This window comes from Sorex araneus, chromosome 2 (assembly GCF_027595985.1).
Source record: "Sorex araneus isolate mSorAra2 chromosome 2, mSorAra2.pri, whole genome shotgun sequence".
Taxonomy (NCBI): domain Eukaryota; kingdom Metazoa; phylum Chordata; class Mammalia; order Eulipotyphla; family Soricidae; genus Sorex; species Sorex araneus.
The window spans coordinates 320,890,232-321,017,280 of NC_073303.1; the positions used below are offsets into that span (position 1 = coordinate 320,890,232).

The following is a 127,049-nucleotide window of genomic DNA, read 5'->3' on the forward strand; positions in this document are numbered from 1 at the left end:
AAACAGTATGGACGATTCTCAGAAAACTAGAGGTTGAGCTCCCATTTGACCCAGCAATACCACTGCTGGGAATATATCCCAGAGAGTCAAAAAAGTACAATCGAAACAACATCTGCACATGTATGTTCATCGCAGCACTGTTTACAATAGCCAGAATCTGGAAAAAACCCGAATGCCCCAAAACGGATGACTGGTTGAGGAAACTTTGGTACATCTATACAATGGAATACTATGCAGCTGTTAGAAAAAAGGAAGTCAAGAATTTTGTAGTTAAGTGGATGGGCATGAAAAGTTTCATGCTGAGTGAAATGAGTCAGAAAGAGAGAGACAGACATAGAAAGACTGCACTCATCTATGGTATATAGAATATCAGAGTGGGAGACTAATACCCAAGAACCGTAGAAATAAGTACCAGGAGGTTGACCCCATGGCTTCGTGGCTGGCCTCACGTTCCGGGGAAAGGGCAACTCAGAGAAGCGATCACCAACTACATTGTAGTTGAAGGCCATGTGGGGGAAGGGAGTTGCGGGCTGAATGAGGGCTAGAGACTGAGCACAGCGGCCACTCAACACCTTTATTGCAAACCACAACAGCTAATTAGAGAGAGAGAACAGAAGGGAATGCCCTGCCACAGTGGCAGGGTGGGGTGGGGGGGAGATGGGAGTGGGGAGGGTGGGAGGGACGCCGGGTTTACGGGTGGTGGAGAATGGGCACTGGTGAAGGGATGGGTTCCCGAACTTTGTATGAGGGAAGTATAAGCACAAAAGTGTATAAATCTGTAACTGTACCCTCACGGTGATTCTCTAATTAAAAATAAATAAATTATAAAAAAAAAAAAGAATCACCCCTGGCAGTGCTCAGGGGACCATATGGGATGCTGGGAATAGAACCTCGGTCGGCCATGTGAGAGGCAAATGCCCTACCCGCTGTGCTATTGCTCCAGCCCCATCTTCCTATTTTTAATGAAGATATTTCAGTTGTAATTGGCTATCATGACTTCTTTTGTTTGTTTTTGTTTTTTAAATTTTTCTTATCATGGCACAGTGATTTACAAAGTTACTCATAATAGAGTTTCAAGCATATAATGTTCCTATACCAATCCCACCACCACCAGTATAAACTTCTCTCCACCAATTTCTCTTTGCACCCCTAAGCTTATATTCTTAACAGGCATATTTTTGTTTCGTTACTGCAGTTGGGAACTGATGCTTACGGTATTGTCAATTCTGTGGCATATATAAAATTTTTATTGAATCACAGTGAGATGTACAGTTACAAAGTTGCTCATGATTGTGTTTTAGTCATATGATATTCCAACCCACCCCTTCACCATTGCACATTTTCCACCACCAATGTCCCCAGTTTCCCTCCCGCCACGCCCCCAATCCGAGTCTGATTCTATGGCAGGTAATTTTTCTTCTTCTCCTCCTCCTCACCCTCCTCCTCTGCCTTCTCCTTCTCCGCCTACCAGCCTCTTCTGCCTTCTCCTTCTTCTTCTCCACCTCCTCTTCTCCTTCTCTCCCACATATATTCTATGAGATTAATATCACTGTAATATCAAAATTAGGGAAGTACACTATACAAAGAGAAAGTTACAAACCAATATCTCCGTGGAAACAGATGATGCAAAAAAATACCCTCAACAAAATTTTTGTCAAATCAAAAAACATGCACATTGCTGAGAAGGTACCCCAAGCAAATGCCAGTAGTGGCATCTCCTGTGCCATCAGTATGACTCAGCAAACAAAAAAGTCGTCTACCATCCCTCTGTAGTATCATGCCAGAGTTGCCAGGAATGGTCAACATACACAAATCAACGATGTGGTTCAGCATCAACAAAAAGAAAGGTAAAAAAGACATTATTATATTAATAGATGCTAGAAAACCATTTGACAAGATTCAACATCTATTTATAATCAAAATGCTCAATAAATTAAAAGTGCTAGCATAGGAGATTAGTCAGATTAGTAGGAGGATAGAGCTCATATAATCAGAGAATTGTCCTGGGCCTACTGGGAAAGCTGACATAATTAAGAAAATTATCTAAAACCAAAGCATCTTGAGGCGTGAGATCTCAAAGTCCAAGAACAGAAAGACAGAAACACACACACACACACACACACACACACACACACACACACACACACACCCCAGGATTCTAAATTATTTCTGCTTGATAAACAGTGTGGTAGTGATACTACCTGGAGCTGGGAATTTTCTTGAGTTCTAAGTACTGAGCAGCAGGAAAAATAAAACGCCCAAATATGGGAACCAAGAAAAAGATGTTCAAATAAAAACCCATACAGCACTACTCAGTTGCTGCTGCTTCTACTTCTGTAATAATCCATTCAATTATTTCTTCCTTTTTCCTATCACTGTGAGTCTCTTGAGGGTATTATTCCATTCCTTTATTTTCTTAATAAATTTCTGTCACTATTCTGCCTTGGACTTCCTGATAAATTCATCATCAGAGAGACAGACTAAAACACAATGCCACTGTTTCCTGTGACACCTTGGATCCAAGTAAATAAGATATACTGAGGTATATTCAATTTTGACAAATTTGCTTCATGAGACCAAACCAACTTTTGATATCACAACTGTGACATTATAAAAATTAAGGAGGGGAAAGAAAAAATTGAAGACTATGTGTTGAGTAGAGATACTATACTATTCTTCAAATATCAACAACAACAACAACAAAAACCCTGGGTTTTTTCTAGATATTTTTGCCTCACCAAATGACATTAAAAAAACATAATGCTGTCATGTTCATGACTTATTTTTTTCTGATTTTCATAGGAATTCCTTTAGAACTACATATCAAGTTGGAAATAACTGCATATTGAAAATAATATTGAGTCTCCCTATCCATGAAAATAGGATATATTCCCATTTCTTTTTTACCTTTTGTTATCCTCATATTAATCATAAGATCTGTATTTCATCTGGGCTGCTATAATATAAGTGGACTTGCAATATTTAGGATATTAATTTTAAATTCTTCCTGTTCACTTTCATTTTTTTGGTACATAGGAAAATAATAGAGTTTTGTATATTAATCTTGTATTCTGAAAATTTCTGTAATCACCTCTTAGGTACAGTAGGGTTTGTTTGGTTGGGATTCGTTGTTCTTTGAGGTTTTCTGTATGATATTGATGTCATCTATGAAAAATGACAGTTTTATTTCCTCTCTTTTCTTTTGTTTTATTATTGAATTATGTAGTGCGTTTAGTATAATGTACAATATACTAAAAGAGATGAGATTGTATTTCATACTATTTCAGATCTTGGTAAGAAAATGTCTAGTTTCTCTTCAAATACAATGTTAGCTATGGTTTTTGCTGTTCTAGGAATAAAACCTAGAACCATGCACACACTACAGATTTTTATAGATGTTATTTACTGAATGAGGTCTTCTGTAATCCTAGTTTGCAAAAGTTCTAATCATTAACTGGTGTTGTATCTCGATCAAATGCTTTTCCTACAACTATTAATATAATCATATGGTATCTTTATTTTTAGTCTCTAGACATAAATTATGTTAACTTATTTTTGAAATTTGACATTGTATCACAAACTTAGGATAAATCTCACTTGATCATGATATATAAATGCTTTTTGTACTTTTTTATGGATTCAGCCTATTAAAGTTTTACTGATAATTTTGTATCTATGCTCATTATAGAAATTGCCTTATTTTTTATAAAATCTTTATCTGGTTTTGATAGTTAGGCATGATAGTTTCATGAGTAATAATTTTTGGGTACAAAAAATTCATAAGAATAAAAAATATTTGCTATAAAGCTATGATTCCAACATGTAAGATATGGTAAAGCTGACCATTTGAGAGAATCTGTGATCTCAAATAATGCAGGCCAAGCTCTGTGAGAAGTAAAACAGAGTAAGTTAGTAAAATGAGGGAAAGAAGATACAATAGTGTTATACAGGATAAATGCAAGTGAAAATAACAATGACATGTTATCTTGTGCTACTGAGAATGCCAGTTTTTCAAGAACAGGGGAAATAAACTGTTGTGTGTATAAACAAATCTTATTCACATCCACTAGGAATATTGTTTGATTCAGACCCTATGAAAAAAATAGAGTTTTCTCAAAGAAGTAAGAAACGAGGCCCTGTATGACTTAGAAGTTTCATTTCTTAGCCTATACCCTCCAAACACAAAAACATTAATTAAGAAAGATATACACATGCCTGTTTATTGTAGCACTTGGTACTGCAATAGCGAGGGTATGGAAACAACCCAGAGGTCCAGCAACAGATAAATGAATACGAGTATGATATATATAAAAACAATACTATGCAGCAATAAGAAAAGATTAAATCATAATATTCACTGTAACCTGGATGAACTTGCAGGTTATCATGTTAAGCAACGTAAGGACAAATACTAGATGATCTCACTTATCTGTGGTGCATAGAATAACAGTTTTAAAATGATGTAAAACCCTGAATTATAGAAATGGAAACACCAAGGATGAGAGGAGTTTTTGTGTTGGGGGGATGTTGAGAGATGAATGAAGAGGTGGATGGCAATAACATAAGGACGTTGGTCACAGATCTTGGACTTGCTATGTAGAGGTGAGGTAGCTATATACATCAAAACTGTAAGAATCAACACTAGTGTCAGTATGTGACTCAAACTATAATTTTATTTAAAAACTTTTCTAAGAAGATAGGATGGGGAGATAAAGAGAACCTTGAATCATTGGCAGAGTGATGCTAACATGGGCAGTAGATTTGGGGTTAGAATACTGATTGCCTTAACTATTATCAACAGCTTTGTAAACCTGTCTCTAAATTTTTAAAAAAGTGATAGTAAAAGGATAAAACACAGTAACACTAACTACAAAAGTAAGTTGTGTTTTTTTAAGTGAAGATCCAGAGAGATAGTGCAAAAAAATAAAGTGTATTCCTGCATGCTGCCAGTTCAATCCTCAGCACTATATAATGCTCCCGCATCACTGCCAGTAGTAATCCCTGAGTATAGAACCAAGCAAGAGTTGGCCGTGAGCACCACCAGGTGTACTCCTCCCTCCATCTCCCACCCCCACATATACTCACACAAGTAGAAATAAAACTTAGGAATTAGAGCAGCTATCCCAGCTATCATCTATCTATCTATCTATCTATCTATCTATCTATCTATCTATCTATCTATCTATCTATCTATCTAGATATGTGATGAGTAGGAAGAGGGCCACCTCCCTACATGCCACCTGCACAGCAGAGCCTGGCAGAGCCTGGTAAGCTACCCGTGACATATTCCATATGCCAAAAACAGTAACAAAAATGGGCCTCATACCCCTGACCTGGAAGAGCCCCCAATACAGCAGCATTGAGAAGGAGAGCAATGAGAGGCTGCTAAAATCTCAGGGTTGAACTAGGCTGCCAAAATGAAGAAAGACTGAAATGACTGTCTGCACTTTTAGTTTTTTTTTTCTTTTTTTTTCTTTCTTAAAGAAATATTTTATTGAACCACCGTGAAACAAAAAAATACAAAGCTTTCAGGTTTAAGTCACAGTCAAATACTGATTAAACCACCATCCCTTCACCAGTGCACCCGTTCCACCACCAAGAACCCCAATACATCCCCCTCCCACCCCACCCCCCATCTAAGTAGCTAATGATATTCCCATTATTCCCTATATATTGAGTACATTTCATATTTCCATACAGAACTCACTATTATTGATTGGAAATCTTCCCCAACAATCAGGCCTGCTGAATAGGCATCATCTAATAATTTCTCTTCATTGGTAAGAGTGAAGACTTATTTTAGCTCAGATCACAGTCAAAATGGATGGCTGCAAGAATCCGCTCTGGTGCCAAAATGGGTTAGGAGACCTCAGGATCACAGTCAATAGGCGCGGAGGCTCTGCTTCTCGTGCCGCAGCTCTCGGTTCATCTCTGGGCGGATGTCTGCACTTTTAATATACGTACGCTGTCATCAGAAGCATCCATTGAGGACCTAATGGTGCAAGCACAGAAGATCAAGTATGACATCAATGGATTGGCTGAGACGAGAAGGCATCGATCGCATCACACCATTTTCGACACTGGAGAAGAACTGTTCCTCGAAACATGCGACTGCAGAGGTGTCGGTGGTCTCAGTGTCCTCGTCAACATGAATTTGGCCATGAGCATTGATTCATTCAAATGCCTAACAACCCAAATCGGATGAGTACTTTTTTTTTTTTGCTTTTTGGGTCATATCTGGCGAAGCACAGGGGTTATTTCTGGCTCTGCACTCAGGAATTACTCCTAGAAGTGCTCAGGGGACCATATGGGATGCTGGGAATTGAGCCCGGGTCAGCTGTGTGCAAGGCAAATGTCCTACCTGCTATGCTATCACCCCAGCATGGACGCTTACGTTTGAATAGATGTGGCTCATAGTTCGCAGTTTCTATCTTCTTCATCTACGCACCAATATCCAACTACAATGAAGAAGAAATTGAGAAGCTCTACATGGAGCTGAAGAAGTTCTATAAAGACCACACCTTCTACAAGGTCATTGTCGGTGCTTTTAATGCCAAGGTTTTAATGACCTGAAGAACTCCACATTGGGATCCGTGACCTAGAATGAAACATACAGGGTGAGAGACTGTCTGAGTTCATTGTATTGACCAAGACCATCCGTGGTAACTCACAGTTCCAGAAGATCGAATCTAAATGTTGGACATGGGAATCTCCCAGTGGACAGTTCCACCTGAAATTGACCATATCATATTCAATCTATGGTTTTACCTGACTAATGTTGCTGTTGTCCCAAAATTACAAACAGGACCAGAGCACCACCTCCTTCATGCGAAATTCTACTTTATGCAGCAGGGAGAAAGGGCTGCAAAGTTTAAGAGAACTCCCAGAACAACCACCAACTCGGAGCTCTTTGGCACTACTGTAGCAATATGGGAAGATGCCATTGTTGACAACACCAACAAGGAATATGATTGACTAGTTCAGCACCTCCACAATTTTGCAAGGAACACCAAGAAAGAGAAAGCCACAAAAAGATGCCTGTCTTCGGAAACTCTCGAGCTCATTCGCCAACGTGGTTTGGCACAAGCCTCAGGCATTGGCAATCACAAGCTAACGTCGGAGCTTGCAAAGCTATGCAGAGAAGTGATAAAGGAAGACCTCAAAGAGAAAAGAGCAGAAATGTTGGCCGATTTGGCAGAAGCTGGGAAAAGTATTCACAATGCCTGCCTGTCCTTTGCCAACCTTAAGACCAAGATGACTGCCCTGCAACATTCTGATGGATCTATACATCTTTCAGAAGGACAACGAAAAGGGTTATCCACGACTTCTACTCGGATCTCTTTGATAGCTGCATCCACCTGCCCACATACTAAATTCCGCAGGATGGATATGTCATTTCCAGTGTTCTCCCTTCTGAAATCCAACAAGCCATTTCATCTGTAAAGAAGCATACAACACCCAGTCCAGACAAGGTCAGACCCAAACACCTGAAGAATCTGCAGCCAGCACTCGTCAATACACTGGCACAGCTCTTCACACACTACCTGTCTGAATGCAAGGTTCCATCCCAATGGAAAACTAGCAGGACAGTCCTGTTGTACAAGAAGGGAGACATTCACGACATTGGCAACTATGGCCCAATCTGTCTGTTGTCCTTCGTCTATAAGTTATTCATTCAAGTCATCCTGAATAGGATTGGTAGAACACTACATGGAGGACAACCATGCGAGCAAGCAGGGTTCCAAAAAGGATTCAGCATAATCAACTATATCCACGCAGTGACCGAGCTCATTGAGGTTTCACAAGAGTTCAAGGTGCCGCTCTGTCTAACGTTCATTGATTTAAAGAAGGCCTTTGATTCTGTTGAGACTGAAGCGGTTATCAAAGCCCTAGCCAAACAGAGCGTTCAAACTCAATACATCAGGATCCTCCATGAGCTTTATTACGGATTCACCACCAGGATCTCACCATTCTACAAAGAAGTGATCATCGATGTAAAGAGAGAGGTTTGGTAAGGTGATATCATTTCACTGAAACTCTTCAGTGCCACCCTCGAGAACATCATGCAATGACTGGAACAGGAAGGAACAGAATGAAGATAGATGGTCGGCAACTACATCAGGTCCGCTTCACTGATGACATCGTTCTCTTTTATGAGCCAAACATTAGCCAAGCAGTATGAATGCTGGCCGACATCTACCATGCATGTGGAAAGGTCAGACTGCAGCTGAATCTCACGAAGACAATGTTCATAAGAACCAGACTAGTACCTGACATTCCATTTGCTCTCAATGGAACCAACATTTCCGAATGCAGCAGTTATGTGTACCTAGGTCGAAAACTTATCATTAGAAATGTCCTGGTACCTGAACTGCGCAGAAGGAAGAGAACAGCATGGAACGCCTTCAAGCGCATCGAAGAAGTGGTTAAGAGGATGAAGAACCTCCGGGTCCAGGCATATCTTTTCAACTCCATCGTTCTTCCTGCACTGGCATACGCCTCAGAACCTGGGCCCTATGCAAACAGGATGAGAACGAGACTCAGGTATCCCAAAGAGGAATCAAAAAAGCTATTCTTGGGATATTATGTTTCACTCAAGTGAGAGAAGGAATCTGGAGTTCCAACCTCCATCAATGATTGAGAATCAGGGACGTTGTCTCGTTTACCAAGGCGTCGAAAATCAGATGGGCCAGACATGTAATGCGATTTGGAGATGACCGCTGGACTAGAGCTATTACCAACTGGATTCCACAGAATGTCAAAAGAACACATGGCCGTCCACCTATGAGATGGTCAGACTTCAAGACCCAGACTTCAAGAACAGTTTGAGGTTCTTCGTGTTCCTAGAGTGACTAGACACTATTGGGCTACACTAGCATGTGACAGGGATGAATGGAGATGTTACTGATACCCACTCGAGCAAATCGATAAACAAAGGGATGACAAGTGACAAGTGATACAAGTGATCCCAGCTATGATTGTGGAAGAAAATGAGACACCCTCCCCCACTAAGTTATGGCAAAACATTTAAGCCAATGGTATTAGTTTTTCTACATGTGCCTCCTTCATGAGAAATTTAGCCATTATAATTGAGTCTTAGTATTCTGAAGACTATTTGAGACAATGACTGAGTACCACATATTTGTCAGGCATTATGTTAAGAACTTTGTTAAACCTTATCCTGACTAGTGTCCACAACCATTCTTGGAAAAGAAATATTTCATTTTGTAGAGGAGAAAATAAACTCACATTAAACTGAAGTTGAGCCAAAGTTGCCACATCCCTTCTACAGAAATGTCAGAACATTAGAAGATTGTTCATGTATTCATACACGGTATAAAACTCATATATCATTATTTTAAAAGATTTTCTTTAAATTAATCAAGTTTGGAAGGAAGTTGGTATTTGGGGCCTCACCCAGATAGGCTCAGGGATTGCTCCTGATGATGCTTGGGGGACTACAGGTGATTCTCACGGTCAAATCAGAGAGCTGGATGGAAGGAAGCACTTTAATCTCAGTATTTTCTCCAACCCTTTAAATATTTTTAAAATCTTAAACTTACAATTTATATATTATCTCCCAATATGTGTACTATATAAAATATGATATATGTGTATTAAGTTTCACTTTGAAAGCCACATTCAGTGATGCTCAGGCATGTCCCAGGGATCAGAGTTAGGCCTACTACATGCAAAGCATGTAAGCACATGTGCCCCAGCCCTGTGTGCTATCTCCCAGGCCCCATGGTCTTGCAACTTTTTAATCCTGTAATAAATCTATTTAAGAAAGATAATTTTGATGACGATTTTCCAGTTCTTTTCAGATATTTGATTGTTGCATTTTACCAATAGGAAAGTCAGCTGCACGATTGGCTTTTCCAGTAATGAACTCTGGCTGTCCTAGGTGGAACCAAACTTTGACCACGGGCATTTATTTGCTGTCCTTTCCCTAAATCATGAATTTCCGGTACTTCATAGTTTCAAAAAAAATAGTTATTTAGATAACTAGTCTAGTGGGTAGGCCTTGCACACAGCTTGCAGTTTGATTACTTGTACTATATATGTTCCCCTGAGCAATCCATGATTGGTCCCCGAGCACAGAGCCAGGAGTAAGACTCAGCACAGCTGGCTGTGCACCCAAAACCAAGACCAGAATCCATTAAAAATAATAAAATTGTAATCTACTGATACCCGTCCTTGAAGGTTTTTTCAAAAGGATGAGATTATTGAAAATACCCTCAACTAAGAGGGAGGTAGGAATTGAGGTGAAGAAAGGAAGAGGAGGGAAACAGAGAAAAGAAGGGGAAAAAGCACTTCTTTCTATAATGAAATATCTTTTTATTCAACATATGCCCTTTTTCACACTGCATACATTCTCCCATATGCTATCAGTTCGATCACAAATAATATAGATTTATCTGCTCAAAATATCTGACTTATAAAAACTAATTTGTTTTTGAAATAGCATTTAAAAAACTAATTTAAACTTTTATCTTTTATATAAGCAAGTGCATAATAAGTTAATTGAGAAAGATATTAAAATTGAATTCTGAAACCATCCAAAGAAAAATTTTATTAGAGAATTGAGTGTACAATATGCAAATTATGTTTTAATGCTAAATACTATATATTTTGATATGGTGAATAACAAAATTTATTAAATGAGATAATTTAGTCTCATTATATAAAGAACTACTGAGTTAAATATTAAACATGTCTTATCATATGCAAAATAAATGCTTACTGTCATTTAGTTTATATAAAATAATTAGCAAAAATAAATTAGCCAATGCTATCTTTTATTAGTAAATGATCAAACTTCAAGACATAATAAATTCATCTTTGTCATAATATAAACTGTGCCGCAATAATTCTGGAATTAAGTTTTTGTAACAAAAATTGCACCTACAAAGATTATAAACCCAAATAATGGAAAAAGGTTTAAAGTGTGTTCTGTTTCTCTTAGAAATAGTCTAAAAAACTGATTTTGATACAAATGCCACCAATGGAGGCACACACATAGAAGTCAATGTCAAATGAAGGGAAAAAGTGATTGATTCGGATACGTGAAGCCATTGGCAGGCCAGCAAGGTACTGCAGTCCCCAAAGGCTGCATTTCTTTAGGATACTTAATATCCTAAAGAAATGCAAAAGATTGGGCTGGAGCAATAGCACAGCCGGAATCACTTGCCTTCCTTGTGGCCTACCAGGCTCAGTCCCTGGCATCCCAAATGCTCCCCCATTCCCTGCCAGGAGGGATCCCTGAGTGCATCACCGGCAGTCAGCCAGAAACACTGCCAGGGTTGCAGCTCAAAAAGCAAAACAAAGCAAAAAGACATGCAAGAAATCAAAACCCAACACTTGTATCATAAAATCTTCTATAAGATAAATTCATAAGTATCCGTGTTAATAAAATATGTTTTATAAATAGAACTGCAAAAAGTTGGATCAAATCTAGCCATTAGAAAATGACCCTGCATGCAGATTTAGTTGGGGTTTATTTGAGCTCTGCTGGTGTTGATGCAGACGAGGGAGCTGATCGACCTGCAATGCAAAGTAAACTCAGGATTACACAGTGAAAGACATAAAGATATACTTATAAATTAAAAATATAACTAAAAACAAAAATTAAAAATATAATTCATTAATTATATTTATTTTCTCAGGGCATAATTGACATTGCTTTCAGGAGTACACCATAATACTTTGATATTTGTATCTACAGTGAGATAATAACATCTAGTTAATATCCATTACCATAGAATTTTTCTCCCTGTGATAAGAACTTCTTTTGTTTTGTTTTTTTAGACCATACCTGGAGGTTCCCAGGTTTACTCCTGGCTCTGTGCCCAGGGATAACTCCTGGCAGTGCTCAGAGGAACATATGTTGCTCTGGGGATCAAATCCAGGTCAAGGCAAGGCACATACCTTATCCTCTGTACTGTCTCTGGGCCACAGTGATTAGAACTTTTAAGATACACTTTTTTAGCAACTTTCAAATATGTGACATAGTACTATAGTCCCCCTCCCTATTGTACATTACATGCCCAGGATTTATTTTATTACTGGAAGCATGTAGACTTTTGGCTTCCTCAGACTATTGGTATGAACACAAAATGAAGAAAAACATATATTGATCTGGAGCAATAGCTCAAAAGTAGACAGAAGCAAACGCTTTGCATGCCAGAAGCCTGAGTTTACGGCAGCACGGCAGTGCCTGGAGCACCCTCGGGAGTGACCCCCCAAGCACTGAGCCGCTGAACATCCAGTGGTACCAAACACAAATAGTAAAGCAAGCCCCTACTTCTGAATATTATTCCTGAAGTCTATGTAAAATTCACATGCACACTCTTGCCCACAGGCACAAATTACACAAACCTTCAAAGACAAGAACAGAGTGCCCACTGGAGACATGCAAAGGTCTGAGACAGCTTGCACAGGGTGGGGGTGGTTGACTTTAGTGTGTTGGGCTGAACTAATAATATTAGCACTGCCTAGGCATGGACAACTGAAAGGAGGATATTTAGTCTAATATGATCGCACATTTCTCAAAAGCCAAGAGGACTTTCATTAATATTGACTCAAAGTGCAATACTGTAAAGTTATCCGAAGGCAGCTTTCTGACATGCAAAAGACTTTGGCAATGGCAGTAACGTTTTCAGTAAGGAAAAGCAACAACAAAAACGTCTGTGTCTCCAGGAGGGAAAGGAACATTGACGAAGGTTGAGAAGATGCAGACGTTAAGGTGGCAGGTTCTCAGAGTTTCCTGAGTGCTCTCCAAAGTAGGAAACTGGAAAAGGCTGAAGGCAAAGGCCCACCCTAATCATTTTTCTTATTTCTAATTCAAATTGTACAAGAGAAGAAATATATATAGAAAGAGAGCATAGAGTGCCTCAAACTTGGGCCCAGAGAGGGCAAGGCACCAGATTTTCTCAGGAATACCTTAGCTACAGCAGCAGACCTGCAGGGCCACTGCATCAAATGCTGGGCCTTCCTGCAACCCCAAAACTTACTACTTCATTTTCCATTAGTTGGGAATGGCTAAAATGCTCTTTCAATATTAAGCAGGTCTTGCTACTAATTTAAAACATGTAATTATTTATTTCCATTTAAAACATTTGCAAATGTTTTACTAATGTCAAATGATAGCACCTTGATGAGATCATAACTTTTCTTAGCGGTTCAGTCAGTTCTATCTAATTAAAACCATGTTCTAGCACAACGCTGAGAGACTGCAGTGCCTTCATAGGTAAGCCCTTATGCCTGTTGTATTTTTATGTTCAATTTAGGTGCTCCCTCAGTCCTGCATTTCTCTCTTCCATTCCTTAAATCTATACCTCTAAACTGGGATATAATAAATGTGTATCTCTGAACCACAAACTAAAATGCCTTACTATCTGTTAACATGGCTTCCAAGTATCTTATCATGTATAATACATGCAAAGAATAAAAGTATCCTTGGGGCTGGAGTGATAGCATATCGGGTAGGGCATTTGCCTTGCACGTGGCCAACCTGGGTTCAAATCCCAGCATCCCATATGGTCCCCTGAGCACCGCCAGGAGTAATTCCTGAGTGCATGAGCCAGAAGTAACTCCTGTGCATCGCCGGGTGTGACCCAAAAAGAAAAAAAAAAGTATCCTTAAATTTGTCACAATGTAAGTGGTCCCTTTCTAAGCCTGAAACTAATTCTAGATCTTTTGACTTTCTTTAAAAAGTGTAGCTAGAACCAGATTTTAAAATAGAATATATTCCATTTGGAAAGAGATGTGATAGCAGCAGGAAGCTCTCTTTCAGTTTTTTTAAATCTGTTCATTTTTTTTTTATGCAGGAGCATTTTTCTGTTTGGATGCAGGTCAGTTTCCTTATGAGTACTCACTTGGAGAAGAAGACTCTGTAATAAAGAACAAATACAGAAGATTTATTTAATGAAATAAACTACTAAAAGATTCAGTACTTTTAATGATTAATTATATTAAAAGGCTATATTACTAAATATAAAAATCACAGAACACAACTCACATAATAAAGTTTTTTAAAAGTGCACGGTTAGAACTAGAGAAATGGTGAAGTATGAAGATGCTTGTCTTACACGCAGCAGACTCTGATTCCTTCCTACAGGACACAGTCCCCTTGAAAGCTGCTGGGAGCAATTCCTGAGCACAGAATAGGGAGTAGCTCCTGAATCTTGCCAGTGTGGGCCAACATCCCCTCTCATATAAACTATACTGTTTAACAACATAAATTACAAACTTGTTGCCTATCCAAAGGACTGTGGGAAAGTGGGCAAGGTGCTAGTCCATAGTAATACTTTCTCACTCTATTTACACATTGTCACTTATAAGCAGTCAGAAAAATATAAACAGATGTACTACTTCTAAAACACCAGAGATGCATGGAGAGTCATAACATTCTTTATTCCTCTTCAGTCAGAAAAATGGAGTCTCAGAAATAAAAATAAGCTATCCAAGGGTCCACAGAGTTGTACTGTCATTCCATTGTTCATCGATTTGCTCAAGCAGCACCAATAACATCTCCAATGTGAGACTTGTTGTTACTGTTTTTGGCATATCGAATATGCCACAGGTAGCTTGCCAGACTCTGCCGTGCGGGCAGGATACTTTCGGGAGCTTGCCAGGCTCTCCGAGAGGGACAGAGGAATCAAACCTGGGTCAGCCCCATGTAAGGCAAACGCCCTACCCACTACGCTATCGCTCCAGTCCACTAAAATAAAGAGAAAAAAAAGAAACACCTGATTGCCATATAGAGAGGTGGAGGAGGGAGTGGGAGGGAAATGGGAGCACTATTGAAAGGAACTTGGCCCTGGTGATAGGACTAGTGCTGGCACATTGCAAGCCTGAAACTCAATTATAAGTAACTATGAATTACGGTGACTTAAATAATTAATTGGAATAAAAGGACAAGAGTCACAGAAATTAAGTATAATGCTCAATTATATTTCAAGAATAAAAATAAGACTAATTCTACCTGTTATTGTGACACACACTTTTAGATGTAAACATCAAAACTAATATACTGGAAAGCAGGGGAACTTATAACTGTGCAAAATTCTGTAGCGAATTTTAAGATGTGGCCAATAATGAAACAATTTCCTTTTGAACTATAAAATCTTTTAAAAATAAACAAAGTAATTGAGCTACTTTGTGAAGCTGCCTCACAGGAGGACCAGAGTTAATACAGAAGGCCAAGCATTGAAGAACAGAATCTTTTGGATTCTGGAGGCTAAAATTCCCATTATTAACTATATCATTTGTTTGATATACCAAGTGAAACATTAAAATTTATGACAAGTTTTGGGGCTGGAGCAATAGCACAGCGGGTAGGGCGTTTGCCTTGCACGCGGCCGACCCGGGTTCAATTCCCAGCATCCCATATGGTCCCCTGAGCACCGCCAGGAGTAATTCCTGAGTGCAGAGCCAGGAGTAACCCCTGTGCATCGCCAGGTGTGACCCAAAAAGCAAAAAAAAAAAAAAAAAAAAATATGACAAGTTTAAAATAAAAGTGGAGCCATTAGAAATCATGAGTTTTTTTCTTCATCTAATTAAAGAGGGAGGAATTGTACATTGGTGGAGGGATGGATGTTGGAATACCATACGAATAAAGCTTAATTATGAACAGCTTGTGAGGGTTTATCTCACAGTGATTCAATAAAGAAACATCTTTAATAAAATAAAACCCATATTTCACCCCAATAAGTATCTGAGCACTGTTAGAAATGACCCCTCAGAACTCAGTCGGGTGTAGCTGTTGTAGTTGGGTGTAGTTCCCAAGCACTACTGGGTATATTCACAAAACCAAATAGAAAAGAAAAGGAAAAAATATATGTATTACTGTCTCTTAAAAATACAACACATTGAGCCATTTCCCTCCATTTTCAAAAAACTATTACATATGTTTAGAACATACTTGGTTCCGTTCTTGAAATTTTATTTTTATGACATTCAACTGAAGGAAGTATAATATGATCATTTCTCATAGTGATTCAATAAAAAATATTTAATAAAAAATCTTATTTCAACCTCATAAGTACCTGCAGACCCAGTGCTTTATTTTTATATGTTTTTTTGCCTACTCACTTAGATTACGCATTATAGGAAAAAGTCAACAGTGCTTTCACAAAGAACAAAAGCTTTTAGGAAAATATCTTCCAAGGAGAATAACTTTTGAGTGGCTTTACCTTGGTCCTTCCCAGAGCCTTCAGGAACCTTTGAGTCTGTGGTTGGTTCTTCATCTAGATTCTCCTCAGCATCTTGTGTGGGCTGAGATGATGCTGCCGCAGCCCTAGATGTCTGTGGGGTTCGCTTTTCTGAATCAGATCGCTGCTGTAACCACTCATCCTTATAACCATTGCTAATAAGTTTGGAAAAGTTTGTAGGTGAACTGTGTTTTTGACCATGCCTCAAAAAGAGAAAAATGTTATCTTAAGTACAGAGGTTTTAGTATTAGCCCACAAGAGTTCTAGAAAATGCATCACATATTGATCATGAATTAAATAATAAGTTTAATCTAGAAAAATAGCTCTAAGGGAATAGTGTATGATCATTTCTCAAGGTCAAATTCAGAAAATGTCACCCTCCTGCTCCCCAGGGTTGTCCTTTCTCATTCATGTTAAAGACTAGTTATGCTTATTCTCACGCAGCTCTGTCACCCATTGTCATTCACCTCTGGGACCACATATTCCATTCACAACCCACACTGAAGAGACAGGTAAATGGGTAGAAGCAGCACGATATAAATCAAACAGGTAACATGCAGCTCCTATTCTTAGCCCCACTTACAAATCAGTAATACTCTTGGCTAGTTTTGTGTTCAGGATTCACTCCTAGTGGTGCCAAGTCAAATCCAGGCTCCCTATATACAAAGCATGTTTTAAAGATGCAAAGGTATTCTTACTGGTACATGTGCTACCTTCCTTGATTTCTCTCAGCTTATATGAAAATTTGTGTAGATGTATGATTTTTTTCCTTCCAGTTAGAACTGTGTTCTCATGGAATATGTCATACTATATAAATAATGGACTATATTTCTCTCCATCAGGAAAAGAAAAGTTATTAGAAGAATTAGACCATCAATGCATCAAGTCAGCACTAAGCTAAAACTTAAGAAAAGATAAAGAAATCAAAACCTGTGATTTCAGGGGCTTTATGCTCGGGATAGGAGTGCAGCGGGGGCAGGCACTCGCTCACACCAGAGGGGACGATTCAGTGACATGAAACCTACAGACTGAGCAGCATGCCTGCACACAAACAAGTGACTTAAAACATGAAAGGATGCTGTTGATCAAGGAGTTTTTGTGAGGGTGAAATATTGTAGGTTGGCCTCAAGTATGATACAGCTGCTGAAGTGAACAGCTGGGTGGAGAAATTGGAGTCCCATGGAAAATGGGGGTTGCAGCAGGGGCATGAACCTGATGGAAAGAGAACACAGAAACCAGAAGGAAGGGAGGGAAATAAGTCTAGGCCAGCACGCTCTGTAGAATAGGCGGTAGCGAGCTATAATAACAGTCACATTTCCAAAATGTGTTGTTGGAAAGTAGAATCTTGAGTCTGAAATTAGCACAGCATGTTGTTGCTGTCACTGTCACTACTGTCACCTTATTATTGTGTCACGGCCATTACCATTTGGGTATGTAGAGCCTCAAGCCCAATCGCGGCTGACTTGGCTCTACACAGTCACTTACATGGGAGGAAAGGAGAGTCTTCCTGCAGCATCTCTGGGGCCTGCAGGGGTCCCCACTTTGTTGGAATACTTTGAGTTAATGGCCGGCAGCTTCACCTGTGCAAAGAAACACAGAAAACCCAGATCCAGTGATATTCAGTAGCTTAGAAACCAAAAGAGAAGAAAACTTGCAAACAGTAGCAAAGCATGAAACATCAAGGCAGGTCTTGCAGTGTGGTCATTAGTTTACTATTGAACAGTCATAACAAAATATGATTCAAATATGGTCCTATCTGACACAATAGTTGTATAAAGGAGACTACTGCTAATTTAAAAACAGTTGTGATCAAGATAACATCTACTCAGGAAGAAACAGCAGGAATTAACACTGATAAATATTAACAGTGGGAAATACTAAGACTTTGATGGCCTCCCTAGGGAACCAGAGAGGTAATACAACAGGGAAGTGCTTGTTTTGCAGAACCATGTTCAACCCCTAGCACCTCACATGGTCCCCTGTGCCCTATCTAAGCTTAGAATAAGCCCTGAGTACCAGGAATATGCCCCAGGCATCACCAGATAGAGCACAAAAACAAAAATAGGGGCTGGGGGCTCCCTACTCCCTAAAAATAGGCATGTCAGGCCTGAAGGACAAGCAGCCTTTCTGGAGTGCCCAGCAGCAAGAAGACCATGAGGCACAGAGAGATGCCATCCATGTAGATATCTTGGATTATTTCACTTAGTGGGATGCCAAGGTAGAGCAAAAAAAAGGAAATGACACTGAGATTCAAGACTTGTTCTTGTATGATTCTTAAGTGTGGTTTCATGCTGCCCACTCAGATAAGAAAATCCTGTACCCTTTCTCCCTCATAACATCACCAGAGTTATCAGTGAAGGACAAGTGTGTACAACCTCGATCTTGAAAGATCTTTCAAATGTGGGATATAAGGAAACATTGTAAGGGAATAACAAATGCCCAAAGGCAACAGAAACTGAGAACTGATGCTTAGGAGGAAGATTACCATGGGGCGGGCGGGGGGGGGCGGGGGGGTGATGGAAGAATAAGATAGGAGGATCACAGTGGGACACTGGGGCAGTGGTAGAAGAAAATGGGCACTCTGGTGGGGGTTTGGTGTTTGAAACCCTACTGTTAATAGTATTACAAATCATAGTGATAACAAAAAAAAAAGAAATTCAGAGGATGAGGTCATTAGAGGGGAGAGGGTGGCATCTGAGATGGGTGATACAATCAGGACAGGAGTGGTAGGGGAAGGATGTCTTCGGAAAGTACAGACGAACTCAGAGAAGAGAGAACAGCAGAGCAGAGATAACTTAGCCAAAAGGTATGGGATGGTGATCAGATGGCCACAGGAAGTGAACAAAAGTGAACATTCAGACCATATGAATATTCAATATTGAATGTTGATTCAATATGAATGTTGAATATTCAATATTCAATATTCAACAATAAAGGACCCAGCAAATGAGAGACATGTGGATGATGAAGCAGGTAAGGTCCTAAAATAAGAGCTGAGTAAGTTGCTGGGAACTAGATGGGAAAGAGAAGGCTCCTTAGGAAAGGGGCCTGCCGGTATGTGTGCTGAATCTGAAAGAGAACTTTAAGCCTCAGTGGGCTGGAGGAGAAGGTGACAACAAAGAAGCTTGTAAATCTGACTGTGGGGAGGGAGGGTTGTGGTGGTTATGCATGTAAGGACTTGTCAGAATGCGTAGACTAGTGTTCAATAAAAGGTCTAAAAAATTACATCTTATTTTAAAAAATTGCCTCAAAATGCTATAGGAAAACTGCAAGCACTTGAGGTAAGAAAATATGGCAATTCTGAAAGAATAAATAAGATTCACTAGAGCTATCCTCTCTAGTGTCAATTGAAGAGGTCAGAAGAACTGGGTGTGGGGAGGAAAGAGAATAAATGCCTTTCAGAATGAGGAAGGCATGCAGGTAGCTCTTGGCAATGAACTCCTGAAAGTCTCAAAATCAAAGTGTGGGTGCTGGACAGCAGGTCAGAGAGATAGAGTGGCTGCCTTGCTCCTGAGTTCCAGGGGATGTAGTTCAATACGGGGCACGCCATATTGGGGCCTGCCTCAGAGCATGAGTGGGTATGACCCTGGTGGTCCCCAGTACCACTGGGCTGGGCACTGCGCTGCTAATGTAAGATGACCGCTGCCTTGTTGAGGCCAGCAGGACTCTGTTTTCTGGACATCTTGTGTAGAAGCTCATAGCAACTTCATCCTCCTGACCTCCCAGGCATGCACTTCACTGCCAACATCACGGGGAGTGGGGGGCAGGATGCTACCACTTCTTCCCACTAACTCCCTTTACATTCACCAGCAACAGAATTCTAGTACAATTTTGTTATGGCATGTTTTCACATTAAATTTGCTACTCGAGAAGTGTGGCAAAAATCTTCAGAGTTACAGAGACAAATATTTTTTAAAAGAATGCCACACCCTCCCACATCCAAAACAAACTACCATTCTACACAATAGATGTTTCTACATTAGCAAAATACCAAAATGGTGATTAAGATGTCTTAGGGCTATCCTGGGCCCTTCCTAGGGGTGAACAACTAAATAGGATATAGCCATTTCATGTATATTTTGGCTTAAATATTCATCTATTACATTTTAAAATAAAAACCTCTTTCCTTCCTGCTTTCTTAGCATGTTTAAACACAAGCATAGCTTTGGGAAGCCAGAAAAATTATACAGGGGGTAAGGAGTTTGCCTAGTCTGTATCCCACTCCAGTTGGATATCTGGCACCTGATATAGTACCCTGAGCACTAGCGGAAGTCACTCTTGAACTCAGAGCACCTACGCATCAGGGGGTTATGACTGACTGAAACACTCAACGCCCCCCTCCCGGCACGAAGACAAGCATAGCTTTTGTCAGTGGTTATTAAATAACCCCTCTTAATTGTGATGGTACAGAATCTCCTGTTGCAAAGCTTCTCCAGATCTGTACTTTAGATTGGTTAATGTTTCATAACTTATTGAAAGTTCCCTTTTTAGTTGCTTAAATATAACCAACTGATCTTTAAAATTAGTTTCATGAATCAGACAAATACATATCAAAAGGAAAATCACTGCTAGACAGTGAAACTGCCTTAAAAAGTCCATACTACCTATCATCAACAATTGCCATCCTCTGTGGTATTCAACTACTTATGTTCTCCAATAAACCATACATTTGGGAGGTGTAACACAAACAAGCTTACTGAGAGGTGAGGCCCGGAAGTCAGGCATAGCTCACTGCAACAACTAGCACATGTGGGGGGGGGAAATACGTCTCCCTCTGGGAGTGAAGACCATTCTTGATTTTCTCTTATTATCACTAAAGCACCGTCAATTTTATTTTATTTTTTGCTTTTTGGGAGTCACACCCAGTGATGCTCAGGGGTTACTCCTGGCTCTGCACTCAGGAATTCCTCCTGGCAGTGCTTGGGGGACCATATGAGATGCTGGGAATTGAACCTGGGTCAGCCAAGTGCAAGGCAAATGCCCTACCCGCTGTGCTATCATTCCAGCCCCCCAAGCACCATTAATTTTAATGTAAATGTTGCCTTTTCACAAAGAGCAGGGTCAAATCAGCAGGGCCAATGACCGAAGCTAACCAGATTACCAAAGTCCCAAGGGCAACAAGGAGTCCTTAGGGGTAGACTTGGGCACGGGGATATGAAGTTTCAAATTCAGATATCATAACCTCTCCAAAGTTAACAATTAGAGATGCTCCTTGTTTTGAACCACAGCTACATAACTAGGTTTCTATCTTGGTGCCAGCAGCTCTGCCATCACAAATACAACCCTTATTTATTGCACGAAACACTATTGTCTCTTTATTGTCAATACAAAGAGTATCTAGCCAAATTATAACTGAAATAAGTTAATAATTTAAATAAAATGAAAGTGTTCAGAAACCATACATAATACATGTTTTAAATACATATAAAATAAAATAAAATATATTTTTATGCATGCTGGATATGAATTCCTTTCTAGTTAAGCATTAGTCACCTGAAGCGCAACAAAAAGTAATTTTACTTGAGTTATAAAAAGGAGAGTAGACATTTTTATCATGGCTGCTTGCCTTTCGGTAGTTCCCAATTTAAAATACAGGCAGACAAACAGGAGACCTATATTGGCAGCTGGCAAAGACTTTGCTTAATCGGGGAGCAAGCAACAAAGCATAGCAGACACGGATTATGGCTCCCATCACCTTTTTTTTCTCCTCAAGTTCATCAGCATCTCGTTGCCAAACCGTCTTCATGTCAAAATCGAAGGGACCTCTTTTGGACTCGTAAGTACCATTGGTCTTATCAGGGCTAAACTCCTCATATACCATATAATCTGGCATAGAGACAGCAGGAATTCTAAAGGAAAGAGATGTGAGAGATCAGAACTGACGCGCAGTCTCTGCTTTCAGTATTAGGCGTTACCCTCCCTCCTCTTCCCACACGGACTCCTAAGGACCCCAGTGACCCCCTCAAGCTCCTTGCTCTGCTGGAGGAAAACACTTGCCTTCTCCATGACTGCTATCCCAGAGTCAGTATGTTAAGTCAGAAATCAGTGATTTATTAGTGATGTTAAATCATAAACACTTACAAAGATATTTCTGCAACATAACCTACTTTGTCTCTCGAAATGTCAAACATTTCACATGATTTAATGATCCAGTAAAATGACATTTCACGTTATTTAATAGCTTTCTGTGGAGAATAATATAATGTACTACCATACCAGGTTCGATTCCTCCATCCCTTTCAGAGAGCCTGGTAAGCTACCAAGAGTATCCCACCCACATGGCAGAGCCTGGCAAGCTACCCGTAGCATATCTGATATGCCAAAAACAATAACAAGTCTCACAATGGAGACGTTACTGGTGCCTGCTCAAGCAAATTGATGAGCAATGGGACGACAGTGCTACAGTGCTACTACCATATTAAATCATTTCACATGATTTCATGTAATAATACCACTTTGTTTCTGTTAGGTGGTCTTTGTTTTAAATTTAGTCACTGCCATCATTGGGTTTCAGGTAAATGATGAATCAATGTTCCAACAATGCTCCAACCTCACCAGTGTCTGCTGCCCTCCACCAATGCCCCTCCCCTTTTGCTGCCCGCCCATAGCTGCTTCTATGATGGCACTTTCTTAAAAATAAGGTTTTGCACTGTGAGTTAAAGGACTGTTACAGGATTTTATACATAACATTTGATCACTGTATCACTGTCATCTCATTGTTTATCAATTTTATTTTTTCTGCTTTTCAGGTCACACCCAGCAATGCACAGGGGTTATTCTTGGCTCTGCACTCAGGAATTACTCCTGGCAGTGCTGGGGGACCATGTGGGATGCTGGGAATCAAACCCAGGTCAGCCGCATGCAAGGCAAACACCCTACCCGATATGCTATCACTCTAGCCCCCCGTTGTTCATTGATTTACTTGAGCAGGCAACAGTAACATCTCCATTTGTCCCAACCCTGAGATTTTATTTTTTAAATTTTTATTTTTTACAGACTTACAACTTTTTGTGCTTGTGTTTCATTCATACAATGCTCGAGTACCCGTCCCTCCACCAGTGCCCATTCTCCACCACCAATGATCCCAGTATCCCTCCCACACTCCCACCCCATCCCCCACCCCGCCCCACCCCCCTCTGTGGGAGGGCATTCCCTTTTGTTCTCTCTCTCCTTTTGGGTGCTGTGGTTTGCAATAGAGGCACTAAGTGGCCATCATGTTTGGTTTATAGTCTATTTTCAGCATGCATCTCCCATCCCCTGCGGGTCCTCAAACCACGCTCTACCTGGTGTTCCCTTCTCTATCTGAGCTGCCCCTTCCTCCAGCATGTGAGGCCAGCTTCCAAGCCTTGGAGCCAACCTCCTGGTACTTATCTCTACTATTCTTTGGTGCCAGTCTCCAATCTTGTTGTTTTATATTCCACAAATGAGTGCAATCTTTCTATGTCTATCTCTCTCTTTCTGACTCATTTCACTTAACATGATACTTTCCATGTTGATCCACTTATATGCAAAGGTCATGACTTCATCTTTTCTAACAGCAGCATCGTATTCCATTGTGTAGATGTACCATAATTTCTTTAACCAGTCATCTGTTCTCTCCAGCCCTGAGATTTTAGCAGCCTCTCCTTACTCATCTTTCCCAACAATTGGAGGCTGCTTTCAGGGTCAGGGGAATGAGACCTGTCACTGTTACCTTCATAGGTAGTAATTATTTAGTGGCATTAAGACTTTCCATGGCTTTCCTATTTACAGCACACCTGAACTCCAAGACACTGGGAATGAAACCAACTAGACCTGCTCCTGGGAGCAGCGAGGCAGAGGGTCTTTTCGCTGACACTGGCCACTGCCCCCCACCAGGCAACCTGACAGAAGGCAGAAGGATGAGGCCAGACTCAGGCCTAGAAGTAGGTGGAAGGTGGCCAATAAAACATAAAACAAAGATGGGGAAGGCAGAATTTCATTTTCATAGAACAATGAATGTAGGCTGGACTCGGAGCATGTAGAAAGAAGGGAATGGAGAAGATATACTTCCAGGAGCAGGAGCACAGGGATGGAAGGCAGGGAGGGAAGAAGAAAGGAGAATAGAAGAGAGGCATGAGAGATGGGGGAAGAGGAGGGAGAAAAGAGGAAAAATAGAGAAGAATGGCAGAGACCAGGGGAAGGGGAAAGGAAGGAGGGGAAGGAGAATAGTCAAGTCAGATGGGAGGTGGCAGGAGTCCTCAAAAGAAATACCTGAAATAACAGGGATAAACAATCAAAGAGTGGGTGGCAGTTCACTTGGAAGGGACTGGACAGAAGGGCCCGGAGGAGGCAGCTAGGAATCCTGGAGGTGATACTCGCAGGTGCCAGGGAGCAGATGGCACAAACTGGGAATGAAAGTGTGCGGATGAGACTGGGCACAGGGAAAAAGCTCCAGGCAGGCCTGACTTGAGATATAAGTATGGAAAACTGGGTTCCTACCCTTCTCAGTTCACTTAAGGGAGAGCTCAGCAAGGCTGTCTTCTTTGAGCCCTCCCATTTGTCATTTCCTGTGTGCTCTATTGCAGGAAAAAAATCTCAAACAAAAGGAGGACTAAAAAAAAGAAAATAAAGGAATCATTCCAAAACCATGAGGCAGTACTCTGGTTTAGCTCACCAATTATCACTGATGCCAAGCTGGAACTTTTGCACTTAGGCTTCCCTCTGAGTATCTAGAAAAACCCCAGAGCAGAATCCTAAAGATGTTTACAGAACTGAGGACCATGTAGAGAAGAGTGGAAAGTGGTATTTTCTATCTCTCAACATGGGACTTGGTACTGTGACAGGGAGGAGAAAAGTGACATGAGAAGGGACAGTCAGTGTGCCCTAGCCCCTGTGGCCAAGAACTAGCAAGCACTGTCTGATTGCAGGGAACAACATGAAGACACAGAATCTGGAAGTCACAGACAAGTTGGAAATCTTTCAGCCCCTGTGTCTGGGTGATATCAAACAACTACAGAACCAAGAGAGATTTAAAGAAGCCAGTCCCCCAAAACACCCTGCCCTTAACCTTCAGAGCTCTATGTAGCATTCTATCCTGCTTGCCTATTTTCTTTCTCTCCTAGGTATTCTAAGGTCAGAGGCAAGTTGTGTTAGCCCTGACTACCAGTTCTCCAGAGATGGGGGGATAAGAATCTGGAAAATGGGTTTATGATGTGAGCATGGGCAGAGCCTTACTGAGACAGCAATATAAGGAGACAAAGTGGAAATATCAGTCTTTCCCAATCTCCAAGAAATAAGAAATATGATTCCAAGTGTCATATGATTTTCATATGACTTCTCAGTCCAAGAGTGATACATAATACTAGTGTCTTTATGCTTGGGCATAGACATTCCTTATTTATTTCAAATATTATGAGGGACAATGGTTTATCATTAGCTATGATAATAGAAACTGAATATTTCCTGTATTTCTAATATTCTTTAAAGAAGAGAGGACCTCGGGACAAGATGTTGTTAATAAGAGGTAGAATCACCAGAGTTCTGATACAGAGAACAAAACTTGAAGCAATGTTTTCATCTCCAAGATCTACAACTTCACATTGGCAAAAATGTAAATATTTCGAGACTGGATCTGTCTCTATTGCTATTCTGCAAACCCCATTACTTCTTCCTCGAGCTCTCATATTTCTATTCTACCTGGAGCTTTAACATCAGACTACTAGTATTATAGTTGCGTATTGCGTACTTAATTGCATACTTAAAATTTCAATCCAACTTTTTTATTCTATAAAGGTAAACTGGAATGTGGCACCTAGTGATACTCACTGTCGCTGAGCAGCTGTAGGTGGCTTGCTGTGGTGGACATACCAGTCTGGCAGGGAGTAGGCCAGTGAAGAGCCCTTCCTTGACCCAGAGGCAGAGAAATGTCTCAACAGATCTTAAAATCAAAAAGGAAACAGCCATGAGTAGTCCCTATCCCACAAGGATGCAGAGTCCTACAGAGCAGATCCCACTGACAAGAGGAAGGACGAGCACTCAAGACTCTGGGCTCCTTGAGTTCACAGAAAATTATTGGTTCCTATCTTCAGCCCTCAGTGTTCGTGCTGAGACGGGCCCCTGCATGTGCTCAGCAGAGGGAGGAAGCTTGAGCATCTCCCATCCTGCCCCGAGTAGGAATTGGCAACTATTTATGACAATGTCCACCCATTCCTTGGCGGAGTCTGTCACTCCATGACAGGTCTCTGGAGGTTATTCCTGAGGACACGCCTCAATGTGGAGATGGGTTGCTGGCTGCTGTCAGCTATCCTCACAGTTTCCTTGTCGCCCAGGACAACTGGCTAGTTCTTGGATTCCAGGGGCTATTTCTGTTCCTTCCCATATAAGTACAAACACCATTTCCGGAAGGAATGTCCCACTCCAGGGCTCCACTGGGAGGGGAGCACAGAGCTTGGTAAATCATCTGGTGGAGGTGTTAGTCAGCACCTGAGAGAGACTAGGCAGGAGCTTCTTCGCAGTGAGTCCCCACCCACAACCTGCTCTCTGGCTCTGCTCCTGCCTGTGTTCAAGGCAGTGGGTAGGCTCTCCACAGGTACGACGGGAAGAAAGAACTAAAGACTTCTTTAACTTTTGATCATAAAATATTTCAGACTAAGAAATAAATTTAAAATTTTGTGGAGTGGAACAATAGTACAGTGGGTAGGGTGCTTGTCTTGGGTGTGGACCAAACAGGTTTGATCCCCAGCACCCCGTAAGGTTCTTCAAGTCTTCCAGGACAGACCCCTGAGTGCAGACCCAGTAATAACCCCCAAGCACGGCCTGGTGTGATCCAAACACACACACACACACACACACATACACACACACACACACACACACACACACAAGCATACGTGTGTAGTCTTGACTTACAGTCTTGCTTTACATTTCCCAACTGGAAAGATTATGTTTTATATGATGATTTGTTTGTTTTGAAGCCTGGGGCCATATCTGGCAGTACTCAGAGGCCTCACCAAGCTCAATGCTCAGGGGTGGGTCTCTCCTGTTGGTACTTGGAGGAAACACAGGGCATTGGAGATAGAACACTGGCCTCCTGCACGCACAGCACAATCTCTGGCTTACTAAGCTCTCTCCACCCATCTACCGCCACCTTGTTAGGAGCAGTGTCAGTGGTCAAAGTAAGGAATTCATACATGTAAGGTAATTGCTATACCTAAACAATAGCACCACCAATGTCATTCATTCCAACTTCCTGACCAGGTATGAAACAGCTGGAAAAATCTGAATCATATATGCAAATTCACTTTTCTCTCTTGTTTTTGTTTTGGGTTCATCTCTGGTCCCTAGAGACATTCAAGGGATCATGAATTGAGAATGAGCACATATTAGGCAATCTGTATACCTTCTTTGTGCTCACATCATCGTACTCAGATTTTAACATTCAAGCCCAGATATTGTCCTATGTTTACTATAACCTCTCTCTCTCCTCTCTCTCTCTCTTCATCTCTCTCTCTCTTGCTCTCTCTCTCTCTCTCCCCCCTTCCCCTCCCATCAGTAGTACTATCATTCTTTCTTGAGAGACAGTTGGAAACATGATACAGACATGAAGTCCCTTTACCTCTATTTATTCCAGTGGAAGTTTCCAAGAGTCATTTATGATATAGTCTCAACATAATGATTAAAATAAAAAATCAGGGCTGTGGGTATAGAGCATGAAGGACTAGTATACACAGGCTTTATATGCATGAGCTAAAGGTTTGATCCTGAACAATTCCTAATCCCTTAAACATCCCTGGGAACCAGAGGTGAACCCAAAACTAGAACAAGAGAGAAAAGTTAATTTGCATATGTGATTCAGATATTTCCAGCTATTCCATACATGGTCAGAAGATTGGAATGAATGACATTAGTGATGCTGAGAATGAGCACATATTAGGCAATCTGTATACCTTCTTTGTGCTCACATCATGGTACTCGGATTTTAACAATCAAGCCCAGATATTGTCCTATTGTGTCCCATTTGCCCTGGCTATCTCTTTAGGAATGAAGGCAGATTTTAAAAAAGAACAACAAGGTCAACAGTTATTTAAATATGATACCTTAGCCTTCGGTCAGAAATTTCTCTTGACATAAACAAACAATACTTTCTTGATTCAACCATTAATTAAAAATGGATGTCCACAACATCACACTGAGGCTCATCTATAGTCTTACTCTACTTAAGACATTCATATAGAGGACAGAGGGCATGAGACTAAACAATAAAAAAAAGGAAATAAAAATATTTCATGAGAAAGGAGTTGCCCCAGTAACTGCCATTAAAAGGCAAAATTAGCCTCTCTGTGGAAGTGGAAATTTTTCTGAGACTCTATCTAGATATGCAAAGGGGACAAGGTGTCATTTAGAAGAAATATCCTAGATATCATCATAAATTCAAAGACTATTCCATCTAACTTCTCATTAAAAGTAGCACATTCCTAAAGATAATATATCCTAATTATACAAGTTATCTAAGTTTTCAAATGTCTTGAAGAAAAAACCTCAAGGATCTTTATAGTACTATTTTCATATGGAAGAAATGACAACTGGGAAGTCCCTGGCACTTCTCACCACAAGGAGAAATACTGACCGTAACGTGGACTTACCAGGCCGACCACCTTGCTTTGCCAATTTCACATATTCTGAGTCTGTTTCTTTGACCCAATACCTCCGAGTCCCAAATGGGTGCCCATTGGGTGTGTCTCTCAGATGGCTCAGGCCTGGGATCTGGGAGGCTGGAGGAACTTCCACAGCTTTCTCAGATCGCTTCACAGGAAGGTGGTAATACCAGTCTAGGAAAGATGAGGCCAAGAAGCAAGTTGTTACATGAGGTGTTCAGACTTGTTTAGTTCACTAATAGAAAACTATGCCAATCTCAGGCCCCATTGCATCTTAGCATGGGAGAAGAAACTACAGGACATTGGCATGGAAGAAACTGCCCTCTTTAACACAATAGCCCTACTGGCCTTGGAATTAAACATCTAGAATAAAAGCCCCCAGCATGACAGCAGCTGATCCAGGCAAAAGTAAGAGCACATTGCACCAGGGCCTACTTATTTCTCTGCTAAGGCTGTCTTCCTATTTTATCTTATTTTATTTATTTATTTATTGCTTTTTGGATCACACCGGTGATGCACAGGGGTTATTCCTGGCTCTGCACTCCAGAATTACTCCTGGAGGTGCTCGGGGGACCATATGGGATACTGGGAATCAAACCCGGGTTGGCCACGTGCAAGGCAAACGTCCTACCTGCTGTGCTATTGCTCTATTGCTCCAGCCCCTGCCTTCCTATTTTAAAATAGTAGGAGCAGATCCTTATCTGTTTAATTTTTAATTTATCAATTAGCTACCCAAATTCCCTCAGGTGTGTGTCACATGTTATTTCTCTTTTCTCTCAATCCTTCAGTAAAATGGAACTAAACTTCATTCTGAACATATTGGAGAACACAATGTCCTGAAAAATCTACAAGAAGGACTTGATGATCGAGGATTGATTAAGAACTAAATATGTGGCCCAATGCCAGGCAAGAGTTGATCAACTCAATGCATTATAACAACTGAAATACAAATTATCAGAGAACTATGAAAATATCTATCAGTTTGGCAAGAGCAGGGAGCTACTTAATTAGGTGCATATAGCGAAGCCCACTCTTTTTTTTAACAACATTCAGAGAGACCCACCTCTAAGACCTGGGCCCTCTCCACACAACCCTTTCTTTTCGTCTGAGTTTGAAGCCATCATTGGACAGTCCTAGAAGTAAGAATTGAGGGGATGACAAGAACTCTAAAGAGTTATTAAAATGACCTGGCAGTATAATCAGGCACACTAGTAAAGTGGCTGAATTGTGCTTTCTTGAAAACATTAAATCAGGTTCCATGAAGTTGCAACATATTGAGTTAACTGGTTAAATGTCTACTATGTTTTTTGCATAGTGTGCAATACCTATAGGACAGGGACATATGAAGGACAAAGAAGGAGATATTGAGAGAGAGTTGCCGCAGAAAGGAAGGAGGAGGCAGAAGTCCAAGAACCTACAATTATCAGTGTCAATCTGTGGTCCCAGAGAGGCCTAGGGACGCTGGTACTGCTGGTGACTCTGCATGATTAATTAATTAAGATCATGCCCAAATATTTTTGAAAAATCACAGCTGATTTTGGAAACAAAGCATAGGAAGTAGGTAAAATAACCAATATGACCTCAGTGAGTCACTAAGTGACTCAAGAACATAAAACAAGCTGCTGCAAATTCATGCCATCCAGAGTCTAACACAGAACTTCACTAATGGCAAAGGTTATGGGTAAATTTTGCATCAGCCAGGCTGGGCCCAGTAACCAGATATTTGTTTGAACATGATATAACATGTGGGTATAATGGTATTGAAAATGTAATTGGCATTTAAATTAAGAGATTTTTAAGTGCAGAAAATACCATGGTTTTGTCATAATATGTAGAACTTAATCATTTAAGGAAATTGAGATCCTGTGAGAAGGAAAGAATTTAATTTCCATGTGGCCTTTGGACTCAAAATTGGACAATGAACTCTTCTCGGAGTCTCTAGTCTCACAATTTATCTTGTATATTTTGAATTAACAGTCTTTAAAAATATATAAGCCAATTTCTTTTTTCCCCCGCTATAACAGAAACACAGAAAAGGGTGCTGAATAGACTTATTCAGTGGATATTTATATAATGGACAGAAGTGTCCCATGAACAAGAAGAAATAAATGGAAAAGTTCTACTTAGAACCAAAAAAAAATATTCAACTTAGAACCAAAGTGAACTTATTGCATAAAAAAATCAATGATATCTATTGAATTGTCTACCCTAGTTGGTCAAATATGTCATGAGGGCTTCCCACAAATAAATAAATAAACAAAAATAAACATAAAGTTTAATGATTCAGGGAATATAGGGATGTTGGATCACCACAGTAACATGCATGAGCTGCTCCTGGCCCAGTGCCAGGCCCTCCTCCCAGTAGTACACAGGGGACTGCACGGTGCTGGTCCCAGACCCCACACGCAAGACAAGTGCTCTGCCACTGAACCACATCACTTGTGCAAAAATAATGTATTTAACAAGACAAATATTTTATTTTTTGAAACATGCATCATAACATTATGAGTTACTAAGCTGTTCAGAATACATTTGTTTCAAAGCACTAAATGTTCTAACACCAACCTCATCACCAGTGTCACCTGCCCTCTACCGAAGGACAAATCTTTTAAATATCAAAATGATTGTAACTAGCTGCTTCAGGATTACATTTTATATTTATTTTTGTCTTTCTCAAGGACCAAACCCAGGACCTCAAAATGCAGGCCAAGCATTCTACCTGATTTATATCTCTGGCCCAAGATTTAATAGTTTAAAGGAGAAAAAAATGGGAAAAGTTTACACAACTGTGTAGAACTCACAGAGAATTTAAGAATAAGATCACATACTCAGATCACATTGAGCTCAAGTATTTTCTCTTTTAGTGAGAAAGCTTCCACTTTCCCCATTATTATTGCCTCTATGTTTTGATTATTAATTAATCCACAGAGAACAGAGACCGTGTACCTTCTACCCTCTTCTCATTACTGAAAGCTCCAGGCAGGCACTGAGCTCTAATCAGGGGTAATTTATAATAACTAAAGGGAAATTTTTTATAGGTAAATTTACAATAACTAGAGTGTAAGCTCCTGAAATCATTGGAATGTCATATATATATATATACACACACACACACATACATACATACACACATACAGAGATCACTGATTTTGCATGTAGATGCCTTTACACAGCCTTACATTCCCTTGGGCAAGATGAGTGCCCCTATTCTGCCAATTAGAAGACAGTCTGGGAGATACAGTCTGGGAAGACTAAGACTCAGACTGGGGACCTTTGCTCAAATTACTTGCACAAAAGCCACGGGGTCTAGTTGAGGTGGTGATCCTTTGGGGCTGAAAACTGGGTAAAGGAGATGTTACCTAAAACTCTCTCTCTCTCTCTCTCTCTCTCTCTCTATATATATATATATATATATATACATATATATGCTTCCTTATTGACAAAGCACATTAATCATACTTCTTTAGGTTGTTTTGAGACTAAGTGCTGACTGAGAGCAGTAAAGCCAAACACTGTTTAGAGGATGGGGTCACACTAAGGCATAGAGAGCTCTCAGAAAAGCTGGGAAGCCATACATAGACAGAAATTCTAGAGGACGCCTGTCTCCTTGTGCCCTGTTTTCAGCTATTCCACAGTATCATTAATAATGATCACAGTCAAAATTATAGGTTAGAAATACATTTACATCTAATGCCCACTTCTAGGTAGACCTGAGGCAGAAAGTGCACCTGACAGCTGTGACAGCCTCTCCCAGAGGACCCTCGCATCACCTCTCCATTTTCCCCCAACCTTCACAAGAGAGGGAAGTATAAAAATTCAAGGCAAATCAAGTTTTCATTCCCTTATCTCAGTTTCAAACTCTAGTAAATGAGAATCCCTATTCTTACCTGCACCTCCTCCCTCCCTCCCCCCACCCCCCAACCCCACCTCGATCCTTGGGATCCACTTTAAAGTCTGTGATATGGTTAACTTGGTTGGAGTCTACATCAGGAGCAAGATAGGCAACCAAGGAAACGCATTCATACACATACACACACACATGCACCACTCACGCCTGTGCACTCATGAGAGAGAGAGAGAGAGAGAGAGAGAGAGAGAGAGAGAGAGAGAGAGAGAGAGAGAGAGAGAGAGAGAGAGAGAGAGAGAGAGAGAGAGCGCTAAAATCCAAACCCATCGGTTCTGTTCGGGAAACAACCATAAGTTACACAGGGCTTTCATTACACAGAAAATTCCAGAGTAATCCTCGAGCAAACAACTGAGACCAGGACGGGTACCCTGGGATGCTGTAGTTGAAACAGCACTCACTCCCTGGCTCATCACCACCTCCGCGTTTCCCTCCCGGCGCGGGGGGAGGAGGGTCCGGCACTCACCGCAGGGAGCGTAGCGGTTCGAGCCCGGCAGCTCCTTGCTGGTGTTCCTCATGACGGACAGACACGCTGCTTCCGAGGGCCGCGGGAGAGCTGGCAAAGCCTGGCCTGGGCAGCCAGAGGCCACTCGTCAGTCCCGGGCTCTGCGCGCGTTCCTTCGCGCCCAGGGCGGCGGGCCCAGTCCCGACTGCGGACAGCGGGCACGCCCTACACCGCACCACCCGCACGCTCGGGCCCGATGCTCCGCGCAGCCAGGGGCCACAGATTCTCGGTCTGTGCCCAGGTCCCCGGTGCCCCCAGGCCCACCCGCCTCCCCCGGGTCCTGCCCCCCCGACCTACCCATCCCCCAGGTACCCCTAGACCCGCCGAGGGTCCCCCCAGACCCACCCGCCCTCCCAGACCCATCCGCTCCCCAGGCTGCCCCAGACCCATCCGACCCCCGGTCTCCCCAGACCCAGGCCCTGGCCCCCCAGACCCGCGCCCCTCTGCCAGCCGCCTCACCGCCCAGGGGTCCCGGGCAATGCGCACCGAGCAGAGCAGTGGCACCAGGAGGCTGCTCGAAGGCAAACGCCGACTCTGCCAGAGACTCGCCACACCCACGTCGTCCGGGCAACAGCCAGAGCGACCAACCGCGGAGGAGTGGGCGGAGGGTCAGCCAATCGGGGCCTCCCGTGGGGCGAGAGCGGGCCAATCAGGGCCAGGGACGGGGCGCGGCTCCCTTCAACCGCCCGGGCCCGGTCCCCCAAGGCCTGGCGGGCGTGGGGCCGAGGCGTGGGCAGGAGGCGGGATGGTGCGCGTTGTACCCGGGCACGCCCTGCGTCCCGGAGCCTGGCCCTGGAGCGGCCGCCCGAAGCCGCCTGCTGGGCTGGGGCTTCGTCTCTGGGAAGGGGGTCGTAGGAACCGAGTGGTCCTGAGGATGCCCGGAGGAGCGGCCCAGCTCCTCTCCTTGGCCTTCCTTGCTCTGCATGTGTGAGACCTTGGGTTCGATCCATAGAATCCAGAGGGGTAAAGATGATCCTGAAACACTCAACAGAACTTGCTTGATAGCCTTCCCTTTTTAAAAATTATTTTTCGCGGAAGGAAAGTACTAGGAAAACGCAAATAGACATTTCTGAGACTTGTGTATCAATAGTAAAATAAATATTTTTTGCAGAAAAAAATGTTATTTTTTTGCAAATTGTGGTCATTTTATACAGAATAGTATTCAAACACTTTAATGAAAATATTTGGTCTGTCTGGATTGGGGAACTACATGAATTACGGTGGTTGTTATCATGCACATACTCTCAGTAACAGATTACCTGTCAGAGATCCACAGCTCTGTGAATCCAGTAGCCTACAACACAATGGCAGTGTTTTTCTCCTGAAAGATTAAGGAGAAAAGCTTACTACCTGGTAAATAAAGGAGACAATGACCCAGAGTGAGTTAAACGAAGACATCTATTAGATAAAACTGTAGAATCCTATTTCGCTAATAGAATGGGAATATAGAACTTTGGTTTTCCCCTGAAAAAAAAAATCAGAAAATTTTCTGATTTCACAATTACAAAGCTTTCATGTTTAAATTTCAGTCATATAATAACCTAACACCCATCCCTCCACCAGTGTACGTTTTTCACCACCAATGTCCCCAGTATCGCCCCTCCCCCACCCCGCCCCTCCACTGCCTCTATGGCAGACAATTTCCCTCTTACTCTCTCTCTCCTTATGGGCACATGGTTTTCAAGACAGATACTGAGAGGTCATTATGTTTGGTCCTTTATCTACTTTCAAGATACATTTCCCATCCCTAGAGATCCCTCCAACTATCACTGATTTAGTGATCCTTTCTCTATCCCAGCTGCCTTCTCCCCCAGTTCATGAGACAGGGTGCCAACTGTGAAGCAATTTTCCTGACCATACCTGGGTGTCTCATATTATGTTATTTTATATTCCACAAATGAATGCAGTCATTATATGTCTGTCCCTCTCTTTCTAACTCATATTACTTAGCATGATACTCTCCATGTCCATCCACTTATGAGCAAATTTCATGATTTCATCTTTCCTAACAGCTGCATAGTATTCCATTTTATACCAAAGTTTCTGCAACCAGTCATCAGTTCTCGGGCACTTGGGTTGTTTCATATTCTGACTATTGTGAACAGTGCTGCAATGAATATACAGGTGCAGATGTCCTTTCTACTGTGATTTTTTTGCACCCTTGGGGTATATTTTAGAAGTGGTATTGCTGGGTCATATGGGAGCTCAGTTTCTAGTTTTTGAAAGAAGACCTATATTTTTTTCCAGAAAGGCTGGACCAGTCAGCATTCCCACCAATAATGAAAGAGAGTCTCTTTCTCCCCACATCTGTGCCAGCGTGGTTATTCTTGTTCTTTTTGATGTGTGCCAATCTCTGGTGAGAGATGATATCTCATTGCAACTCCCTGATGATTAGTGATGTAGATAATTTTTTCATGTGCCTTTTAGCCATTTGCATTTCTTGTTTGAGGACGTTTCTGTTAATTTCTTCTACCCATTTTTTGATGCAGCTGGAGTTTTATTTTTCTTGTACAATTCTACTAGTGTCTTTTATATCCTGGACATTACCCTCTTAACTTATGGGTATTATAAAACTCTGCCCTTAAAACAGGTAAAACATAGCCTCAGCCAGTTGAACTGTTTCTCTGGCCTTGTTCTTAAAAATAGTTGAGCCCTTTAAAGAAGTCATTCTGTGGTGGTATGATGTTGGAATCACATGTACATGAAACTATTATCACAGTATTGTGAAGCATGATGCTGCAATAAAAAGTGCAAAGAAAAAATAAAGGGTATATCTGATTTTATAATATTTAAAAATATTTGACCATAAACTTGCTATTCAAACCCATCTTTTCCCTTGAACAAGTATCTCACTTATTGATTTCTTATGTTTCTTTGACAGTTTTCTCCACTGTTTTTATTTTTTTTTTTTTGCTTTTTGGGTCACACCCAGAGATGCATAGGGGTTACTCCTGGCTCTGCACTCAGGAATTACTCCTGGCGGTGTTCGGGGGACCATATAGGATGCTGGGAATCGAACCCGGGTCGCCCGCGTGCAAGGCAAACACCCTACCCGCTGTGCTATCACTCCAGCCCCAGTTTTTTCCACTCTTGAAAAACCCATGTTCACTTTTGAACATGTTACTTCCTTTCTTTCCCTTACCATCCATCTTTCCAAGTAAGTTTTGTTCAGTGAGAACTATCTTGCTTCACTAGAGTTTTCATGACTAAAGAGCATCTTGTTTGACCTTTGAATTGGAGTCATAATAGACATGTGCAAAATTTACTCAGGTTGATAAACTTTCTTGGTATCTGAAATAATTTGAATTTAATGAAGCTTTTTCATTCCTTAAATGAAAACTTCAACCTTTGGAATGATAACTGTAACTATTTGCAGTATCAGATGAAGTGAGAATTTAGGTAATGTGTTCTTGATATAGAATGAAAAGAACCTGCTATAATTTCAGAGTTTGCTAGTAACAACATTGGCTACTGATCTCTAACTACTATTTCTGAGTAAATTGTTGAAGAAGCAGATAATTCCTCATAGTGATTCTGAACTGCTCTTAGTAAAATGTGAGAGGAGATAAATACCTTAAGGATGGAATTGTTAAGCAAAAAGGAGGCAGAATTTAAAGTTTTGGAAGTTCTCAGAGTAGAAAGCTTTGATACTTTGTGTGTGTGTGTGTGTGTGTGTGTGTGTGTGTGTGTGTGTGTTTGAAGCAAGACAGGATTTATTTTATTGAAATTTAGAGAGATGTGAGGAGGGAGAAAGGGAGAAGTGCATGTTCAAGAGAGAATACAGGCTTCTCTAAAGTGGATAGTGTCAAAGAAACCGTGAGACAAGTGAGTGAGATACATGTTCAAGGAAGAACACAGTTTAAAAAACCAAGATTTAATACCTCATATATATAAATAAACTACAAATTTATGAAACATTGGCAAAATGAAGAGGTCTGGGCTAAGAGTAATTAATGGTAAAGAAATAATTGGGAAAATAAGTGTAAATGTTACAACACTCATACAGATTATTTTTCTCCTTCCAGTGCTACCCAAACAGCCTAACCTTATCGTGCTGTTGGAAGAACACTTTGCAGATGGGAGTTTTTTGTCTTGTTTTAGGGGGTAATGGCAAGTGTTCGTGTGTTTGTCGAGGCTGGGGAGGTGTTAGAATGTTTGCCTATCCTTGTCATTAAAGTTCTTTCAGTTTAAGATCATTAATATGCTAAAATGCTATATTTGAGGCAATTTGTCTTGAACCCTCTCTAGCCTATCAGTCTGGGCAGTTTGTCCTAACTCCATTACTTCTTTAGGCTTGGGGCCTTCTCCTATTTTTTCCATTGCTGCTCTCTTTGTTGAGGCCTAGGTCTGAACATTGGATTTTTTCTTTTATTTAATATAGATTATATTATAATATAAATAAAATATTTATTTATATTATAAATCTGTAGCACTGTAGCACTGCCGTCCCATTGTTCATCGATTTGCACAGGTAGGCACCAGTAACGTCTCCATTGTGAGACTTGTTGTTACTGTTTTTGGCATATTGAATATGCCACGGGTAGCTTGCCAGGATTTGCTGTGTGAGCAGGATACTCTTGGCAGCTTGCAGTAGACTGCCAGGCTCTCCGAGAGGGATGGAGAAATTGAACCCAGGTCAGCCGCATGCAAGGCAAACACCCTACCCACTGTGCTATTGCTCCAGCGTATTATAAATCTATATTATAAAATAATATAAATAAAATTTTCTCTTATTTTTTCTTTTATTTAATAAAGCAGCAATTGTTGATACAATTCTAGGATTCAAATTGATTATATGACAAAGTTGCAATATTAAAATCAATAGATCTAGAATGTAAATTTATCGACTTTAGATTTTAGAAGTGCTTAACTTGCTTTGCTTCACAAGTTTATAGCTAGAGAAGAATTTGCCTATGGGTGAATTTTTCATCTATTTGGTTATAAATATTACTTAAAAGAGAATTTTAACAAGACTTTTGAACGATTTGGTTGGAGTTCATGTGTTTTTTTTTTTCATGTAAGAAGGATATGAATTTGGGGAGCCTAAAGGGAATATACTAGAGGCTGAAGGCATCCTTCAAAAATGCAATATAAAAGCTAACTCCCAAAGTGACAGTACTTGGAAGTCAGGTCTTTGAGAGATGACTAGATCATAGGAGTTGACATCTCAGGACCAAATCTGAGTTCGTATTAAAAAATCCCAGAGATCTCAGTTGTCCCTTTCTTGTTTCTTCCCCTTTACAATGAGAAGATGCCATCTATGAGCCTGGAAGAGGAAAGTTACTAGACACCACGTTTCTCAACACCCTTATCTCATATTTTCAGAATCCAGATCTGTGAGGAATAAATTTCTGTTGTTTATAATCCACCTGGTTTGTAATATGATGTTATAGTAACACACAGGCTTTGCATCATACTTAGGATACTAGGAAAGTCTGGAATTCAGAAGGAAACACTTAAATTGCTTGTCTGAGACATCAGAAGTTTGAGACAATATCCATAAATTTACATAGAACTTAAATTATTGCATCTTGAGACTTAAATGAAAGCAAACATGGTTAAACAGTCCAGCAATCCAATTTCAAAACAAATTTTGAAACTATTTAATTAAGGACCTCATACTCCATTTTCTTTCTATCTTATAAGCTAATTTTCTTAGTCTTCTTCTCCTGAAATCGTTATCTTGGTATACACTGCAATCTTCAGACACCTCTGTTTCATCCATATTCACTCATCAGTTGTCTCCTCCAACCTTTCTATATACTATGATTTCTGCACTTTTACATCTCACTACAGTGCTCCCCCAACATTTTTCAGTGACAACATGTTTCTCCACTTCCTGGATCAATTGGGAACAGCTGATACCTGGACGGTTCTACAGAAAATAGGGTGTCAGAGCATAGCTATAGCCGGAAGATCTACAGTAGAGAATGACAACACAGATAATATTCACTGGGAATCTCCATTTGGGTTAAATAAAACACAAGTAGGACACTGAGTGGACTTTTGCATGACTTTGCATTAAAAATATTTTGGATGGAGAGCAGATAACTCAATGGGATGAGTGTGTGCTCTGCCTGCTCTGCCTGCAGTAGGCCTGGGTTCCATCTCCAGCACACCAAAGTGCATGGAGAACTACCGTGAGTGACTCTCTTTCTGCCCTCCAAGAGCACATAGCCAAAAGTATTCCCTGAGCTCAGGTAGAACCAAAAACAAGGGGAAAAAAAGATGTTTAGGGTTGTGCATCCTATTACATCCTTCTTCAGTTACCACAGACAATTCCTTGTCATCTGCCACCAAAGACTGGAAAACAGGAGACAACTGAGTTGGGCGGAGTAAAACATTTTTACTGGAAACAGAAGCAAGCAATACAGCAGAGACTCCCACTACTAGTAAGTGAAGATTCCCAGATGTAAACTACAGTGACAGACTTGTATGATTTTATACTTTTCTAACTAATGAAATGGCAATATATTTAAAATTTTTCTCATTAAGCTTAGATGCAACCACTTTAACTTCACCATCATTGTGCAAATTAGGTAGATGTTAACTCTCAACGTTATTTTATCTTTTAGATTCTCTTTGCTCTTGAGGCAGGTTGGATGATTAGCAATTCTGTTGTTCATCACTCCCTACTGCGAACTATAGAATCCCTAATCATTGGGTCAAAGAGATGTACAGACGTGAAGGTTATAGCCTTGCAAAGCACTAACCACTCTTTTACTCCTGGCTCTGCACTCAGGAATTACTCCTGGTGGTGCTTGGGGGACCGTATGGAACGCTGGGGATCAAACCTGGGTCGGCTGCATGCAAGGCAAATGCCCTACCTGCTGTACTATCACTCCAGCCCCAACACATATGGTCTTTTAAGCACTACAAAAGTAATCCCTAAGCACAGAGCCAGGAGTAAGCTCTGAGTAGTACTGGGTGTGACTGAAAAAATAAATGAATAAAAATTAAAAGTCCTTGTGATGTGCACAGTGAGATTTGCAGAGAACAATCATTGGGTATTACTTGTATCGCTGAAAAAAAATTAAAGATCTAAATATAGCTACATATAAAAATGGGAAAATAAAGCAATGTATAAATAATAAATTCCTATACGTTATACTTCAGTAAAAATGAATGTGAGTGTAAAAAACTAAAGCTTGCCAAGGGGCGAGTGCACTCGCGGGCTCTCCGGGCGGCTCTGTCTCACCACCCGTGTTCGGTGCTCTGGAACAGCAGTGTGTGGACTGGATCGGGATGGCCATTGGCCAAGGACAAGCGAGGGAAGAACGAGGACCAAGCTGGTTGCTAATTAGTTACCGTTTATTCAATCTTCCATCTTTCTCATCTCCCGCACTCCCAGCTCCGGCCTCTCTCTGGATCTACTCCTCTGCTTTCTCTAATCTCTCCTTCCTCCTCTCTCTCTCTCTCTCTCTCTCTCTCTCTCTCTCTCTCTCTCTCTCTCTCTCTCTCTCTCTCTCTCTCTCTCTCTCTCTCACCAAAAGATGTTACAGGAAGAACATTGAGGCAACATTATTCTCTTGTATCTGCAGGCCAACAATCTAGGCCTCCAGAAAGAAGTCACAAAACCAAAACAGAAGCCTTCCTTGGGCTGAAAGCACTCGGATTTACATCCCAAAGACTGGGCTGGGCTGCCACATGAAATCTACATGTCAATTACAAACTAGGCAGCACCTGAAATCTACATCCCAAAGACTAGGCTGGGCCAGAGCCTGGAATCTACAATGTCAAGTCAGGCCTGGCTAGCACCTAAGATCTGCAGGTCAAAGACCAGCCAGGCTTCTTGTGAGAAAAGGAAAACTGCCTCTGAAATTATTTCCAGAAGGCAGCTGAAAAAGGGAAAATATTCCTGTCTGCAGTGCTGGTCTCCAACATGTGAGTTAATGTTTTATACATAATGTAGAAAAATAAGAGAGACAGTATAGCAGGTAATTCTCTTCTCTTGCATGCAGCTGACCCAGTGTCCATCCCTGACAATCCATATAGTCTCCCAAGTATGACCAGGAGTGATCTGTGAGCAAAGAGCCAGAAATAAGTCAGAAATAAGCCTAGTCAGATGTGACCCCAAAACAAACAACAAAACAGATCATGTAACAAAACTCAGAAAGGTATGTCATATAAGGCATGGAAACAGCATTTATTGATTCATATTTATGTGCAAAGTATTAAAAATACAAGATAATTACTTTAATATCAAATTTTAGAATGTAGGTTTTTGCTTCACACCTGGTGGCAGGGGTTACATCAGAGGTTTCTCAAGCGACCATGCAGTGTCAAGGATTAAGTGAAGTGTCAATTCCATGCAAGGCAAACACTGTAACCTATATACTATCTGTGAAGCCCCAGATTGTAGCTATTTGTTGGAAATTAAGAAAGGAGTCATTTGCATCTGCACATGTATTTTTATTGCAGTACTGTTTACAATAGCCAGAATCTGGATAAAACCTGAGTGCCTAAGAACAGAAGACTGGTTAAGGAAACTCTGGTACATCTACACAATGGAATACTATACAACTGTTAGAAAAGATGAAATCATGAAATTTGCATATAAGTGGATCAACATGGAGAGTATCATACTAAATGAAAGGAGTCAGAAGGAAAGGGACAGACATAGAATGACTTCACTCATATGTGGAATATAAAGTAATATAATAGGAATCTAACACCTAAGGACAGTACAGATAAGGCCAGGAGGGTTGCACCATGGCTTGGAAACCGGCCTCACATGCTGGGGTAAAAGGCAGCTGGAATAGAAAGGGACCACTAAGTAAGTGATGGTTGGAGGGATCGCTTGGGATCAGAGATGTGTGCTGAAAGTAGATGAAGAGCCAAATATGATGACTTCTTTGTATCTGTATTGCAACCTGTAACACCCAAAAGGAGAGAGAGAGTGAAAGGGAATGTGCCTTCCACAGAGGCGGGGGGGTGCGGATGGGGTGATGGAAGAGATACTGGGAACATTGATGATGGAGAATGGGCACTGGTGGAGGGATGGGTATTCGATCATTATATCACTGAAACATAATCATGAAAGTTTGTAAGTCTGTAACTATCTCATGGTGATTCAATTAAAAAAATGTTTTAAAAAGAAAGGAGTTATTGGAAGAGGAGAATTTCAAGTCCTTTGCTGTATTTGTGGTATTGTATTATTTACAAAGTACCTAAGAAAATAGTGATTTTGTTTGTTACAGTGGGAGCAATCTGCTCTGAGTTCTTGTGGATGGGCAGTGTGTAAGATTAGCACATTGATTAGCAGAGTTCTCTTACTTAGAGCCCTTTTATTTAACAGCTCTGTATTTTGCATCTCAGGTAGGTCTCTCTGAGTTATAGAAATTTCACAAAACAAGAACCTCTACAACCTCGACAGAAACCCAGTTTGCCGTCCCTCTTCTCCTCTTTGAAATTTGCTCTCCATTTACTACTTTTTATTTGAAATACATTATTCGAAATTTCTCGTCTCCTCTTCCACCACACACCACTACACTTCAAAATAGCAATCCAGGTTTATATGTATTACATGTTCCTGTACCTTAGTTGTTTCTGCTCTCTGTTTGGTTAGGTACTAATCAGGTCATGTATGCCTATTATAAATCAGATCACAAATGTATATGATGAACTAAAATTTCCTATAGCCTTAACTGTTAGTGTCTCATGTAGTAATCTGAGATTCCCAACCCTTAGTTATTTCTGCTATCTGTCTTGTTTGTAGGACTGACCAATTGATTGCATATGTAGGACTAGCTTGAGGTTCGGGTTATTCAGCCCCTTTCTCCTTGTTTCCCCTTATCTGTCGTTTCCCTCTTTATTTCCTCAGTAGAATGCTTACTTGCTACATCAAACTAGTAGCTAGAGAGGGACTTCTGCATTTTGTGCTTTGTTGAAAGAAGTAAGGTTCAAGAAAGCAATTATAACATCTAGTCAGGACAATATTCCATCGGGTGGAGAGGTGTATTGTGCAGTCACTGGCATAGGGTGTGTGTCACTACGATGTGTCACAAAAGAGTGATGTAACAGAATACTCAAATTATTTCAAGATGTGCTCATGCAGTTTCCCCTCTGAAGGAGAAAAACCTGTGAAGTAATAAGACAAACATTAAAGTACATATAACATCATGTTTTCCGTCAGGTAGGAAAGAAAAGAGAAAACAATATTCTTCCTTCTACCATATATTTTGTATTCAGTGAAGCTAGAGGGAGGAAATGAGTGGAAAAGTAAAGTCAAGAAGGCGGACTGGACTTTCAAGGAGTAGTTCTGAGGAAACCAGCAACAGTGTCTGCATGAATGTGGTGCTTCCAGAGCCTCTGACCCCTGATTGCGGCAGGTATGGAATTCTACGGTGTTACATTATACTAGATTTTTTCATACATATCATTTACTTAGACAACAACCCAATTAAACATTAAAATATTTCTTTTATTTTTAATTAATTAATTATGTAATAAATAAATTTACTTAATGATTATTTATTTCTTTTATTTTTTAATTATTATTTTGGTTTGGGGGCCATACCAGTGCTGCTTATGACTTACTCCTGGCTCTGCACTCAAGGATCGATCCTGGCAGGTTCAAGGGACCATATGGAGTGCCAGGTTTGAAATCTGGAGCACTGTGGACAAGACAAGCGCCTTACCCACTCTATTATCCCTCCCTGCCCCCTCTATGGAACAAAAATGTTTCTTCTTTTAGAGAAAATTATTCCAAAGGGTTTCATCTATAGGCTTCTCTGGATCACATTACTTCCTATGACCTGCTTCCCATTCCCCCTCCCCCCAGAGGCATTTAGATTAGTTACAGGACCAGAGACAAGAATTATGAAGAAATACTATTCTATTTTTAAAAATGTACCTTAGCAACAGCAACATGATGATTTTAACTTAATCATTTATCGATTATTCCTTTTCTCACTAGTGGCCTTAGCTTGTCTTTTTTCTATTTTCAATACTTAAAATCACTGGTAAGATTCTAAAAGCAGTGAGCATCTATGGATATACATGTATATATGTGTAAGCCATCTTAAAATTATTTTTTATTAACTTCAAAAGTACATTTAGATTTATTAATTAATGTACAGACTCAGAATTCGAATGTTGAATTTGCTTGCAGTGGTTGTTAGAATTCAACTTAATGTTAATCATATTGTTTGATTAAATTCCTTTTTGTTATTTTTATGCCTTTTAGGTTAACTATATCATGGAAGACTATCCTAAGTGTAATGTTTATATTGATTTTTCTTCTTCTAGGTAAGTGTTACATCATATCCATAGGTAGCCAATCCTAATGTTGATCAGCAATCATGACTAAAATGAACAATACTGTTATATCTTATGATCAATGTTTATGAAATTTTTTACACATGGTTTTGATGAACACACGCATGCAATATATTTGTATATGGCTTTGATGAACACACATCTGTGGTTCTTCCAGGCAATTGACAGGGCATGACTGTGTAGTGAAAGATCTCAATAGGGTAACTTCCACTTATAAACAGAAAACACAGAAAGGACTAAAAGTGACTACAAGTTTTTGTTTTGTTTTGTTTTGTTTGGGGGTCACACCCAGCAGTGCTCAGGACTTACTCCTGGTATCTGTGCTTAGGGATTACTCTGGTGGGCTTGGGGCACCATACAGGATGCTGAGGACTGATAACAGGTCAGCTATGTGCAAGACCATCACCGTTCCCTCTGTACTCTCTCTCTCTGACCTGTGCCTAGAAGTTCTTGATGCATTTATTTAAATTTAAAATGAATTACAGGCCTTAGGATTGTGTAATAGCTCAAACTTTACTTGTGTTAAGTGTTTGTTAAAATTATGTCATTTTAATTATTTTAGAAATGTCTGTCAGATCTAGGTTTGAATTAATAGCATTTGAGTAGTTGATTTCCCAAACACTAAAAAAAATTCATTATCATTAAAAAATTAAAAAATCATTAAAAATGGGGCTGGAGCGATAGCACAGCGGGTAGGGTGTTTGCCTTGCACGCGGCTGACCCAGGTTCGATTCCCAGCATCCTATATGGTCCCCCGAGCACTGCCAGGAGTAATTCCTGAGTGCAGAGCCAGGAGTAACTCCTAAGCATTGCCGGGTGTGACCGAAAAAGCTTAAAAAAGAATAAAAATTATTTTAAAAATTTGTAAGAATTTGCAACACAAACCACCTCCAGAGGCGCCCTGTAAGCTCATCTACTGACCTCGTTCCAGAGACTCAGAAGTAAATCTTGAAAGAGGTCAACAAACTAGAAAAATTTCTCCAGACACCTGTGAATGGCCTGATATTCCTGGGGCACCTTAGAGTGAGGGCGGGTAAGCCCAGTGCCTGTCCAAACAGAGCTCTGGCAGCCGATTACACCCATATTCCAAAATTGCCACCATGCCCCTGGTTGGACTCCACTGAGCCTATCCCAGAAAATAATCTGCTGGAACCACCTCTCAGTTATATAGTTAACTCCAGGTGTACCACCCCCTTAAAATTCTGCACTTCCTGGAGCATGTGGCTGCTTTCGAGTCTGCACAGCATCTCAGTCTCTATAACACTAATAAATCAGTAGTATACACCAGATTGATAGGATGTAACATAAAAAGCAAGTGATATCAACCAAGATATCACAGAAGGCTTAACCTGTAACAACATCTTAATTATCTCTCATACAAGGACCTAATGTCTCCATGGTAAGGTACAATATATACTCATCTTCTTTAAGGAGACATTTTTGATCATTCTGCTAGCAAAATTATCAATAACAAACAATAAAAGGTAAATTATTGAGGGCCTGCTAAGGGGCAGGTTAAGGGGTGGTTGGATAAATTGGAGACATTGGCTGAGGGAAGGTGTAATGGTGGTGGGATTAGTTGTTGGATTATTGAATGGTTGTAAAAAATCATCATGAAGAACTTTGTAAATCTCAATGTTTATATAAAGTGTAGGGAAAATTTACATATGTAGGCTTTACCTATTCCCTTTAAATTCTAAAATACATTAATATAGAATTGCTTTAAAAGTTTTATTAATGACAGGTAAGATATGATTATTATAATAATGATATCCAAGTATAAAATAAAATGTAATAAACTTTAGATTCCAGAGTTAAAAACATATATGTATCTTCAAAGGTGACACGGAACTAAGCAATCTAGTAAAAACAGAGATCAACAAATGGGACTACATTAAACTAAAAAGCTTCTGCACCACAAAAGATACAGTGACCAGAATACAAAGACTATCCACAGAATGGGAAAGGATATTTACACAATACCCATCAGATAAGGGGTTGATATCAATGGTATATAAAGCACTGGTTGAACTCTACAAGAAGAAAACATCCAACCCCATCAAAAAATGGGGCGAAGAAATGAACAGAAACTTTACCAAGGAAGAAATACGAATGGCCAAAAGGCACATGAAAAAGTGCTCTGCATCACTAATCATCAGAGAGATGCAGATCAAAACAACCATGAGATACCACCTCACACCACAGAGACTAGTACACATCCAAAAGAACAAAAGCAACCGCTGTTGGAGAGGATGTGGGGAGAAAGGGACCCTTCTTCACTGCTGGTGGGAATGCCGACTGGTTCAGCCCTTCTGGAAAACAATTTGGACGATTCTCAAAAAATTAGATATTGAATTCCCATTTGACCCAGCAATACCACTGCTGGGAATATATCCCAGAGAGGCAAAAAAGTACAATCGAAACAACATCTGCACATGTATGTTCATAGCAGCACTGTTTACAATAGCCAGAATCTGGAAAAAATCCGAATGCCCCAGAACGGATGACTGGTTGAGGAAACTTTGGTACATCTGTACAATGGAATACTATGCAGCTGTTAGAAAAAAGGAGGTCAAGAATTTTGTAGTTAAGTGGATGGGCATGAAAAGTTTCATGCTAAGTGAAATGAGTCAGAAAGAGAGAGACAGACATAGAAAGATTGCACTCATCTATAGTATATAGAATAACAGAGTGGGAGACTAACACCCAAGAACTGTAGAAATAAGTACCAGGAGGTTGACTCCATGGCTTCGAGGCTGGCCTCACGTTCCGGGGAAAGGGCAACTCAGAGAAGCGATCACCAACTACACTGTAGTCGAAGGCCACGTGGGGGAAGGGAGTTGCAGGCTGAATGAGGGCTAGAGACTGAGCACAGCGGCCACTCAACACCTTTATTGCAAACCACAACAGCTAATTAGAGAGAGAAAACAGAAGGGAATGCCTTGCCACAGTGGCAGGGTGGGGTGGGGGGGAGATGGGATTGGGGAGGGTGGGAGGGACACTGGGTTTACGGGTGGTGGAGAATGGGCACTGGTGAAGGGATGGGTTCCCGAACTTTGTATGAGGGAAGTATAAGCACAAAAGTGTATAAATCTGTAACTGTACCCTCACGGTGATTCTCTAATTAAAAATAAATAAATTAAAAAAAATAATAATAAAAATATATATGTAAATGACAAATAGACATTTTATTATATTGTATAAATGGTTTTAATTTTCTTTTTTTTTTTCTTTTTGGGTCACACTGGGCTATGCTCAGGGGTTACTCCTGGCTCTGCACTCAGGAATTACCCCTGGTGGTGCTCAGGGGACCATATGGGATGCTGGGAATCGAACCCGGGTTGGCCGTGTGCAAGGCAAAAGCCCTACCCGCTGTGCTATTGCTCCAGCCCCAATGGTTTTAATTTTCTTATATACATACGTTAAAATCATGTACTAATCACAAATTGGTTCTTACTGATTGATTTTCCGATCATTTAATTTGCCATTTCTTAAAATTTTGTTGGAATAAGCAATATAAAATGAATTTGCTATGTACCTAAAAGGGGCAGGTTGGGATCAGAAGGGAAAATGGAGATATTGTGGAGGGAAGGTCACAATGGTGCTATTAGAACACTCAATGCCCGGGGCTGGAGCAATAGTACAGCGGGTAGGGGGTTTGCCTTGGACAAGGCCGACCCGGGTTCGCTTCCCAGCATCCTATATTGACCCCCAAGCACCGCCAGGAGTAATTCCTGAGTGCATGAGCCAGGAGTAACCCTTTGGTATCGATGAGTGTGACCCAAACAAACAAACAAAGCACTCAATGCCCTAAAAACTGTATAATGAACAACTTTGTAAACTATGGTTTTTTTTAATAGAAATTAATTTAAAAGAAGAATTTGCAACATCCAAGTATTAAACATTGTATCTCAATAAAATATAATTTAAAAGTATAACAGACCTCTCTTGCTTCCATTACTTATTTATTATCAATAAAGTTGTGAGTAACTTGAAGTGGACATATATCTTTTTAAGTTAATGTGTTTATTTTCTTTATATACATACGTTAATAAAAATGCAACATTGTATGATAGCTACAAATTTAAATTTGGGACAAAACTCCACTGCTTTCCAAAGGGCCTGTGTCAATTAACATTTCTAACATGAGTTTGAAAATGTTCTCTTTCTGGTGCATATTTGCCTATGCTTGTTATTTCTTATATTCTTCATAATAATTTTAACATGTGTGGGGTGATATTTAATTGTGGTTTTTATTTCCATATTCCTTGTGATGAGTGATATTGAGCATCACTTTACATTCCTACTGTCTAAAATATGTCTTCTTTGGAAGAATACCCTTAGATCCTTGATTTATTTTAATTGGATTATTTGGGACTTTTATCTATTTACTTTGAGTTGAATAATTTTTTTTCACTTTATCATTGGATACAACACTTAGAAATGTTTTCTCAGAAAGTCACCATATCATTTTGTTGGCATTTTCCTTTGCTGTGAAGAAGCTTTAAAGTTTCCTGTATCAAGTCTTGTTTAGTTTTGCTTTTTTATCTTTTAGGTTGGTGTCTAGGTAAAAATAGCAGAACAAAGACTTAAGGTTATTATCTCTCTGCTTGGTTTTTCCCCAGGAGATTTTTGGCTTCGAGCTTTATTTTCAAGTGTTTAATATATATTGAGTTAACTTTTGTGAATGGCCTAAATCTCAGGGACATTTTCATTTTTTTCCAGGTGGTTGCTCATTTTTCCCCAAACCACTTATTGAACAGACATTTCATTTTTTTTGTTTTCTTTGTATCAAATATTGAATACGCCATATCCGATATGCCAAAAACAGTAACAATGGACCTCATTCTCCTGACCCTGGAAGAGCCCCTAATATGGCAACATTAAGAAGGATAAACAAGGAGAGGCTGATAAAATCTCAGGGCCAAATTAGGCTGCCAAAACAAGAAGGACTAAAATGACTTAATGCATGTACGCTGGCATCAGAAGCATCCATCAAGGACCTGATGGTGCAAGCGCGGGAGATCAAGTACGACATCATTGGATTGACCGAGACGAGAAGGCATCGAACACATCATGCCATTCTCGACAGTGGAGGAGAACTGGAGAAGAACCATTCCTCAGACCCTGGGACAGTAGAGGCATCAGTGGTGTCCATGTCCTTGTCAACACGAACTTGACCATGAGAATTGATTCGTTCAAATGCCTAACAATCCAAATCAGACCTTGTGTTTGAATAGATGTGTCTCATTGCTGGAAGTTTCTATCTTAGTCATCTACACACCAACATCCAACTATGATGAAGAAGAAATTGAGAAGTTCTACATGGAGCTGAGGAAGTTCTATAATGAAGACCACACCTTCTACAAGGTCACTGTCAGTGATTTTAATGCTAAGGTAGGACCTAGAAGGCCATCCGAAGAACTCCATATCAAGACCCATGGCCTAGAGTGGAATGAACAGGGTGAGAGACTGTCAGAGTTCATCATGTTGACCAAGACCATCCATGATAACTCGCAGTTCCAGAAGGACGAATCTAAACGCTGGACATGGGAATCTCCCGGTAGACAGTTCCACAACAAAATTGACTGCATCATATTCAATCAATGGTTTTGCCTGACTGATGTCACTGTTGTCCCAAAATTCCAAATGGGATCAGACCACTGTCTCTTTCGTGCAAAATTCTACTTCAAAGAGCAGGGATAAAGGGCTGCAAAGTTTAAGAAGAGAACTCCCAGAATGACCACCAACTGGGAGCTCTTTGGCACTACTGCAGCAATATGGGAAGTTTCCATCCCAATGGAAAACCAGCAGGACTGTCCTGTTGTACAAGAAGGGAAACATCCACGACATCAGCAACTATCGCCTGATCTACCGGTTGTTCATCATCTACAAGTTATTCACTTGAGTCATCCTAAACAGGATTGGCAGAACACTAGATGAAGGACAACCATGCAAACAAGCTGGGTTCCAAAAAGGATTCAGCACGATCGACCATATCCACACAGTAACCAAGCTCATTGAGATTTCACAAGAGTTCAAGATGCCACTCTGCCTAACATTCATTGGTTTAAAGAAGGCCTTTGATTCTGTTGAGATTGAAGTGGTCATCAAAGCCCTAGTCAAACAGGGCGTTCAAACTCAGTACATCAGGATCCTCCGTGAGCTGTATTATGGATTCACCACCAGGATCTCACCACTCTACAAAGAAGTGATCATTGACATAAAGGGAGGGGTTCAGCAGGACAACACCATTTCACTGAAACTCTTCAGTGCCACCCTCTTGCAATGACTGGAATGGGAAGGAATGGGAGTGAAGATAGACTGGTCGGCAACTACACCACCTCCACTTCACTGATGACATAACACCAAATATCAGGCAAGCGGCATGAATGCTGGCCGACTTCGACTGTGAGTGTGGAAAGGTCGGACTGCAGCTAAATCTCACCAAGACAATGTTCATGAAAAACAAACTAGTTCCTGATGTTCCATTTGCCCTCAATGGAATGAACATCTCTGAATGCAGCAGTTATGTGTACCTAGGTCGAAAACTTAAGATGACAAATGACCTGACACCTGAACTGCACAGAAGGAAGAGTGCAGCGTGGAACACCTTCAAGCGCATCAAAGAAGTGAATAAGAGAACGAAGAACCTCGGGCTCTGGGCACATCTTTTTGACTCCAGCGTTCTTTCTGCAGTAACATAAGCCTCAGAGACCTGGGCCCTACACAAACAGGATGAGAACACTATTCGGGTCCCCCAAAGAGGAGAAAGAGCTATGCTTGAAATAGCACGTTTCACTCAGGTGAGAGAAGGAATTCGAAGTTCCAACCTTCGTCGATGATCAAGAATCAGGGACGCTGTCTCGTTTGCCAAGGCGTTGAAAATCGGATGGGTTGGACACGTAATGCAATTTGGAGATGACCGCAGGACTAGAGCTGTTACCAACTGGATTCCACGGGATGTCAAAAAACACCTGGCCACCGACCTGACCTAGTGGTCAGACTTTCTCATCAAGACCCTGAATGAACAGTTTGAGGCTCTTCATGTTCCTGGAGCGAGCAGATGCCATAAGGCTACCCTAGCATGTGACAGGGACGAATGGAGACGTTACTGGAGCCCGTTTGAACAAATCGATGAACAACAGCATGACCAGTGATACAAGTGAAGTGTTTTCTTTGAATGTGGCACACTCAGCAGGACTTGAATCTATTCCTGGCTCTGTGCTCAGGAATGACCCTAGCAATGCTCAGGACAGCATATAGAGTGCTGGGGATTTGAATCTGGGTTAAAGAGATATATATTTATAAATTTATGTTCTTGGTTCCTATATCATAGACTAACTGTATGTGTGAATTTTCTCTAGATTATTTATTCGATTATATTGATCTGTATTTCCAATTTTATGCCAACATTTTTATTTTTTGCATTTTTGTACTCTAATAACAAAGTATCTGAAAAAGAAACTAATATGCTTTTACAATTATACCCCCAAAAATGTAACCCAAGTGGTAAAAGATTTGTTCACTGAAAACTGTAAGTTATTGAAAAAATTGAAGAATATGCAATAAATAGAAAACTACATTGTGCATATGGATAGGAAGAATTAATCCTAGTAAAAACAATCATAATACTACAAGTATATAAATTTAATAAAAATTTTTATCAAAATTCTGGTTGCTATATCTTGATCATGTTTTCTGCATCTCAAGAAACTGCCTCAGCTGGCTACCTGACTTTACTGGTTAGATAGATTTCAGAGATTTTTTTCAGTTTATAGTAGTCCCTGGAAGTTTATAATTATTTTAACATAGGGTCTTTTCTGAAAACTATCCCACACTACCATTTTCATTTTTTTTTAACCCAGGTACCTGATATTATTTCTAAAAGTGTATATCCTCTGTGATTAAAGAAATTTCAGTTAAAGTAAGTGAAATATCTTTGAAATGTTGCCAGACAAATTATTTAATCAGAACTAATCTTTTTCTTTAACAGGACTTAGAAAGCACATATGGCTTAAAGAAACAGAATTTCTTCAGAAACCTAAGAGTTTTTATGATGTAATTGCAGAATATGGCTCAAGGCTTTACAATTATCAGGTGATATTTTGTTAAACCACTTTGTATACCACTAACCTAAAAAAATTAATATGCTACAATGTGAACCCACCTTTCAACAATCTTTATCTAATATCTATATTCCATATTACATAATATATTGCAACTATTAAGTAATTTGATAGCTAAGATAACCTAAAATTTTCTACTGACACCAAACCCTGTAGGTTCCTATACTGAATGACTATGAAATTATTCTCTTCCTCATTTCTCCTTTTTGAAATGGTGGTGTCAATCCTATAGCTCTGCATGATTGTATTCTGAAACACCCAACTTCACAGCTGAAAGGTATTATTTCAGGATGAATTGTATCTAAGGTTCACTCATGTTATTAGGTTGGAATTCATGTATTTTTCATGAAACAGCTATGAATTTCAAGGAACTAGCATAAGAATACCCATAGACTAAATTTTTCAATTCCCCTCAAATTCATTTGTTCCAACCAGTACATTGATTCTCAGAGATAGGGATTTGTTCAGTGATTGGATAATGAGGGTGGGTCCTCATTATTGGGATTAGTGCCCTTAGAAAGTCCTCTTTTTCCATCTACCATGCAAGCACACAATAAGAAGAGACTGTGAAAACAGGTTGTCACCAGACTATGAATCTGATGGAAACTTGGCCATGGAATTCTAATTTCCAAAACTATGAGAAATAATTTGGTCATTTATAAGCTAATGAATGTAGATTTACCAAGACAAAAATTAAAACTTTATTGTTTAAAACATCAGATGGTTGATCAGCATCTGATATTTTAAATAGGATGTCCTTTTTATGGTTCATCCTGACCCGTCTTCAAAACTCCTGACCAAGCCTTGTAAATCCCATGCACCATCCTCTGATGACCAGGAGGAAAAAGAGAAATAACAGGAGCCACCGTCAAATGAGCTGCTGCTCCACGTGAAGCAGAGACAGAGCGGGGACATTCAGCCAATCATTAAACTTAGATCTGACTCCTATTGCTAGCCCCAGGCCTATAAAATCCTCTTGTCCTCACCTCATTCCTCAATTCCGTGTATCTTGTGATGTGGAGCACCTAAAGAACGCTATTACATTAACCAGTTCCAGCATCATCCCAGTATAGTGGGGCCCTTCCCCAAGATTTCTCTCTACTGATACCTGGAATCAATAGATATACAGTCCCATGAACATCTGCAAACTTGAGGACAAGTTTTATGAAAAATCTCATTTTAGGTAATTTCATATCATGGTTCTCATGCTGGAAGTCCCCAGGACCATAGAAACTGGTTTCAGGCAGTTAAGTCATCACCAGATAAACAAATGAAAATTTCAAGTGGACAATGGTGGCCTCCAGTTACTAACCATTTGGAATTAATTATATGAGTCAACCACGGCATGGTGTTCATATAATTGGTTAAACACAAAGTGCTGCTATTAAAGTATTTTTTAGATATGATTAACCTTTAACTTAGTAGACTTTCAGTAGATTTTCTCTCCACAATACAGTAGGCCTAATCCTAAACTCTTTAAAGAAAAGATGTATTATATTCCCCAAAGAAAATGAAATATTGCCTCCACATGGCCTGAAGACTTGACTTGAAACATTGACTTTCTTGAATTACCAGCTTTCTCTATAAATCCTAAGGAATTGACTCACCAACACGTCAGTTCCTTAAAACCATCTTTCCCCCTTCTCTCTTCTTTCTCTCTCTCTCTTTCTGTCTCTCTCTGTTTCTCTCTCTATCTCACACACACACACACACACACACACACACACACTATTGATTGTTTGGGTATTTATAGAATTCTTCCTAATGCATTCATAGATTCCACTTACAGATTGCACCAGTGCTGAAACCCACTGTCTTTGCAGGGGTGGTTTCTTCAGACATTCCAGTCCAGCTCAAAAGTTACCTCCACCAAAAAACTTTTTAGAAACACTCATATCTCTCTAACAGTATATTGTCTATGCCATTGTTGTCTTTACTTATCTTGGAATCTGTTGACTGGTTATCTCTTTTTGTCTTCTTCCCCTCCTACTAAAATGGAATTAAAGGGACATTGTCAAGAGCTTAACTAGTCATCAGGTACTTGAAGGTTTTCAGATGTTGACAAAAATTCATTAATAATCTGAGGTCGCATGTATTCCATTTTCAAAACATGTCCTCTTCATCTCTCAATTTTATACTGATTAGTACATTGGTTCTTTTCCCTTAATCATTTCTAAAGTTGCATATCAAAGACCGGTTTATTTCTTTTTATAAGAATAAGGATTTCACTCTGGTCATTTCATGATTGAACATTGTTTTCATTTTGTTCATTCATGAGAGAACTCTGTTGGAAACCACTTAAAACTGACTTATTTCTATGTGACTTCCTTGTATATTCCAAGCTACATGCAACAGAAGTTATTTTGTGGGTTTTTATAACAACCCATAGGTTTACATGTGTCCCTTACCTTTAAATATTATATTTTGTGGCCGGTATTAAAATTAATAAATAATATTTCAGGCCTACTTATTTCTAAAAAATTTCTTTTCATTTCTAAATTTTATATAGATAAATAGGACCAGTCAGCTAGTCCAGGAAGTAAGACACTTGCCTTATATTGACTGATGTAAGTTTTATTTCTGGCACCACATAGGCTCCATAAGAACTGCCAAGAATGCTCCCTAAGCCCAAACACAAGAAGTAAGTCTTGAGCTCCACAGAGGATGGCCCCAAGCCACACCCCGTCTTACCTGCTTTACTCTCTCCAGCCCCAAGAGAGAAACTTTTGAAAAATCCTTATGCAAAATTCATTATTATAAAATCAAGTACCTGGAAAAAAAGCTTTTAAAAAGATGTAAAAGACTTATACAAATAAAACAATCAATTACTACTAAAAGAAATTAGAGACACTGGAAATGACATACATTCTCTATTCATGAATGTAAGGATTAATGCTTTCAAAATTAAAATCTTTCCCAAGTCACTCTACAAGTTCAATGCAGTTCTGATAAAGATATCTTTTTTAATTTAGTTTTTTTATAACACCATGACTTACCAAGTTCATAATATAGTCGTTTCAGGCATTAAATATTCCAACCCCAATCCCAACACAAGTGTGAGCTTTTCTGCACCAATGTCCAAGTTTCCCATCTACAACCCTGGTCTGCCCTCTTAGCAGGCACAAGCAAATTTAATTCGCATTGCTTGTTACATCAAAAAGGCAAAGGGAATTATTAAACTTAGATAAAAATGTCAGTTTGTGATAATTGCTGTACCTCACTGGTGCTACTGAAGTCATTATCTTGAGCATTTACTGGGTTGATTGTGCTAGTTGAGTTTTCTGTTTTATTATTTTGACTAATTGATCTTGGGGATCTTCTACCAAACTTCCCCATCAGATTTGCTATGCTCCTACTGAGCTGACAGTACTATAATATTTATTTGGTTTTGCATACTGCCCACCTGGATTTTTTTTAATTGAAACTGAGATACACAGTTACAAAGTTGTTCATGATTGGGTTTCAGTCACACAATGTTCCAAAACCGGCCCCTTCACCAGTGTGCACTTCCCACCACCAATGAACTCAGCTTCCCTCCTGCCACCACCCCCCTCACCCCATCCTTCCTCTATGGCAATGGCAGGCACTTTTCTTTTCTCTCCCTCTCTCTCTCTCCCCCTCTCTCCTTCTTCTCTCCCTGTCTCTCTCCCTCTCTCTCTTCTTTCTCTCTTTCTCTCTCTCTCTTTCCCTCCCTCCCTCCCTCCCCCACTTTGGGATATTATGGTTTGCAATACAGTTACTAAAAGTATTATGTTGTTCCCTTTACTTACTTTCAGAACTTAGTTATTGAGTGCTGATTTTCCACCTGTCATTGTCATAGTGGTCCCTTCTCTATACTAACTGCCCTCCCTCTCCCCCACCAATGGTGGCTTTCAACCCTGGACCAGTCTTCCTGGTCCCTGTACAGCACAGAGTGATCCCAACATCCTTCCCCCCAAAATTCAGAGTTTAGAAAGAGGTCCTGAGGTATATGGAAATTGATCTCTAGTAAAGAAGCAAAACGTATGAAGTAGAGCAAAGATAGCCTCTCCAACAAATGGTGCTGTTAAAACTAGTTAGTCAAAGGGAAAAAAAAGAAAGAAAAGAAAGAAAAGAAAAGAAAAGAAGGAAGAAAGGAAGAAAGAAAAAGAGGAAGAAAGAATTGAAACCCTAACATAATCCACAAAAGTCAAATAAAAATGGATTAAGAACTTGTTATCAGACTTGAATAAAGAAACTACATTGAGGAAAACAGATATAACACTCCATGACATTTAATCTAGAGGTATCTTCAATGATTAAAAGTCATTGACCAACAAAGGAAGCAAAGATAAAAAAAATAGGGCTACATCAAATTAAGAAATTCTGTACTGTACAGGAAATAATGACCAGAATTTTAAAAAAATCATCCCACATTCTGGGAAAAAAATATGCTCACCACTTTTCTACAAATCATCTGATATTTTATATCTAAGATATATAAAGCACTCTTTTGTTTTACACAGGGGCCAGAGAGATAGTACAACAGGTAAGGTGTTTCTTTGCATGTGGCAAACTGGGTTTGATCCCTAATATCCATGAACACCTCCAGAAGTGCAGAACCATGTGTAACGCTGGAGCATGCCAGGTGTGGCTGAAAAGCAAATAAGAAAAATGAAACAAACAACAACCACTCCCATCAAATAATGGGGGGGAACAAATGCACAGAAAATTTCATCAAAGAGCACATACAAATGCCCAAAATGAATATGAACTGCAACAGCTGCACACATACATGCACACACACACACACACACACACACACACACACACACACACAGAGCTGCCACCATGCCAATGACCCAACTCCACTGCTTCACAACTAAACTTCAGAGACACCAAACTGCCCAAAATTCCAGGTACACTAGTCTTCAGGCTATGCAAGCTAGGTCCTTCTCAGACTGTGTGTGGCGGGGGGCATCACTCTCTACCCCACTCCTATACAGCCAAAGTCCTGGCTGCTATACCTGTATCCCACTGATCCTGCCATGCAAGCTCATCTGTTGGCCCAGATTTACAGGCTCATGATTAAGTCTCAGAAAAGATCAACTAGTTGCAAAAATTCAAGACTCCCAGCTGAAAACTCTGAGAGAACCCTCAAGGGTGGCAGGCTGAGGACCCACCCTGACAAAGCCCCTGCAGTCATATTCACACCTCCACAGGTGCCACCAGGCCAATGGTCCAACTCTACTGTCTCATAACTAAGCTCTGCGAAGAGGCCAAACTATCAAAAATTGCAGGTACAGAAGTCTTGAGTCTGAGAACTCTGTGATCTTCTGGAGTGGGGATGGAGAGCCTCCCCACACCTTCCACTACTTCTAGAAGCCCTCCCCCACCCCGCACCCAGAACCCACACCCACATTCCCACTACCATGTCAACTCACAGTCTAGTTTAATATTCTGAACACTGGTCACATTCACAGCTGCATAACACCTCCAAACTCTGCAATACTGACATACCAGTAGCAGCACACCAAATTAGGTGGCAAAGTAACATAGATGTGAACTAAACTCAATAAACAAAATCATTAACACTAAAGGCACAACTAGCAACAACAGATTAGAAAACTCACAAGTAAGGACTTAATGACCCTATGGTGATACTATAGGGTCATTTTCATAAATTTTCATAATTTTCATAAATTTTCTTTTACTGAAGTATTTTTTGATAAATTTGTTAGTCACTTAGTTGTGATAAGCTATATGAAATATAGCTGTGACTGCTAAGGGAGCAAGGCTGTGATTGGGAAAATTGGGACAATGGTGAAGGAAGGTCACACCATGTTGGGGTTGGAGTTGAAATATTTAATCCTATATCAAATGTATCATGAACAACTTTGTAAATCATGGTGTTTAAACAAAGGGAGGGAAAAAATACAGCAATCCAAAAAAAAAGCATATGAAAATAGATTCTAGTGCCTTTTTATATTGTAAATTCATTTATATTTTTAAATATAAGGATATATAGATCTATTAATCACTTATTTACACACTTAATATGAGATAGAGGTTATATATCTAAATTTTTTAAATAGTTTCTTAATTTTATAAAGTATCACGATTTACAAATTATTCATAGTTGAGTTTTAGACATACAGTATTGTAGCACCAATGCCACTATCAATGTCAACTTCCCTCCATCAATGTTCCCATATCCCCTCTCCAGCCTGTCTCTTATCAGTCACCTTTCTAAGTTCAGTTGTTTAAGTTTGAGTTCCTTACTTTCAGTGTTGTTGATACTGTGGTTTGAGTATTTGGCTCTATCATTCCTAACACCACCTGCATACCTTAATCTCCTGACCTGATCCACACTGCTTACATATGTGCCATTTTTCACTGGTGTATGTAAGATATATCATTGTTATATTTATTTGGATTTCCCTAATAAGTGATGATAAGCATTTTTTGAAAACAGGAACTCAACAGCCTTCACAGATGTTTCTCCATGCATTATATAATTTTGGGCTAAGAAAAAGTCTGAATCTTTCAAACAGATAAGATATTTGTCAGTAAAGAAGGATAAAGCATCATTTCTCAGATATATGGTCTATATCTATGATCTTTGCAGTGAGTTGAAAGGTGATGCTTCAAAAGCTATAACCATAATTTTCTCTAATCCTATCTGAGTTGCTGCATGACAATGGGAACACAAAATATAAAAGGTGAAAAGATTCTTGACCCTATATTATAGAAATAAAAAGGCCGGGAAGGAGAGAAATGGAGAGAATGAAGTGAAAAGAAATAGATGAATGAATTGGGGTCAATACGTTAGATGTATTAGAGACATAGAGGAGTTGAAGATGTCTATATCTAAACCACAGAACCATCAATAGTTTAGCAGAGGACCCAAACTATAGTACTTAATTTTAAAAATGTGCCTGTTAAGGAAGTAGACTGGTTGGGGAAGGGGGCTGAGGACATTGGTGGAGAAAACTTGACACTGGTGGTAAGATTGGTGTTGGGACATTGTATACCTGAAAATCTAGTATTGACAGAACTTTAAATCAAGGTGCCTAAGAACAATATGTATTTAAAAAGAAAGAAATATCCATGGCATAATCCTTAGAAGCTCTGACTTTTACCTGGAAAAATGATTTTTGCAGAGGTGATTTGGAATATGGAAATTAAATCATTCTGGATTTCCCAGATGACCCCAAGATTCAAAAGCTAAAGACACCCCAGTCTATGTGAAGTGGCAAAGAGATTGGCACGGCCTGGCCCCAAGAAAGGAAGGGCAAGAGCTGACCAGCAGCTGGAGGAAGAAACAATCTCCCTTTAAGTCTTGAGAGGAAAGTGCCTTTCCTCTTGAGAGGAAAGGTTACCCTGATGATTTATGGCCTCCAAGACTGTACAGAAATTAATTTCTTTTGCTCTAAGCTACTGAGTTTGCTTGGGACTATGGAGAGTGCAGCGCCCAGGGCCTAATGATGGTGGCATTTCAGAAAGGAGAAGTAGATTCTGGTTCCTTATGTTGTCCTCTTTACTTGGTAACCCTGCACAGAAGCTTTATATGTTCTCCTCCTGGCTAGACACCATCTTTTTACATGAGATGCTCCAATTTAGACACATTGTCAGTTACATGCATGTTGGCAAATCTTCTGGTGCCTATTGCTAAACTAACTTGGAAACTACATTCCTTATGTAGAAAGGGGTGATATCCAGTGTTCATGAGAACAGCCCAAAGGCTCAGAAACATCCTAATTTTCTCCTCCTCCCCTTCTTTCTGCTTGCCACTGCCTCTTTACACCTTTCCTCTTTCTCTACTTGTCTTTTCTATCCCTTCCTTCTTCCCATTGCACCAGCTCCTTTCACTTGTGTCATGAGTCACATTTATTCTGCTTACTCTGCCTCCTTATTCTTCTGTATCCCCAAACAATTTATCACTTTCACAGCTTTGAGAAACAGGGAAAAGTACACCCATCATAGAATTCCAGCACAACTCATTATCAAATATGTCTGGAGATCAACTCAGCACCTTCAGATAGAAGAGAGACGGAGAATATGTCTTAAACTAGATTAACTTAAAGTAGATTGTGTTGGCCTTACCCACCCCATGTAGTGCATGAACATAGAGATGGGGGATACTTTTTGCCCCTTTATGGATAAGAAATAAAACTCAAATAAATATAATGATTTGTCTGATATTTTTTCTGTTTGTTTTTCAGGTTCAACTTCGTATGCCAAAAGAGCAACTGGAACTGTTAAAGTGAGTGATTTTTTTTCATATATGTGACTTTTTATGTGGCTTCATATACTAAAATGTTTTGTAAAACCATAGTACTAAAATTATTTCTCCTGGGAGGTGTCACTGTCACTGTCATCCCATTGCTCATCAATTTACTCAAGCGGGTGCCAGTAACGTCTCCATGGTGAGACTTGTTATTGTTTTTGGCATATCGAATATGCCACAGGTTACTTGCCAGGATTTGCAATGTGGACGAGATATTCTTGTTAGCTTACCAGGCTCTCCAAGAGGGGTGGGGGAATTGAATGCCGGTTGGCCACGTGCAAAGTAAACGCCCTACCTGCTGTGCTATCACTCTAGCTCCCTGGGAGGTGTATAATTCAATATTATGCATGAATTTTAAAAAATTTTATTGAATCACTGTGAGATATAGTTAAAAAGCTTTTAAGGAGCATGTCTTTGTCCAATAGCCATCACCACATTGTCCCCCAAGAGGAATAGGCATAGCTCTGAAAGCCCCAGGTGAAACTGAGTGGGTGCTGGAGGCACTGAGAATCACTTGGGTGGCCTAGATCATCTCCAGAACCTCAGGGCTTGAGCATCACCACATCCTTAAGCCCTCACACTGAACCACTTACCTGGTTGACTGGATGTTTGAAGTGGCCCCTGGACACCTGATCACTGCCTAATATGCCACCGGCCACCAAAAGTAACCTAGATGCAAAAATTAGGTAAATGGTTAAATACATTAGATTATAACTACACAATGAAAAATAATACAAAATGGAAAGTGTAGTGGTGCACAAAATTATAATTTTGGTATATTATTTTATTACTAAATTTTTGCATGAAACAAAAACTGTTTTATTTTTTTACATCTATAGAATGATATTTTATTAATTTTTAAACTTGAAATATTCTAGATAATAGGAGCTGTATTCTAGATTCAGATTTATAGGGTTCAAATCCTAACTTGGTCATGTGTAACCAGAAGAGTTACTTGTTACATTTTTCTAGTTTTTAACTTTTCGTGTGTGTTTATTACAAAAACTATTTTAAAAACTACAATTTTACAGTGTTTATTTCTTCAAACTGTATATTTTCTAAATTATGAAGTTATTATTTCATAAATTAGTAAAAATATTAGCAACCTGTGCTTACACTTTTTTTCCAAAATGAAAAATTACAGGTTTGACATTTTAAAATTCTCTTTGCCAATAGCTTTCAAACTATAAGAGAAGCAGAACATACTTTTTGAAAGTAGAATATTGTCCTCTCATGCTGTAAAACCGGTCAAAGGAGCTGAATTGACTGGGCCCCACAAACTACCTTTGCAGAACACTCCACAGAACTTAAGGGTTCAGAAAATTTATGCACTATGGTACCAGTGTCAATAGACACAGAAAATTTATGCACTTATGGTACCAGGGTCAATAGACACAGTGTTTCTGTTCTAAAGGAAGTAGAAACAGACACTTAGGATCCACACTGTGAAGTTCTCCAGCCTCAATCATGGTATATAATCCCTAAAGACGACAAAATTAGAAGCTGACTAATATTTACTTGTCTGCGCTGAGCACCCCAAACACCAGATGCCTCAGGATAGCTTCTGCCCAATATCTGCATTTTCTAAGCAGTGAAATGCAGTGCTTTAATAGAATGGGCATCCTGGAGTTCCATGTGGAAAATATATTTCTTTCAAAACATAATGTACCAGTGGGTCTCTATCTTTGTCTTGCAAGCAAGGGGCTCTGAGCCCCCTTAATGGAGAAAATATTCCCTTCAAGACATAGTGCACTAGTGGGTCTCTCCTTTTCTCCTTTCATGCAGAGTTCTTTATTTACAGGAAGGAGAGCCAGATTTTGGAAAACAACTTTCATAAAATTCTGGTTTTAATTGAACAAATAGATGGTCTGAAGGCATTGCTTAGAGATATGCAGGGTCGTCTACACAATTACAGCTGGAACACTGAAGGAGATCCCATGAAGGTTGAGGACCACCCAGAGGTTATGGATGAGGTACAGTAAGGTGGAGGGGTGGGACCATGCTTACTGTCCATATCTGATGCCACATTCTACACTCTAATGAGAGGAAACACCTGGGACCTTCTTCAAAATTCTCTCCTTAGATCAAAGGGCTGGAGTGCATGCTTTGCTTATAGGACACTAGTGTTTGACTCTTGGCATCAAGCACAACTGGGAGAAACTCCTGAACACTTCTTTTGGAGTAACTCCTGAGCACTGCCAGGTGTGCCCCTAACCCCAAACAAGTAAACAGAATTCTCCCCAGATCTCATTTCCTACCACATCTTGCTTCTGGAAGCCTATCTTGTTTTTTGCAGGATAGAGCGCACCTGGCAGTGTTCAGAGCTTATTTCTGGCCGGGTACTCAAGGATCAGCCCTGGCAGGACTCAGGGGGACCATCCATGGTGCCACGCATTGAACGTGGCTTGGCTACATTTAAGGCTACATCTTAAACACTGGACTGTCTCTTTGGCTTCAGAAACCTTCTTATTTTATAATCTCTGTGTCACAGGCAATATTTTGTATTGTAACATGACTTGTTTCCAGTCAAAAGAATGAGCTGTTTATTTCTGTTTTCAGTTAAAAGTAAAATAGTATTCAGAACTGGAAGCTCCGGTTATCTACTTAAGTAGCAAAATATTCATGAACGTAAAATTCATGTATCTTGTGCAAATTAACATCAAATTTAGTCAATAGTCTAATGAATACAATGAGCTTGGTTTTGCTTCTTTTTTCTCTTTAGTAGCACTTGCTTCTCTCATTCTGCCTTTTGCCACAGAAATCTGACACTGACCACTATTGTTTTGGTTCTGGAAGAAAGAACTTACATTACTTAGAACTCAAATTGTGCTCCTCAGGATTTTTGGTATTTTTTTAATCATAATGTCTTTAAGATTTCAATTTTAATTTAAAAATTAACATAATAATCCACTTATCATAATTAAGCATAATAAATACAGACACAAAAATACCAAAGGAAGAAGAATAGCAAATGAAACATATCAACACAATTGACCACCTCCCTGCAAAGTACTGAAGTTTCCTCACTATGAGAAAGAGGTCTTAGGTGTACCCACTTGCTGAGTGATCTTGGTAGCAAGACTAGACACAATATTGAGCTTTGTCACCTCTGAACCCAGTGACAGTGATACTGGAGCCTGGTCACTGTGTCTCTTAGTAAAGCCTCATTGTTAATTATTTTTCAGATTAGGGAACTTAGATCCAAATCAACAAAGTAAGTTTTCAAAACTGAAGCAGTTAGCGAGATTGCTAACCCAAACTCTCTTTAAATTTGTATAGGAAATGTCAAACTTGGTAAATTATGTACTGAAAAAATTGAGAGAAGATCAAGTGCAGATGGCTGATTATGCCCTTAAGTCAGCAGGTGAGTGAAGGTCTGTGTACAAACTTAATACTTTAAAAAAATCTCTCCCTTTCTATATATACTATACATTTACCACATACTTGTACTATACATATATCCTATGTACTATAAATAGCATATATAGTAGAAAGTATCTATACTGTATACAAAACTACATAGAGAACATATACTATATATGCCCTATATATACATATATATTTTAATGAAGACATGATTACATATTTGGTGATGAGAAAAATGAGAAATTAGACTAGATAATAAAGAACAGAGATGATTGTCACTGATTTCTTTGTAGAAGCAACAATTCAGCTACTGCATCAATGCATATTGAAAAGGGCCAAAAAATGTTGATACACCACAATGAACTGAGTCTTGTAGTAAATCGATTAAACATCACAAAATACAATATTAGATATTTTGCACTATAATTACATAACTAAATACACTATCAGTGATTAGATGATAGCTTAAAGACCTTTTTATTATATTTTTTAGTTTTATTATATATGTTAATTAATTTTTATTTATTATTGTTTAGATAACATGAATGCACAATAGTATTAATTTTCATGGTTTAGATGAACAAAGCTGCTACACCTTCTCCACCAGTAAAGTGCCCAAGATTCTCCTCTATGCTCTGATGTCACTTCTCATTGGACTGGAGTGACAGCACAGCGAGTAGGGTATTTGCCTTGCATGTGGCCAACCCGGGTTTGATTCCTCCATCCCTCTCAGACAGGCTGGCAAGCTATTGAGAGTATCCTGCCCGCATGGCAGAGTCTGGCAAGCTACCCGTGGTGTATTCCATATGCCAAAAACAGTAACAACAAGTCTCACAAGGGAGACGTTACTGGTGTCCACTCGAGCAAATCGATGCAGTGCACTTCTCATTCACCCCTTCCTTCCCGTACCGCTCCTCCTGGCTAATCTCAGATCTACACTTAAAAGTCCAAGACTTCGTCATCATTCTATTTTGTCTAGCAAATATTCTCTCATTTGTCTCCAACTTATTTGGGAAAATTTCCATGTAAGTGAGCAAAAATGTCTTGTGGTTTGTTTCCTCCTGGGGAATGGGTGATACCAAGCAGTGATATGCACCGGATGGCTTCATGTTTGAACCAACAACGGATGTTTCTCAGGCCTTGAGGTCAATGCCTTGAAGTGCTTTAAGGACCATGCAGTGACAGGGATCAGACATGGGGAAAGCATATAAAAATCCTGTACCTCTGTCCACACGGCTTTCTCCCTGGTCCCATAGCTTAGTTTTAATGCTAAACAATGAATATGAATGTACCTTCTGCATGTGTTTACTTATTCTTGTTTTAAAAATAAAAAGACCCATTGAAAAGATGCTAATAAAAGTTAAACTGAAATTTAAAGCAATGGAAATGAATGAAAACTGCTGAGATGATTCTCTACAGCTTGGACTCTTACAATGGAGTCCATGTATGTGCTTTGGTACATCTACAAATGAAATTATATATTGAATATGTGTTGTGAATCTGTTAAAGACCTTTTTAAAAGCTCTCATTTAAAATGAATTCTTAAGGACTTCGACTGTGATTCATTAATCTTAATATGTCCTACAATGTAGCACCAATAATAGTTTGTAAACAATATGCATACAGTGATCAGTGGGTAAGTAAAGAATTAATAGAAGATGGAGAAAGTAAAAGTCACACATTACACCAATTTTAATCAGTTACCTGAAAGCACAAGATTGAGTCCAACATAAAATGCAAGAAAGTGATTAAACTTCTATTTTTTGTACAGAATATATTTTTCTTCCAAAATAACTAATAAAATAATATTTGGTAAGTTTTCCTTTTGTTCTTTGGTTAAAATTAAATCTCAAGGAATTTATAGATTGCTACTATAATTTGTGAATTTATATTTGTGCTATCACAAAGCATTATTTATCTCATGTTCACAGGTTTAAAAAATGTTTAAAATATGAGGGTGGAGTGGGCCAAAGAGAGTTCAATGGGATAGCACATAGGCACTGATTAAAGAAGTCCCAGTTTCAATATCTGACATTGCACGGTCCCTCCAAGCACCAACAAGCATTGAGCTAGGAATGTCCCCTAAGCTCCTGTAGGTTTGGTACAAAATCAAAATAAAATACAGTAAAACATGGAAGTCTAGATAGTCTTTAGGTAATTAACACAATGCACTTCTTATTTTCATGCTTAAGTCAACCACTCCAAAATTCAAATATATTTTATGAAATAATTTCTAAGGTTTGTGAAACTAGTCTTACAAAACGAACCTATCTCAGTAACAACAGTTCACTGTAAACTGATGAAACTGAAAATTACATGAAAACTGAAAGCTGCATTTTCTACCAATTCACAAGCATTAAATTTAAGTCAATTGCAGTTTTCCCAGTAACAATTTTCCATGTTATAATAATTTGGTTGCAGTTGTGAATTTTTTTTTAGTTGTAAATTTTTTATTTAAAATTTATTTCACAATTTTAGGTGCCTCAATTATTGAAGCTGAGACCTCAGAAACTTATAAAAACAATAAAGCAAAACTATACTGGCATGGGATTGGATTCTTAAATTATGAAATGCCTCCAGATATTATTCTTCAGGTAATAGCACAATTAAGAATAATTTGTTATTGCTTATCATGAAAATCTTAATGTCTAAGATGGTTTTAAGTCCTGAACTTTACACTGAATCTGAACCCACATACTTTCATTTTGTGGTCATCAACTCATAATTTTATGAACAAAAACTATATTAATTTATCACATTAGGGTGTGAAATAGGTTATTTACTTCTCAAGAAAGACTTGTATTCTATATCTTTACTTTATATTGGTTCTGTGGTCTTCCTTTTCCATGCAAAACTTAAGTTCCTCAACATTTGTTGATAGTACATTCTCCTTCTAAATTGCAGTTATTGATATGTGCTACTCATACCAATGCATCTTTATAAAGCTCAATCATAACAAAGGTTTTCCAAGTAATATTTTCACTAGTAGGTCAGTTCAATTCAAAAGATTGTAGACATCAACAGATGGTAGAGATATTAGAAACTATAAGTAATTGAAGTAGTTTCAAATTTAAAAATACATTTGGGGCAAAACAATGGACTTCATTCTACATTATAGCCTAGATTTAGACAACTTTTTCATTATTTTACCACCACTAATATCACCATCATTATTGCCACCACCTTCAACACTTTTATCACTGCCACCACCATTATAAACCATATCATCTCGACCATGAGAACAACATCACCATTCACTTCAACAAGCTTTATGACCGCTTACAGTATAGAACTATCAAAGAACATCCATCTATAATCAAAGGCTCTTACTGATAAGAAGCATAAACTTCAAAGGTAGAAAACCAAATCTAGAAATATGTTGGAAATATTTGTTTGATATATTCCTTCTAATGCCTTAATGCTGATTTTTATTGTAGACATAAATGAGATTTGTGGTCAGTAATGATTTGCTCATTAATGCTCGAGGGGTGGAACAGTAACAGTTGTTGTAAAAATAAAAATTGTTTTCCAGCCAGATGTTCATCCAGGAAAATGCTGGGCTTTTCCAGGATCCCAGGGTCAAGCCCTCATCAAGCTTGCAAGGAAGATAATACCGTTTGCTGTTACCATGGAGCACATCTCAGAGAAAGTGTCACCCTCAGGAAATATCTCCAGCGCGCCAAAGGAATTTTCTGTCTATGTAAGGAGCTACATGGCTCAGTCATTCAAAATGGGTTAAGATAGGAAATGTGTGCTGAGAATTGTGTACTGATACTTCATCTGAACTGATTAACTTCATCTAAACCATTTTGTGATAAAATAATATTTTTCTTTGTCCTACTCCCCCTACTGTCTGTTACTCTTCAAAACTTTTCAACTATAACAGATTTTCCCCTTTTTTCTTGGTGATGTTGATAATTGAACTCAGGGCTTCATGCACGCAAGGCAAATTTTCTACCACTGGTCCACATCTCCAAACCCTCAACTTGTAACCATTTCAACTGTTTAATTCTGTATTTTTCATCATATTCTTATTGCTATTTCTTATATTTTTAAGTTTTGGATATTATCTATACTGTCCTATGATTATAAAATAAAATTTCGTTTTCTAAATGTAAAGTGATATACATGATACCCTTTCTAAAACTGTACTGCAAACCACAGTGCTACAAATGAGAGAGAGAGCTCTTTCTCCCCCTGAGCTTCCCAGCCATCGGTGCCCACGCCCTGTGCCCATGGCCCCCAGACCCATCTCCAGCCACTGGCCAGTGGCCAAAAGGGGCGTGGCCTCTTTGGTACTGGGCGTGGCCCCGCTGTAGTGGGCGTGGTCGCTGGGAGCTCCGCCCGCTTTTGCAGCCTCAGTTATTTTCCCCTTTAATAGTATACTTGACAAAAGTCGCAATCCCCATTAACCAACTTTTTGGAGATCTCCCCAGTTACCTCAAACAAAAAAAAGACTAAATTAGCCACTAGCGTATTCCAATTGCACCAAAATATCAAATACTCAGGGAAAGAGAGATTAGTGTTAGTAAACTGGAAGGTCCCACCTCCGTACAACCGGGACAGCATGAAGAAACAGCGCAAATCCCCACAGCAAGGAAAAGATGAAGAAAAGAGTTCAGAAACCTCTGCCGGAGTCTCCCACAAATGTCATCTCTCTGATAAAGAATTCAGAGAAGAAATTCTGAAAATGTTCATCAAACTTAAAGAAACTGTGGAGCAGTCAGCGAAAAAATTACGGGAAGAAAATTACGGGAATCATTGCTGAAAAGTTACCAGAACTGGATAAGGCAGATGTTCAGGTCCTAGGAGCCAGAAGGGTGCCAGCTAGAAGGGACCCCAATAAAAAGACTCCAAGACACATCATAGTCAGAATGATGGATGCCCTGGATAGGGACACAATACTGCAAGCAGCAAGGTCAAAAAAAGAAATCACATACAAAGGAGCACCCCTTAGGTTCACAGCAGACCTATCAGAGGACCCCCTCCAAGCCAGAAGACAATGGTGGGACATAGTGAAAAAACTCAATGACATGAACGCCACACCACGAATACTTTATACAGCTAAGCTCTCACTCAAACTCGAAGGAACCATTCACAATTTCATGGATAAACAACAATTAGGGAACTTCATAGACTCAAAACCAAGCTTAAAAGAAGGACTAAAGGGGCTTTTGTAAGACAAGGAAAAACCCTACAAGAACAACAAACCCCACAGAAAGATGACACAAAATCCCATGACAATAATCTCTCTCAATGTCAATGGCCTAAATGCACCAATTAAAAGACACAGAGTGGCAAAATGGATTCGGAAACAAAACCCAACATTCTGCTGCCTACAAGAAACACACCTGAACAGTCAGAGCAAACACAGACGCAAAGTCAAAGGATGGAAAACAATCCTACAACAAAAAACTCCCTCAAAAAAGCTGAGGTTGCCATACTAGTATCCGACAACATAGATTTCAGTTTGAAAAAGATTAAAAGGGACAGCAAAGGTCACTTCCTATTTATTAAGGGATATGTACAACAGGAAGAAATCACACTCTTTAACGTATATGTACCTAATGAGTGACCAACTAAATACTTAAAACAAGTCCTAACAGACTTTAAGGAGGACATTGGTAGCAGCACAATAGTAGTTGGAGACTTCAACACGGCTTTATCACCTCTGGATAGATCGACAAGCATAAAACTCACCAAGGAAATATTGACATTGAAGGAAAAAAATAGAAGAGAGAGGCCTAATAGACTTATACAGGGCTTTATACCCCAAAAAGAAAGAATACACATTCTTTTCCAGTGCACATGGAACATTTTCCAAAATAGACCATGTACTGGGCCACAAAACATACCTCAATAGAATCAAAAAAAGAGAAATTGTATCAACTACCTTCTCAGACCACAATACACTGAAGAGAGAAGCTAACCACACGCAGAGGCAGAGAATCAAAGCAAAAACCTGGAAATTAAACAGCTCAGTGTTGAACAGTGAGTGGGTCAGGAAGGAAATCAAGGAAGAAATAAAGAGATACCTCAAAACAAATGAAAATGAAGACACAAGCTACCAGAACCTATGGGACGCAGCTAAAGCTGTGTTAAGGGGAAAATTTATAGCTCTGCAAGCATTCCTTAGGAAGGAAGAAAGGGCCTACATAGATAGCTTGACTTCACAGCTCAAGGCCTTAGAAAAGGAGCAGAAAAAGGAACCCAAACCAGACTGAAGAAAGGAAATAATAAAGATTAGAGCAGAAATTAATGACATGTAAACCCAGAAAACAATCTGAAAGGTCAATGAAACCAAGAGCTGGTTCTTTGAGAAAATAAAAAAGATTGATAAACTGCTAGCAAGACTCACAAAGAAAGAGAGAGAGAGAACCCTAATAACCGAATCAGGAATGAAAAGGGGGACTTCATAACAGAAAACAATGAAATTAAAAGATCACCAGAGACTACTTTGAAAGTCTATATGCCACGAAACAAGACAACCTAAAAGAAATGGATGAATTCCTTGACTCCTACAATCTCCCAAGACTGAACCAAGAAGACTTGAAATTCCTGAACAGACCCATTAATATCAAGGAAATTGAAACTGTAAGCAAAAGCCTTCCCAAAAACAAAAGCCCAGGTCCAGATGGATTCACTGGTGAATTCTTCCAAACATTTAAAGAAGACTTGTTGCCAATTCTCCTCAAGCTTTTCCAGGAAATTGAAAAAACAGAAAAGCTCCCAAATAGTTTCTATGAAGCACATATCTCCCTAATACCAAAAGCAAACAAAGATACCACTAAGAAAGAAAATTATAGACCAATATCCCTGATGAACACCGATGCAAAGATCCTCAACAAAATATTAGCAAATAGGATCCAACAACTCATCAAAAAGATTATACACCATGACCAAGTGGGATTCATCCCAGGGATGCAAGGATGGTTTAACATTCAGAAATCAATTAACATAATACATCATATCAACAAAAGTAAAGATCAAAACCATATCATCATATCAATGGATGCAGAGAAAGCATTTGACAAGATCCAACATCCGTTCATGATGAAAACCCTCACCAAAATGGGTTTTGGAGGAACTTTCCTCAAGATAGTCGAAGCCATCTACCACAAGCCTATGGCAAGCACTATCCTCAATGGGGAAAAACTAAGGGCCTTTCCTCTAAGATCAGGCACAAGACATGGATGCCCACTCTCACCACTCCTGTTCAACATAGTCCTGGAAGTACTTGCAATAGCTGTTAGACAAGAAAAAGATATCAAGGGCATCCAGATAAAAAAGGAAGAAATCAAACTTTCACTATTTGCAAATGATATGATATTATATCTAGAGAAGCTTAAAGCCTCTATTAAGAAACTATTAGAAACAATAGACTTGTACAGTAAAGTTGCAGGCTATAAAATCAATACCCAAAAATCCATGGCCTTCCTATATGCAAACAATGAGACAGAGGAAAGGAACATGAAAAAAGCAATCCCATTCACAATTATGCCCCAGAAAATCAAGTACCTCGGAATCAGCTTAACTAAGGAAGTAGAAGACCTCCATAAAGAAAACTATAAGATGCTACTCCATGAAATAATAGAAGACTTGAGGAAATGGAAACATATCCCCTGCTCATGGTTAGGGAGAATCAACATTGTCAAAATGGCAATACTCCCAAAAGCATTGTACAGATTCAACTCAATCCCTATAAAGATACCCGTGACATTCTTCAAAGAAATGGATCAAGCAATCCTGAAATGCATATGGAACAACAAACGCTCATGGATTGCTAAAACAATTCTTGGGGAAAAGATGATGGGAGGCATCACCCTCCCCAACCTCAAACTTTACTACAAAGCTGTAATAATCAAAACAGCACGGTACTGGAACAAAGGCAGAGCCACAGACCAATGGAACAGGGTGGAATATCCCTACACACTACCCCAAATGTATGACCATCTAATCTTTGATAAGGGAGCAAGAAATGTGAAATGGAGCAAGGAAAACCTCTTTAACAAATGGTGCTGGCACAACTGGTCAGCCCCATGCAAAATAATGGGCTTCGACCTCAACCTGACACCATGTACAAAAATCAGATCAAAATGGATTAAAGACCTCAACATCAGACCACAAACCATAAGGTACATTGAAGACAAGGTCGGCAAAACACTTCACGATATTGAAGCCAACGGTTTCTTCAAAGATGACACGCAACTGACCAACCAAGAGGAAACAGAGATAAACAAATGGGACTATATTAAACTAAGAAGCTTCTGCACCACGAAAGATACAGTGACCAGAATACAAAGACAGTCTACAGAATGGGAAAGCATATTCACCCAATAACCATCAGATAAGGGGTTGATATCAAGGGTATATAAGGCACTGGTTGAACTCTACAAGAAGAAATCATCCAACCCCATCAAAAAATGGAGCGAAGAAATGAAACTTTCTCAAAGAAGAGATACGGATGGCCAAAAGACACATGAAAAAGTGCTCTACATCACTAATCATCAGGGAGATGCAGATCAAAACAACCATGAGATACCACCTCACACCACAGATACTGCACACATCCAAAAGAACAACAGCAACCGCTTTTGGAGAGGATGTGGTGGGAAAGGGACCCTTCTACACTGCTGGTGGGAATGTCGACTGGTTCAGGCCTTCTGGAAAACAATATGGACTCTTCTCAAAAAATTAGAAATTGAGCTCCTATTTGACCCAGCAATATCACTACTGGGAATATACCCCAAAGAAGCAAAAAAGTATAGTCGAGATGACATCTGCACTTATATGTTCATCGCAGCACTGTTTACAATAGCCAGAATCTGGAAAAAGCCCGAGTGCCCGAGAACAGATGACAGGTTAAAGAAGCTCTGGTACATCTATACAATGGAATACTATGCACCGGTTAGAAAAAATGAATTTGTGAACTTTGCATATAAGTGGATCAGCATGGAAAGTATCATGCTAAGTTAAATGAATCAGAAAGAGAGAGACAAACATAGAAAGATTGCACTCATCTGTGGAATATAAAATAACAGAATAGGATACTAATATCCAAGAATAGTAGAAATATGTACAGTTGGTTGGCTCCATGGCTTGGAAGCTGGTTTCACTTGCTGGGGAAAATGGCAGCTCAGATAGAGAAGTGAACACCAAGTAAACTGTGGTTGGAGATCCAGCTCGGGAAGGGAGATGTGTGCTGTAAGTAGAATAGAGACTGAACACAATGGCCACTCAATACCCCTATTGCAAACCACAACACCCAATTGGAGAGTGAGAGAGATCAAAAGGGAATACCCTGCCACAGAGGCAGGGTGGAGTCTGGGGGAGATGGGATTGGTGGGGGAGGGATACTGGATTTATTGGTGGTGGAGAATGGGCACTGGTGGAGGGATGTGTTTGTGAACATTGTATGAGGGAAAAACAAGTTCTAAAATGTGTGAATCTGTATCTGTACCCTCATGGTAATTCACTAATTAAAGAATAAAATAAAATTTAAAAAAATAAAAAAATAAAAATGGGAGCGAGAGAGAAAGCAAGAGAGAGAGAGAGAGAGGGAAAGAGATGTCTGCCTTAGATGCAGGCTGTGGAGGTAGGATGGGGGAAGCAGGTGGGAGGGAATTGGAGACATTGGTGGCAGGAAATGTAAATGTGACTGGTTACAAATTATAACTGGTAAAAGCTGTTATCTGTGAAAATCCTAAGGAATTAATATATTACATAATTAGGTTAATTTATTAACATGTTTTGGGTCCTACCAGACCACGCCAGAGTTGCTCCTATTGTGTTCATAGGACTATGATGTACAGATATCTAATTTATTATTAGTTTAAATCTTTTCTCACTTTCCTTCTTTGTATTATGTTCCAACTTAAGATTTTATCAATATATTTTTTATTCTCTTTAATTTGTAGTTTATATAATTATTCAGAATTTTTTAAATACTCTTTTTGGTCTAAATTTGTTTTTTCTTAAATATAATTTTTGTCTCTGTGATATTAACTACCATATAGTTTTGTCATATGTTCTGATGCCTCCTGTCATTATCCCAACCTAACATTTATTTGTTGATAAGGGGATCATCTCTTTATTTTATTTTATTTTATTTTATTTTATTTTATTTTATTTTATTGAATCATGATGAGGTAGTTACAAGCTTTCATGTTTGGGTTACAATCATACAATGATCGAACACCCATCCTTCGAGCAGTGCACATTTCCCACCACCGATATCCCGGGTATACCCCCCTTTTCCACCCTCCCTCTGCCTCCATGGCAGACAATATTCCCCCATACTGTCTCTCTACTTTGGGGCATTATGGCTTGCAACACAGACAATGAAAGGTCATCATGTTTGGTCCATTATCTACTTTCGGCACACATATCCCATCCCGACTGATTCTTCCAGCCATTATTTTCTTAGTGATCCCTTCTCTATTCCATCTGCCTTCTCCCCTCTGCTCATGAAGAGGCTTTCAGCTATGGGGCCTTGATATCTACTGTCCTTGGGTGTCATCCTCATGTGATGTTATTTTATACTCCACTAATAAGTGCAGTTCCTCTATGTCTGTCCCTCTCTTTCTGACTCATTTCACTTAGCATGATACTCTCCATGTTTATCCATTTATAAGCAAATCTATGACTTCATCTTTTCTAACTGTATCACTGTCATCCTATTGCTCATTGATTTGCTTGAGTGGGCACCAGTAACGTCTCCATTATGAAACTTGTTACAGTTTTTGGCATATATAATACGCCACGGTAGCTTGCCAGGCTCTGGCGTGCGGGCGAGATACTCTCAGTAGCTTGCCAGGCTCTCTGAGAGGGGTGGAGGAATCAAACCCAGGTTGGCCGCGTGCAAGGCAAACACCCTACCCTTTGTGCTACCACTCCAACCCTACCTCTCCTAACAGCTTCATGGTATTCCATTGTGTAAATGTACCAAAGTTTCTTTAATCAATCATCTGTTCTAGGGCATTTTGGTTGTTTCCAGATTTTGGCTATTGTGAGCAGTGCTGCAATGAACATTTCTACTGTGCTTTATTGCATTCTCCGGATATATTCCCAGAAGTGGTATTGTGGGTCATGAGGAAGAGCTCAATTTCTAGTTTTTTAAGGACTGTCCATATTGTTTTCCAGAAAGGCTGGACCAGTCCGCATTCCCACCAACAATGAAAAAGTGTCCCTTTTCTCCCACATCCACGACAGCACTGGTTGCTTTTGTTCTTTTGAATGTGTGCCAGTCTCTGTGGTGTGATGTGATATCTCATTGCTTTGATTTGCATCTCCCTGATGACTAAGGATGTGGAGCATTTTTTCATGTGCCCTTTGGCCATTTGCATTTCTTTTTTGAGGAAACTTCTGTTCATTCCTTCTCCCCATTTTTTGATGGGGTTGGAGGTTTTTGCTTGTACAATTCTACTAGTGTCATGTATATCCTGGATGTTAAGAGGATCAACTCTTGTAGATGCTTCTCTCGTGTGTCCATACTTGTCTTTTTCACTAAAGAGATAAACTATACAAAGATGAGTGAAGGCTTGGCAAATGTCAGTGTGGTGCCCAGCAAATAGGATCTGAAAGAGAAATCTTGTTATCTTGTCTCTAGAATATTTTCAACATTCCCATGCTGCTAGCAAATGGCATACTATTACTGTGTAGGTTGTGCCTTAACCTCAGATTTTGTTTTTTTCCCCTTTTTTTGTGGGGGGGTAGTCACACCCGGCCATGCACAGGGGTTACTCCTGGCTTTGCACTCAGGAATCACTCCTGGTAGTGCTCGGGGGACTATATGGGATGCTGGGAATCGAACCCAGGTTAGCCACCTGCAAGGCAAACATTCTACCTGCTGTACAATCGCTCCAGTCCCCTCAGATTTTGTTTGGTTATCCCAGATGTCTGCTGAAATAACAGTGGGAGGAAGAAGATAGTCCCTTGTTGGGCCACAGTGATATGGACTGGAGAATTGAGGACTAATTGAATCTAAGGACTGTCCACCTTCCAGCAGACATTCTTCAACTCACTTTTTTTTAAAAAGCTAACAGTATATATAAGCAAATTTCATGACTTCATTTTTTCCTAACAGCTGCATAGTATTCCATTGTGTAGATATGCCATAGTTTCTTTATCCAGTCATCATCTTGGGTACTCAGGTTGTTTCCAGATACTGGCTATTGTGGATAGTGCTGTGATGAACAGAGAAGTGCAGATTGTTGTTTCTGCTGTGTTTGGGAGTCCCTAGGCTATATACCCAGAAGTGGTATTGCTGGGCCAAATGGGAACGCAATTTCTAGTTTTTTGAGGAATGTCCATATTGTTTATCAAAAAGGCTGGAACAGTCAGCATTCCCACTAAAAGTAGAGTCCCTTTATCCCCACATCCATAAAAGCATTAGTTTTTCTTATTCATTTGGATGTGTGCTAGTCTCTCTGTTGTGAAATGATACCACATTGTTGTTTTGATCTACATCCACCTGATGTTTATTGATGAAGAGCATTTTTAAAAAATTTTTATTACTGAATCACCATGGGGAACAGTTACAAACTTATGAACTTTCATGTTTGTATTTAGTTTACATCCCTCCACCAGTGCCCATTCTACTCCACCTATTTTCCCAGTATCCCTCCCACCACCCCCATCCCAACCCCCATCACCCCACCTGCCTCTGCGGCAGGGATTCCCTTTTGTTCTCTCTCCTGTTGGATGTTGTAGTTTGCAACAGAGGTATTGAGTGGCCATTATGTTCAGTCTATAATCTTTTGGCACGCAGCTTTCACCCGAGTGGGTCCTCCCAACATTTTCTACTAGGTGTTCCCTTCTCTGTCTCTGCTGCCTTTTCCCCCAGCTTGTGAGGTCAGTTTCCAAGCTATGGGTCAGACTTCCTGGTTCTTATCTCTACTACTTTAGGGTGTTACTGTCCCATTCATAATCCACATGTGAGTGTGATCTTTCTATGTCTGTCTCTTTCTTTCTGACTCATTTCACTCAACATGATACTTTCCATGTTGATACACTTATATGCAAATTTCATGACTTCATCTTTGAGGAGCATTTTTTCATGTGCCTTTTGGCAATTCGAATTTCTTCTCTGAGGAAATTTCTGTTCATTTCTTATCCACATGTTTCAATGGATTTGGATTTTTTCTTGTAAAGTTATACCAGTGACACATACCTTTGATATTAAGCCCTTATCAAGTTATTGGATAAATAACCTTCCAATTTCATAGGCCATCTTTGTAACTTGGTCACTGTTTCTTCTGAAGTGCAGAAGTGTCTTAGTTTAATGTAGTCTCATTTGTTTATTTTTGCTTCCAGTTACTAGGTCAGTGGTGTTTCACTTCTGAAGATACCTTTAGTTTCAATATCTTGGAGAGTTTTGCCTACATTTTCTTCCACGTACCTTATGGATTCAGGTCTGATATTGAGGCCTGTAATCCATTTTGATCTGACTTTTGTGCATGGTGTTAGATAGAGATGAGTCCAGTTTTTTGCATATTGCTATCCAACTTTCCCAGCCTCATTTGTTAAAGAGGATTTCTTACTCCATTTCACATTTCTTGGTCCCTTATTGAAGATTAAATGATCATATATTGGGAGGTCTGTGTCATTACATTCAACTCCATTCCATTGGCCTGCAGTCTGTCATTATTCTGGTACCATGCTATTTTAATTATACCACTTTGTAGTACAATTTGAAGTTGGGGAAGGTGATGCCTCCTATCATTTTTTACTAAGGATTGCTTTAGCTATTCTTTGTGTTTTTTTAAAGCTTTTTTTGGTCACACCCAGTGACGCACAGGGGTGCTCCTGGCTCCTCACTCAGGAATTACTCCTGGCATGCTTAGGAGGACCATATGGGATGCTGGGAATCGAACCGTGTCCACCGCATGCACGGCAAACTTCCCACCCACTGTGCTATCACTCCAGCCTCTGCTTTAGCTATTCTTGTGGGTTTATTGTTCCATATGAATTTCAGGAGTCTTTGGATCAATTTCTTTGAAAAATGTCAATTGTATCCTTATAGGGACTGCATTGAATCTGTATAATGTTTGGGGGAGTATTACCATTTTGACAATGTTAATTCTCTCAATCCATGAGCGGGAGAGACATCTCTATTTCCTTACACCCTCTCCTATTTCCTGAAGAAGTGTATTGAAGTTTTCTTCGTACAGGAACTCTGCCTCTTTATTTAAGCTGATTCCAAAGTACTTGATTTTCTGAGGCACAATTATGAATGGGATTTTTAAAATATCACTTTTTTTCATTCATTATTTGCAAATAGGAAAGCCATGGACTTTGGGGTATTTTGTAACCTGCCACTTTACAAATCTATTGTTTCTAGGAGCTTTTTGATAGCAGCTTTAGGTTTCTCTGTGTATAGTATATCATCTGCAAATAGTGAGAGCTTGATTTCTTCCTTTCCTAGCTGGATACCCTTAATATATTTTTCTTCCCTTATTGCTATGGTAAGAACTTCCAGTACTATATTGAATAAAAGTAGCAATAGTGAGCAACCTTGTCTTGTGCCTGATCCTAGAGGAAAGGCTTTTTGTTTTTTCCCATTGAGAATATTGCTTGCTGTTGGCTTGTGTTAGATGGGTTTTGCTATATTGAGGAAAGTTCCTTCAGCTTCCATTTTGTTGACACTTTTCATCATGAACAGGTGCTGAATCTTGTGAAATGCTTTCCTTGCATCTATTGATATTATCATATAGTTTTTTTATATTTTCCTTTATTGATATGATGAATTATGTTGATAAACTTGCAAATGTTAAACCATCCTTGCATCCCCAGGATGAATTCTACTTGTAATGGTATATGATCTTTTTGATGATTTGTTGGATTCTATTTGCTAACATTTTTTTTTTTTTGCTTTTTGGGTCACACCCAGCGATGCTCAGGGGTTACTCCTGGCTTTGCACTCAGGAATTACTCCTGGCGGTGCTGGGGGACCATATGGGATGCCGGGGATCGAACCCGGGTCGGCCGCGTGCAAGGCAAACGCCCTACCTGCTGTGCTATCACTCCAGCTCTATTTGCTAACATTTTGTAGTGGTTTTTTGCATCCATGTTCATCCAGGATATCAACCTGGAATTTTCTTTTTTTGTGGTGTCTCTGTTTTTGGCATCAGGGTTACAAAGGGCTTACAGAAACTTTTTGATAGCATTTCTGTTTCTTAAATCTCCTGGAAAAACTTGAAAAGGACTGGCAATAGGTCCTCTTTAAAGGGTTGGAAGAATCCAACTGGACCTGGGCTTTTGTTTTGGAGAAGACTTTTGAATACCCTTTCAATTTCCTCTATAGTGATAGTTCCATTCAGGTATTCCAAATCTTCTTGGTTCAGCCTTGGGAGATTATAGGAATCCCAGGAATTTATCCATTTCTTCTAGGTTCTCTTATTTCATGGCACACAGACTCTCAAAGTAATATCTGATGATCTTTTGAATTTCTGTGCTTCTGTTGTGATGTTCCCCTTTGCGTTTCTGATTTGGTTTATTAGGGTTCTCTCTATTTCTTTGTGAGTCTCCCTGGGGGCTTATAGATCTTGTTTATTTAAAAAAAACTGCTATTGATTTCATTGATCATTTGGATTGATTTTGGAGATTCCAGCTCACTGATTTCTGCTCTGTGTTTTATTACTTTATTTTTCCTTTATTATTCCTTCTGTCTGGTTTTATATCCCTTTGTTGGTCATTTTCTAAGATCTTAAGGTGTGAAGTCATTTATGTGGGTCCTTTCTTCCTTCCTGATGAACGCTGCAGAGATAGAAATTATCCTCTTAGAACTACTCTAGTTATGTCCCACAAGTTCTAGTAGCTCGTGACTTTATTTTTATTTATTTCCAGGAATCTTTTGATTTTATCTTTGATTTCCTCTCTACCCCACTGGATGTTCAGCAATAAGCTGTTCAATTTCCAGGTTTTTGATTTGATTCTCCATTTCTGTGTGGGGTTAACTTCTATTTTTAGTATCACAGTTTGAAAAGATAGTTGATACAATTCCTATCTTCTTGATTTTATTGAGGTATGTCACGGCAGAGCCTGGCAAGCACAGCACAGCCTGGCAAGCTATCTGTGACATATTCAATATGTCAAAACCAGTAACAACAAGTCTCACCATGGAGACGTTACTGGTGCCCGCTTGAGCAAATTGATGAACAACGGCCAACAGTGCTACAGTGACAGTGCAATGTCCTTTGACCCAACATGTGGTCTATCTTGGAAAATGTTCCATTGCATTGGAGAAAAATGTGTATTCGGCTTTTGGGGGATAAAAAGCCCTGTATATATCTTCTCTTCTCTTCTATTTCTTCTGTTAGAGTCAATATTTCCTTGCTGAGTTTTAATCTTGTTGATCAATACCTGACAAGGCGGTGTTGAAGACTCCAAGTACTATTGTGTTATTCCCAATGTCCTCCTTGAAGTCTAATAGCAGTTGTTTTAAGTAGTTTGCTGTCCCACTCATTGGGTATGTATATGTTTAGGAGTATAATTTCTTCCTATGTGTAAATATCCCTTGATTATTAAGAAATGGCCCTTCTAAACTTTTTCAGGCTGTAATCTATATTATCAGTATGGTCACCCTGGCATTTAAAAATTTTTTTAAAAATTTTATTGAATCAGCATGAGATAGTTACAAGCTTTCATGTTTGGATACAATCTCACAATGATCAAACACCCATCCTTCAAGCAGTGCACATTCCCCACCACCAATATACCAGGCATACCCCCCTGCCTCTATGGCAGACAATATTCCCTATACTCTCTCTCTACTTTGGGGCATTATAGCTTGCAACACAGACACTGAGAGGTCATCATGTTTGGTCCATTATCTACTTTCAGCACGCATCATCCATCCCAACTGGTTCCTCCAGCCATCATTTTCTAAGTGATCTTTTTTCTTTTCCATTTGCTTTCTCCCCTCTGCTCATGAAGCAGTCTTCCAGCTATGGGGCAATCCCCCTGGCCCTTGTATCTATTGTCCTTGGGTGTCAGCCTCATGTGATGTTATTTTATACTCCACAAATGAGTGCAGTTCCTCTATATCTGTCCCTCTCTTTCTGACTCATTTCACTCAGCATGATACTCTCCATGTTTATCCATTTATAAGCAAATTTCATGACTTCATCTCTCCTAACAGCTGCATAATATTCCATTGTGTAGATGTACCAAAATTTCTTTAACCAGTCATATGTTTTAGGGCACTTGGGTTGTTTCCATATTTTGGCTATTGTGAACAGTGCCGCAATGAATATATAGGTACAGATGTCATTTCTACTGTGCTTTTTTGCATCCTCGGGATATATTCCCAGAAGTGGTATTGCGGGGTCATATGGTAGCTCAATTTTTAGTTTTTGAAGGACTGGCCGTATTGTTTTCCAGAAAGGCCGGACCATTCGGCATTCCCACCAACAGTGAAGGAGCATTCCTATTTCCCCACATCCATGCCAGCACTGGTTGCTTTTGTTCTTTTGAATGTGTGCCAGTCTCTGTGGTGTGAGATGATATCTCACTGTTGTTTTGATTTGCATCTCCATGATGAGTAGCAATGTGGAGCATTTTTTCATGTGCCTTTTGCATCCTGGCTTTTTTTAAGGAGTTGTTTGCTTGGAGAATTGTTTGCAGCCTTTGTCTTTGAGTCTGTGTTTGCTCTGACTGTTCAAATATGTTTCTTGTAGGCAGAAGAATGTTGGATTCAGTTTTTTTTCCATTTTTCCACTCTGTCTCTACTTGATGCATGTAGACCACTGATATTGATAGAGATTATTGTCATGGGGTTTTGTGCCATCTTTCTGTAGATGTTTGTTTTGTTTGTGAGGCTTGTCTTGTCTTACAGTAGCCTCTTTTGTACTTCTTTTAAGGTTGGTTTTGAGTCTATGAAGTTTCAAAGCTGTTATTTATCCATGAAGTTGTGTTTCATTCCTTTAGTTTTTCATTCCTAATTAGGCCTGTGTTACTGTGAATTTCCTCCTTTGCAGAACTTTTGCCGTGTCACATAGATTCTGAGAGTTTGCTTTTTTATTGTCATTTGTTTCAAAAATCTTTATTTTTTCTTTGATTTCTTCTTTAATCCAGATATTATTTGGTAGCATTTTGCTCAGTTTCCAAGTGTTGGAGTTTTTTACATTTTCTTCTCATGGTTAATTTCTATTCTCCTGGAATACTGCACTGAAATCATGCTTTGTATGATTTCTGAAATTTATGCATTTTTGAGTTATGCCTTAGATTGTGTTTTATGTTGGAGAATGTTTATGTGCTAAGGAAGTATGTGTATCCATTTTTTTGAGGGTATGCCCATTAGTCCAAATTTTTCTACTTCCTTGTTAAGGGTTCTTATATCTTTACTTATATTCTACTGGCTGATATAGGGTGGTGGAGCATAGTATTAAGATTGTGTATTGCTTTAGGTCTGAAGGTAGAAACTTTACATATTTTTCTGACCTTTCATTTGGTGCATATATGTTGATTATGGTTAATATTTATTATCTATTATTTCCTTAACCAATAATTAGTATCTGTTCCTATCTAATTACTTTCTTTAGATTAGTTCCATTAGTTCTGATATAAATATGGCTACACTATTTTGTCTATTTTTTCTGTATGATTGCTTTTCAACCTTTATCTCTGATCTTGTACTTATTCTGTGAATTTAGGTGTATATCACATAAGCAGCAAAGAGATGTGTATTTTCACCCAGATTCATCTAGCCACCCTATGTCTTTTAATGGGAGAATTTAAGGTATTGATAATTACCAAGATTGTTGCTAAAAGGGCATGGTGCCAGTCTTCTGTGTGGGGGTCAGGATTTTTTTTGCAATTGGACACTTACCATTTATAGTCTTTCCCATAATTCCTGCAGGGTTTATTTAATTATTGCAAATGTTGCCAGTTTCATTTGAGAATATTTTTATCCCTCTCTCAAAGTTAAATGACAGCTTTGCAGGATATTGAACTGTGGTTGAAAATTTTTCATTCAATGCTTTGAAATTTTCATTCCATCCTTTTCTTGCTTGTATGGTTTTATATGCAAGAGCTCTTGTGGTTCTTATGTTATTTCCCTTGTATTTTATGTTTTTCTTCTCTCTTGATACTTTTAATACTTTAGTCTCTCTTTAGTTTTAATAATTTCGATTGCAGTGTATCTTAGTACTGTTTTGTTTGAGTTTATTTTCTTTGATAATCATTGGGCTTCTTGAAACTGTGCAGAGATCTCTCTTCAGAGACTGGGATAGTTCTGTGTTATAATTTCTTCCAGAACTTTTCTTCTTTTTGCTATTATCCATTAGGCATCTCTCATTCTCTTCCATTCTTTAACTTCCCTTTTATTTTTCCACCTGATTATTGACTCTTGATTGTATTTTGTTTTCATGTTTAATGATGCACCCTTCTGCATACAGAATTCTGTTACTATGACTTGCTATTATGTTTTTAGTTCCTTCAATTCTATTTCTATGCATTCTTTCACATCTTCCAGTGACTCTCTAATTTTCACTGCTAGCAATAGTTTAATTTTCATTGCCATTACATGGATTGTAGACTTGACGTTCCAACACAGCTCCAGAATTTTGATTACTTGGGAACTTCCCTGGAATTTTATCCCTGTCTACCAGTGCAGCTGTGTTTCTTTGTTTTCCCATTATTGTTAGAGTTCTGTGGGTTCTGACAACAGAGCTTTAAATAGATTTATGGTTATTTAAATACTGGTCCTGATTTGTTATTTATTCCATTGGTTTACTGAATATGCCTCTATTATTCAGATTACTTCCATTACCAGGTAATAAAATTTCAATTTGAGTGGGGTGTGTAGATCTACTTTCTATTATTTAGTTACCAGGGTTTTTATGGGAATATTCTTTTTTTTTTTTTGCTTTTTGGGTCACACCCAGCAATGCTCAGGGGTTACTCCTGGCTTTGCACTCAGGAATTACTCCTGGCAGTGCTTGGGGGACCATATGGGATGCCGGGGATCGAACCCGGGTCGGCCGCGTGCAAGGCAAACGCCCTACCCGCTGTGCTATCGCTCCGGCCCTTATGGGAATATTCTGGCACTGAAGTAAGAACTTGAGTTTAACCACCAGCCCTGTAGTCTGTGGGGCAGATGGAGTGCAACATTTGCATTAGCGCCTGCTTGGTTCTGGGTTTCAGTATAGCCTCTGAGGCTGGGGAAGTTGTCCCCAGCTTGTGGTGGGGGTGAAGGAGGGGGGCAGAGTGGCTTCTTCCCCTTCAGTGCATTTAGGTTAGGAGGTTTACATTAGCTGTACCAAGTTTTTGTGATTGATGTGTGAGTGGACAGAGGTTCAAATGCAGCCAGGACCCTGAAAGTCATGAGCCAGAGGAGTCACATGTGGGGTCAGAGAGCTAAAAGTTTCCTTTCAATCAACAAAAATTTACTTTCAATGGTTTCAGTGATCAAATGAAGGCCTCATAGGCATCTTTTCTGGAAAAAAGTTTTGTGTATGAAAAGTCTTAACAACTGGATTAAGTTTACCCCATTTAGAAAATATGGTGACTAACTTTTTGGCATTCAAATGAAAAATTATTAATGCAGTTTTAGGCATTTGAAATTTCCTATATCTTTCTTCCATTATCTAATATGTCCATCCCATACATCCACCAATTATCTTTTCTCTCTCCTTCCATTCATTAATTCATCTTATAATAATATATCTAAATATGTATCACCTCTCTATGTTATTTCCTAGCTCTGGCATTAGCCTGTCAATTGTTTGACATTCCAGGTGTTAAATTTTGGATGTATAGGGTAGTTATGGAACTAGCAAAACACAATATCTCACTGGTGTATACCTAAAGATGTCTGGAGAATTGTTATTTGAAAAATCAACTGTTTCCATTTATTTTGACTTATAATTCATTATAACCCCATATTTGTTGCTTTCTTTAATAGGGCATCCCAAACCAATGTGAAGGAGAAGATATTTTCCTGGGTCAGTTTATATACAATAAAACAGGAGCCACTGTCCAAACATTTGAGCTCCAGGTAAATGAAAGTCCTATTTAGGATGTGGTTGGAATCCTATATGTATTTGAGAATTATTATGAGAAAATTGAGTTAAGCCTGGCTTCCTGAAATTCAATTCTTAGCTCAAGTGAATTTTAATACAAAACATAGGAAGACCACCCATTTCGAATCTCGGCGGAGCGCAAGCCAGAGCCGGTGCCAGCCCCAGCCCGCGACTTCCCAAGTGTCCCGCTGTTCAAGTTCAAAACACATTTTTTTTCTTTCCCATGCCACCAAGTTCATACCCATTTAAACGTCCATAAGATGGCATACGCCGCACCGCTTCTCCCAGAGGGGAGAGAACCAAGGAGGAAGGAACCAGGTGGCCATGCATTCGCACGGCCGCTCTGCTGCTGAACACCCAACATCCGGAGCCACCTAGCTGACTTCTGAACCCAGCAATTGCTCCCAACCATGTCCCCAGAACAGCAATGCACTGGGACTGTGAGCTGGGCTATTCGATTTCTGGCAGAATTTTCCCTGGACTTTATACAGAAATCCAAAACCGCGCGGACGCTGCTGCGTCTGCGCAACTTAACATTTATAATTGTCAGCAATGTGAAATGGTTCCTTTTGAACAGGTCTGACTTGGGGGGGAAACTCCAAATAATAACAGTAAGTTTTTGTTGAAATATTGAAGGTTATTAATGCAGCAGCCACCTCTCTGGACTGTGAACTAAGCAAAAGCCCCACGATGGCCGATGCAGCGTGGCGTACACCATACTATGAGGCGCGGGAAGGGGGATGACGGGAAAAAAAAAGGGAAAAGGAAAAAGGAAAAAAAAAGAAGAGTTATGTACTTGTAGCAGTGGGGCTACATATCTCTTCATTTCCAGCAATGGAAAACTATTATCAAATGCTTCCTTGGTAGTAGGTCTGTCTCTCTTGGGTGGAAACTCCAACAACTATAGTGAGTTTTGTAGTGAAATATGGTATGTAATCAAGGTAAAGAGAAAATGAAGTAAAATTCATTACTTATACAGTAGGGGTAGGGGGTGGGGGCAGGGGGTATACTGGGGTTTTTGGTGGTGGAGTATGGGCACTGGTGAAGGGATGGGTGTTTGAATATTGTATTACTGACACATAAACCTGAGAACTTTGTAACTTTCCACATGGTGATTTAATAAAAAGTTAAAAAAAAATAGGAAGATACCAAAATGTCTGTTTAATTCTTCAGCATGTTAAAATATATTCATCACATTAAAATATACTTACTTTTTCCACCTATATCATTTTATTTAGTTGGTTTCATTAATATTATTAGTCACTATTTCACCTTTTTGGTGAAGGTATTATGGCTGATATGTGATAGAGATGATTGGAGAGGAATAGGAACTCAGAAAAAGAGAATAAATATTTTGTACTGGATAAGGGGCTGGAGTGATAGCTCAGCGGTTGGGCATTCGCCTTGCACGCGGACGACCTGGGTTTGATTCCTCTGCCCCTCTCAGAGAGCCCGACTAGCTACCCAGAGTATCTTGCCAGCACAGCAGAGCCTGGCAAGCTACCCGTGGTGTATTCGATACATCAAAAACAGTAAACAAGTCTCGCAATGGAGACGTTACTGGTGCCCGCTTGAGCAAATCAATGAGCAACAGGATGACAGTGACAGTGAATATGAAACTTTTCTTTCTTCTTCACTGGTGAAAAACACCAATTTTTAAGATAAAAATCCTGAAAGTCATTAAGAATATAAAATATATTTTATTGTTACCCATTAAGAAGTATTTGGATGTAGAAGACATCTTATAGTGTGTGAACAAAAAAGTGCTTATGAACCTGTTTGGTCAATGATCCTGGTAAAAACTTATCTGAAAACAATACCTATATTGAACTGTGGGATCTATAATCCATCCTACTAGTCCCTCCTTTGCTCCCTCAGAGCACTCTGGGACACGGGAGTGGCAGTGAGAAGCACCATAGTTTTTCTCTTTGTTCCTTTTAGTAAAACTTAATGCTTCCATTTTTCATTTTTCCTCATTCATGAGTTCAATGTTTTAATATACGCATATTAAAAATAAAGTTTTATTTTTCCATTAAATCAGCATTCTTATGCATTCTATTCAATGGGTTTCTTTACAACGTCTTAATTCTTTTCATCTGTTTTATTTTCAGTATGAAGTTTCTGAACCTTTAATATGTGTGAAAGTTAAAATACTCAGCAATTGGGGACACTTGAAGTATACCTGCTTATACAGATTCAGGGTCCATGGTACCCCAGGAAATCACATCTAGAAGAATTGTTGCAGAAGGCCATGATTACAGGTCCAGAACACTCACAAATTCTTGTTCCTTTATGCTTACCAAGTATCCATTATGCTACACGAGTAACAAATTGAGAGTGGGAGGAAAAGCTCAAAGTGGTTCATACTTGTCAGTTAAAAAGTGAAAGAATTTTAGTAATAAAATATTAAAGTAAATCTGATCTCCTTGTGGTTGTTTTTGATTTTGAGACTGAATCATGTTGTTGAAGCACTAAAAAAAATAAATACTTATTTAGGAGGCACTAATCAATGTACTAGATAAGATAAAGACACAAGGTAAAAATCAATAGTAAACTATGGTCATGACTATTTGTAGGTAATTTGAATTCCTTAAAAGATACTAAAGTACCTTTAAAAATACATCATGGACAAGAAGAAATTATAGTAAGTTTATAGATATAACAATAATATATACCATACATAATATATAGATATAACAATAATACATAAATCAAAATAATTTGTATGCACAAATAATAACCAGAGGATACAATTTATAAAATCATGTCAAAGAAAAACTAAACCACCTGTACAAAGAAACACTCACATAGCAGAGAATAACGTCTCCATTGTGAGTCTTGTTGTTACTGTTTTTGGCATATTGAATATGCCACGGGTAGCTTGCTAGGCTCTGCCTTGTGGGAAGAATACACTCAAGTAGCTTGCTGGGCTCTCTGAGAGGGATCCAGGAATCGAATCCAGGTTGGCCGTGTGCAAGGCAAAAGCCCTACCCGCTGTAACCTAACCTATAAACTAACTTTATCTCAAAAACTAGAAAAAAATGCGTGGTATTATTGAGATAATCATGAGGTAGCAAATACTTATTGTTAAAACTATATTTCAGTTTCAATAATGGTATTTTGATATTCAAAAAATAATTTTTATAATTTATGGTAATATATTAAAGTACTAACAAATGAAAATTTATAATTGTGCTATATTCCAAAGTAATATAAAAGGAAAAAATAGATAAGAGGGTCAGTGGAAAAGACTGGCCATGAAATAATTACTGAAGCTGAGTGCTGGTTCACCTGGGTGCTCTTAAACTATTGTGTACACTTATTTGATATTTCCAATATTAGAACACTTTTAAAAGATTACAATAGATATATATGTAAGAGCCAGGAGGTGGGTGGGGTAGTACAGTGAATAGGGCATTTGAATTGCACACAGTTGATCTAAGTTCAATCCCTGGCATCCCATTTGATCCCTGAGTACTGCCAATTCCAAAGTAAGTACTTGGAGGGCCAGTGGGAAACTTATAGAAGTAGAAGCAAGACTTTGCAGGATGAGTAGAATCAGGGAAGCAAGCAGAATCAGTCAAGCAAGTGGAACCAGCTTAAAATGAACTGTTTAGGTGTTATAACTTCACATAGTTAGGTACTTTAACCTCACTAGGACTTTGTCTGCAGTATTGGTCTTTTGATTTTGCCAAAGATATATTTTATAATTTATAGTAATAAATTACTTTAATATATTAAATAACATATATATTTAATATATAGTATTTATTGTATCACTATATCACTGTCATCCTGTTGCTCATCGATTTGCTCGAGCGGGCACCAGTAACATCTCCATTGTGACTTGTTACTGTTTTTGGCATATTGAATATGCCATGGGTAGCTTGCCAGGCTCTGCCATGTGGGTAGGATATATAATTAATATATATTTACACAGCGCCAGGGGGCAGTTTCTGGATGTGACTGCCTAGCTACTGGAAAATGGGGAATCTGGGTGGAAGAGGCCAAGTCCCAATCTGAGCAACCTTGGATATCTCGGCCCCAGGTCCTGCACACCTGGGTTCCTCTGTCAGTTCCTTCATGCGTGAGGCTCGTCCAAATGTGTGGAGAGTGGCCTTGAGCATTGCTGTGGCTGGGTTCTGGAGCTTTTTGGTTGCCAGGGCTCTGCTTGGGGCAGGGAGGGAAACTCAACCTGTCCCCTCCGAGGGGCTCCGGTGAGGACAGCCAGGTGCAGGGGCAAGAGACCATGCACTGCTCTCCTGGGAGCTTGGTTTTATAGTCTCTGGATGTTGGCCATTGATGGGATTACATCTGATAGCCTAGTTCTTCCTAGGGAGAACCTGGCAAGCTACCGAGAGTTTACTGCCAGCACAGGAGAGCTTGGAAAGCTCCCCATGGCGTATTCATATGCCAAATACAGTAACAATGTTGGGTCTCATTCCTCTGACCCTGAAGAGCGTCTAATGCGGCACCATTGGAAAGGATGAGTAAAGAGAGGCTGCTAAAATCTCAGAGGCTGCTAGGATGAATGGAAACATTATTGGGCCCGCTCGAGCAAATCGTTGATCATTGGGATGACAGTGATACAGTGAACATATATTTAATAATATCTTAAAGTGCTTATGTATTAAAGTACTAATATATACATATTATATATAATACAGGACAAAGGCAAAGCAAAAAACAGGCACATGAAAGAGATGATGAGAGCGAACAAAGACACTGTACTGGGCACAGAATGAAATGCTAACACCTCCAAGGTTATTTCATTCTCTCCCTGGGAACTCCTCAATATGTTTTCATTCTTACCCTTGGAATAATCTGACCAGGCCAACTTCCAATATCTACTCTATATTCTTACCCAGAAACCCTGGGAGTGGGGAGAGTGTCAATGTCTTTGTTTTCCTCATCAAACCTGTTCTGTGCAGGGAGGCAGAGAAGCACTACAAAAAAATAAATAACTATGGTGGCTTTGTTTCCACTTAATGTTTGATTGAAATATAAAGTTCTTTGTTTCCGTCATGTACCATCAGTGATGGTTATTTCTAAGTTAGCAGGAAGGACCCCAAAGAGCTGGACATGATCAATAATGGACAACTAGTCTAATTTTTGTCTTCATCTTCACACCAACAGAGAGAGATAATTATACCCCCTAACCGATCACACAGAAAGACCCTTTCTAGTTGTCTGTCTTCCTTACGTTTCTCATCTCCCTCCTGTCTATACTGTACTCCTACTGCTCTGCCTGCCTTAAGCCTCTCTTTGCTAAAGCACAAGTGATAGTGGCTGAACCTTGAAAAGACTTTGCTTGTCTCAGCAGGTGGTTAGGACTGTATTCTCACACTATCAATTATTTTCTTTTCAGTCAAGTGCATAACTTTTTTTCCTTCAGGAACCAGTGGATTACTTTCAACTCACAATCACATTATTTGGAATCCCACAAATATTAGTGGGCATGCCATGGTTAATATCTAGCTCTATTTCCTCTACTTAGAACTGGGATAACAGCACTTAATTGGTGGTCAACTGTTTTCAAATATAAAGGGCCCAAAACATACCTGTCTACTTCACTTGACTGATGGCTAATAATTTAAATAATGCTTGTGTTAATGTAGAAAAACAGGAGACCAAACATTTTTTAACTTTATTTATTTTTAAATTAGTGAATCAATATGAGGGTACAGTTGCGATTTACACATTTTCATGCTTGTGTTTCCCTCATAAAATGCTCGAAAACCCATCTCTCCACCGGTGCCCATTCTCTACCACCAATGAACCTAGTAACCCCCCACCCCCCAATCCCATCCTTCCACCCCACCCCGCCTCCATGGCAGGGAATTCCCTTTTGTTCTCTCCTTTTGGGTGTTGTGGTTTGTAAAAGGGGCATTGAGTGGCCATCGTGTTCAATACATAGCCTACTTTCAGCATGCATCTCCCTTCCCGAATGAGTTCTCCAACCACATTTTACTTGGTGTTCCCTTCTCTATCTGAGCTGCCATTTTCCCCAGCATGTGAGGCCACCTTCTAAGCCACGGAGCCAACCTCCTGGTACTTATTTCTACTATTCTTGGGTGTTAGTCCAGGAGATCAAACTTTTTTTTTTTTGCTTTTTGGGTCACACCCAGCAATGCACAGGGGTCACTCCTGGCTCATGCACTCAGGAATCACCCCTGGCGGTGCTTGGGGGACCATATGGGATGCTGGGATTTGAACCCGGGTCGGCCACGTGCAAGGCAAACGCCCTACCCACTGTGCTATCACTCCAGCCCTGAGGAGATCAAACTTTTAAAAACAGCATTTACTAAGAGATATTTCAATTTACACAATTTCAGGTGAAAACCTACTTTATGTCCAACTGAAGTCTTTAAGTTTGTAAAAGAATAAAAAAGGGAAGGAAAGGATGGGTTTGCAAAGGGTGTGAACCAGTAATTCTAGAGACTATAGGTTATATTTCTGTCCACTGAATGCTATCCATTTTTGCATAAAGAAAGCATGTCTAGTTGGAAGCTGGTACATATCAGTAAACAATTTTTAAAGTTCAAAGTTCAGTAAGATAGTGTTTTGGGCACATGGAGAAGTTGATCTGAAGGACTTTAAAAATCCCTTTTAAGCTTACAAATGAAACACAAAAGGGTTATAACATAATCTCTTTCTGGGTGGTGGCTGTTCCCTTAAGAATCTAGCCTTCATCATTATGCCTCACACTCATAGGTGCCACAAATATTAGCAATATTTTTGAAACATTTTTGAAGTGTTTTTTCCTTTCACATTTAAAAGTATGATGTGCTGGTGCCCTTCCATGTCCCAGCCTGCTCCTCGGACCCTGAGCGCCCCAGTCTTCCCTCCCTTCCGGACTGCCGGCCTAGTGGCCAGCAAGCTGCCCCAACCCCTCGACCAACCTTCAGGTTGTGGAGAAAGGGATGTGGCCTAATCGGGGGCATGGTCTAGGCAAAGTGGGTGTGGCCTCTTTTCTGGCCAGCCACCACTTACGTGGCCACAGATATTCTCCTCAAGATCATGTCCAAGAGTAACATTCTAGCTATTTGTAAACAGTAGGACAATAAAACACAAGACTTCACATAAGGATTAAAGGAACATCTGAGTGGGAGGCCATCTTCTATAAGTGGAAAATAGAAAGGCAACCACCATTGATTGAGCCCATCCAGAATCCTTTTTCGCAACAAGAGTGAACAGGGATACTGATCTTGAAGGTCCCTCTTCCATACCACCACAACAACATGAAGAAATAGCGCAAATCCCCACCACAAGCAGAGGATGATGAAAGGAGTCCAGAAACCTCAATAGGTGTTTCCTGCAAACTTGAGTTCTCTGATAAAGAATTCTGAGTTGAAATCCTCAAGATGTTCAATGAACTCAATGCAAAGATTGACAACTTAAAGGAGGACCTGACAGAAACAGTACAACAGACAGCCAACAAAATACGGGAAGAAATGAGAGCAGAAATATAAAACCTACAAAAAGAAATGAAGGATTTGGTAGATGAAATAAAAAAAACTCTCTGGCTGCCTTCAAAAAATAGAATGACTGCAGCAGAAGACAGAATCAGTATGCTTGAAGATGAGTTGCAAGAAGCCTACAGGCAACAATAAACAATGGGAAGAGACCTCAAAATAGCTCTAGGGCGACTCAGAGTCCTAGGGGATGATTTCAAGAGGAACAACATTAGAATCATTGGAGTACCAGAAGGACAGGGAACCAACCCCAACGAAAAAGCCACAGTCAAACAAATCATTGCTGAAAAGTTCCCAAAGCTGGACAATGCAGGCATCCAGATTCAAGGTGCCCGAAGGGTGCCAGCTAAAAGAGACCCTAACAGAAAAACCCCAAGACATATCACAGTTACAATGATAGACGTCATGGATAGAGACACAATACTGCAAGCAGCAAGTGTTGTGCTTTAGTATTTTCTTCTTGAAGAAGAAAATCACATACAAAGGAGTACCCCTTAGATTTACAGCAGATCTATCAGAGGAAACCCTCCAACCCCGAAGGCAGTGGGGGGGATATAGTGAAAAAACTCAATGAAATGAACACTTCACCAAGAATACTTTATCCGGCTAAACTCTCATCCAAACTCGAAGGAATGATACACTATTTTGGGGATAAGCAACAGCTCAGGAACTTCATAGACTCAAAACCAAACCTAAAAGAAGTACTAAAGGGGCTTTTGTCCCACTTCGCGGCGCCCGCCACTCCAGTATGACCGAGGAGGACAAGGGAGCTGCTTTGGACACCAGCAGCCCACTGAACAACTTGCAGTATGTGAACTGAGCGTTTCCGCCAGGCCCGGCGTTCCTCTTTTTTTTTAATCTCTCTCTCTCTCTCTCAACCTCTCCTGGGCACAGCACAGCCCAAAACCGCGCGGCCGCTGCCGTGGCAGCGAGACCTAATATCATCTAATCATCAGCAATATGAGACTTCAACACTGCCCTATCACCCCTGGATAGATCAAGAAGATTAAAACCCACCAAGGAAATACTGGCTTTGAAGAAAGAAATAGAAGAGATAGGGCTAATAGATCTATACAGGGCTTTATAGCCCCCAAAACGGGAATATACATTCTTTTCCAGTGCACATGGAACATTTTCCAGAATAGACCATGTGCTGGGCCACACAGCATACCTCAACAGAATCAGGAAGATAGAGATTGTATCAGCTGTCTTTTCAGACCATGATGCACTGAAGATAGAAGTTAATCACACACAGATGCAGAAAACCAAATCGAATAACTGGAAATTAAACAACTTGATGTTGAACAATGAGTGGGTTAGGAAGGAAATCAAGGAAGAAATCAAAAGGTACCTGGAAACAAATGAGAATGAAGACACAAGCTACCAGAACCTGTGGGATGTAGTTAATGCTGTGTTAAGGGGAAAATTTACAGCTCTGCAAGCATTCCTCAGGAAGGAAGAAAGGGCCCACATAAACAACTTGACTTCACAGCTTAAGATTTTAGAAAAGGACCAACAAAAGGAGCCCAAACAAGGCAGAAGAAAAGAGATAATAAAACTTAGGGCAGAAACCCAAAAGACAATCCGAAGGATCAATGAAACCAAGAGCTGGTTCTTTGAAAAAGTAAAAAAGATTGATAAACCACTAGCAAGACTCACAAAGAAAGAGAGAGAGAGAACCCTTATAAGCCAAATCAGAAATGAAAAGGGGGACTACACAACAGAAACCAAAGAAATTAAAAAAATCATCAGAGACTACTTTGAAAAGCTGTATGCCACGAAAAAAGAGAACCTAGAAGAAATGGATAAATTCCTGGATTCCTACAATCTCCCAAGACTGAACCAAGAAGACCAGGAATACCTGAGCAGTCCTATTAATATCAAGGTAATTGAAACTGTAATCAGCAGTCTTCCCAAAAACAAAAGCCCAGGTCCAGAAGGATTCACTAGCAAATTCTTCTAAACATTTAAAGAGGACCTATTGCCAGTTCTTCTCAAGCTTTTCCAGGAAAATGAAGAAACAGAAACCCTCCCAAATAGTTTATATGAAGCACACATCTCCCTAATACCAAAAGCAAACAAAGACACCACAAAAAAAGAAAACTACAGGCCAATATCCCTGATGAACATGAATGCAAAGATTCTCAACAAAATATTATCCAACAGAATTCAACAACTCATCAAAAAGATCATACACCACGACCAAGTGGGATTCATTCCGGGGATGCAAGGATGGTTTAACATTCGGAAATCAATCCACATAATCCATCATATAAACAAAAGAAAAAATAAGAACCATATGGATCATATCAATAGATGCAGAGAAAGCATTTGATAAGATCCTGCACCCATTTATGATGAAAACTCTCACCAAAATGGTTATAGAAGGGACTTTCCTCAATATAATCAAAGCCATCTACTACAAGCCTACAGCAAGCATCATCCTCAATGGGGAAAAACTAAGAGCCTTCCCTCTGAGATCAGGGACGAGACACGGATGCCTGCTCTCTCCTCTTCTGTTCAATATAGTACTGGAAGTGCTTGCAATAGCGGTTAGGCAAGAAAAAGGTATTAAGGGCATTCAGGTAGGAAAGGAAGAAATCAAACTCTCACTATTTGCAGGCGATATGATACTATACTTAGAGAACCCTAAAACCTCTACCACGAAACTCTTAGAAACAATAGACTTGTATAGTAAAGTTGCAGGCTATAAAATCAACAGCCAAAAGTCCATGGCTTTCCTATATGCAAATAATGAGAGAGAAGAAAGCAACATGATAAAAGCAATCCCGTTCACAATTGTGCTTCAAACAATCAAATACCTCGGAATAAACTTAACTAAGGAGGCAAAGGACTTGTATAATGGAAACTACAAAACACTACTTCAGGAAATAAAAGAGGACACGAGGAAATGGAAAGATATTCCTTGCTCATGGATTGGAAGAATTAATATTATCAAAAGGGCAATACTCCCCAAAGCATTGTACAGATTCAATGCGATCCCTATAAAGATACCCTTGACATTCTTCAAAGAAATGGAGCAAGCACTCCTGAAATTCATATGGAACAATAAGCCCCCACGAATAGATACATCAATTCTTGGGGAAAAAAAATGGGAGGAATCAACCTTCAACTTCAAATTATACTACAAAGCAGTAGTCATTAAAACAGCATGGTACTGGAACAAAGGTAGAGCTGCAGACCAATGGAACGGGGTTGAATATTCTGACACACCACCCCAAATATATGATCATCTAATCTTTGATAAGGGAGCAAGAAATGTGAAGTGAAGTAAGGAAAGCATGTTTATCAAATTGTGCTGGCAAAACTGGACAGCTATATGCAAAAAAATGGACTCAGATCTCCATCTATCACCATGTACAAAAGTCAGATCAAAATGGATTAAAGACCTCAACATCAGACCAGAATCCCTAAGGTACACTGAAGACAAGGCCGGCAAAACCCTCCACGACATTAAAGCCAAAGGTATCTTCAAAGCTGAGACGCCACTGGCCAAGCAAGTGAAAACAGAGATAATAAATGGGACTACCTTAAACTAAGAAGCTGCTACACCTCAAAAGATACAGTGACCAAAGTAAAAAGACAGGCTACAGAATGGGAAAGGATATTTACCCAATACCCATCTGATTAGGGGTTGATATCAAGGATATATAAGGCACTGGTTGAACTCCACAAGAAGAAAAGTGCCAACCCAATCAAAAAATGGGGTGATGAAATGAACAGAAACTTTCCCAAAGAAGAAATCCGAATGGCTGAGAGGTACATGAGAAAATGCTCAACATCACTAATCATCAGGGAGATGCAGATCAAAACAACAATAAGATACTATCTCACACCACAGAGACTGGCCCACATCCAAAAAAACAAAAGCGATCAGTGTTGGCTCGAATGCGGGGAGAAAGGGACTCTTCTTCACTGCTGGTGGGAATGCTGACTGGTTCAGCCCTTTTGGAAAACTATATGGACGATTCTCAAAAAATTAGAAATTGAGCTCCCATTTGACCCAGCAATACCACTCCTGGGAATATACCCCGGAGAGGCAAAAAGGTATTGTAGAAATGACATTTGCATTTCCGTGTTCATTGCAGCCCTGTTTACAATAGCAACAATCTGGAAAAAAACAGAGTGCCCCAAAACAGATGACTGGTTAAAGAAACTTTGGTACATCTACACAATGGAATACTATGCAGCTGTTAGAAAACATGAAGTCATGAAATTTGCATATAAGTGGATCAACATGGAAAGTATCATGTTGAGTGAAATGAGTCAGAAATAAAGAGACAGACATAGAAAGATTGCACTGATATGTGGAATATAAAGTAGCAAAGAGGTACGAGCTAGCAATGATGCAACTTCTGGAAGAAATTCCTCTGGACTTAGTTACTAAAATACTAAAATACAGAAATCCAGAACCTCGCAGCCGCTATTGTGGCCACACAACCTCATATCTCTTCATTCTCAGCAATGGAAAACAAATTATCCAATGCTTCCTTTCCAGCAGGTCCAACTCTGGGGGTGGGGGGGGGACTCCAAACAATAATAGTGAGTTTTTTGTTTGAATGTAATCAAAGTAAAAAGAAAGTAAAGTGAAATTTATCAGCTACACAGGCGGGGTGGGGGGCTGGGGGGCAGCGGGTGTGGGGGGAGATTTATTGTGGTTCTTGGTGGTATAATATGTGCGCTGGTGAAGGGATGGGTGTTCGAGCATTATGAAACTGAGACTTAACCCTGAAAGCTTTGTAACTTTCCACATGGTGATTCAATTAAAAAAATAAAAATTAAAAAAAAAATAAAAGTATGATGTGTTTGAATGATACTACAGCATGTAGGGTACATGCCTTATACGCAGGCCAGGATTTGATCCCTAGCACAATATAGCCATGCCAGAAATATCCCTAAGATCTGTAAGAGCAGGAGAGAGCCCTGATCATTACCTGATGTGCAGCCCCTCAAAAAAAAAAAAAAAAAGCTTTAAAGAGCACTTAAGCAAAATCATCCCTTAAACTAGTACCACTTAAAATAACTTGCGCTACTTATACTGTAAGATTTCCCTCATGTTAAAAAAATATATATTGCCAATCACATTTAATACAACGCTCTGGGCTTTGCTAGTATCTTGTCCCAGGGGTAATTTTTCCAGCAAAACTGCTAACAAGCAAACTTCAAGTAATATTCCCTCAGGGGACTTGGAAAGATGAGCAAGCACTGTAAATTCAGTTTTTATCTTTTTGCTGACAGCTAAAGATGGAAGGTGGTAGTTTCTGTTCATCTCCTCTCCCCATTTTTGATGGGGTTGGATTTTTTTTTCACATGTAAAGTTCTACCAGTTCCTTGTATTTCTTTGATATTAATACATTATCAGATGGATATTGAGTTAACATTTTTTTCCTATACAGTGAGCTGTATTCGTATCCTGGTCATCACAACTTTTGAGGTACATAAGCTTCTTAGTTTAATGCAGTCCCATTTGTTGATCTTTGCTTCCATTTGCATGGTCAGTAGCATTTCATCCTTGAAAATGCCTTTAGCTTCAATGTCATGAAAAGTTCTGCCTACATTTTCCTCTATGTATCTTGTGAATTCAGGTTTGATATTGAAGAACTTCAGGTCTGATATTGAGGACTACCTGATCATATATCTGAGGGTATGTCAGGATATTCAGACCCTTGATCTGAGGGTCTTTATTTCAATATCATGCTGTTTTAATTATTATGATTTTGTAGTACTGTTTCCAATCAGGGTTACTGCAAACTAATGTTTCAAGTTTGAAATTTGAAACATCTGATGCCTCTCATTTCCTTTGTCCAAGGATTGCTTTAGCTATTCATTGGGTTTTATTGTTCCACACGAATTTCAGGAGTATTTTATCTATTTTGGGGTTTGCACTGAATCTGCACAATGCTTTGGGGGAGTATTGCTATTTTAGTGGTACTAATCCCCGAATCCATGTGTAGGGGACATGTTTCATTTCCCTTGTGTCTTTTTGGATTTTCTACAGTAGTGTTTTGTAGTTTCACTTTAGTTAAGCTCATTCTGAGGTGCCTGATTTCCTGAGGCACAACTGTGAACAGGATTGTTTCTGAAATATCTTTTTCTTCTCTTTCATTATTTGTATATAGGAATTCCATGGACTTTTTCATATTAATTTTGTAGCCTGCCACTTTACTATACAAATACATTGTTTCTAGGTGCTTTTTTTGTAGAGTCCTTAGGATTTTCTAAATGTAGTATCATGCCATCTGCAAACAGTGCGAGCTTGACTGCTTCCTTTCCTATCTGGATATCTTAATTGATATCCTATTTTTGCCTTACTGCTACGGTGATTACTTCCAGTACTACATTAAATATTAGTGATGAGAGTGGACATCCTTGTCTATGCCTGATCTTAGAAAAAAATACAAATAACCAAAAAGCACATGAAAAATCATCTAATCACTAATCAGGGAAATGCAAATTTACACAACAATGAGACATCATCTCACACACAGAGGCTGGCATACACCAAAAAGAACAAGAATCAGTGCTGGCATGAATTCAGGAAGAAAGGGACTTCCATTCATTGCTGGTGGGAATGCTGATTGGTCCAGTCTATTTGGAAAACAACATGGATATTTCTTAAAAAACTAGAAATTAAGCTTCCATTCAACCCGGCAATACTATTCCTGGGAATATACAGTAGGGATTGAAGCACACAACGCAGAGAAGTCTGCACTCTTATATTCATTGCAGAACTATTCATAATTGCCAGACTCAGAAACAACCTAAGCACCCGAGAACACAAGGCTGGATAAAGAAACTACGGTATATCTACACTACGCAGTCATTAGAAAAATGAAGTCAAGAAATTTGCTTATACATGGATGGGTATAGAGAATCTCATAGTAAATGGGTCAGAGGGAGAGGGGCAGACATAGAATGATCACACTCATTTATGTCAAGATATAAAAAAACCCCAAATATAGTATTAGTCTAATATTGAAAGACAGTAGAAATGAGGTCCAGGTAGATAGGGTCATGGAAGAAATCTTGTCACAAGTTGAGGGGCAGTGCAGTTAGGACAGAGAAGGGACCAGTATGATAATGATGCTTGGAAATGATCACTCTGGATAAGAACTGAGTGCTGCCATACAGGCAGGCTGGGGTGGAAGAGGGGAACTGGGAACATTGGTAATGGGAAATGTACAATGAAGCAATGGGTGTTGGAACATTGTATGACTGAAACCCAATCAAGAATTCATAATCTTATGAATACATGAGATTCATAAAAAAAAAAAAAGATGGAAGATGGAAGCTAGTTAACTTTTACCATAGCAATCCAACTGACTTTTCACAGACACTTACCTTAGAGACAAGATTAGGGTCATTCCTTCAACAGATAAACATGATGAAGAGCATCAACAGTGTTCACCAGACCATTCTTGTGGATAAACTGCTAACTCCTGCGGTCATTTTTATACCCACGGGGCAATTTATCAGCTTGACAGAGAGCAATGTGAATATACTACAAAACTCAGCAATGCTAAGGCTTCTAAAGAGCTCTAGTAAACTTTCTGAACTGAAAATTATTTGAAAACTAAGGAAATAGTGGCTGTATTAATATATTTAACTTTAAATTCTGAAATAACAATTTTTTTTTTTTTGCTTTTTGGGTCACACCTGGCGATGCACAGGGGTTACTCCTGGCTCTTGCACTCAGGAATTACTCCTGGCGGTGCTCAGGGGACCATATGGGATGCTGGGAATCGAACCCGGGTCCGGCGCGTGCAAGGCAAACGCCCTACCTGCTGCGCTATCGCTCCAGCCCCCTCTGAAATAACAATTTTTACTTTACTAAACCTACTTAGAAAACTACAAATTAATGACATTCAAGAAAAGTTACTACAGTTCAACTTAACATTTTGTTCAACGTAAAATATACACATGTAAGTCTTAGGAAGGTTTAAACTTGCCAATAAAATTAATTTAGAGAGGAATACATCAGTTTACAAACTGAACAGATACATCTAAAGCAGTCATGATCTTCGTGGAATCACCCATCTACTGCTTCTCATTATTTAAAATCCATTCATTTTTATCACTTATGCGGCAATCATTTTAGGAGAATTCGCAAACTCATGTTGAGACAAAGCTTCAGAATTAATGGCTATCGGTTTTATTTTTATTTCCCTTCACTTTCTTTCTTTTGGTGTCAGGTTGGAATCCTGGGTCCCACGTGCGTGCCTTACCATTTCTTGCACATTCCTTAAGCAGTCTGGATTGACCCCTTAGCTGCCAATTTAAAAACTGACTATTTCCAAACTCTAAAGCAATACAGTGCCCTGTGGCGGCTCCAGCGCGGCCTTCCGGCCCTGGGGGCTCCGAGAGGAACGCGGAGGGCGGCGTTTCCTTCGCCCCGACGAATGGGGGCCCCGAGGAGCCCGCTCTTGAACCCCTTTCCAGGCTCCCCGGGGCTGCCCGCCAGACACCTCCAGACACAGGCCAGGGCCCCGCGTCCCCGGTCGCTGGACCGTCGCCGAGCTCCGGGCAGGACCCCGCGGAAACCCGGGCGCGGGCCCCGCCCACCCGGAAGTGCCGTCCCTCTGGGCGTGGCTCCGGGCCGGCCGGCCGCGGGGCAGGGTCCCGGTCCCCCGCGCCGGCCCCGCCCACCCGGAAGTGCCGTCCCTCTGGGCGTGGCTCCGGGCCGGCCGGCCGCAGGGCAGGTCCCGGTCCCCCACGCCGGCCTCGCCGGTCCCGGAAGGAGAGTCGCGGCCGGTCCCGCGGAACCCCGGGCGCGCGGCGTTTCCCGTCCGCCGCCGCCGGCCCCGCCGCGCTTCCGCTTCCGCTTCCGGCCATGCGGTTCCGCGCCAGGATCGGGGATGCGGCGTGTCTCAGCCACTTCACGCGTGAGCGGGCGGGGCCGGGCGGGCAGCGGGGAGGGGCCGCCCCGGGCCTGGCGGGGTCGGCAGCACCGAGGGCCACCGCGGCGAGCCAGCGCGTGGCCTGGCCCCGAGCCGCGGACACTCACCTAAGGGCCAGTGCCCATCGGGCGCCCCGGCCGCAGCCCACCCGTGTCCCTGGCAGCACCCTTGGCCCCGGGCCGCGGACAGTCACTAATGGGCCAGCGTCTATGGGGCGTCCCTGGCCGCAGCCCCCCCGCGCTCCAAAAGTGCCCTCGGCTCGGGCCTCAGACACTCATGTAGGGCCAGTGTCCATCCGGCTCCCCCGGCCGCAGCCCACCTGCGCTCCTGCGCCCTCGGACACTCACCTAAGGGCCAGTGCCTGTGACCCTGAGCCCACCCGACCCCGGGCTACGGACACTCACCTAAGGGCCAGTGTCCATGGGGAGCCCCTGGCTGCAACCCACCTGTGTCCCCGCCCCGGCCCGGGACCTCGGACACACACGTAAGGGCTAGTATCCATGGGACGCTCCTGGACGTGGCAGGAATGGCCCGGAGACTGGGCTCGGGCGCTTGGCAGTGGAGGGTCAGTGTTGATGCTCCAGGCCTTGCTTCTGCTCTCTGATAATTGCGCCAAGTTCAGCTGGAAGTTCTGTGAGCTAGAGCGGCTTCCAGGGTGCTAGCCTGCTAGCCAAGCTGTGTCAGCTCCTTAGTGTATGGGATCTTCTGCTGTAGGGGTCAGTAACATGATAGCCAAGCTAGCCAAGACCTGCACGCTCCGCATCAGCCCTGAGAAGCTGAACTTCATCATCTGGGACCAGGTGGCCAGCGGGGGAGTGAGTATGTGGTGTGAACTGGAGCAGGTGAGCAGCTGCTTGGGCGAGGCCTGAGAACTCCCCAGATACTGTTGGAAAGGATACGTCTGACCCCCACACCCGTCGTTCTTGACAGGAGAACTTCTTCAGCGAATTTCAGATGGAAGGTGTCTCAGCGGAAAATAATGAAATTTATTTAGAACTGACATCAGAAAACTTATCTCGAGCCCTGAAAACTGCTCAGAACGCTAGAGCCTTGAAAATAAAACTGACCAATAAACACTTCCCCTGCCTTACTGTCTCTATAGAATTGGTAAGTAGGAAGCGACCAGATTTTTTTTAAATTTTTTTATTAGCGAATCACCGTGAGATACAGTTACAGACTTACAAACTCTCATGCTTGTGGTTCAGTCATACAATGATTGAGTAGCCATCCCTCCACCAGTGCCCATTCTCCACCACCAATGGTCCCAGCATCCCTCCCACCACCCACACCCCATCCCCTCCACCCCACTCCACTTCTGTGACAGGGCATTCCCGTTTGCTCTCTCTCTCCATTTGGGTGTTGTGGTTTGCTATAGAGGTATTACGTAGGCATCATGTTCAGTCAGTAGTCTATTTTCAGCCCGCATCTTCCATCCTGAGCAGGCCTACCTAGCACCATTTGCTTGGTGGTCCCTTCTCTATCTGAGCTGCTTTTCCCCCCAGCATGTGAGGCTGGGGAAGTGACCAGATCTTAAATTTCTCAGAAAGAAGAGAACACGTAGGGCTGGAGTGATAGTACAATGGGTAGGGCGTTTGTCTTGCACGTGCCAACCTGAGTTCAATTCCCAGCATCCCATATGGTCCCCTGAGTAATCCTGAATACAGGATTAATTCCTGAGTAATTAGGAATTACTCAGGAGTAATTCCTGAGTGCAGAGCCAGGAGTAACCCCTGTGCATCGTCTGGTGTGACCCAAAAGCAAAAAAATAAAAGAGTAGAACACGTAAATCCAGGCTTCTGAACACTGTGGAAAACTCATTGGTTTTATGGAAATAAAAAACTTGTACATGGGCAATTTGTTTTCCACTGGAGTTCGTTACACTTATTTGAGTAGCACTATGGTCAGTATTAGGCCACTTGATTGTGCTTTTTTTCTGTGCAGTCTTTTTATATCTCCATTCCTTTTAATAGTATTGCTGCCTTGTTTTGAAATCATGATTTTTATACATTCCCACTTTTAAGAAGTTCTCCTCCTTATCTGCTGTAGTACCTTAAATGAACTCTCTCTCCAATAATACATTTATCTTCCATACTACTACAAGATGAATTTAATGCACATCTCTCCTCAGACCACATAGACCACCCCCTACACACACACACACTCTCTCTCTCTCTCTCTCTCTCTCTCTCACACACACATACACACACACACACACACACACACACACACACACACACACACACACATGCTCACAGAATGAAGTTCAGGTTTCTTTTTTAATAATCAGCCAGTTTATATTTCCCCTTGTGAAAGTTAGGTTTCTTAACATAGTGTCAAAGCCCTTCAGTTGTGGCCAGACCTATCTTGCAAGTCCTTCTCTGGGTGCTTCCTTGTCTATGCCATTTACTCCCGGCTCCCAGGCTCGGGTGACACTAGGACTTCCACTGGGTCTCTCTTACGTGCTTCTTCGGAACCTTGTCTTTGGTGTTTGGCTCCTGCTCTCTCCCCTGATATTCCCCCTGTGCCCTGGCAGCTCTTACTGATATGTGTTGTGTACTTTATGTCCACTATGTGGACACTGGTGTCTCTATGGAACAGGATTCTTCAGTTTCTTAACAGTTTTTGAACTCTTTGTAGTACAGTTTTATGCTTTCATAATTTTTTTAAAAACTCTTTGTAGTGCAGTTCTTGTTTCTACTCAGTATTGCATATTACAGTATAAAGTTGGTAAGTCTTCAGTTGCCAAAGAAAACCCAGATGGTTGCATAATACTTTCCTATCCTGAAATCTGATTATCTGTTGTGTCTTTTAAAAGCCTCTGGAAACAAATACAGTTATCTTTTCAGCAGGGTAGATATAGTAGTTTTGGTGTCTTATACACATATTGGGCCCTTAAGTAGTATAAGTGCTTCTGCAAGCAGGTTTTCCCTGTGCTGTTAACAACCCCTGCTAGAATACTGTCCTCTCATTCCCATCTGCCCACAGCTGATTCTGAAACATCACAAGAGGCCTTTCTTGACATCTGTCTAGGAACTATCGGTATCCATTGCTCCGTTTTATTTCCCTTAAGACTACAATGTATGCGTTACTTGTAGCTCACACAGTTTTGTTTCCTTGATTACTGACCTTTTTGTTTTCACTACAACTTTAGAAACCTCGTCTTGTTTGCTGTACTTTCCAGATCTAACATGACCCAGAACTTAAGGGACACACAATAAATACTTGCTGGATGGATTTGGGGTTGGGGTGAAGGCTTCCAAGCAGTACTGAGGGTCCTGAGACCACCCCGGCTTTACTCTACCAACCAGGCTAGATCTTGGGCCTGATGATGTGGTTCAGCCTGGAGGTGATCAGGGCAACACTTGGCATTGGTGGTGTGCTGAATGGGTTTTGATGGCTAAATTGAGAATATTCCACTTAGATTGGCTTTGTAGTTTTATTTTATTGTTTTTTAGCTATTTTTTATAACCAATTATCTTAAATTCTTCTCTTGACAGTTATCTGCATTGAATAGTAGTCGCATTGTGACGCATGACATTCCCATAAAGGTTATTCCTAGAAAATTGTGGAGGGATTTGCAAGAACCTACAGTTCCAGCCTCTGATGTAAGTAATGCCTGGGTCCCTTTGCACATGACAGTGACATTATTTGAACTGTTGGATTTTAGTCATGCAGTGTGTGTTATTTTTATTTTTTTATAGGATTTTTAAAATTGAATCACTGTGAGATACGCAGTTACAAAGTTGTTTGGGGTAATTTCAGTCATACAGTGTTCCAACACCCACCGCCTTCATCAGTGCACCTTTTCTGCCACTGATGTTCCCAATTTCCCTCACGTTTCACCCTGCCCTATCTCCACTGCCTGCCTCTATGATAGACACTTCTTTCTCTCCCTTTTATTTTCCTTTTCAGTACTGTGACTTGCAGCATGGTTACTGAAAGAATATCATGCATATCAGCACTACTTTCAGCACTCATGACAAATGATCAGTCGTTCAGACTGATCATTTTCACCTGTCATTGTCATAGTGGCCCATTCCCTGTCCTGACTGCACTCCCCCTCCCCGTTTGTGGCAGGCTCTCTACTTTGCTTTTGGATTTGGAGCCACATCATCTGATGGGGCTCGTTAATTACTACTGATTCTGTATTTGCTCAGCCTCGTGAGCGATTTCTCTGGCTTCTTGTAGTTGATTTTATCTGGAAAGTGTATAGTAGATTTTATTTGCAAGATGTAGCGACAGGAAGTGATATTTAATTTTAAAGGATACCAAAGGAAAAAGGAATTTTGTTTTCTATTGTTTACACAAAACTTCCTAAAACAGTATAGTATGTAGTAGAAATTACATACTCTTTACAGTAGAAGAGAAATCTTTTGCTCGGGACTAGCACTCAGAAACAAAGGGACGAGAGAGGTCGTATAGAGGTTGATGCACTAAGGCCAGTTCTGGTTCAATACCTGGCATTGTTGTGTTTTTTGAGCATTGCCAGGCATGATTCTTGAGCACACCTCCAGGAGTAAGTCCACAGCTGGGTATCATCCAAGGAGAAAAGAAAACATAAAGTTATATTTTGGCAACCTGTCTTCTCTCCTGTGAGTGCTGCCTTCTTCAGCCTCCATTTGGGTCTCACAGAACTTGATCTGCTCTTCTGTAATTAGTTTTGTCCAGGTTTGTGTATATCAATCCCGAATATGGAAATTTTTGTTATTCCAAAAATCAGCTTAATACAATGAATGCTTTGTCTTTTAATCATAATTCATTAAAAAAGGATATTTCCAAAATATCCATGATATTTTTCTTTTTCCAAAAGAAAAATGTAGAGATCTTGGATGACTTGGGGAAAACCTTACTGCTCCCAGGTCTAATAGTTAGAGTGCTAGTACAGAGACCTGCTTCAGTTATTTTTGCAGAGTAGAAGGCCCAACCCCAGTGTCCTTACCTCTGAGAATTGTTTCCTGTAGTTCTTGAGGCCTGGAACAATAAAAAAGTCCATAGGGACTTGGTCACTGAGGTAACCAGAAGTATGGATTAGTTAAATTATATGGTAATTTTTCTCATTGTATTTTAAAAGGAAGTTTCTTCAGACGATTTTTAAAAAATAGGATTCTAGCTTTTAAGCATACAGGTCTTCAGAAATAGACAGTGGCTACTTGTCATTAGCAACATTAATTTTTTTAACAGTTCTGATTTTTCTCATTGATTTTATAGGTTAGCATTTATTTACCAGTCTTGAAGATTATGAAGAGTGTTGTGGAAAAAATGAAAAACATCAGCAATCATCTTGTAAGTTTCTAGAAAATAACTCTGCAGTGTTTGCTTTAGACTGTTTGTAGGGGTGAAACCTTTCCCCGTGGAGGAGCCATACCCTCACTCTCCCTCGCCAGGTCCAGGAGGGAAAGAGTCCCCTCACTGAGGCCGGTTGTGGGCACTGGACTTCTTGGTAAGAGTGTACAGCGTTATATGGCCGTTGGAATCTGAGCTAATCTTTTCTATGCAAACTAAATTACTTGCTGATGTACCTGCTGAGCTGCCAGCTTCTTGGAAACACAAACTCTGACTTAACATCTTTTAGTCCCAGCCACCTCTTAGCCACTAGATCTTTGGAGTTGCAAAAGTTTCCTAAACTGAGAAAAAAATTATGGACCATTTTATCCATAAATTTTATACTTAAGATTACTTTATTTCATGATTTAATCTTCACAGATTTTGCTTTCACTTAAGTTGGCTTTTAATGAAGATCTGCTGGTAGTTTGTTCTTCTGTGGCCACCTGCTGTTGATCTGCTTGTCAGGCTGGCAGCTTCCTTGGGGAGTCTCTAGATACCCCAGAGAGGTTCAGACTAACCCAGGAGAGAAAAGGAGGCAGTTAACTCAGGGACCCATTGTTTGTTCTTCTCTCCAATGGAAATGAGTCAGCAAAATACCTGAGACAGATAAAATCATCAGAGCTGTTTTCCTTTGCTCTGTAGTGTTGGGGAAAAAAAAAGTTTATGGAGTGGCTGCTGTCCTGCTGTATCTCCTGCTAGCCCCATATGATACCAAATACTAAGTGGGACCTACCAAGTGTCCAGAAATAGTAATCATGGCAAGATCCAGGGTGATCAGACTTTTATGTCTGATTGTATGCGTGTAGCCTACCCCTATTCCAGGCACAGAATTAAGGAGTTTGGTAAAAATCCAACATGGTATAAATATCTATTCTTGTTATTGATGCTGAGCCATTCTTGAGGCTCTTAGTCCTTCCCATCAGTTTTATTTTTAAATTTTATTGAATCACTGTGAGATAGTTACAAGCTTTCATGTTTGGGTTATAATCACACAGTGCATCATTTTTTGCTGCGATACGAGACCCACGCAGATGGGGTTGGAGATGGGGAAGAGGGGAGGGTTGCTCATGTAGTTCATGTGGAAACCGAAAATGACTATGAATTAGCAGACTGTGTTGTGTTTTAAGGAATTATTTCATAGATGCATGTGGGTGGGTCTTGAGTGGCTTGTTAAAATGTATGTTCTGAGTCATTGGTCTAGATTCTGAAACTGCATGCAGGAATGCTGATACATTCATCTTTGAACATACAGAATGTTTTGTGATTAGTTGTTTTATTCTTTTTTTCTTTTTTTTTTCTTTTTGGGTCACACTCGGCGATGCACAGGGGTTATTCTTGGCTCTGCACTCAGGAATTACCCCTGGCAGTGCTCAGGGGACCATATGGGATGCTGGGAATAGAACCCGGTCGGCCGCGTGCAAGGCGTGCACCCGCTGTGCTATCACTCCAGCCTAGTTTTATTCTTAAAATGCTCTTTGAGAAACATGGTTCAGAGTTTGATTGGGTTCATTTAGTGACTGAACAAGGGAATGGGTGTTGATGTGTTGGTCCAGTACGAGTTATCAGTCCTGCAGCCTGGTACCATGTGAGCCATGGTGCTTAGCTGTGTGGTGCGTGTGGCATTTTGCTCCAAGTGGGATTGATGGAACAGCTACATAGGAACTTGTTTATTTTTTGTACATTGAGAGATAATTTATAGTAGGGGGTCTTTATAATTAATGGCTAGTATTCATAAATGTTGGTAACAAGGAAATCATTGAAAGAAATATGATCTGTGTGCATGATACTCTGAGTGTTCATTACAGAACTAACCCACCTAACTGATATACAGTGACTTAGTCATTTGTTAGGTCTCTGGGTGGTTAGCACTCTCATGGGACCATGTCTGCTGCCAGATGTGGTCAAAAGAGATGCAAACCCAACATTTGATTACTCACAGTTTAGGAATTTGAAGAAAGTGAGTAAGCCCAAAGCAAGTAGAGTCTGTTGCAGGCTGCTTCCTTGAATTAATCTTTATATATAAAGTCCATTGTTTTTAAAAAGAGTAAGAATGTACAGTTCTTGGGAGCATTTGAAATCAGTGGATACGTGTCACGTGTTAGCTTTGCAGAATTTTGGAAGAGTTCAGTCTGTTTCCAAGGATGGTTGCTATGTTTTGTTTTAGTATCATTTCTGGGTTATGTGAGTGTTCTAAGAAATATAATAATATCCTTCTGGCTTGTTATTAGGTGACAACTGATAATGGCTTAAATGGAGAACTCATTCGCAAACTGCCACGTGAGATTTCCAATACCTGGCAGGCTTAGAAAAGGAGCAGATAATAACATCAAACGAAATGTACTGCACCGAGTAACAGAATCTTAGATTCTGCTTTCACACATATACCTTTCTATGAGCTTCTCTTTGGTCTCTTAAATTTCATTTTTTTGTTTTGAACCATACCTGGCAGAACCCAGGCCCTCCCTTTGGCATGGTGTTCAGCACGGTGCTGGGAATTCCTTCTGCACCAGGGTTTCGTACATGCAGTTTGAGTTTTAGCCCACTGAGCTATTTTCCCAGCCAGGAACTTCTGGTTAAAAGAACCTCTGGTTGGTAATACAGGGTGGAGCTTGGAAGGAAGGGGTCTTTGGAGAAGCCAGCGGCCCCAGGAGCTTGAGGTGGAGGTTGGCAGTGGTATTGCCGCTCCGTCTGGGTGCCCAGTGCAGACAGCACTCTGGCAAAGCCCGTGACTTGTCAGTCGCCCTCCCCAGGCCTCTGGAGTTTGCAAAACTCTCATCCCAACTTCTTGGTGTAAGTAAAGGGTTTTTGTCCTGTGAAGTACTAAAGACTTTATGGTTAGTATTACATTTGTTGTTATGATAAATGAGTAGGCATGCTTACAAAAATAAGGCAATTAATATGCATGTTTAATTTCCATGCTCTCCATTCTTGTCCCGTTATGTTCACATTTTTGCTTACGTTGACATTGCATAAAATAGTTGTTCATTATTCTGTCCCCATAACTCCAGCTGGTTTTGGTACTGTAGCACTATCGCACTGTCGTCCCATTGTTCATCAGTTTGCTTGAGCGGGCACCAGTCTCCATTGTGAGACTTGTTACTGTTTTTGGCATATCGAATATGCCATGGGTAGCTTGCCAGGCTTTGTGGTGCGGGTGGGATGCTCCTGGTAGCTTGCCAGGCTCTCCGAGAGGGATGGAGGAATCGAACCCCGGTCAGCTGCATGCAAGGCAAACACCCTACCTGCTGTGCTATCGATTCAGTCTCAGTTTTGGCACTATAGGTAAAAATTCTCACACCAACTCTAGTGCAGGGAAGCAGACACTGTGGTAAAAGCATGTTTTGGGAACATTGTATCATGAAACCCTGTCATGAACAGCATTGTCAATCATGGCACTGCAGCAGAGCTACAGTTCTTACACCTGTCTTTCACAACTCATCCCCTTCCAGACGACTCAGGAACTACAAATAACTTAATAGGATCTCATTTGTTTTCACATGTTGTATGGATAATACTCAGTTTGATTCATGCTTTCTTTTCCTGTGCCCCATTACAAGAATGGGGTGGAAATGCCGCTGTCTAGGAATGATTCCATTCAGAGCCTCCTTACTTAGGAGTAACTTGGATTTATTCATGGAAGAGGGAAGCTTTGATAAGTACACTGGAACTTTTCCTCTAATTTTTGAAGTCTAGTTGTTTGATCTTTGCAACCAGTTTTCCCGGTTGTGTGCCCTCAAGTGTCTGCCTTTCCGTGTGGCAGAGTGTGCCGAGAGCATCAGGCTCAGTCTCCCACTGGGTGCTGAGAGCATCAGGCTCAGTCTTCCACTAGGTGCTGAGAGTGTCAGGCTTAGTCTCCCTCTGGGTGCTGAGAGCCTCAGCCTGTGGTTTTGAGCTTGTATTTTTTCTAAGATTATGTTATTGATTTTGATTTTGCCTCCCACCACCCCCCCCGCCCCCAGCTGTGCTCAGGGTGTACTCCTGGCTCTGTGCTCAGGGATCACTGTCTCCTGGGAGTGAACTACGATCACCATGTACAAGGGGCCTTATCCCCTGTACTGCCTCTGTCTCTTTGCTTCCTTTTACATTCTTTTGATGCTCTGGTTTCCTTCTAAAACTTCTAATGAACTTGGATCTTCTGCGCTAGCTGTTACTTCCTTTCCAACCCCCCCCCCTCTTCTTTTTGTTTTTGGAGCCACACCTGGTGATGGAGGCCAACTCCTGGCTCTTTACTCAGGAATTACTCCTGGTGGTGCTCGTGGGGACCATATGGGATGCTGGAGCTCAGCTTGAACCCTGGTCAGCCATGTACCTGGCAAACACCCTACCCCCTGTACTGTCACTCGGGCCCCACCCACCTCTTTTTTTTTTTAATATCTTTGTTCTTCCTTGATACTTTTTATTTTTCACCTTTGTGTCTCAGTCTCTTTTACTCTCTGATGTACTTTTGCTTCTGTTTCCATTTTGCAGTTTTCTTTTATTCTGATTATTTGTTGAGTGTGTGTGTGTGTGTGTGTGTGTGTGTGTGTGTGAGAGAGAGAGAGAGAGAGAGAGAGAGAGAGAGAGAGAGAGAGTGTTGGGGAAGGCGTGTTTAGACTATGTCCAGCAGTGCCCGTGGATCACTCCCATCTCTGCGCTGCTCCTTACTGGTGGTGTCTGGTCACCAGTCAGGTCTCCTGAATAAAGCCTGGCCTCAGCGTGCTGAGGCTCTTCCTGGACCCTGTTTGCAGTTATCTAACCTCTTATCGCTAACATCTCATTTCTGAGCTTCTTTAATTCTAACTCATGCTGTTTTTTTTTATAACTTACATTTTAAAATTTTCTTTAAATCACATTCTTTACATCTCTGTAGTGCAGTGCTTTTAAATGTGTGTGTGTGTGTGTTTTCTTTTTGGGTCACACCCGACAATGCACAGGGGTTTCTCCTGGCTCTGCACTCAGGAATTATTCCTGGCAGTGCTCAGGGGACTGTATGGGATGCTGGGAATTGAACCTGGCAAAAAAAACACCCTACCCACTGTGCTATCGCTCCAGCCCCCTTAAATGTGTTTTTTGCCCAAAGATATTTTTCTCTTTCAGAATATACTTTTTTGTGGGTTTTGACTAGAATTCTATTGTTTCAGATGGTTTCTCTGGGTCTGTTCAAAGGAGTTGTAAGTGTGGGCCAGAGATAGTAGTTTCTATCTCTAGAGTCATGGACTTCTTGGTTGCATTGTGACCGTAGACCACGAAGACATCCAGCCTGTCTTGTGGCTGCCTCTCCTGCCTTCCCGAGACTCCCTCCCCCGCTGTCTCTTCCCTCCGCCAAAGGCCTAACACGGTCCTGTTTGACTTGTACTTTCACTTCTTTAGGCTTCCTCCTCATCACTGCCCTCTCTTCTCTGAGGGTCTTTGGTTGGGGCCACAGCTGGCAATACTCAGGGCACTATCTCTGGTGCCAGGAATCAGACCCAGATTGCTCGCGACCAAGGCCAGCGCCCTACCTGCTGTACCCTGGCTACAGGCCTTCCAGCTTCACTCCTGGTCCAGTGTCTGGGCAGGAACCCCTGACTCCACTTCCCCTTTTCTTAGGGTTCCCGCCGGGCTCTCCATTCTTCCCATGCAAAATAGCTTTCCTTGCAAGTTTGGAGGTTTCTAAGTTTCTTCTTTACTTTCTTTTTATTGTTTTGGCTTTTGGGCTACACCTGCAGTGCTCGGCCTTACTCCAGGGCCTGCACTCGGGGTCATTCCTGGTAGGCTCGGAGACCTAATGGGGTTCTGGGGATCAGACCTTTGTGCAAAACAGGTGCCATACCTGCTGTACTGTCGCTCTGGCCCCTCTGAGATTCTGCTTCTTAGGCTTTGATTCTCTTTGTTGCAAAATGTCACATGAGTCTTGGTGCTTTGGGGAATAATCTGGAATCTAATGGGACGCCCAGTCCCCTGGTTTTGATGATGTCCATGTTTTTTTTTTTCTTTTTTCATTCTTGAGACTATATAAAATATTGCATTTGCAGATTATTGAAGCAAATCAAAATGGAGAGTTGAACTTGAAAATAGAAACAAACCTTGTGTGTGTTACAACTCATTTTAAAGATCTTGGAAACCCTCCACTAGGTAAGTTTACTGATGAGTTTTTTTTTTATTAATAAATTATTTCAGAACAAAATTCCAGTGAGTGTGGTTCCTTCATGGGAGAGAAGAGATCGTGTTCAGGATTGCCTGCTGGAGCTTACGGAGTCCTGCCACCGAATGGGAATAGTCGGGTTCAGGGTCTTTCCTCATCTGGAAAATGTCAAGTGTCACTAAGTAATCTGCAGGAGCTTTTCTGTGTCTTAAATTCTTCTTTCTGCTGTAAACCTTTTTTGTTTGTTTTTTGTGGCTGGGCATTTCTGGTGGTTCTCAGGGCTTACATCTGACTCTGCACAGGGGACCATTTATGGTACTTGGGATCAAACCTGGATTGGCTGTGTACAAGGCAGGTGCCTTACCCATTGTACTATCTCTTTGGCCCTTGCTTTTAACATTGTGTGTCTCACTTCAAATGGAGTCAGAAATTAGCGAATGCAAATTTTCCCTAGGTGCTCAAATTTGTCATCTCATGCCAGGTGATAAGGGACTATAGAATTAGTGAACAGATATATTTAGATGGGATTAGAAGGAAGTATCACAGAGCTTGCATGGCTGTTAAGAGATGCTTTTGTGGGAATGAACAGGGGATCACTGGGTTGGAGGGGGCGGGGTTATATATTTTTTCTAATCGAATCACCATGAAAAGCAGTTACAAAGCTCTCATGATCAGATTTCAGTCATACAATGTCCATTCACTGTCCCTCCACCAGTGTACATTTCCCTCCACCAGTATCCCAGTATCCCTCCTGCCACCATCGCTTTCCCGCACCCACCACCCCAACCTGCCTCTATGGTAGTGTGGCAGGCACTTTTCCTCTCTCTCTCCTCTTCTCTCTCTCTCTCTCTTTGTCTGTCTTGTCTCTCTGTCTCTATGTCTCTGTCTCTGTCTCTCTTCTTTTGGGCATTATAGTTTGCAATACAGATACTGAGAGGCCATCATGTTTGGTCCTTTACCCACTTTCAGCACAGTCTCCCATCCTGAGTAATCCCTTCCATTATCATAATGATCCTTTCTCTAGCTCAGCTGCCCTCTCCCCCAGCTCTTTTCTTTTTTTGTAAGTTGCCTTTAATTCCTCCGTCCCTCTTGGAGAGCCCGGCAAGCTACTGAGAGTATCTTGCCCACACGGCAAGCTACCCATGGCATATTTGATATGCCAGAAACAGTAACAAGTCTCACAAGGGAGACGTTACTGGTACCCTTGATGCGATTTACTTGAGCAAATCGATGAACAATGGGACAACAGTGTTACAGTGCCCTTAATTAATCAAATAGATCCATTGGATGTGAGCAAACTCGGAAAACTTTTTATTATTATTTATTTCATTGAATCACAGTGATACAGAGCATTACAAAGCTGTTCATGATTACATTTCTGTGATACAATGTTGCAACACCCATCCCTGCACCATTGTAATTCCCCAGCACCAGTGTCTCCAGTTTCCCTGTCTCCGCCAGCTCTTGAGGCAGGCTTGCAACCGTGGACCAGTCCTCCTGGCCCTTAGCAAGTATTTTTTAATGACTTGCATGTGTTCTAAAGCAAACATATTAGACCATATTTAGAATTTTAGAGGCAAATTGCTACAAGTTTATTAAGACAGTATAATGTACATTCCTTATTAAAATATGTTACAGCATATTTTGTTACATATTATGTTATTATATTTTAAAATATGTTATAGGATATTTAATATGCTATGATATTCTATAATATGCTGTAACAATATTTAATATTCTAATATGCTGTAACAATATGTTACAGCATACATGAATCCGTATAATTAAGACATTGATCCGCGTTTGTTTTACCACCCTTAGTAGAAGATGGGTCATAGTTTAGCTCCCTGGAAATCAGCATAGTATTTGAAAGAGTTAGGACTTAATAAATGCTTGCTTAATAAGTAACGATATTTTATCATATCTTGTAATACTTCTTCACTAGTATTGTAAACAGTTTATGGACTGTTGGTTATGTTGCTGTCTCTGGGTACCCTGTCATATCCACAAAGATTTTTTGGTGGGGGAGGTGGTTTTGAACCACACTAAGCGGTATTCAGAGGCTGCTCATGACTTGGTGCTTGGGGGTTGTGCCTAGTGGTACTTGGGGTCCTGGGCAGGGGTGGGAGAACTTAAGCCCAGGTCTCCTCCATGCAGTGCTTGCCCTCTAATTTGGTGTGTTATATTTTTAACCCAGATACTGTATTTTAAACATTTGTGTCATTTTAGCCTCTGAAAACACTTCTCAAGATAGAAATCCAGAACAAATGGCTGAAGTGCACATAGACATTAAGAAGCTCCTACAACTTCTTGCTGGACAACAAGTAAATCCTACAAAGGCTATATGCAGTAAGTTTATATTTTTTTTTATGTTAAGTATTATAATCAACTATAGTTTCAGAATTGTGTGCAGTCACATTAACACAAAAACAATCTCAGTCATGTGGCCTCAGGTTTTCTGGAACACAGAGGTATTTGGCTGTTTTTTTGATGTATAAGTCCCTGAAAATGCAGCAGGACACAGCTCCTGGACACAGCTCCTGGCACCTTCGTGAGAATACTTCTGGAAGCCACTATCCATTGGTTTGGTAGGTGTGTCCAGACTTCCTGTGCCAGACAGTTGGAGGAATAGATGTCAGGTGTCCCGTTCTTGCTCTGTCAGTCTCCCCCTCCTTGGCTCATCTGAGTTATCACATCCTGACTAGTTGTGCTATGTCTCAAAGCATTTAGGCTTCCTCAAGATTCTGGTTATGGGGCCAGAGATAAGACACTTGCCTTGCATATATGCACCTGGCCTTAGTTCCATCCCAAGAACTGCATATGGTTCCCTAAGTACTGCCATCAGTGACCCCTAAACACTTGTCAGGTATGGCTCAAAAACTCAAAATAAATATATCAATTAAAAAATGAGTTGCAGGGGCTGGAGCAAAGCGGGTAAGGCATTTGCCTTGTATGCGGCCGACCCTGGTTCAATTCTCAGCATCCCATATGGTCCCCTGAGCGCCGCCAGGAGTAATTCCTGAGTGCAGAGCCAGGAATAACCCCTGTGCATTGCCGGGTGTGACCCAAAAAGAAAAAAAAAATGAATTTCAGAACGTTTGGGGCCAGAGAAAGAAGGAAAAAGTGGAGGAGGCCACAGTCTAGCCTTGTGTGCAGCCACCCTAGTTTAAATCCCTGGTATTACTCCTAGCACCCCTAGGGGTTACTAAGTGACCAAGCCAGGAATACCCTGTGAGCTCCTCCCCCTCTACCCCTAAGAACCCCTCCCCCTGGCCCCAAAGAGTCTCAGTCCTTAATGGTCCTCTCATGAGACTGCTTTAGTTTCTCTTTCATAGCTACTCACTAGTTTTCACACTTGTCATGGACTAAAATGGCTTATCAACCAAGAAATTTTCAAGTCTGCCTGTTTGCTGCTAAGATCACAGCACTTGAAAGACTGGTTGACCTTGTTTGGAAGTGGCCCTCTTATCTGATAACTCATAGGCTGACCACTTAGTTATTCTAGATGGCATTAGGTAAGATTCTAATACAAGATAAGATTTTAAGATTAGAGAAAATAAGATTATGAACACAGAAGGTAATGCAGAGGATGGAGGGCCAGAGATGCCGGGACACTAGAAGGCTTGATCTGTTGGAGAGGTAACTAAGCTGAATCCTTAGAAACTTGGGCACTGTGATTGCGGATCTCTGGGGCTGAGTGTAGCACAGCTAGATTTCAGCATGGACCCTTACCAGTTTTAGGTAACACCTCTCAAAAGGCCAGCATGTACAGCAGCCATCAGGAATCTCTGTAAGTGCAAACACCTACTCTCTCTCTGAGACCCTCAGTCCTCATTTCTGACAGGTGCCTGGATGAATCACCACTGTCAGTCCTGACAGACCTGCCTTCAGTGGCCATACTGCAAACTAGCAATGTGTTTGCAATATGTGTTGAGTAGAAGCTCAGAGAATGGCACACTCACTCCGACTGAACGTGCATTGTGCATGCATGTGACCATAAAACAGAAGAGTGTGTTGGTATAAGCAAGACTTCAGAAAGGTGACAGGTGAACTTGAATGTAGCAGAAAGATGAACCCAGTCACACCGAAAGTGCATTCCTTATACCTTTTCTTGCCACGCCCCCCCTTACCCTCCTTTTCTGCCTGGGCCTGTGGCTGGCCTGCTCCAGATGTAGCTCCATATTCTTTCCCTGATGCCATGTGACTACTTTTGCTGTTCTGTGCATTCCCACTGCACACGTTTCTTTGCTCTCATGTGACTTGTCTCTCCATAGCCAGGGCCCTGTGCTGTAGCCCTCTAATTCTCTTCGCCACTGGCTCTGGCTGGGCTTGACTGGGTTCCCTTGTGTACCTTGCTGTGTGGAGAGCAAGCTGTCTTACCCTTGGATTCTCCCTTGCAGCAGCTCTCCTCCTAATTCAGTTACGGGAGCCCTGGACTCACTGTTACTGTCACACTACAGTCATTCACCCTTTCCCCTTGCTCTTGAAAGAGAGGAGGTACAGCACACTTACCTTTTTGGTATCTGTACCCTTGTCTTGGGATTTATCCATAGCCACACCTATTACCTGGGTCTCACCTTGCTAGAATGTACAGGATTGCTGAATGTCTGTGAGCTGACTGTAGCCTTAACCTTAATTCTCATGGACACTTGGCTTTTTTTCATCATGCCTTGGCTGCCCAGTGGCGGGAAGCTGCTTTTTCCTGGATGCATTGTGGGTCCCAGGCAGGCTGCTTTGGGGCTTCCAGTACAACCATCGGCAGCTCCTTTTCTCTTCCTCTCCACGACTAAGTGTTGATGACTTGACCTGAACTGGCTGCTTTGTTCAGAGTCACTGTACAGGTCACTTGCCTCTGGAGAAGGCAGTTCCAGGATGAAAAAGAAAACATTAATTGGAATGACTGCGTGTGCTGGAACAGGCCTTTATAGTAATGTGTTTTCTTCTCTCCCTAGATATTGTGAACAACAAGATTGTTCATTTTGACTTGGTCCATGAAGATGTGTCCCTGCAGTACTTCATCCCTGCTTTGTCATAGAAACAAAGTTACATATGCAGGACCCTGGGGGCCTCTGTTGGATACTGGAGAAGCAGCGGGCGTTTTTATGGCAGTATAAATCCTGTACATATCACTTATGTTACCACTGTAATTCAATATTTTGTTTTTGTTTTAGTTTTGGGGTGCCAGCTAGCACTGCTCAGGACTTACTCCAGGCTCTGGTCTCAGGGATTCTGGCAATGCTCAGGGGACCATATGGAGTGCCAGAGATTGAACAGAGGATTGACCATTTGCAAGACAAGTGCCTTACTCACTATACTCTTTCTGGCCTACTGGTAAAATATTTTAACTAAAAATACTGGAGCACAGTTGGATGAATATATTGTTTCACATGTCTTGTATACTTCATATACCTTATAGTTCTCATGTGTTTTGTTTTTAAAATATTGAAAGAAAGGCAGAATCTCAATTTTAAGTAGCACTTTTAATTGACATTTTTTAAATGCTCCTGTATTTAGAATTAGTGTGGTAATAAAAATTTGCAAAAAGTATTATATGCTGAGTATTGCGTTTTCTTGCCCATGATGCTCTCCCCAACTCAGTGAGTTGTGGCATTTAGTTTTGGGGGTGGGTTACCTCGTACACCTGAGCTTATCCCTCCTCTGGCTGTCTCTTGCTCAAAGGAATGTCTCCTCAGAGTATGGATCGGGTCTCATTGTGAGATATGGAGACGAGAGCTGGCTCCTGGCCCCGCCTCCATATCTTTGTTCCTTCCAAGTGTTTCTGTAATTTGGAAATAATGCTGAGGTGTTAGGCATAGGGAAAAACAAGACCTCTTGTGTGTTTCTCATTAAGTGCTGATACCATAATTCTGTGCATGTGTTATCACAGGCCCAAATTCCTCTTGGGTCTTGCTCCTTTTCCCAGGCCATATCTGTCACATTCCCTGTTATGAGTAAATCTTTTCTTGTGAAGCAGCACATAATCAATGCCATTTTAATGTCACAAGAAAAAAATGAGGTAAAAAGGGAATCACAGAGGATAAAAGAAAGCAAAAATAAATTAAAAAACCTTGAATTTTATTTCCCCCTACTTGGTCCTTTTGTTTGGTAATACCAATGTATTTGCATGAGTTTTCTGATATCCCTAATGCTCAAATGGGTTGTACTATTTTGTTAAATGAACATATTAAATTATAATTCAGAACCCTTTCTCCCTTCTTTGCCTATAAGAAAATTAATCGCAGTGGTGAAACTTAAATCATGGTTGGGGCCGGAGTGACAGTATGGCATGTAGGGCATTTCAGTCCCCAGCATCCCATATGGTCACCACTGAGTGCAGAGCCAGGAGGAATTCCTGAGCATCAACTGGTGTGATGCGAAAAGCCAAAAAACCAAAAAACCCTTGAATCATGGTTTACATTGAAGCAATGTCAGAAAGCAGTTTGCTATTAAAGAAAATATTAGTGAGTTACTTCTGGAAAATGGGTTACTACAGATTATTATTAAGGTGATCATTTTGTTTGCTTATCTTGATGCCATCACAGAAGAGCTCGGGGGTTGTTCCTGGCTGCTCAGTGACCACACTGGTGTGCTCGTGGGGTCACCTGTGGACCCAAAATAGGAGGCTCACTGTTAGGAAGGCTTTCTCTCTCCAGCTCTTGGCAAGATCATCTTAGTGTGTATTGAAAACAGACTCTCTTTAGTATAAAAGAAAAAGAGCTTATTCTGCAGTGTACAAATTTAAAGGCATATTTTGGCTTTCCATGATAGGGGCATGCAATGTTTTAGAAATTCGGAGAAAGTATCTTAGAAATGTGGAGAAAGGGTCTCTGTTTTTTTTATCTGCTTTAATTATGTAAGTTTAAAATTTGGAAATGTCCTAAAACCAGGTGTATATCCTCTTATTTCTGTAGAATGTTTTGGGTTTTTTTTTTCGTGTGTGTAGGGGTAGGAGGTATGGGGTGGTCACACCTCCTGACTCTATAGTCTGGGACCATTCCTGGCTTTCTGGAGGGCTCGGGGGACCATATGGCTGCCAGGGATTGAACTCTGGTTGGCTGCATTCAGGGTCAGTGCCCTATGCACTGGACTATCACGCCAGTCCCTACAATTTTTTTTTTTTTTAAGTTTTGAGTTTGATTACTGTGTTTTGCTACTTGACCAAACACCCAGCAGTGCTCAGGGGCCATTACAGTCTGTGCTCAGGATAGAACCTGGACCTGCCTTGGCCATCCCTACACTCAGTTCTGAGAACTCTCTCTGCGGCAGTGATTTGGATGACTTGATGATCCACGTCTGTCTGTAGCCCTTGCCACTAGGGTCTTTTGGAGTCAGGTCTGCTTCTAGTCTTTGCAGCTCAGAGTGCCACTGACTGGTGATTCTTACCCCTCATGCATAGGCCAGAGGGCACTGATAGACACTGTAGACCTATGGGATGTCTCTTGTTGCTTTGTTGAGAGGTGTGTCATTTTGTTGGATCAGGAGATAGCAATTTGGACCATTTCAGAAATAAATCAGTTTATTTCAATACTAAAGTTTTAAAGTCTTTGGGTCTCTTAACATGTGTTTTTTTTTTTATTTTAAAGATACTTTTTTGGCCACAGCTGACTATGCTTAGGGGTTACTCCTGGCTCTGTGCTCAGGAATTACTCATCATGGTGCTCAGGGGACCACAGTGGAAGCTGGGGGGATCCAAGCAAGGCAAATGCTCTATCCACTGCACTATTGCTACCACCCCAAGAGACACTTTTTTTGTTGTTCTTTTTATGACGCAAGGCAGTTTATATTGAATCTTAATTAGAAAGATGTGAAGGGAGAGAAAGTGCAGTATGTTCTAGAGAAAACATAGGTTTCTCCAGAGTGGAAATAAGCCGTGGAAGAAGAGCAAGTAAGATACATGTTCCAGGGAGAACATGGGCTCGGAGAACAAACTTCTGGATAGCGTTTGATGCATTGGTTCTTTGAATATGCTATGTGGAAGACTAGATGTAGTTTTGTGCTTTTAACTAACATGCGATACAGTTCCAAAGTTGCTTATGATTGAGTTTCAGTCATGCAGTGTTCGAACACCCACCCCTTCACCAGTTTATACTTCTGTTCCCCTCCTGTCACTACCCCAACCCCTACTTTCCAGCCTGCCTCTGTGACAGACACTTTTTTTTGTTTAGGGGAAGGGGGCAGAGATGAGGGGCTAGAAAAATTTTATTGTCTCTAATCCTATGGTTGAGCTTTCGCCTTTCACGCGGCCCACCCGAGTTTGATTGCTCCGCCCCTCTCGGAGAGCCTGGCAAGCTACCCGTGTGTATTGGATATGCCAAAAACAGTAACAATAACTCTCTCAATGAGAGACGTTATTGGTGCCCGCTTGAACAAATCAATGAGCAACGGGATGACAGTGACAGTGACAATCCTATATTCATGACGAATATCCCAGATTCCTTATTATCTCCCCTACAGGAAGTCATCGCCTAACAGTGCAAACAGTGAGTCCGCAGCTGGGTGTTGGAAATAGAGCCTTCACTTGAGTTCAGTACTAGAATTTTTGGTTTTGCCTTCAAGCAATAGAGGTGACATTTATAAAGTTGGGAAATGTTGAGAAAGGGGCAGAGCCTCTGTTTGAAGAGATGGGATTCTGCCCTTAAAGTATTCTAAGGTGTCTAATAGGAAGCTTGAGAGTCTTTGGGGCTTTTATAGTTTAACTTGGTGCTGACAGTCCTTGAACTGAACAGGTAGGAATCATCTATTATGGCTAAGAATCTCAAGGTGATTGATTAAATGCATTAATCACCATAGAAATTGTGGATGTAATAGTATGTATGGCCTCATGCATCTTTCTGGAGTTCGTTTTTGTGTTATATATATGGGAAGCCCTAAAAAAAATTGGTGTGTTCTCTGATCTAATACTTCTGCATATAGGAATTTATCTGCATAAAGATAATGATACTTTTTGTTCAGAGTACTGTTTGAAAAAGCTTGAAATACCGTAATAAGAATCAAGATTACTTAAATGAACTATGGTTTAACACTTCATATTCTAAAAATAATACTTTAAAAAATGGGCTGCTGTGGGCAGAGAGTTTATAACTGAGAGCAGGACGGACATTAATGTGCGCCATTTGTTCCCACTTTGAAAAACAGTTATGTGTTATGTGTTTGTATGATAGAAAAAGATCAGAAATTATCAGCCAGCTGGTTGTTTCTGAAGCTTTTATTTACATTTTTGTATATGTAAGAGTTTAAAAGTTTGGGGGCTTTTGTGGTCAGAATATTGTTTTTTAGTCACAGTTTTGTGTACTAACTTAAAAGGAACAAAAACATTAAAGGACTGAGTTATAATATGTATTACTTGAATAGAATATTACATAACCAGTTTGCAGCTATAGTTTTCTGAACATTAGTCTTTATCCTTTTTTTAATATGCAAATATGCATACAATGTGCCCACATTAATAGATAATATCCACCTTTCAGAATAATTTGTCATCATAATCCCAGTATAAATAAGGTGAAATCAGTGTGTGTGACTGATTTTGTTCAGGCACAGTGTGGGTGTGGGGGAGGGTGGACAGTGTAGAAAAGGAGATTTCTAGGAAAGATAAGCATATCGCTTAGCTACCTGCCAGTTAAGGGTCCTGCAGCTTCTTTTAAGTGCACTCACAGGCACTTCATCAGCTCTGTAAACAGTAACAAAACCAGATATGAAAGTGTTGCTAGTAAATGCGTTGCCCCCCAGGGAGCCACAGCTGAGATGGGTCAGCACTCTGGCCATCAACCTTGCAGACTCAACTGGAACAGGTCTTTGAAACCTGACTCATCTTCCTTAGGGAGGAACCCAGACTTTCTGAGTGGGTTAAAGAAGCTGATAAACAACAAAAGTAACAGCAAAGTGTGATCTGCACCAAGGAGGTAGGTTATGTAGTTCCTTCCCAAAGCTCTCTCCTACCTAGCATTTCAAAGTAGCCTATAAGAAATTGGGCTTCGTCTCTAAGACTCAGTGGAATGTTCAGTGTGATTTTTTAAAAAAGATTTTGGTATCTTATTTGCTCCTAATTGAACATCCTTTTACATTCTGAAATAACCAGGGGAAATATTAATAGTGGCTCCTACTGTAAGTGAAGTTGAAAGGAGCAGAACTGGGGATTATGGGTTTTATCCTGAATCTACCTTTATACAGCAGAGGTGAGGTGTGGCTTACATAGTCTAGATGGAATTAAAAGTGATTTTACCCATATTATATGGGTCTCAGTCATTTACTGCAAATTATATGCTGGAAAAACTCCAGATGAAAGGACAGAGAGTGAAACGAAGACCAACAAGACAGATCATGTATATGTCCTGCTCACGCTTACAAAACATAGCTTGGGCTGCATCATTAGTGCCAGCAGGTAGGGTGTTTACCTTGCACATGGGCAGCTCTGGTTCGATCCCTTTACATGATGCCCTGATCTTGTCAGGAGTGACCCCTGAATGCAGAGCCAGATATAAGTCCTCAGGACTACCAGGTGTGGCCCAAAAAACAACCCAAGAGGATCATGTATTTTAGTACCTATAAAAGTCCTTCATAGATCTGTGTTGCGTTTTTTATTTTAATGATTGGAATGAGACAGATGCATAAGCTATAATGGTGATTTTGGTGCTTGTGTATTTTTGAGAGAAAAAATAATTATCGAATCTTTTCTTGTGAAAAAATCATTTCTACTATGGTCATCATCGTACCCTTCAGTGAAATTGCTGTGCAAGGCTGCAGAGGGAAGGAACTCCCCACTGGAAAAGAGACAGAGGAAAATAGGGAATGGATCTCAAACCAAATAACAGTATTTGGAATAAACTTAATCCTGACATTTGCACGATAGATATAAAGGACTGGAGAAATACCTGAATGGGCTGAGCACAAGCTTTGCATGCCGGAGGCTGATCTTCCAGACAGCCTGCCAGGAGCGTCCCTCCAGCACTTCCTGGAATAGCCCCCAAACAAAATTCATCATGATCATGATCATGATCATCATCATGATCATCATCATCATCATCATCATTATCCCATTGGTCATATCGATTTTCTTGAGCAGTCTCAGTAACATCCCCATTCATCCTAGCCCTGAGATTTTAGCAGCCTCTCTTTACTCGTCCTTCCTAACAGTGCTGCATTAGAGGCTCTTTCAGGGTCAGGGGAATGAGACCCAGCATTGTTACTGGTTTTGGCGTATGAATACGCCATGGGGAGTTTGTCAGGATCTCCCATGTGTGAATTATTTTGAGACCAATGAGAGAAATGAAAGATTTTAGGAAGAGTGGGTTTACTAACTCACTGGTTATTTATGAATTGTATAAGATTCACTTTAGGCTCAAGTGTAATAGTTCTGTTTTCTTCAGATTAGAAGATGACTTTATTATGAAGATAACCATTATAATGAGCATCCAGATAGCACTACTTAGTCTTGCAGATTTTAACAGTTAGAACATAGTCCCCTGAGAGGAAGCTGGTCAGAAGCAGGTGGTGTTAGGACCCTGGAGAACTGGGGAAGGAATATTTCTCACGGGACACCGGATTGGCTGATTGCTTCAGAAGTGCTAATGAGGATAGGGGAGCCTGCCCCCTGCTTGGCCAGAGGAAGGACACCTTTGTAGAGGCTGTTTGCCTATATTCCCTACCCTATTCTTGTTGTCTGATCTGGGGTCCTGAGCAGGAGGTGTCATGAGGGTTTCCTGCCTGGAAGTTGGATGGAGGGTGCTGGTCCATTTCATGCTCCTCTTGTGCGTGGTGCAGCCCATTCCAAGGATCATCTTAAAAGAAAGTAAGTTCACATTCACCTGGATTATAAGCTATTCCTCCTGTTCTTGTTATAATTGGATGATTAAAAGCAGTACATACACTGAAGCTCTGTGTATTGACTGGGTATGGGGTAGATATTACAGATGATCTAAGGTATCTAAAATCTCAAATATTATCAAATATGTGATATCTAAAATAGTATCTAAAAGTTTGCATCCCCAAGTTGCATTTAGGAAGCTGAATGGGCATGAAAGTTATTGGCAGCTGTACTAGCTGAGATGCGAAATATCAGATGTGTGATTGAGAGTCTCCCAGGTAACTTTGGTGTCAGTCCTGAAAAATTAAATTCATTGCCTACAATAAACATCATTGTAGAGTTATTTGTACTCATTCTTTGGTGCACAAGTTGTCTTACAAGTTGAGTTGCAAATTTAATAAACCCCCCCTCCCTAATCTAAAGCCAAAGAGAAAGAGGATGCTTTATCCTGAGGACAGCTTCATCACCAGTGAGGAATGTGGGAAGCCTGGCCTTCGGGGGCCGAGGACACAGTGTGAGCAGGTCATTGAGGGTCCCCCTTCCCTGTCCTGCAAACACGTTCTCATGGTGGCAGGTGTTCCGATGTTTTTCACACTTAGACCTTCCTAGAGTCATCAGATGGCTCTAAATCACTGTCACTGTCACTGTCATCCCGATGCTCATAGATTAGAGCACCAGTAACATCTCCATTGTGAGACTTGTTACTGTTTTTGGCATATTGAATATGCCACGGTGAGCTTGCCAGGCTCTGCTGGGCAAGATACTCTCGGTAGCTCACTGGGCTCTTCGAGAGGGACGGATGTATCGAACCCGGGTCAGTCACATGCAAGGCAAACGCCCTACCTGCTGTGCTATTGCTCCAGCCCATGGTTCTAAATAAATCTATTATTTCATTTTCTCTCCTTCAAGGGGTGATATGTTTTAGGCGGGCACACGAAAGTCTCTATTTAAAGCACTCTTAGTAAGAGGAGCTTCTGGAAGTATTAGGGGGGAAATTCTGATTAGGAAAATATTGTCCGCGGGGAATTTTGTGTGTTTCCTGGTACTAATGGCTTACTGGCTGCATGGAAGTTGAAGACATAATCTCTTTCACGTTGCTGTCTTCTGGGAGATCTCAGTGCAAGCTGGCCAGATGACTGCAGTGGCTCTGACCAGCTCACGCCAGGAGAGACCTTGGTCCCAGGGATGAGGGAGTCTTCTGAAGACATTTTTGGTGGCCCAAACAGGTGAGCTGGTGTTGTTCACAGAGAATTGGATAAGCTGTATATTGAAGTATGTTCAGGAAAATTTTCTTTCAAAAGTAATATTCCACTTATTGTGTAGAGAAAGTGATGAACCTTCAGGGTGTTGTCATGCAACTATCTGAGTCATTGTGGGCCAGAAGAATGCCTGTGGTTTGCCCCTCTGTGCCCAGCCTATGAGTTGGCAAAGGTTGACTCCAAATGGTGACAATCTTTTTGTCAATAGAAGAAAATCCTCTACTTGCCATCTCTCTACCTACCAAAAGATTGTGACTTTCTTTTGTGAAATTTCAACTTTCTTTTGAAATTTCAGTAAGTTCAAATATCACATTCAGATACCAGAGACAGGCTGGTATTTGTGGTCCCTTGGGCCATAATTGGAGGTGCATTTCCCTGAAGGACACTCATGTCAATTCTTGGGAAGCCCTGACCCCAGTGACACCCAAGGCCAGAAGGAGAAGCTCGGAAGTTGGACTGACTAGCATGTATTCTCTGCAAACTGCCTTAATCGTTGGGAAGTGCCGTCCTCTCTTGCAAAGACACGGTTCCCTCATAGGTCTCAGAAGTGCCCCTGCTTTGAAGTTTCTATTATTCGAAAGACCAGAAAATATACAAAGAAAGCATTCTGACCATTGATAAATTGTGGGGGTGAGGGGGTCATATGTTAGAAAAGAAAGTTGGGAGGAGAAAAAAAGAGCACACCCATGCTCACACAGTCACACAAATACACATGAAGCCACATATACAAATATATTCTCAGAAATATACAGGGGCCGGAGCGATAGTACAGTGGGTAGGGCGTTTTCCTTGCACGTGGCCAACCTGGGTTCAATCCCCAGCATCCCATATGGTTCCCCTAGCACTTGCAGGAGTAATTCCTGAGTGCAGAGCCAGGAGTAAC

The 127,049-nt window shown here is 40.5% G+C and overlaps 3 protein-coding genes across 8 annotated transcripts; 2 read left to right on the forward strand and 1 right to left on the reverse strand.

The window, feature by feature from the left end:
- Positions 1 to 5,660: 5,660 nt before the first annotated feature.
- On the reverse strand, positions 5,661 to 33,780 carry C2H7orf57 (chromosome 2 C7orf57 homolog). Of its 6 annotated transcripts, none has more exons than XR_008628669.1 (10): positions 33,724 to 33,780; positions 33,199 to 33,303; positions 28,817 to 29,002; positions 26,001 to 26,112; positions 21,910 to 22,063; positions 17,700 to 17,794; positions 16,197 to 16,417; positions 13,878 to 13,892; positions 8,367 to 11,544; positions 5,661 to 6,598 (listed from the first exon to the last, which is right to left on the reverse strand). XR_008628669.1 is itself a non-coding variant. In XM_055129196.1 (9 exons), exons 2-9 carry the CDS (start codon positions 33,248 to 33,250, stop codon positions 5,952 to 5,954), a joined length of 876 nt encoding a protein of 291 aa, XP_054985171.1. In that variant the 5' UTR covers positions 33,251 to 33,303; positions 33,724 to 33,780; the 3' UTR covers positions 5,661 to 5,951. The 6 variants fall into 6 exon arrangements, 4 of the variants coding, with proteins under 4 accessions (XP_054985171.1, XP_054985168.1, XP_054985169.1 ...); XR_008628670.1 differs by having other exon boundaries at positions 5,661 to 5,992; positions 6,395 to 11,544; XM_055129196.1 differs by lacking the exon at positions 8,367 to 11,544 and having other exon boundaries at positions 5,661 to 5,992.
- Positions 33,781 to 43,446: 9,666 nt separating this feature from the next.
- SUN3 (Sad1 and UNC84 domain containing 3) lies at positions 43,447 to 87,514 on the forward strand. The gene is made up of 10 exons (XM_055124813.1): positions 43,447 to 43,568; positions 44,426 to 44,487; positions 52,514 to 52,617; positions 60,830 to 60,870; positions 62,696 to 62,867; positions 64,174 to 64,258; positions 66,739 to 66,854; positions 67,793 to 67,960; positions 85,166 to 85,258; positions 87,395 to 87,514. The coding sequence occupies exons 1-10, from the start codon at positions 43,447 to 43,449 to the stop codon at positions 87,512 to 87,514; spliced, it is 1,083 nt and encodes a 360-aa protein (XP_054980788.1).
- A 13,924-nt stretch (positions 87,515 to 101,438) lies between these two features.
- On the forward strand, positions 101,439 to 118,713 carry HUS1 (HUS1 checkpoint clamp component). Its single transcript, XM_055127066.1, has 8 exons — positions 101,439 to 101,661; positions 102,391 to 102,518; positions 102,607 to 102,783; positions 105,174 to 105,281; positions 106,885 to 106,959; positions 112,995 to 113,094; positions 115,334 to 115,453; positions 118,057 to 118,713. The coding sequence occupies exons 1-8, from the start codon at positions 101,610 to 101,612 to the stop codon at positions 118,137 to 118,139; spliced, it is 843 nt and encodes a 280-aa protein (XP_054983041.1). The 5' UTR covers positions 101,439 to 101,609; the 3' UTR covers positions 118,140 to 118,713.
- Positions 118,714 to 127,049: the final 8,336 nt, after the last annotated feature.

Coding starts and splice junctions, on each gene's coding strand:
- SUN3 (XM_055124813.1), top strand. CDS start 43,447: ATGAGTGGAAAAGTAAAGTCAAGAAGGCGGACTGGACTTTCAAGGAGT. Junction 44,488..52,513: donor ATTGATTTTTCTTCTTCTAG/GTAAGTGTTACA, acceptor TTTCTTTAACAG/GACTTAGAAAGCACATATGG. Junction 67,961..85,165: donor CAAAGGAATTTTCTGTCTAT/GTAAGGAGCTAC, acceptor TTTCTTTAATAG/GGCATCCCAAACCAATGTGA.
- HUS1 (XM_055127066.1), top strand. CDS start 101,610: ATGCGGTTCCGCGCCAGGATCGGGGATGCGGCGTGTCTCAGCCACTTC. Junction 101,662..102,390: donor GTGTCTCAGCCACTTCACGC/GTGAGCGGGCGG, acceptor CTTCTGCTGTAG/GGGTCAGTAACATGATAGCC. Junction 105,282..106,884: donor CTACAGTTCCAGCCTCTGAT/GTAAGTAATGCC, acceptor TTGATTTTATAG/GTTAGCATTTATTTACCAGT.
- C2H7orf57 (XM_055129193.1), bottom strand. CDS start 33,250: ATGAGGAACACCAGCAAGGAGCTGCCGGGCTCGAACCGCTACGCTCCC. Junction 29,003..33,198: donor GAACCGCTACGCTCCCTGCG/GTGAGTGCCGGA, acceptor CATCTTTCCTAG/ACTGGTATTACCACCTTCCT. Junction 16,418..17,699: donor AGACTCTCCTTTCCTCCCAT/GTAAGTGACTGT, acceptor TCTCTTTTTGAG/GCATGGTCAAAAACACAGTT.